The sequence below is a fragment of the Magnolia sinica genome, chromosome 10 (assembly GCF_029962835.1).
Source record: "Magnolia sinica isolate HGM2019 chromosome 10, MsV1, whole genome shotgun sequence".
NCBI classification, from domain to species: Eukaryota; Viridiplantae; Streptophyta; class Magnoliopsida; order Magnoliales; family Magnoliaceae; genus Magnolia; species Magnolia sinica.
In genome coordinates this window covers 4,117,910-4,242,442 of record NC_080582.1, presented here as the reverse complement: position 1 = coordinate 4,242,442, position 124,533 = coordinate 4,117,910, and the positions used below count along the sequence as shown (strand labels likewise).

General features: G+C 39.9%; 1 protein-coding gene and 2 non-coding genes across 3 annotated transcripts; 1 reads left to right on the top strand and 2 right to left on the bottom strand.

Moving 5' to 3' along the window:
- Positions 1-55,716: 55,716 nt before the first annotated feature.
- Positions 55,717-75,977, bottom strand: LOC131257809 (uncharacterized). The gene is made up of 2 exons (XM_058258720.1): positions 75,952-75,977; positions 55,717-58,318 (listed from the first exon to the last, which is right to left on the bottom strand). The coding sequence occupies exon 2, from the start codon at positions 58,268-58,270 to the stop codon at positions 56,297-56,299; it is 1,974 nt and encodes a 657-aa protein (XP_058114703.1). The 5' UTR covers positions 58,271-58,318; positions 75,952-75,977; the 3' UTR covers positions 55,717-56,296.
- Positions 69,570-69,676, bottom strand: LOC131217861 (small nucleolar RNA R71). The gene has a single exon (XR_009157448.1). It is a non-coding gene; the product is annotated as a small nucleolar RNA R71 (small nucleolar RNA).
- Positions 75,978-119,866: 43,889 nt separating the features above from the next.
- LOC131217809 (small nucleolar RNA R71) lies at positions 119,867-119,973 on the top strand. The gene has a single exon (XR_009157399.1). It is a non-coding gene; the product is annotated as a small nucleolar RNA R71 (small nucleolar RNA).
- Positions 119,974-124,533: the final 4,560 nt, after the last annotated feature.

Below are 124,533 nucleotides of genomic sequence, written 5' to 3'. Positions count from 1 at the left end.
TATACCCACCATTATTTGAAATTACTGAGAATAACACACATGTGTTATATCCAAACCGTTCATTTGTTTTGTAACCTCATTTTATGGCATAAGCCTAAAAATGAGGTAATCCAAAATTTATGCGGCCCCAAAGAAGTTTTCAACGGTAAGTATTCAATCCCCGTTGCTTTCTATAGTGGGGTCCACTTGAGCTTTAGATTTACTAATTTTTTGGCCCATGCTCTAAAATAATCTCGATAAATGGGTGGACGGTGTAGATATAGCTCACACATCATGGTGGGACCTACACAACTTGCTAACATTGAGTGAAATTGGAACGACCTAATGCAATTTCATTTAATGTAATTCCAAGCTTTTTCATTCTTCCCAAACATGGAGTGGAATTGGCCCGGAACCAGATGAATCCCATCCCACCACCTAATCCCTTCTAATCCCACCGCCAAACAGGCCTAGTGAAGGAAGGAAATTTGATTCCGCATTGAAGGGGGGAAAGTTCGATTGCACTTACGTCAGACTGCCATGTTAGTTTTGCACAGTTTAAAAAAGGGTGGTGATCTTCAACCATACACCTGGAATAGTTTTAGAGAAATCTACTCCGTCCAAATCTCTGAACCAACTGTAGATTGAGCATGAACTCAAAATTCCATTGAGTAAACATGTTATTTTTCCATTTGAATTTGGACCACTAACTACCTTACTTTTAACCATTCGTTTGATTTCCACTAATTGAATGATTAGGATTGCTTGTTGGTATGCTTTGTTTAGTGATGTAATCCATCCACAATGGGACCCACAATTTTCGATGGTTTGAATGGCTGTACATGAGTGCCAGATGTGAGTCACCACATAATGTAAATTATGCAAAACGAACATAGCAGCCTCTCCTTATACTCTTAATGAGACGATCGAGGTTCATTCCTTATCTGCTTGTTAGAAGCAGAAAAATCCTGCTTGTTGCAATTTGATTGGATTCCACCATGTATCGATGGTGACAACACCGGTGGTAATGTGGGCTAAACAAATATAAGAAAATATTATTTTTCTGTTTGTGGTAAGCAATTGGAGTCATTTCTAAGACTTCTAAGTACATCCATTGTTCTACCAATTATTTAATGGGCCACCTAATACTGACTAAATGCTTGAAAATCCCATACTATGGCAATTGTAGGAAAGGCTGGGCTGTCAATGGACTGGGCCATGGTTTCTATATCCTCATATTTGTACCATTTAAGTGATAAAGGATGCTTATGATGCATGCTCAATACAATGTCATAAATACGCATGGTAGTGAATACATATGGATTATCTAATTAATGACGCACAAGAGAAAAAATCATATTAATCAGACATACCGGATGGCCTTAAAATAGAAAATAAAAGTTTTTTTTTTTTTAGAGAAAAAAATAAATGGACAGCAGTCCATGTGCAGGCCATGGCCCGGATGGTAAAATACCTTCAATTACTGCAATATGTTAGCATGGGCCCATTGTCCATCTTAATGAGTCATGTGAGTCACGCCATTTAGAAAATGGTGCCACACATGCATTGGATGCCCAAAAATGTACCCGACTCGCCTTATGCTTTTTAAAACTGTGCATGACACCATGTCGTGACCCACGCGAGGAGCATGCCATTAGATTCCATGCTTTTCATAAACGGAAAATGCTGGAACCAGTGGGAATATTGCGCGGCACGGTGGCTACAGCGACACTTGACATGTATGTATATCTTTCATGTCCCCGTCTTTAATTTATTTCTCTCATGACAATGTGTCCGTTGTCATGAGCGACACTTCTGTTTGTATTTTGTATTGTACATATGCACCATTTGCACCCATGTATTTTAATTTTTAAGACTAGCTATCGAAGTGCTTATTCAGATCATTTTATTTCAAATAATATGTAGTGAATTCCATAATATATATATATATGAGGCCCACATCATAAAGAGCTATTTAAATTGTTTGGTGGTTCATTACACGATCTATCCACGCCCAGTCACTTATTACAAAGGGTGAGATGATGCCAGGTAGTTGAAAGAACTAGAATATGGTGGAGCCATCTCTCCGCATCATACCAGGAATGGTAGTTTATGATCTTTTGCAGGCATAATAGAAATGTTTCAAAATTAGGCTTGAATTGGATAATCTTAAACTTTTGTCAGTGCCCATTGAAGCAACACTAAAAATGAAAATGCTCATAGATTGAATATTCTATGCGAGAATGTTGAAGAAAGCGATGGGTAAGATTATCCAAATGATATTTTAAAAAAATAAAAAATCCAATGCATGCATGATGGGGCTAATAAATGGATGGACACAACCTACCCAACACCTTGTTATCTATTCTGCTTTTTTTAGCTATGTTAGATCATCTCCCTTGGAGAGAATTACAAATAAGGCATGTTCGGATGTGCGCCAAGAAATGTAGGTGGATTCAAAAGGCCTTTATGCGAATTAAAACTCACAAGCATTTCTATCGTCAATTCAAGTTGTTTGGTGAGACCAAGTTTCGAAAAATATTATGAAAATTCCCAACATGTTAGATTCATTAATTATGAAATATCATGCTATTTGTTGCAATTAAACAGCCAGTTCAAGCTAGCAAGTTTGTTATCTCAGGGTGGAAATGTAAAAACCTCACCGCGGATAGAAAGTTTTATTCCATGCATCCAGGAGGAATGCTTAGTGAATTCATGACATAGTCACCCCATGGACACATTCAACCAAATGGAATTCCCAAGGTTTACATTTAGCTAAATGGCGCATTTGGTTGCAATAAACATCATTAAAATTTTTCTTGATTACAATTGGGTGCAAATTTTTCATGATATTTTATGAAATTTGTGCAGCCAAACGCACCCCTAAGGGGTGCACATTCAACCAAATGGCACATTTGCTTACACCAAATGTCATTATGGACCTTATTGGAATGTCATTAAGGACCTTAATGGATACCACCAAATAAGTTACTTTTTTCTACTTAACAATAGTAGATAAGTAACTCATTTTAGATGAGTAAGTTGGGTTTGTTATTAGTTATAAGTAACTTTTTTACTTGACATTATTTAATTACTTCAGTGAATTTTATTTTATTTTTACTTTTTTGACTCTTCGTCAGTCTTGAAGAAAGCTATGGGGAGATGAAATAAAAGCAAGGAGAAGTTGACAAGTGTATTTTTTGCTGAACATACTTATCTACTTAATAAGTAAAAACTAAGGTAAGCTATTCGAGGCATGAGTAACTTATTATCCAAACGCCTCCTAAGTTTATTGATATTTCCTTATGATAATTGGGTGTAACATTTCATGGTATTTTATGATTTTCAGTCAAAACCAAGTGCATCATTAAACATGGAACTAAATTATAATTTCAGGGTGAAAAAGTGAAACCCTAATAATCTATATGTTGTATTTTCCTTTACATATCAAATGGCCAGTGAGTTCAAACCACAAAGATACCCCCACCGACACATTCAACCAAATTTCGATTTGGAGGGTGTACATCCAAACGCACATTAAGGCAATGGGAGGAATGTGATATCTCTGCGGTTATTTAAATTTCATTTCATTGGGAGTGGATTAGGTGTTACACACCTCGGTGTTGTCCTTACGGTGTGGGGCCCACCTTGATTAATTTGTTGTATATCCACGCCGCTTATCTATTATTTCAGCTTATTGTAGGATAATGTCCCAAAACTTAAGTAGATCCAAATCTCCATTGGACCACACCACTTGAAAAAGTGGTGAATGAACATTAAAAGCTTTTTGTTGGCTACAAAAGTTTTGTATCAAACAATCTTTGTATTTTCCCTTCATCCAGGCCTGGTTGACCTTACCAACGGGTTGGATGGTAAATAAACATTACAGATCTACTTACGGTGGGCCCTAGAAAGTTTTTAACTGAAAGCGTTCAATCACCACTATTTCCTGTGGTGTGGTCAACCTGAGTTGTGAATCTACTTAATTTTTGGGACCGTATCATACAATGTGCTAGAGAAACAAATGGACGGTGTGGATAAACAACACATCATCAAAGTGGGCCCCACAGTCTCGTTAACACCTAATCCACTCCCTATTTCATCAAGTAGTACAAAAAGGTGGCTGTTTTAGTAATTTGCTAATGCTTAATTTGTATTTTTTTTCTTTCCTTCTTTAGTAATTGTATGAATGGTGGGGTAGGAATGTCTTTCGGTACTTGAGATTAAAGGGCTTTGTCTCCTTTTTCTTTTTTTAATCTCTATCTCTTCCTTCCTTTTCCATCTTGAAGTTGATTATTGCCATAGGAACCATGATTATTTTATTGGGGGATGTGAAAAAATGGATTCTATAATGTTCCAAATCTGGGTATGAATTAACGGCCTTGATTGATTAATTAAAGATTAGGACATTGGTGCATAAAGACACCAGTCAATTAAAGAAGAAATATATAAATATATTTTAAAATGTGAAAAACGTTGTTAAGCTAGCTGGTTGTGATGGTTGATACACGTCCACTAAAATATACTGTACATGAAACTCAATCGAAGCCGTCCTATCGAGGGCCTCAATTAGATGGGTCCCAAATAAAAATCACATAGATTTAATTTTCTAACTAGCAGACCGATGGATATAGAACGGGGATTAAAATGAAAATAATCAACGGACGAGATCAAACATACTAATGGAAATTGATAAGAGGCTAGGATCATTTAATCAGTAAGATTTGGGTGTATGACCTTTTTTAAGTGGGTCCTATGATTTTGATGGCTGATGAGTGCATGCGTGTGGACCATCACACCTTGCCAGAGTATCAAATAACTCTCTTTTAAGATGTGTCTGTTTGAGTGATCTTTTTCACCTTTTAAGACCCATATGTGTAATGAAATATGGGACATGGTAGCTGAGAGAAAAACTATAGTCAGCTAAATGGGAGATGATACAGTAGATCCTATAGAATCTGATTATACACTTGGCAGGATGATACATCAATCTGGTCCGTCCATCTAGTGGATCCTATCATAGATAGCTTATGTCTTAAAAACTATGCCTATTGGACAATTCTATCCGTCAGTTTCTTCAATTCAATATTTTGCAACTAACCTCTCTTGTTTTTTTACCGTTAATTAGAGGGACACTGATCGGATGGATAAGATCATCCTAAACCATGTATTTTTAATTCATTTTCCGTCCACTTCATGGACAACGAGATGGACGGTCAGAAACAGTAAATCAAGCTGCCACGTGTACTTGGAAACATAGGTTCTACCGAATTTGGTTCTCCTGGTTTTACTGTATCATCTCGGGGCGAAACGAGTGGAAGATCGAGGTTGTTCAGTCGCAATCGGACAGGGTGTATCTGCCCGTGAGAGAGAGCTAGCTGGCTAGAGTTTTCCATTTCTCTTTTAGTTAGAAACATGAGTTCGGGTTCTGTCCATTGCACATGCACCTCTCGCACGGACAGACCTGGCACGTGGGTGGGACATCTGAGCCGTGTCTGGTGGACCCAACATGCAGCTGACGTGGCCCAAAAAATAGGCCAGTCTATAGGACACGTGTACGTTGAATGTGGACAGTTGGATGAGATGAGACCACATGATGCACGGCTAAGATGTCCAATTCGTGTGCCAGATTGGCACTTAGGGAGCTTATCATTAAAGTTCTTTTTTATACTCTTAATACTTGATCCTAGAAATAAGACAAGAGTCTCTTTCTCAATTGAATATTTAGCTATTGAAGTAGATTGCGTCCTGCCCTGCCTGGATGGAAATTAGTTAAGGGATCTGTCGGGCCACTTGTTATGCAATTAGTTTGGATTTTATCTAATCCGTTCATTCATTTTTTGCAGATCATTTTAGTATGGAATACTAAAAATGAGCAAAGTTCAAGGCTCAAGTGGACCACATCATACAAAGTAGTAGTGATGATGATGCCCACCGTTGAAACCTTCCTAGAGCTTCCATTGTGCTTATTTGCCATTAAACGTGGATGAAGCCAAAATAATAATAAATAAATAAATAAAATCAGCTTAATCAAATACTTGTAGGCCTTTAGAAGTTTTTAATGGCCGGAGTTGATTCGCTACCGAGTGGTTCACTAGAGACTTAGATCTACTTCAATTTTAAACTCATGTCTAAGAATGATATGGAAAAAAAAAATAAAAAATGAAGAGCATGAATAAAACTCATATATTACATTGGGCCTCACATACCCTTGTTAAGGGGCATATTCATGGGACCCATTATGATGTTTGTGTTATGTTGGCTCCCTCCATCTGTTTTACACGGTCATAAGCCTAAGCATGAAGGAGATAAAAACCTAATTAGTAGGCCACACCATAAAAAACAGTGAGAATGGAAATGCCATCTTTGAAATCTTACTGGATGGGTGGAAGTTTTGATGAGGCAGATATTTGTGTTTTCACCTTGAATCCCCTCTAAGAGGGTTGGATGTGCCCATTTGGGAGCTTGTATTTGGTACCCCCTCGATTCAAAACCCTTTACATTTGAAACCCCGGATTTGAAACCCTTTTAGCATGTTTGGCACCTTATTGGAAATGAACTTTAATCTAATAGTAGCTATGCATGGTATATTTACACGGGTTTGAATTTAATTACTAAATCAACATTAATATATTTAACTAGTGAATGTCTGTAATATTTGACACAATGGTTGTAATAAGTCTGCTGAAATATATACTTGTCAAAAAATGAGGAAATTTTTGGTCTCAGATGAGCCACAAGCACAAGATCATGTCTGAATGTCTAACCAACAATTTTTAACCATTGACTTAAATAAAAAATGTTTGGATAACGCTGATCATCATATTAAAGTAATTATAGTGATATAATCGATAATTTAGTTGCTTTGCAATATCATTAGTGAGTCATGTGCCCAATAATTTAATACTCTAGTAACATGCATATTACACATGTTAACTTTTTGAAAGAATTTAGATGTTATCCAAGCTCAAACTTGAATTTCACATAGAGGAATTGAAATCCTTGGATTTGAAACCCCTTGTTACTTTATGGTGCCAAACGGACCCCCGCTAATACCAAACGACTCTCAAAGGTAATGGCTGCCCAAAAAGATTTCAATGGCGGGCTTTTCATTCTTGATAATTTTTAACCATTGTATATGAATTATTTACCTATTTATTTATTTATTTTTATATGTCTCTTTTGTGTTTTAAAATAAGTTGATGGAATTGATGGACGGAATACATACAGCACAAACATCAAAGTGAGTCTTATGGAGCTCGATTTCTCAAACCCCTCAATGTGAACCACCCACTTGAAAAGATTTAGGAAAGGCAGGCGACTTGTGGGTACCGCATAGAAATGTATAACGACAGAATCAATCACATCCGTCGAGTTATGCCCCAACGTTCAAAGATACACCCACTTGATGTTGTCTAATCAATGAATGTCTTTTTGTGGAATGGGAACTGTCCAGCTCTGATTTCAACGGTTCATTTTCAGGTCACCTCCGATTCTCATCGTTTCAACAGTGCGGATTTCCTTAGCGATTCTTCTAAGGTCAGTGGGCCCACTGGACCATGTAGTCGGGTCGTGTGCTCATGTACAGTATCTAAGACCCGAAGAGGGAATCATTCTCGGGTTTTGTCTGGTCCGCATATGGCTAACGTGGAACAATCAAAATCTCGTCGGGTAATGGGGCCCTGTGGGGCCCACCTTGATGTATTTATTTGATCCACGCTGTCCATCCTTTTTGTCAGATCATTTTACATATTGATCCAAAAAAGGAAGCAGATTGAAGGATTGAGTGGACCACATCATAGGAAACAGCGTGGATTGAATATCTACCGTTGAAAACTTCTCGAAGCCATAAAAGTTATGTGTGACCTTGTGAATAGGTTGGATGACAAATAAATGTAATAGTAAGCTTTAGGAGGGTTTCAACGGTGGTGGCACCACTTCCGGTAGTGACTCAAGCTTTAAATCTAACTTTTATTTTTTTGGTCCATATCCTAAAATGATCCATCAAAATGGATGCGCAGAATGGATAAAATACATACATCGCAGTGGGCCCACAAAATCCCCACCATCCTTTGCCTCTACCTCCGTTTGGTGGGGTTAGTACCCACTCCGCACCCAGTCTCTAGCAAGTTCGAAGTCAGTTAGGTGCGACCCTATCACACTCCAATTCAATCAAATAGGACCTTTGGAGTGACCAAGGGTTTAAATTAGAATCGAAGATCCAGATCAGTCAACAAAGATGTGCTCCGCGTAGGTGATTAGTGAAAAGAAATGAGATTAATCATTCTGAATGAGTTCTTTTTACTTTATGACAATATACATAGGTTTATGACCTCAAGGTCTTTTTTTTTTTACAAACACTTAAGGTTCGAAGCACTTTTCAAATAAATAAAGATACACATTTAAATTAAATAAAGGCTAAATGTTGTTAATTTCATTAGGTATTATAGAATAATGTTTATTACAGCTAATAACTTGTGGCAAAAGTAAATGAATAAATAAAAGTGAAAATAGATAAATACCCGATACACCTATTAGAATAAATGAATTAAGGTAGGTGTGACCAACCAAATTAAAACTTGAAAAAAATCATAATTTGGATTAACTCTACTTTTAAATAACTGCAACTGGAGTTGTTTGGTAGTAGTTAGACTAAGGTAAACGAAGTTATGAAAAGAAAAGAAATATAAAAGATAAACTGATGTATTTGGCACTGGACGTAAACTCTTCTTTGATTGTTCATTTTATAAATTATCTAGGCGATGAAATCCAAGATGGGTTTTCTTATTACTTATGGATCATTCGCACTTGTGTCGCTAGTTTTTCGGATAAGCAAGTCTCCTTAGAAAAATTTGGAAACTCTCAGTCATGAAGATCTCCGAAAAGTCCAAGGAGACCGGATCTCATATTTTCCTCATACATATAGATGTTCCCTTATTTGACTATTTGGGAGTATCTTTCGCTTAATCACAACCATTCATCTGAACAACTTGGTATATATCACTTAGTTTCTGATCAGAAGAGTGGGATTTGACACCTACTACAAGTTTGGTTTCAACGAAGGGCCGAATCCGTTTGGTCAAGATTTTCCATTCCTTGGGTTCCAATGGGACCATGATCATTAGATCGGATTACCCATTGCGACTTATGGTTAATCTCTATCCCTTCCGATCTCATTAATGAACGGTTCAAACTTATCCGATATTAATCCGATACCGGCCAGACCATATCTTTCTTCGAGCTTAGTCCTCGTTCCTTTTGTTTTAGTCGAGGCACGATTGCAGTCCCATCCTGGATAATGTGTCTATTTCTCTTTATGCAAGCCCAAGCCATGGCTCAGTTTACTTGGAATCTTTCGAATCTTTTTTATCATTATAAACTTTCCAAACATCTTTGGAAAGATCTCACATTTTGAAAAGATTGTGAGAGACGATTTCGCTAAGAGAATTATAGCTAGATTTGTGATAAGATTTGATCTCTTTGTGGGTCTCTTATAGATGTAGTGAGTATGTTGCTTTGTTAATAGGCACGATAATCATGAGCATATGTCATGTGCTAATTTACTCTTGTAAAGGCTGGCCTCGGGTTTTGTGCCTATGCACTTATCGCAGAATAAACATTGCCAAAGAAGATGCATACATTGATAATCTAGAATGAAAGTATGTTTTGCGACATTTGTGATTTTGTGGTATTGACAAGTGGTGACTTTTGATTAGCCCACGTCGGGGTGTTAAAAATAAGTGTAAACAAGCCCGACCTTACCCATGATGGAGCAATCTTTCTCATGTGGCTAGCTTTATGTGTGTATTGTGAATATGGAACCTTTGCTTAGGGAAAACAAGAAATTCATATTGGTTGCAATTTCGTTGGGCCATATCATCACACACTACATTTAATACAGCAGTGCTGACAATGTCTTTGATGATGTGAACCAATCAAAATGCAGAAAAATAAAATTTTTCTATTTTCACAAGCAAATAATCCAGATTCATGTACCATACATCCACATAGCCCATCTATTTTTATATATCATCTTAGGACATGAGCCTAAAATATAAAGTAAACCTAAATTTCAGGTGAACTATAATATAGGCAACCGTAATAATTGATTGATAATTGATTGTTAATAATTTATAATGTACTACAAAAGTTTTGGATCAAGTTAATATTTATTTTTTCCATTCATCAAGATTTATGTGACCTTATCAATAAATTAGATGAAAAATAAACATTAAAGAAACATTATAGTGGGCACAAGAAGTTTTGAATGATTTGACTTTCCATCACCACTATTCCTGTAATATGGACCACCTGAGATTTGGATCTTCTTCATTTTGATCTAGGAAGATATAAGGATAGCGAGCATTGGTATAGAATAAATTCGTTAAGGTGGCCCCATGGTAAGGGCTGCACCGTCTTAGGTGGGGCCGGGTTTACACCTAATCTGCCTCCTTTGGAAGTGTTTGAATCTGCAATTGGGTTTATAAAGTTAGTTCTAGTATAGATCCGGATTTGGGTCCATGTTAGAAACACACCGTTTGCATGAGTTTAAATAAAAGATATTAAGCTATGGTGGTACCAGCCTATTTTGGGGCTCACATGTCTTATGCATTGATCCACTTCAAATAGTGGGTGAAACTGGTCCCTCATGTTTGCCATAGAACTCAAAAGCTAGGCTGATAAAAAACTCTCACAACACCGCAGGAAAAAATATCAAATGAAGACTAAAATCACTAAATTCACATTATGTGTACCATCCTTACTTTTGCAATGGCCTGAATTTTTGTGTCCCTTCACTCTAGTGAGGATTATACACAAGAAGGTGGGCCCCACAAACTGCCAAAGAGTTTCTATTGGTTGGGCATCCCCCTCCCAATTAGTGTGGCCCACTTGAGTTTTTATTCAAAGTTATTTTTGGTCTCATGCCCTAACCTTAAAAGCGTCCCCAATGGACATGAAGGATTGGATGAACACATCACAATGGGCCCACAATACCCTGGTACTACCACTGTTGATTGATGTCTTAAATTTGTAAATCAACAAGCTTGTCGATGATAGTTTGATGCCATCGAGCAAACTTCGATGCTATTAAAGTCCTACTCAATGTCATTGTAAAAATTTAAAATTTCTCATGTTAGTTGCTATACTTTGGGTGCCCTGCTCAATGCCATCGAAGGTCTGCTTGATGATAGCGGAAAAATCTAAAAAGTTTATGATCTATTGTTGGAACGTTTCGGTGTTTAATTTGATGACATCGAGAGGGGTTCAATGCCATCAACAATTTGTTAATGCTATCGAAGTCCCATCAAAAGTGTCATCGAACTATCACATAGAGTTACAAAGAGTTGCGTATATATGAGATTTGTTTTCTATTTCGATTGTGATCGTCATAAAGGCTATATATATATATATATATATATATATATATGAATGTAATTGATAATAGAAAGTGTTTTAAGGCTTTCTAATTTGTTCCTAGTATTTAAAGGGTTTGTAACGAAAAGATTCGAGGTTTGTTCAAATTAGATTTTCTCTCTAGTTTTTTGTAATTTTAGTTTTCATAGTGTATTATTGTTGCTCTGTACTGTGTTTTCTTTTTTAAAAGATTTTTCCACATTAAGTGGAAGCATTTGTGAATGGACTTAATTGCTGCAATTGAAGTACTTTGCTTGATCAATCTCTACGTGCTTCCAGTGTCCCCAAAAACCTCTGCCATGTGAGCGTTCTCCCTGGTTAAAAGAGCATCTTCAAGATCCAGATAGATCCGAATGACAAAGTCGGGTCAATCTCATCTCTCCCCGGCTGCCCGTGCCTATCGACAGCCCTTGGTGAAAACCGATTGACAAGACATCTGATATGGTCGTTCGTGGTGGTCCATCCATGTGTGGTCCACCTAATGCTTGGTTTCGGTCACCAATCCACACACCTTTACAGGAAAGTTGTTAAGAGTCTAATTATGAAAGGTAGCCTCTCAAGTCCAAATGCAAGCACGTCATGCATGCGCCACACGTACGCATGTGTTGGCACATTAATCTTAGATCTAATCCATTCATCAGATCGGTACACTTATCAGGTGGGCCACAATATATGAAATAAATGTACGGCTGAGAAAAAAATAGGCTGAAGTGTTTTTACCTGCTGTCCAAATGATTCTAAAATTGTGGCCCACCTTCTAAAGGAACTGGATTTATTTTTAGGCCAGAGCATTTACAAGATCATATCAACCCAACGAACGGATCAGATATTGTACTTATATGCCCTTCTACGATCTGTGCTTGCGTGTACATGACCTGCCTTTTACGCTCGTGGGCAAGGTACTCTTTTGTGAGCTAAGTGCATGAAAAACTTCCCATGAGCAGTTGCATTTGAACACTTTGACATTCACACAACTCGTCTGTACCGTCCATTAGGTCCAATCCATAATTCTTCCTCTAGTGTGCAAAACTCACACAGCAATCAGATTGTTCTAAACATCCCTATCTTCTAAAAGCAATCTTCTACATCCATTTTAAATACTACTAATTGGATGATTTAGATCATCTGATCAAAATGCACTTCTCAAAGTAGCTTAAGAAAAGTACACCGGACCTAATGGACGGTCCAGATTGGTGATGTCTATGTCACCTTGTCCAATACAGTGCATGAAAATTTCCCATATGAGCCTACAACTATTCAGTGATTTATTATTAAAAAAAAAAAATAACAAATCAAAATTTTAATCAAAGAATAGTAATCCACAGCAATGTATGGAAACATTTCCATGCACCTAATTGCATTTGGACTCCATGGCATCTTCATCACCTATCCTAACCGTCCATTAAGTTTAGTGTTCTCTCCATCCATTACCGTGCAAAAATCACAAGAATCCGACGGTCCAGGACATCCTTGACTGGGCGTATCTTTGAAAAACGATCTTGTCCATCGAATTTTGCAGGCCGCAAACGTTGTTGTTTTTGATCATCCAAACAGTATGGTTTTTCCAAGGCAGCCTACAAAGAGTGGAATGGATCCAATGAACAGCCTGGATTGATTATGTGTATGCCAACAACTCCAAATGCAACTAGGTGCATGGAAAGGTTTTCATACACTTACCCCACTGTATATCTCAACCGAAAAAAACAACAGCAACAACAATCATACGTTCTTCTAGAGAAAGACATGCCGTACAGCTAAGAAACAGGTCCCATCATGAGTATGCCATTGGGAAAGCATGACATACTACAAATGATACTTACACATTCGATCTATTGATAGATAAAACCAAAGGTGATCAACGGTCTATATTCAAGTCCATGATCCAAATATCCATAGGATCATGTTTACCACTAAAGAGGAAGTGGGTCCCACACTAATCCACATGGCCCACCTGGTGGACTATGGTTTCACTTTGGTAGTCCTCGGACTACCTGGTTTTTAAAATACAGCCAAGGCTCCTGAGAAAGTGGAGAGAGATGAGAGGGAATAGGGGTTGAATTTTCAAATGAATTCGGATTCATGGAAGAAAAGATGATTAGAAGGTTGATTGATTGGAATTGAATAGACAGATCAGCGTTTTGGCTTCTTGCCAAAGTAGCCAGACAAATCCTACTCTCCTCGCACGTGCCAACGTGGCCATTCATCAGGTGCAGCGAATATGCTCCGGCCCAAAAATTAGATGGGCCAGAAATGAAAAAATGGACGGTTAAAAATGACCCAAAATCCATTTTTAACGCACCATGCAGCCCACCTTGATGATTTGTTTCGTATCCACGCTGTCCATCTGTTTTTTCAGCTCATTTAAGTCCGTTATTCAAATCTTGGGTGGGCCATACCACCCGAAAAGGTGGCGAATGAACCTTAAAAGCTTTGTGTGGGCTACAAAAGCTTTGGATCAAGTTAATCTTTATATCTTCCCTTCATCCAGTTTTTGGTTGACCTCATCAATGGGTTGGATGATAAATAAGCATTACAGATCTGCTTACAGTGGGCCTTGGAAGTTTTTAATGGTGAGTGTTAAATCATCGCTTTTCTTGTGGTGTGGTCTACCTGAGATTTGGATGTAGATAATTTTTGGGAATATGTATTAAAATGGGATGGAAAAATGAATGGACGGAGTGGATATACAACATATCATCAAGGTGGGCCCTACGGCAAGGGTAACACCCACTAAGATGTTACCCGGTTAACACCTAATCCGAGCCCGTTTTAAGCCTGGAACAAGTCTTGTGTAACTGGTTCGAGTCAACATGGAATCTGTCGGATCCAATCTGGTCCACGAGTCACCCCTGGCTTGGTCCAAGTGGCCGGGTCTTTCAACCATGATGAGTGGACCAATCTGGTTTTTGGGGCATACGTTTGATCTCACACGTGTTGCGTTGACATGCATATGAGGAAGAACTCAATCTCACTAAAACCAATGACCTGGTCCTAAGTCTTTCCTCACCCTGACCCGATTATTAATCGGGTCTCCATAAAGCCTGGTCTCAGACCATTTTGTGACCAGGTCCTTGATTTGAGGACCAAGCACCCGTTAACGTCACAAACGGGTCTGTTCTCATGCTCCAGTCAGGTCCTGGTAGAAATTTTTGCAAACGCTCGGTTGGACCCGTTTACTAATCGGACCTTGCAATCGTTTTCATTCTCAACCCAGCGACGATTAGCCTCATTACATGTCTGAGCCCGACTCGTACCTGACCCGGACCCAAACCCGACGCCCCAACCAGGCCCTCTCACAATCTGATTGCGGACGAGCGAACATGTCTACATGACCATCAGGGCGTAGGATGCGGATTTTATACTGACCCTGCAGGACCGACTAGGATACTGGTCAGTGTCCTGTGGGCCCTACCATGATGTTTGTGTTTTATCCATACCGTCCATCCATTTTTCCAGATCATTTTAGATCATGAACCAAAAAATGAGGCAGATAAAAATGTCATGTGGACCACGCAACGGTAAACAGTGGTGTTTAAACGCCCACCATTAAAAACTGCCCGGGGGCCACAAAAGTTTTGGGTCAAGCTGATGTTCATGTTTCCCCTCATCAACATGTTGTCTGGTAAATAAACGTTACGGTGGGCCCCATGAATTTTTAATGGTGGATGTTCAATCACCAGCTTTTTCATGTGGTGTGGTCCACCTACGATTTAGATCTGCCTCCTTTTTGGGCTCATATACTGAAATTATCTAGAAAAATGGATGGACAGCATGGATAAAATACATACATCATGGTGGGGCCCACAAAGCACCTATCAATAGCGACATCCGTACTTGCAGGATCAGCATGCAATCCACGTCCCAGTGCACCCAAGTTGCATCTCTCTATCTGTAAAAATTTTCAATGAAAACAAAATGCATGGAAAAGTGCCTCAGCTTCTTGAATTTTTGCTACAGATTATGCAATCAATCACATCTTGCTTAATTGAAAGTGGGTAGGCCCCACTTGCCAGAGGGGCCGTTGATCAGTGACCTAATTGACTTTTCAGGCCATACGAAGTTGAGTGAAATACACATGGATGTGACCGGAGGTGTACACGAGTCCAGTTGAACCGAGCTTTGCCCAGCTCATGCTCGACTCGGATAGCTTGAGTCTCAGCTCGTGCCCGGCCCGGCTCGGCTCGGCCAGTAGTCGGTCCAGTTCGAGCTGAGTTCGAGTTGAGTTTTCGAGTCGAGTGGTCACTAGTTGGATGGGTTTGTCCCACCAAATCAGATGTTCGTCCGACTGTACCAGAGCCATCCGGCTAGTGGTTGCTGGTCGGATGGGTTCTGCTATTCAGACGGACGCTACTCGTCGAAAAAAATGGAGAGAGGGGAGGAGATGACTCACTTTTGGAAAGGAAGTCGTCTGTATGAACGCTAGAAGGAGAAATTTCGCCGGGCAGTGGAAAACGGCGAGAGTATTGGGCGAACGGACGACTGATTTAGGCAAAAGGGAGGGAAAAATGGGTTAGGATCGGGCAATTTGGGTGCTAGAAGCTTGCTGGGTTAGGGTTGCTATGGGTTAGGCGAAATGGATTAGGGTCGGGCGAATGAGGGTTTTTTTTTTTTTTTTTTTTTTAAAACCCTTATATATGTACTTAAAACTTGATTCGAATCGAGTACGAGCTGAGTCGAATTGAACTCAATACCGAGTTAAGCTGAGTCGAGCTAGGTCCAGCTTGAATTTGACTCGAAATGTTCCGAACTCCCAAAAAATGGCTTGACTCAGTTCGAACAAAGTTTCGATCTGAATCGAGTCAAGCTTTTTCGAGCCGAGTCGAGTGAGTTACCGAGCTAACTCTGCTCGTGTACAGCTCTAGATGTGACCGTATACCAAAAACAAATACGTCGTATAGGGATGGTCAATGCAATTTAATTTTATAAACTTTTTGATAGATAAGCTGTGATTAAGTAAATAGAAAGACCGGTCAGATTTGTGTACACCATACATGTGGCACATGTGCATGATGATCCAAACCGTTCATTTATCACAAGGCTCCATGAGTTGGACTGAAGATGGGTCTACTAAATTTTTTCACATGAATTTTTTAACGGCTGTGATTGTCCGATCACTTTGAGTTTTGGTCTATGGTGCATTCCCAGTTGTTCCTGATGAATGAGCGGTTTAGATGTATAGTGAATTAGATAAATAGACCGGATCTCCTCTCAAAAATTTTATGTGGGTCAGAGCTATATGTGAATTCCTTCATAGCTGAAGGGAGTGATCTCGTGTCGTCATGCATGCCATATGAACACTTTAATGTGATAGGAATAAATATCGCACCACCAACCTCGTGGGTGTGGCCATAGAGAGATGAGACTCGATGAGCTGAGATTTTAATGCTATGTTATGGTGGGGCCCACAAACAGGTGATCCAAGACAGTATGATGGTCCATGGACTGAAAATCTCCCGTGATGTTGAATTTGAAGATTTGGTTTTTTATTTTTATTTTTTGTGTTGAATGTAAATGGTTGATGTATTTTCTTTCTTCACCTCCTATTTGTTGGGCCACCCATGAAAGGATTGGGAATTTTCTATCTTTGTTTCTTAAACCTATCATTAAATGAGGATTCAAGCTAGTTTTTCTCAAGGAAAATCCTAATCGTGTCATGATGTTTTGAGGATCAGGTAATTGAACAACACTATCGATAGGAATTGGTATTATATTCATTGTTAACTCTATTATTAAGATATGCATCCAAATATGTCTTGTCCAGAGGCTTTTATTGATATAAGAAACAAAAAAAACATGATTTAAGTTGTGGTCTATTTTAAGTCTTTAATTACAATTCTTATGGAAAAATCTTTTAAATAAAAGGTAAATTTCATAGAAAAATAATATGTTACGTGGTGCAGGGCAAATATACCTGTAAATGATGCGTAGAGTCCTAATTCAGAGTGGCAATATCATCAACTGGAGAAGGATTCTGCCGCTCTGAGGACTGAAATAGCCTTATCATTTATGTCCTATTTAGCTCTAATAAGTTCAAAAGATTGAGCAAAATGTCTACCTTACCTGAGTTTTTCAAGAGACCCCGAACAAAAATAGTACCAAGTTATTTTACTGACAAAAATAGGAATGAATGCAGATTGCCTTAATAATTAGTGCACTACCACTTGGGGGTTTAATTCAACAACTCAAACAGTTAGAACAACATAAAGTCACCTCCAGAACCTTGAATAGTCTATGGGGCCGGACTGTTGGTATTTAAACAGTTGGTGCATAGCCACTCACTGGGGTTAGAGGTATCAACTGGCCGGGGTAGGGCCAGGCCAAGCTCTATCCAAGTTTGACTTGTGTTGTTCAACATAGGCTCGAGCTTGATTGGAGGTTGTGATGAGTCAAAAAAATATAGCCCGAGCCTGTACTTAAAAGTTTGTTAAGTGGATCATAGATTACAAAACAAATATGAGCTTCAAAACAAAGTAACTGATGATTTTTAATATCTTGTTACAAAATTGTGTTTGCAAACCCTAATGGATCGGATCAAGCCAAACTTAGAGAAGGGCTGATGAGCCATTGTATACAATCCAAACCCATCTTGATTATGAAACGGGCTTGAATTTTAAGCTCGAGTCCTACCCTCGAGCTTGATATTTCAATCCAAGCCCAGCCCGAGGGGAGGCCAGGCCTCAAAAGCTGGATGGGCAAGCCATGTCCATTGATGGCCCTACCGAAGGGTCCAAAGGCTAGTGCAAGGCCATATTCCATGAGAGAGAAGTCCTTGGACTCTTATTCTCACATTGCCTTGAGCCTTACTGCAATGAGAAGGGGAAGAAGCTTCGAGGAGGATTCAAAGAGCTCTTAGGCACTCTTTGGAGTTGAAAAGCACGAAGTGTAGAAATGAAAGCTCAAGAGGGTTTAGTAAGTGTACGTTCTGGACTAGCGTTAGCTTGTAGATGAGCACGGATCTTCCTGCGCTAACCAATGATGGTTAGTGTAAGATTGAATTTAACTAAATTTCCTTGTCAAAAATCTTGTTTTATTCACCTATGGTATTTAGGTGTAAGTCTATTAAGTGTAGGCTTTCTTTTTTAAGCCTAGAAAGTATAAAAAGACAATATTTTCAAAAGTTATCATTGAATTAGGATTGAGTTAGTTTTGTCTAGGAAAACTATAGTTGTATTATAATAACTTTAGGATTGGGTCTTGATTTAGCCACTTACACAAGTCTGGGAGGTGTAAGAATATTAAAATAGCTTGAGGTGTCCTGTTGCTATGTTGAGTATCATAGATAAGGGAACATAGTTTTCTTTTTTTATTTTTAAGTGTGAGCTATTGTACCTTCTCTCTCATCTTCTTCCTTTTCTTCTCATACCACTAGGGGTGTCAATGGGTCGGGTTAGGGTCAGTCCAAGCTCTGTCCAACCTTGGGTTGGGTATATGATGGGCCCAAACTGAAGCTCGAGGTGGAGAACAAAACCCAACTTGCACTTTTCCTAGGTTTTCTTCAATCTTTTTTTTTTTTTTCCTTCTCTTTTCATGTTCTTGCACTCCAGCAACTAGCAATCATTTATAAGGAATGAGAATCTGCTTGTCTCCCAACAATGAGAAGTTGAAACAGTAGAAATAAGAAGAGAATAGAATCTGTACACCAGTAGCTTGCTTACACCACCAAACACATGCCAAGCTTTGCCGTTGATTCTATCCACCTGGGCCATCTTCAAAACAAGAGCAAAAGGGTGGATTGAAACATCCAATAAAAAGAAAAACCCCACACCAGATGAGAGAGAGAGAGGGATGCCTTGTAATAGAGAACGAAAAACTCTAATCCTGCTGAGAATGAAAAACCCTAATCCCGTTAAAAGCCTTGTATTTACGATGGGTTGTCGCAGATCGAGGTTGGATTCGGGCTGGTCTCCCCACTATTCATACCCTGCTTGATTGTGAAATGGGCTTGAAGTTTAAGCCTGAGCCCAGCCCAAGCACGGACTGAAAGCCCAACGGGCCAACACAACCTATTGATAACCCTACCTGCCAAATGTTTTCCACCACACAAATGGAAATGAGGTATTATATTGTGAAAGCTGGGATTGCACCCATGAGGCCTTTCTTCGGACTTTGCTCGTGCACTCTTGTAGGGCCTGGGTTAGGGCTCCTAAGCTTAGCTTGAGGGCCGGGCCTAGGCTTGAAATCCAAGCCTAGTTCCTAGGCCCAGGCAATGGCCAGGGCCAGGGCCAACGATGAATGGACTGGTATGGCCTTGCCCTAGCACCTAAACTGCTAGACATGTGCCATGCACACAAGTGTGAGATCCATCTCGGTCATTTTGAGGTCCTGCCACATAGATTTCTTGGCCTAAACGTCACGCTTGTTTGCTCAAAGGTGAGCCACAGTGTTAGAAAAATACAGACCGCTAAGGAAAACATTGTAATTTTTTTTTTTCCTTGAATGTTCACTTATTTTGTAAAGTGTGGTCCAAATTTTTTGTAAATTGGCATAATTTTTTAATAGTGCTTCTATATTATGGACCACCTGAGGCATGGCAAGGATCACGGATCCGCATGGGATCCATTCTCTCTCTCTCTCTCTCTCTCTCTCTCTCTCTCTCTCTCTCTCTCAGGGCTGGTTTGGCATAACGTAGCCTTGTAGTGCCAGGGCCTTTTCAGCCTAATAAAGGTTAGGACTTTTCAGCTCAATAACTAGGGCCAACACTGCCTGAGCCCAAGCCTATTGCCGCCCTATTAAAGCAATATGTTTGGCATCTGCCTCTCCCCAAACCTTGCTTTGGGGAGTGCATGCAATTATTGGGCTGGGGGTTGGGACTAGGTGAGACCATGTTGGCACGTGAGGGTCGTTAATGTGAGCCTTTGTCATGGATGGACAATATATAATAAAAAAGTTGATCTCGGGTGGGCATTTGGTTGTAAAATTTTTGCCAATTTATCATGTAAAAAGCAACCCGAAATTGATGGGAGGAGCTAAAATCACGATGATTATATAGAGAGCACTTGATTGCAATCGATCGTGTGTGATAGACTATTATATAGTGCTTGATTGTGATCAACCTATATATATAATAGTATATTACATTTCGTCTATGGGTGTTTTATGCTCTCATTGCCACTCTCCAACTTGGATAAAGGATAGTCGTGTCAGTTTGGCAGCCGGCATCGAACTTATGCCATAGCTTGCAACACGAATCCAAAAAATATAATGATTATGTAGCTAAGTTCATGATGATGATGAAATGCAATTTGATTATTGTTTTATTTAAGTTTAGAAGTAGCTCAGAGGTGGTATTTCAAGAATAGGCTGGATCCAACTGGCTGCAGGTTTAGGCATGTTGTAATTATATGGAATCCTTCGGTCTCCATTTACTTGGAATGGCTATCCATAAATATATGAGCCCTTCCTGTCTTCATAACGAATATATTTATGTGATAAAAAGATCATATCTATTCTAATCGATAATTGGGCCAAAGAAACAATTTGAATTTGATAAATTTATTTATATCTGTATCAAAATGCTTGTCCTGGTCAATTAGAATATGTAAAGTGGTACTGCACTGCATGCGGTCCATCAGAAACCATTCAGACAAATTCAAGTGGAGTTGGAAACCCATGAATTCTCCTTACTTTGGGTGTCAGAAGCTCTTAGCTACACTTTACATCAATCATATACAAAATTGTCTCATTTGAAAATGGTTACTATATATAAACTTTTCTTTTGGTAAAATCATAAACCCCTGCCCATCTGCTTCGTTCTCAAACTGTAAAAATACTACTCATATGGTTAAAATTCAACAGTAAATTTTTTTTTCCTTATATCATCGTCGTCGTCATCATCATCATCATCTAAAGTTTATCCCAACTAATTGGGGTTGGCTATACGTGAATTTTGTTCTACCATTGCACTTTATCAGGGCATAACTTCAGTTAGCCATAGTTCATCAAGTCTTTTCTTATTACCTCCACCCATGTCTTTTTGAGCCATCCCCTTGCCCTTTTAGAGCCTTCATCTTGCACCAATTCACTCCTAATTGGTGCCCGGCAGAATTCTAGGTCCCTGTTGCACATAACCAAACCATCTAAGTCTGCTTTCACTCATCTTATATTACCTATCGAGGGAAACTTCTTAGAAGTATTAGTCATTAAAGCATTTTTCACTACATGAAAAAGTCACATGGATTCTAACATGGTTGATGGGAGGGGTGATGATGAAATGCACCAATCTCATGGGCACAATTGTCTTGATCTCTAAGAAACTCACCCTGATTTCACTACGGATTTTATTTGAGCCAAAGGTTTTGGGATTAATTTTTGACCACAAGTATTTTTTTTTTTTTTTTTATATATATATATATAGCAATTTTATTCAGTTTAGGATGTTTGTTGTTGTTGATGTCTTAAATCTATAAAACAACAAGTCTGTCGATGCCATTGAATTACAGTTTGATGCCATGGAGCAGACGCCGATGCTATCGGAAAAATTTAAAAAATTCATGTTTTATCGCTGGACAGTTTTGGAACATTCTCGATACCATGGACGATTTGTCGATGCCATCGAAGTGCCATCGATCATATACGCAGAACTGTTGTTAAAGGATGTCTTAAATCTTGGTGTTGCTTGACCAGCTGAGGGACTGGCTCGACTAGTCGAAGGGGTCCTTCGACTAGTCGAACTCGTAGTCCAGCGACAGTGTATTTGGGATTTCTGGGATACTCGACCAGTCGAGGGTCAGGCTCGACCAGTCGAAGCCCAGGCTCGACTAGTTGAGGGTTTCGCAGATGGTGCGCGGACTGCGTAAATTTGAGGTGGTTTCTAGGGAGGTGCGTAAGTGAGGTTTCCCTATCTATAAATAGGAGTCCCTAGGGTCATTCTCAGGCATGCTAAGGCTTTCTAAAGAGGTTCTAAGGGTTCTTAAAAGGGTTCTAGGTTTATCAAAGGGTGTAGTAGGGGTGAGATTCGAGGTTGTTCGAATCGGATAAGTCCTCTCTTTTTGTAATATGTGCTTTCATAGTAGATTTCTATCACTTTGTGCCGTGGTTTTTTCCGAAAGGGTTTTCCACATTAAATCTTTGTGTTCTCTTGTGATTGTTTGGCGCTCTTGGATTGCTATCCTAGATCCATATTTTTGTGATTCCATAGCACAAATTCCCAATAAGTGGTATCAAATTAAGCAATCGCTGAGGCATAAATTTAAATCTGAGTGATAAGCAATAATGGTTAGCACTAGGTATGATATTGAGAAGTACTTAAAGAAAAATAATTTTGAGTTATGGAAGATCAAGATAATCAATTCCTTAATCAAGCAAGGCGAAGATGGTGCTCTTGAGGAGCGAAAGTCTACTATGACTGATGATGATTGGAATAGTCTTAATAAGAAAGTCTTATCATCAATCCGTTTATGTCTCACGGATGAGATTCTCTACAATGTCATGAGGGAGAAAACTGCGGCTAAGTTGTGGACGAAGTTAGAGGATATCTATGTGAAAAAATTCTTTAAAAATCGCCCAAACTTGAAGCGGCAGTGGTATAACTTCAAAATGGTAGAGGGTGGAGATCTGGAGGCTCATATCAGCAACTTTAATAAATTGGTTTGCAAATTGTTAGATATGGAGGAATGATGAAAGATGAAGAACAAGCATGTATGTTACTGAATTCTCTTCCGGTGTCGTATGAGTCATTCAAGGACACAATGTGTACCACGAATAAAACTCTGAGTGTCGACACCGTTATCTTAGCCCTTTAAGGGAAGGCCATGAGAAAGTTTAACGACGACATAGAGACATCTTCTGATGCACTGTTTACGAGAGGCAGGAGTTTTAAACAAGATACAGTTTCTTCAAGTTCTAGATCCAAATCCAAGGGTAAGGGCAAAGGTAAGATAAAGTGCTGAAACTGTGGGATGGGAGGACATGTGAAGAAGGATTGTACAAAATCTAAATCTAAGAGAGAAGAAATCGAGGTTTCGTACAGGGAGGCCAACGCTGCCATGTCAGATAGATCGAGTAGATGTGATGGTGATGTTTTGTTTATGTCTATGCAGATGCTAGACACAGGAGCATCTTTTCACATAACTCTTCATCGGAGTTGGTTCACCAGTTACAGGGAGTGCGATGGTGGACATGTATTTATGGGTAATGACATTGCCTGTAATGTTGTGGCTGTTGGTACAGTGCACATCAAGATATTTGATGGGACAGAGCGTACCCTGACTGATGTGAGGCACGTTCCTGACATGAAGAAGAATCTGATTTCTCTTAGTGTACTTGAGGCAATGGGCTGCAAGTTCACAAGTATTGATAGTGCTATTATAGTATCTAAGGGGGCACGGATAATCATGAAAGCGCAACGACTTGATAATGTTTACAGGTTGATTGGGAGCACTTCAAAAGGTGGAGCTGCAGTGGCTATAGTGGATTCCACCTCTGCATGTGTGTGGCATGTTGGGCATGACCACATGAGCGGGCAGGGCACGAAGGCTGAGACATGCGGATAGGGATATGGAGCAAGTAGAGCAGCCACATGTGAGAAGAATCATACCGCATAAATCGCAGGATATTGGCGAGATACATGGACGACTCATATATCGCATATGCTCTCGTTACAGTTGAGAGGGATCCGTCTACTATTCAGATGGCTCTAGGCGAGCCTGGTGCTAGAAGTAGAAGGTGACTATGGGCAATATGATGGACTTGTTGTACCAGATTGACACATGGGAACTGGTGGAGCTTCTAGTGGGCCGGGAAGCGGTTGGATGTAGGTTGATCTTCATGAGGATAAGATAGATACAGAATGAGGTTGGTAGTGAAGGGTTATGCTCAGAGAAAAGGGATCGACTTCTCATAGATATTCGTGCTGATGGTATAACAGATGTTTATTAGATTTGTGATTGGCGCTGGTTGGCTAATGCGATCTTGAGTTGGAAAAGATGGATGTGGAGTCTATACTTCTACAAGAAAAATTGGAAGATAAAATCTACATGAAGCAACCATAGCAGTTCGAAGTTAAAGGGGTTGAGAAAAAAGTTCGAAGTTAAAGGAGGTCGTGGTATGACCTGTCGCCTAGGTAGTGGTATAATATTTGATTCCTTCATTGTGATTCAGGAATTGTATGTTAATGACATGTAGATCGTCAATTATGAAATGTCTGAAATCAATGTACTGAAGACTTGGTTAAGTGAGACATTCAGGATGAAGGATCGGAGGGGCTGCAAAGATGGTTCTCGGCATTGAGACTGAAAGATAAGCAGGTTTTGGTAATCACAGGTAGAATACCTTGTGTAGGTATTGATCAAGTATGCGATTGATCAGGCAAAGCTGGTGAGCGTTCCTTACGCATCTTTCCTCAAGTTTTCCTCAGGACATGTCCCAAAACAGATGAGGAAAGGAAGGATATGTCTTATGAGCCTTATTTGAATGCGGTTGACAGTGCATGCCATGGTCTGTATTAGATCGGTTATTTCACAGGCAATTAGTGTTGTGAGAAAGTACCCCGGTAAGCAACATTGGATGACGGTGAGATGGTTACTTTGATACATTCGAGGTATGAAAGACTACGTCTTACTTTTGAGAAGACAGGAGCAAAGGTGGTTGGGCATGTGGATTCAGATCTGGTAGACATGCGCTCACCTATATCGTTCCTTTAGAGAAGTTCAAGTTCTTTGCAACTTCTTTGGGCTTAGCAATGGCATAAAAGGAGGATGGAGTATGCACAAAAAATAATGATGTGATGCAGAGATAAGAGAAGAGGTCAAGAAGCTACACGGTTGAAGATTGAAGACATGATGGAGATTATTGTTAAAGGATGTCTTAAATCTTGGCATTGCTCGACCAGTCGAGGGATTGGCTCGACTCGAAGTCCAACGACAGTGTATTTGAGATTTTTGGGATGCTCAACCAGTCGAGGGTCAGGCTCGACCAGTTGAAGCCCAGACTCGACTAGTCGAGGGTTATGCAGATGGTGCGTAGATTCTGTGTGGACTGCGTGAATTTGAGGCGGTTTATAGGGAGGTGCGTAAGTGGGGTTTCCCCATCTATAAATAGGAGTCCTTAAGGCCATTCTCAGGCATGCTAAGACTTTTTTTAAAGGGGTTCCAAGGGTTTCTAAAAGGGTTCTAGGGTTATCAAAGAGTGTAGTAAGGGTGAGATTCGAGGTTGTTCGAATCGGATAAGTCCTCTCTTTTTGTAATATGTGCTTTCATAGTGGATTTCTGTCGCTTTGTGCCGTGGTTTTTTCCTGAAAGGGTTTTCCACGTTAAATTTTTGTGTTCTCTTGTGATTGCTTGGTGCTCTTGGATTGCTATCATAGATCTATATCTATGTGATTCCACAGCACAAATCCCCAACAAGAACTGCGTTAAGTGTGGAATTTATTTCTTATTATATTGTAACTCTCATGCATGCTATATGTATGTATGTATGTATGTATGTGTGTGTGTGTGTGTGTGTGTGTGTGTGTGTGTGTATAATCGGGATTTGGGAGTATGGTAGGTTTTTAATTTGTTCTAAAGTTTCAAGGGCATAGCTCGGGGAGATTCAAGGCTTGTTCGAAATAGGTAATCTCTCTTGTAATTTTCTGCTTTCATAGTACATTACTATCACTTGGTGCCATGGTTTTTCCCCGCAAGGGTTTTTCCACGTTAAATTCGGTTGGTTTGTGTTTTAACTTGGTTGTGCGATTGAAGTACTTTGCCTGATTCAACTCTGAGTGCTTCCATGGTTCCCCCAACAAGTGGTATCAGAGAATAACGTTGGGAAGTAGTTTACATCTGAAAGCATAATATCAATGACATATAACCCAAAGTTCGATGTTGAAAAATATTCTAGGAAAAATAATTTTAAACTATGAAAGCTCAAAATGACCGGTCTTCTAGTTCAGTAAGGATTGGACAATGCTCCCCTTAAGAAGTAGCTATAATATATGACAGATGATGAATTGAATAAGATGTATAAGAAAGTAAGAACCTTTATCCAGTTGTGTCTAACGGATGAGGTCTTCTATAACGTCATGAGAGAGAAACCTACAGTAAGTTCATGGAAAAAATTAGAAAGAACATTTATGTGAAGAAATCTCTTGAAAATCGCATGTATTTGAAGCTTCAGTTGTTCAATCTGAAGAAGACAGAGGGGGCTGATGTCGATGCCTACATTAGTAACTTCAACAAGTTGATCTATAAATTGCTGGATGTGAAAGAGATGATCAAGACTGCATCATGTTGAACTCTCCCGACTTCGTATGAGTTGTTTAAAGACTCATTATGCACCAGTAGATCCAACATTAATGTTGAGACTGTTATCTCAACCCTTCATTTGAAGGCAATGAGAAAGAAAAATGTCGATGTGAGTGCTTCTATAGATGCACTGGTCACGTAGGGACAAAATTCTGAGCGGGATAGTGGATATTCATGATCAAAGTCTAAATCCAAGAGCAAGGGCAAAGGAAAGTTGAAGTGCTGGAATTGTGAGATGTTCGGGCACATGAAAAAGGGTTGCACAAATCCTAATGCAAAGAAGGAGAATTCATATAGTTCTTCTAAGGAGGCCAAAACGGTGGAATCTAGTGAGGATATGAATGGTAGTGACATGCTCACCACATCAAAATCCAGGTACTTTGATGGTGAATAAATTTTGGGTACGGGGGCTTTGTACCACATGACCCCTCATCGGAGTTCGTTCACCAGTTATAGTAAGTGCGATGGTGGCCAGGTCTATATGAGCAATGATAATGCCTATAAAGTTGTCGGTGTTGGATCGGTGTGCATCAAGATGTTTGATGGCATGAAGCGTATCCTGACCGAGGTGAGACACGTTCTTAAGCTGAGTAAGTGTCTGATATCTCTTGGAGCACTTGAGACATTTGTGTGTAAATTCACCGATTTTAATCGCGTCCTTAAAATTTCAAAGAGAGTACTCATAGTCATCAAGGTACAAAGGAATTGAAATATTTATACGTTGATTAGGAGTACATCATCGGGTGGAGCTATGACATCTATAACAAATTCCACGTCTGAACATATGTGGTATGTACGTCTGGGCCATATGAGCGAGTGAGGTATGAAGGTACTTTCTGATCGTTGTTTGATTCCACTTTTTAAAAGCTTTGATTATAGTATATGCGAGTATTGTATATATGGTAAACAATCTAGATTGTCTTTTAAATTTAGTAAACATGTATGTAAGGGCATTCTTGATTATGCGCATTCTGATGTTTGGGGGCCGACGCCCGTGGTTTCTTGTGGAGGGTTATCATGGTTCGTCACATTTACTGATAACTATTGTAGGAAAGTATGTGTTTATTTTATGAAAAATAAATCTTATGTTTTCACCAACTTCAAGTAATGAAAGGTAATTGTGGAAAAATAGTCAGGGTGAAAAGTAAAGGTACTCAGGAGAGATAATGGTGGGGAATTTACTTCAATGGAATTCAATCAATGTTGTAAAGATGAAGGGATCGTGAGACTCACCAGAGCAAAATTTTGTGGCTGAGTGGATGAATCAGACTCTCTTGTAGATTGCTCGATGCATGATCAGTAATGTTAGGTTCGACAATGAACTGTAGGTAAGGAATTGTATTGGGTATGTTATCCCTGATGACATGCTTGTCGCCGGTCACAACATGTCTGAGATTGATTTACTAAAGACTCAGTTATCAGGGATATTCGAAATGAAAGATCAGGGGGCTGCAAGGAGAGTTCTCGGTACTGACATACACAAAGACAGAAAAAGGAGCTGACTTTGATTATCTTAGGCAAAATACCTTGAGAAGGTGTTCATGAAGTATGAGATGGATAAGGTAAAGCCAGTCAGCATTTCCCACACAGCTCACTTCAAGTTATCTTCAAAATAGTACCCTAAAACTGATGAAGAAAAACAGGTTATGTCTTGTATGTCTTATTCAAGCATGATTGACAGTTTGATGTATGCTATGATTTGTACTAGACCAGATATTTCACATACGGTCAACATTGTTAGCAGATATATGTCTAACATCGAGAAGCTACACTAGGAAGCGGTGAAATGACTATTTCAATACATTCGAAGTATGCAGGACTACGTCTTATCATTTGAGAAATCATAGGCCAAGTTAGTAGGTTATGTGGATTATGATTATGTGGGCAGTGTGAATAATAAAAAGTCGACTTCCGGCTACTCGTTTATGCTAGCGGGTGGAGCGATCAGTTGGATGTCAAAGCTTTAGTCTGTGGTGACTTTTTTCCTAACCAAAGCTGAGTATAATATGGTGACCGAGGCGTTCAAGGAAGGTGTTTGGTTGAGGGTGATGATAAATCAGTTGAAGCTTTAATCTTACGATCGTCCCATTGTTAACTTCTTAGTGTTATTGTAGCTTTCAATATTAAAATAATAATAATAATAATCCAACTACCGATTTTGATATTAATTTATCCCTGATTTCTGCAGGTGGAAAATGTTCACAACAGGTAGAACTCAGTGGTGAAAACATCAATATCACATACAAGGACACAACTGTTGGAAACAGGGTACGTGTGATAATTCTCTAGGGCCCTGTAGATATCGCTTTTTTCTTCCTCTTCTTTCAAAATTTATTTTTATGTTTTTTTTTTTTTTGAATTTGAAAATGAAAGCATACAAAGGAATCTCCGCCAATACATAAACAAATTATGTCATCATAGTCTTAGCTTTCACCCCAAGCATTTTTGGCTTGGCTTTTAAATAGTAGATCGGCAAAAGTTTCACAAAGAGCTACCCACCTAGCACCAACTACAACCTTCCTCTCTCTGTTTTACTTTTTACTTTTTATTTTTTTTAGGGGTGGTAAAATGAACGGAGAGAGTGGATAAAATACATAAATCACGGTGGGCCCCACAGAGTTTAAGCGCACTGAGTTACTTAGTGACCATTCCGCTTCCTCGAAATCTCTACCCATTCATTAATGACTGGACCAGCCTGACATTTTGGGCCATGGCACGTACGCTGCAGGCTCCTCCTCGTGGATTGCCTTGCCTCTCACATGTGCTGTTTGGTGAGAGTAGGATTCTGTTACCATGTGTTTGGTACTAACATCAGTCATCATTGCCTTAGCTGGCAGCCCTAACACCACAGAACGAAGGATGGACCTGATCTTTTTATTTATTTATTTCCAGAGCCAATGCTAGGAAACTGACGAGGTACTGCAACTGATGTTCAATTTAAACTGGTATGAGTAACCTGTCAAACACAGAGGTAGTTTAGAACAGATCGTTTCCACTCTAATGATGTTGCTTTTTAACATCTACCTAAAAATGCCGGTCCTTGAACCTCACCTGCAAGCGTGACTAAAATAACCTGAAATGTCAGGACAGATGATAGTGCAGCTGGAAAAAAAATCAAGATGTTGGGACGTTGCTTTTTTATTTTCTTTCTTTTTTCTGTCCTGTATGGGCTTCTCTGCCATGGTTTTTGGATTCCACACCCATGGCATTGCTGCTCATCAAAATGTAAATATGCAGTTGAAGACCAAGTAACTTGTTTCGGATGTTATTTTGCTCTTGCTGATTTTGGCAGCCGTCGATCAGCCAAAAATAATTGAGATTCTAAAGTCAATAAGCTTTGTAATAAAGTTTATGATGGGCCAATGGGGGTTTCCAAAGCTATTGTTTCGGGACATGGCTTTTTCGATGTAATACAGTGCCTTTGTATGTAGAGTTCTACTTAGGGTGCGTTTGGTAAAACTTAATTTCGCAATTTATCACTAAAAAATGTTATTTTGGGTGATTTTGGTAATTCAAACTGTTTGATAACCAAAAGACATTTAGTGCTTAATTGAAAAAATCACTTAAAATTAAAGGATTTTTTTTTTTTTTTTTTTCAGCCACCACAACTTGGCTTAAAACTTATTGTGGAATGCCGAAGTCATTTCTCTATTGAATTTTGACCAAAATATCCCTGTCAACTTTTAAAAATGACAAGATTACGTTTGCCTTCACTTCTCATTGGTCCACATTATAGCCGATGACCCAAGCTAACATGATACGTTCGGAATGGATTTCTCTCATAAATCGCTTGCATGCTACATGACTTTTAACATGTAAAACTTCTTTGGACCCCGCAATGACTTATGTTTTAGATCCACACCGTCCATCAATTTTTATAGATCATTATACAGCATGAGCCCAAAAATGAGGCACATCTAAAGATCAAGTGGACCACACACAAAAAGCAGCGGGATTGAATGACTACCATTGAAACCTTCCTAGGGTCCACTGTGAGGTTTATTTTCCATCTAACCTCTTCATAAGCTCACACGACCTAGATAAAGGGAAACCCAAATATCAACTTGATCAGATCAAGCCTTCTATGCCCCAAGCACCAGAGCTTCTTTGGTTTTAGATGCAGCCCGAGCAGGGGAGGAGCTTCATTGGTCTCATCGTGGTTTTCATCTCAGGGAATGTTGTGGAGTTTTAATTTGGATGGTCTGCTGTTTATACCCCAAAGAAATGGAAATGTCTAGGGCTGGGGGATGCAGATCATAGCCTAGGCTGGTTTCTGTTGTCTGGATTTTGAGGATGGCTGCTTGGAGGTGCTACTTTTTCAGAGGCTACTTGCAAGGGCTGATTGTTGGGATTGACTCCAGGGCCAGCAGTGGGTAGGGTGAGATGCCTAGTTTATAGCCTACCTGGTAGTTGGTCTACTGAATGGCTGGTTTTGTTTTAGTTCTGGTAGTCCCTCCTGGAGTTTTGTTTGGGGCCAATGGCTTGTTCTGTGGGCCCCTCCGTCCTCATCCCTTCAGCTGTTCCTGAATGGGGCCTGCCGGAGCTCGTCTTAGTTTGATCCTCCCCCCCTCCTTTATTTCCTTTTAGCTAGCGTTTCTCCATATGATAGGTGAGCCCTGTTTTATTTTGTGGAGCCCACCCGATATGCTAGGCTATAAATTTTCTTTTGTCAATATAATTTAGGTGGGGATTTCCACCTGCTTCTTTTTTTTTAAAAAGCCTTCTATGCCCCTGGGAAGTTTTCAACAGTAGGTGTTCAATTCCTCCTGTTTATGTAGTGTGGCCCATTTGAGCCTTGGATCTTCCTCGTTTTATGATGAACGGTGTGGATCTGATACATATGTCATGGTGGATCCCATGGAAGTTCCACATGTCAACACTCTTGGTTTTCTTCTCACAACCTGGAATGTGTTGCAGTACGGGAGCGGATAAGGTGAGGCCCAGACATCACCCATGATGGTGCGGTGCTCAACTTGATATGTGTATTCTGTATCCACTCCGTCCATCTGATTTTCTAGATCACTTTAAGGCATTATGCAAAAATTGAAGGAGATCCAATTACCAGGTGGACCATACCATTGGAAAAAGTGGTGATTAACTATTAATGGGCCACAAAAGTTTTGGATCAAGCTGATAATTGTTTTTTACTCTTCACCCAGGCTTATGTGAACTTATCAGCAGATTGGATGACGAATAAAAACTATTGAAACATTAAGGTGAGCCCTAAGAAGTTTTTAATGGTAGGGTGTTTAATCACCACTGTTTATCGGAGTATGATCCATGTCATAATTGGTTCTTAATTTTTGGTATCATGCTGTAAAATGATTTGAAAAAATGGATGGACAGAGTAGATATAGAATGCACACATTAAGGTGAGCCCCACGATATGGGCTGCATTGTCCTGAATGAGGCCGGGGTCTCACCTAATCTGCCCCCCGCACCACATACCAAGCAACGGATTTTCTTTGAAGTGTGAAATTTATGTGGGCCTCGTATTGATGTATTTCTTAAACCCACACATTCCATTCGTTTTTTCAGATCATTATAGGATACAAACCCAATAACAGTATATATCAAATATCGTACTGATACAAAACTTTTGTCACCCTATGTGTTCCCCACTATTTCGTGTGGTATACGAGTTTTGGATTTGCCTAAATTTTAGATCCCCGTCCTACTGCAGACCAGCAAATTAGATGGACAGAGTGAATTTGTTACTTACATCTCTGGGGGCTCCACATAGCCCTGGGCACCAGAATATCTATGTGCTAGGTCACATGCGATCTACGGATTGGGTAGCTAAAGATGATGGTTTCGCCAGGGGATCTGTGGGGCCTATCATGATATATATGTTTTATCCATGCTGTCGAGCCATATACCTAGATAATAATGCCATTCGTACAAGTGGGACCCATGATCTAATCATGAGAAGCACTTATTTGATAGGACATCTACAGATATCCCTAAGAACTTTGCAGTGAACACTTCCATTCTTAAAATTTGTCACTCTGGAGAAGATCCAAGGGATGCAAAAAAGTGTTTGATATTTTTAAGATTATATATATATATATATATATATATATATATATATATATATATATATATATATATATATATATATATATATATATATATATATATATATATATATCTTGTTTATTTCATATATTTATTTAATACTATAGTACCCCGTGCTTAATATCATTGAAGGGTTATGATTATTCTATCAAGAAGAATATAACACAATTTATTAATTGAGATGTTATGTTTTATAGATGTATGTGAATGGGGGGCATAGGTGTGCCAATTTTGGTGGCAAGGCAGTAGTATGTTTTGTTTCATATTCTCCAAAAAATAGAAATTGAGACAATAGGGGTAAATATGGTAAATTGTCAATTTTCAGACATTTGTGGTTAGGATAGAAATTGAGACGATAGGGGCAAATATGACATATTGCTAAATTTCAAACATTTGTGATTTGTTTTACCAAATAGTTTTTTGTGAAAAAAATACTTATTTTCAAATTTCAGAACTTTTTTCAGACAAATTATCAAATGAATTTCTCCAATACTTGCAAGTACAAAAATTCAACTGTTTAATCTTTCAGCAACAAAATTAATTTTCGGACCTTATTTTTCAGTTGATCAAACGACACCTTAGCCCACAAGTAGCTCTCTGTAATCACACGTATGTGGGGATGCAAACTCCATGGTGGGTAGCCCCACGGTTGGAGGGCCCCTCCTCATGTGAACTCCGTGGTGGCCTCTTATATACTGCATAAATAAGGAATAAGCTTACCTTTAGTTTACCTCATCACCAATATAGTAAAACTAAATAGAGACATCTCCCAATCTGTATGCCGGATCGTGTTGAAATGACGAACAAGCATACGCATCGACACAATTAAAATAGAAACATGCAAAGATCTGATGATGGGATAGCTTTGGTACCGATTTGATGATCTAGATTTTGAAATACGACAGAATGAAAGTGCTTAAAAAAATAATAATTTAGAATGAAAGTGTTTTTTAAAATCCAAATAATTATCTTAACACGATTCCCATCTAGATCAACTCGTTCCTAAAAAATTAGAAAAATCTAATTTAAGTTGCTTATACCTGAAGTAGAATTATCGATTATGTGCCACAGTTGATCTTCCAATTCGTGGAGCCTCTTCTAGATTTATCCAAGATGAAGGGGGTAGAGAGCCACCATTAGAATACGGATAGAGGCTAGATTTGACCTTTGAAATGTCCTAGAAGTGGATCCTTTATAGATGTGTGGATGCGAAGAGCATAGAGGGCTTGGGCATGGACCGCTTCCTCATCCTCAATTATTTTGCCCCCTCTTTTCCCAGCTTTTGGGTAGGTGTGTCCAAATAAAGAGAGCAGCATACCTTCGAGGCTCTTTCTTTTGGGTTAGAGGAGGACATCCCATATGATGTTCTACTACTCTACAGGGCATGTGTATCCTGCTGTGAAGGATGTTCATATATATTTGCCTAATTCATACACCTTAAATGTCCAAGTCCCTCCATTATCAGTAGTCATAATTGTTGTGCAATTTTCATATAATCCAAGGTATGAATCATGTCAGATCTCAACCATTGGATGTATATCAAGCATAATTTAAAACAAATCAGTGGTTAAAAATGACAGTTAAACAGTTGAATTTTTTATTATTAACTAATTAAAAATCTCAAAGGTGTTGGTTGGGCTTTTAAACACTTGATGGACTGTCCAAACCTTAATATCAACCACTTATGTCCTGGGAAGACCAAATGGATCTCGTATTAGATTGTGCATATTTTATGGACTCTGATGAAGAAACTTGGTTACACCTAATTTCAGTGGCTATACAAAAACCTTGCAACCAGAGTCAAATTATGATTAATAAGGGCCTCTCTATCTGCATATCCTCATGTCATGAGGATTTTGATGAAGCTAATGCAACCAAATGCCTAGTCAAGTCTGGGCATGATGGATCTCTCAATTTTGATCCTTGTAAGCTATCCAAGCTAAATTAAGTGACCAATGGCCCAATCCAAGGAACAATCTATAACTCACACACTCATGGGGGCTAGAGAATGGGGCAAACAAACACTAACTAGGACCCAATGGTTTGAGACTATCCATTTTGACATCGGGTCATTTCCTCAAATGAGATGACCATCCAATGATAACACAAGTATGACTAAGAATCTGCATGGCTACGGTGATGACAATGAAATCCATGGAACACAACCCCTTTAGCTACTAAGCTATTGTGTCCGGTCTTGGTGCCGAAGAGCATCAAAGGAGTTGCCTCTTAAACCTACTTAAATATGTTCCATAAGAATTATTCCAAAAAAAAGTAAATATGTTATGCCATATACTCAAGGTAAAAGGAAATTGGTTTTTTAGGGCACAACCGCGGTGAAATTTATTGGGTTGTTCCATGCATATTTCTTTTTCTAAATCACCATTTAAAATTGCAAATTTTATATATATTTGGTGAATAAGGTTATGGGTAGATGCCATGGCAATAAGAAATCTGATTATAGTTATTGTAGATAAAAAAAATGCTTTCTCGTTATTTAAACTCTTTAACCATCAATTTAGCTTTATACTTATTGACTGTTCCATTTGATCTTAATTTCTTTCCAAAGATCCACTTACCACCAGTAGGCTTCAAGGTAGGAAGCAAGTCCACTAAAATTCAAGTATTATTGAATGTTATAGAGTGCATTTCATCCTCAATTGCTTCCTTCTACAAAAAATGCATAATTAGAGTTCATTTCCTTAGAATATGTAGATGAATCATTTTCAATCATTTATAATTGAAAGTCGGGATCAAAGTCTTTTGCTTTTTTGCCCTCTTATTTCTTCCGAGTTTTAAAACTTCCAAGTCTTGGAGAGGATTGAGACGAAATTATCTAAGTGGATGCACTGTTAAGAGATTTCTTTTGGAAGGAGTACTCTAGGGATTTTACCAAGTTCCATTTGCTACAATGAGAGGAAGTGTGTAAGCCAATACATGAGGGAGGGGTAGGTTTGAAGTGTTTAGATCTCATGAACGTTGCTCTTCTCGGCAATGGCATTGGAGATTTAGCTCTGAGGGAGGCAAGATGTGGAGGGAGACTAAATATCGTGTTCAACCTACAGGTTGTGGCATTAAATCCAGCTAACTCTATCATGCTTCTCATATTTAGAAGGCTATTGTTACTTCTGAGCACTTCTTCCGCTTAGGAGTTTCCTTTGCCATGGAATAAGGTAATTGCATTTGGTTTTGGTTAGATGCTTGGTGTGGAGATTCGCCTCATTTAGGATTGTTTTCCAGGTCTGTCTCGTCTTGCTTCCGATCATTTCATCAAAGTAGACAAGTCCTCTTCTATTATCAGTGGTTCAATTATTTGGTTTCCTCCTACCCACCAGAATCTTTTAGATGAAGAATGTGTTGATCTTCTCTCCCTGTTGGATCCTTTGAAGTAGCTTCCCCATCGTTTCACGAAGAAGACTGAAAGGCTCATCCTTATGGTTAATTCTCTGTTTGTTCGTTTTATGGTTTGCTATTAAAGCTTGATCCTCTTAAATACGGCAAAATTGTGAATTTGCGACGGACCAGATCCGTCGCAAAACCAAATAAACAATGGACTTGGTCTGTCGCTGTTTGCCACGTTGCAAAAATTAAACGAGCGATTGGATCTGTCGTAAATTTGCGACAGATATCTGTTGCAGATCTATTGAAAAACCCAGGAATATTATTCGTCAACGGATAGTCCGTCGTTGATTATAGAAGAAGCGACAGACCTTAAATCCGTCGTTGATTTTGGACGTCTTCTTAAATTAGCGACGGATTTGGTCTGTCGTTAAAATTTCTGCAGACAAAATCAATGTTAGATTTGTTTTTTTTTTTCATAAATATATTACACCTGATAGACATTCAACAAAAATTCACACTGTTATTTAATAAGAAACCCATTCACAAAATTCAAAAAGATTTAGCTGAATATGAAATTGGACTAACATCATTTTGGGCGTGTTTGGATGCTCAATTAGCCTAAATAGCAAAATGAACTAAATATATAGTAAATAACCAACATTGGGTCAGCTACTAATGAAATAAAGCAATGTAAAGAACACCATCTGTCACGCCCCAAACTTGGAAACCGGGCTCACAAAATTCCCGATCGCCGAATCCAGCGCCGACAGCCTCCGTAGAACCCCATTCTCGGCTTCCAGCGCCCATTCGCCAGGTTCCGATCCTGGGATGTTACAAGGAGGATTTTCAACATCAGTTTGATTCGTAATAAGCATAACCAAAGGCATAACCCACAAACAACAACTAAAAACTCCATCACATTTCCACTATAATTAAAAACTTTACAAGTACAATGAGCATAAGGGAAATACAATGATGATAGACCAAAAGCTTCACAAAAGATCAGCTACGCGCTCAAGCCTCAGCGCTGCTGCGATCCAACGTCACCTGCACGCAACGGTCGTGCATAAGCTTATAGAAAGCTTAGAGGGTGGTGAAAGTGTATGCTTAAGGTGATAATGCAGTTATGCAGTATCAGAGTAATGCGGAACATGCTGATGAACGCCAAGAATACCATTAGCCGTACCAAGGTCATGCGGTGCAAAGAATGATGTCGGCCATACCAAGGCCATGCAATGTGAAATGTAACTCAAGCATGCAAATCCTCATCTAAGTCCACATATCAATACAGCTCAAAATCTGGAATATCACCGGGGTCTAATAAACTCCAAGCCAGATTGCCGCCCTATCGCGCGCAATAAGGTGAGTGGAAAAGACCTCACTATTCGCCTGCCAATATCGGGCTCGGCTCGTCAATAGCGGACCCATTCCTCGAGCCGGTCAGACACAGCCTAGCATTGCCCCCTACTCTCGGGCGGGTAAGGCCGCACCCCCTTCCAACCGACCATGACACAGTGGAAAGCGCAACCATCTGGTAATCGGCACTCAGCGCTCATGCATCCACTCGGTCTAGACGTTGGAGCAACCTCTTGGTACCATAAGGGTTTAGGAACTTTTACCTAGGGATATCTATCGCACCCTATGTAGAACAGTATTTTCGGTATCCAATCTTGCCAACCACAATACGTCTGTGGAGGCTACGGCCCTGATGTCGCTAGGGCGTACAATAACCATATCATACAATGCGAATGCATGAATCACACTATTCAGTCATGCAGCAATCCTGTGCGTATCGTGCGCTCATGTAGGGCAACACCCCCTATACGGGAGCCCCTAAACAATCTGCCCGAAGGCGTATGCTATGATCAGTCATTTCTCATATCAAGCATACGTATGATGCATATGATCATGAATCATGAAACTAAACATGTTATATAGGATGGATGATGTAAATAACGAAGATGGGCCTAGACGGCCTACACATAACACGTACGAGCCTAACAATGGGCCCTAGGGAAAGTCATAATGCGGACATTTAACCAATACTATACTTGCAATGGGGACGTCAAACCACCATTGCTCCCAAGGTACAGCCCGATGTAAACATCATTACATAACCCATGTTGGGATTGTACATTGCAATGGACCTTAGGTACATCCCATTGGGCCTTAAATACGTCAAATGGGCCATATCATATGGGCCTTATATTCATCAAGTGGGCCACATCATTGGGCCGCACCAATGGGCCTTATGTGCATTGCAATGGACCATGACCCGTGGGCCTTAGAGTGCATCAAATGGGCCTACTCACATGGGCCTTATGTGTATCAAATGGGCATCGCCAATTGGGCCCCATACGTGCATCAAATGGGCCTCAACCCATTAGCCCCATTACATCTTAATGGGCCTCGACCCATGGGCCCCTAATGCATTAAATGGGCCTCGACCCATGGGCCTTACATATACATCAAAGTGGGCCTCAACCATGGGCCACAAGTACACTGAGGTGGGCCTCCCACCACCATTATATTATATATATAATCTAATATATAATATATATATATATATATATATATATATATTATATAATATAATCTAATATATAATATATATATATATAGTACATAAAATATTATATACAATATAATATTATATATATATACATATATATACACACACACGCACGCACACACCCACTGTAAATATCACAGTGGGCTCCACATATCACAGTGGGCTCCACCGTCCAGGCGGACGGTGGAAATGAAACACATACATCTATGTGGGCTCCATGTGGGGCCCACCACAATGTTTCTATGCCATCCAACCCGTTGATAAGGCCACATGGGCCTAGATGAAGGGTGAAAACAAATTTCACCCTGATCCAAAACTTCTATGGACCCCAAAAGGATTTCAAAGGTAGAAGTCCAATACCACTGTTTCCTACGGTGTGGGCCACCTGAGTCTTGGATCAAGTTGATTTTTGGGGTGGGCCCACGTCAGGTAGTGGCCCAGCCGTGGGTGGCTGCATGAACGTCGCCCGTCCTGGCGCTGGCGTGCGCAGGCAGGGCTGCTGCGTCTGACACAGCAGCAGCAGCTGCTGTGTTGAGGCTTATATATATATTTTTTTTATTTTTAGATTTTTCATGGATTTTGCAGGTGGGGTCCACATCTTGCAAATCCACTCCGTCCAATGGCTCTCCATGCCTCACGACAAGCAAAACAAGCCCAATATTGGGCCTGTTTCAGTGTATAGAAGCAATAGGGGATGTTTCAATGGTAAGCCCACTGTTTGCCATGTTATGGCCCGCCTGGAAGTCTGATTGGTCCCATCTTCTGGCTCAACGCCTAAAACAATCTTGGGAAAGGAATGGACGGCGTGGATTTAATACATACATCAAGGTGGGGCCTACATGAGTGGGCCACCCAAAGTCTTGAACCAAGCTAGTATTTGTATTTTCCCAATAAACGTCCAGCGTCCAGGGACGCTGGACGGTCTGCCATACAAGGTGGGCCTGCTCATGTGGGCCACCACTGATGAATGGTGTGGGTACTACACATATAAGGTGGGCCCCACTTAAAGATGTCTTAAACAAAATACATGCTTCATGGTGGGGTCCATTCAAGTGGGCCACACAATCATATCAAGATAAAGAAAATAAGGAAAAGAAAAGATAGGAGAGAGAGATAGAGAATGAGATCCGCGTGATGGAGGGACCCCGGCACTATGGGCCCTCCCTTGCACCAAATCATACATCAAGTGGGTCCCATTACATGTGGGTCCATGAAATTGAAATCCAACGGTGGAGATCCCTTCTCCACTAAAATAGACGGTCTACATGACCCTAAGCATGCAAGAAAATAAACATCATGATGGGGTCCATGGAGAATGGCCCCATCATGGAATGATCATGATGATCCAAGTGGGCCATTGGCCACATCTTAGGGTCCAAAGTGAGATCCAAACCATTGATCGGTTGGCCTCACTTGGCCCATCTTAAAAGCATCAAAAACTACCCTATCAAGACACCCACCACTTGATCTTCTTGCTCCCTTGGCTTCCTTAGCTCCTTGTGCTTCTCTTAGATGGAGGAAGATGAGAAATGGATGGTTGAGATGAGAGATCTATGGATGGAAAGGTGGGCCACACATGTAGCTTGGGAGGAATGAGAGAGGCTCATACGTATGAATTTTTGCTTATGGGAGAGTTTGAAATGAGAGAGAGACTTGTAAGGGAGAGAGAGAGAGGGAGTGATGGGTGATGGAGTGATGGATGGGAGAGAGGGATGGGTGTAAGAAGCTTTTTTGACTTTTTTGGCAAAAGTTGTAAGAGAGGTATGGGTGGTGTAAGAACTTTTTGACTTTAGGGTTTGCTTGGGAAAGGGTGAAAGGTGATGTGTACTTGACATGATGGGATTGATGGGATTGATTGATTGATGTGACACCTTGTAGAGATTTTCTCGGAATTCGCACGCAGTGTTTTCCTCGCACCGAACGCTGGCCCACATCTCCCAACCAGGGTATCGCCTCGGCGCACAAGTCACGGCATCGGAACCGCGGCGACGACGCGGTCGTTAAGGTATAAGTCCTGGGTTGAGTCGACTCAGGTTGACGGCACGAGAATCCAGGTCGCGCGCAAATACCGGTTAAGGGTCGAAGGTTGCCGGAATTCGACTGGGAAGACCGCGGAAGCCTATGGAACGGTACGGTCTAGGATACGGGGCTTACACCATCTGCCATGAAAACTAAACAAATGATCATCATAATCATGTCCCATCAATTAAAATACAAATCCATGAGTATCTCTACAAACATCCAAATGAAACATAACACAATTAAAAGAAAAGAGAAATGGTAAAGAATATGTTTAAGTTACTTCCATTGATGTTGCATTGTGAATGCTAGCATGATAATCCTCTTAAAAATGAGAGATATTGCATTAGTTTTATATAAACACATTTGATAAAGTGATTGAACTTGAACGTAAACAAAAGAGAACTTACAGTTTGCTATAGATTTATATGTTCAGCAAAGAAGGAATTGGATCTGAACATAAACATGATTAAAGATCATTTTGGGTGTATTTAGATGCTCAGTTAGTGTGAATAGAAAATCGAACTAAATATATAATAAATAGCCTAAATTGAAGTGTGGCAACATTACCATCTTATCATGAAGATGGTCTTCCAATGAGAACCTCCACTAAACATTTCCAACTACATCCTTAGGGATCATCTCCATCCAATTGTTTTATAGCAACAACTTGCTCAAAGAAGCACACATTCTCACTAGTAAAATGCAAATGTACTCCATAATCTACATTGTATTTTGCATTGACGTTTAAGTTCACTTCTTAAGGATCATATTCACTAACAAATGTAATAAGCACACTTACAAATTTGTCTCAACTCAATGTCTAGCAGAGTCATGTCCAAGTGAATACACACAAGTAGATTGAACTCTTAATAAACACGTTTCACTCCACTACAAGAAAGGGAAAAAGAATTTGTGGCTGCACCGATACGGTCTAGTATGAACTGTTGCCTATGTACCCAATAGTTGGTGGTTTGGGTTCAAGCCACTACGTAGTTCTTAACATTCAAATCAGAACATTTTACACATAAGCAAAAAAAAAGCTCAAAACAGATCATATTAGAAATCTGTACGTACCTTATGTTACTCATAAGAAGATGATCCCTTAACCAAGCATTGTAGTCCACTTTTTCTATAGACGAATTGCCCCTCTGGTTTTGTCCCCTACATGTTTGGCCTTGAAGGTATGTATTGTACTTCCTACAAGTCACATTATTACATATGTCAATGGGGTGAACGAAAAAAGTGCAATTGAACCAATCCACCATGTATTCTCTTGTAAATTACAAGACACTACATAAAGGAGATTAGCTTAGCAAAATTAGATAGAAGATATACTGCAGTGGACGTATAATTATCCTATGGCATACCGTAGCAGAAATGTCTACTATCTCTTTTCAGTTGCGTTTGAATGTACATGTGCTTATGCTGTGATATGAAGCCTTGTTCTCTTAGGACTCTTAAGATGTGCTGTCTTATATGGTGGTTTATGTAAGAAGGGTCATAAGTAGATTGCCTTTGGATAGTAAGTTACTTAATATAAGCTACTTATACCTCAAAGTTGCTTATCTTGATTTTTACTTATCGAGTAAATAAGCATGTTTGGTGAACAAGTCACTTATCTTAACAAATGCATTTATATTTATCGATTAGATGGTCCAAACAGGATTCCTGAGTTTTCAGGAAATGGTCTGGAGCGGGGGATCAATTATCTTCTTAATCTTACGTGCACACGGCAGTGACTAACATCCAAAATTACATGAGTTACACGTGTGAACAAGGCCCACTGTCCAAGATCCGAGCATGTCCTAAGGTTGGACCTACATACCTATAATGAGATTGAGAGAGATTAAGAGAGAAAAATACCTCAATCTTTGTGAAATTTGTAGCCCTCGACCAAGCTCCAGAGAGTGACAGAGGGCGTGTGTGGGTAGGGCATTTGGCAACAATACACTACAAGAAATGACAGCATTGTCGACACATTTTTGATGTGGTCAACATGCATAGCTGACAGTTCGTGTGGCCACCCGCAGTTGAAAGAAACGAGTGTCCTGAAAATCCATCGGGTTTTGTCTTTTACTGGGACCTTCGTGGGTGGCTGGTTTTGTTACGCCTCTCTCTCTCTCTCTCTCTCTCCAAAAAATGACAGCCTCTCTCTCTCAATTTAAATGTTGGAGGAGAGAGCTCCCCTTTAGATCCACAGATCTCAACAACCTCATGTTTACAATGGCAGACCTGTTCGGTTCTCATGCTCGCATCGGATCCAAGGTTTCTTCTAATTCCTCATTCCCCATTTTATCGATTTAGGGCAAACCTTTCAATCTCATCCTCATGCATTGTAAGGTTAGGGTTTCATCGAACTCCATTATGTTTGTAGCATTTCTTGAGTCGCATGTACTATCTAACGAATTTTAAGGGTTTCTGGAGCTGCATTTTGATGTCGAGATTGTTTCATGGGATTTTTATTTTTATTTATCTGCTTTTTTTTTTTGTGGTTTGATGATTCAGATATTTTGAATATTAATTAATTAATTTATTCAATTTTCCTTAATTTCAGAGTTCTTTTTTGGTGTAGTTCTTGGATTAGGAGGAAAAACAGAGAAATTGGAAAAAAAAAAAAAAAAAAGAAAGAAAGGAAAAAAAGAAAAGATAATGCCTTCGGTACTTGGTAACATTTGTGAAATTCTATCTCCTTTCAGGTTTTGTTGAGAAAATGATATTTTCTATTTTTTTTATTTCCATTGTAGTTTAGGAAGTTTATTTTGGAGTTTTGGAGTTTCTCAAGATGATTTAAAGCCATAGGAAGATTGGGAAAAAAAATATTTTTATTTTCCTTTATTAGAAGAAAATTTTTATTTTATTTTTTATTTCAGAGATTTGGAGCATCTCGAGATGATTTTGAAGTTGTATTCAGATTGAGGGGGATTGAAAAAATCTGCACCCCCCCCCAACCCCTTTTTTTTTTTTTTTTTTTTTTGCTTTAGTAGAAGAATCCTTCAAATTAATGTGATTTAGAAGGTGGTGAATGTATAGAAAAAGCACAGATTAGGTTTGTTATGGATTGAAAAAAAAAATCTGACTTTTATTTATTTATTTATTTATATGCTTTCTCACCATTGATATTTTTTAACAGGGAGTCTTTTTTTAAAAAATTATTTTTATTATTTATTATTTATTATTTTTTTTGTGCTTTCTCTTCATTGATATTTCTCACTACATCGAGCCTCTAAATTGGTACAATACCTTTCTACATTTGCTGTACATAGTGACAATCTTTGCTTTCATACATTGCCCAAGATCACTGCAACTCTGTTAATGGTTTCGTTCCTATACCTTGATTTGCTATCGTGAATGAACATTGAAGCTTTGATCTGTGTACAAGTTCTTTTGTATCTTGATCTCTATTGTAAATGAGAATGGAGTGTTTGCTATTATTCAAGAGGGATTGTTACCAAGACTTGCAATATAGAGAACTCTGAAAGAGAGTCCTTCCATTAGGGTTCGTCTAGCAATGTGAAACCAGGGTTATTTGTGGGGATTTGCTATTTTTTAGTCGTTTGGTAACAAGGAATTGGAGGGATTTGGATTTGAGAGGAATCCAAAACTCTAAAAGAGTTTTTTTTTGGAACTTCCACAGCAAAGATATGATTTCAAATCTACTCAATTTTGCATGGACTAAAATCTACCAAATTCCACAGGATTTCGTATCCATGCTTGCTGATATTTCCTTGGTTGCTTCTATGTTCTTTATTATGCAATTCCAAAGACTTTACAACATTCACTTATTTTTTCTTTTTCATGTGGTTGGTATGTTCTTGAAAATGTTAACTCATTTTTAGAATCATGTGACTTATGGTACAATTGTCAGAGCTTGTGAATGTCGAAGGCTATGGTGACTGGATACGCCTAGTAGCAGAGTTTAGATCAAAGTCTCTGTAGTCATGGTTGGATACACCAGCAGCAGTGTCTTCTACCTTTTAGGGCTTTGGTCCAGATTGGTGAGATCTATACCTTATTTGTTACACCAAGTCTATTGGATGAATTTTCGCTGAAAATAACTGAAGGTTTTTTCATGTCAAGGTTGGACTCTATGCAGGTATGATTTCTTGTATGGTGAGTACTTTCTGTCCACCTATTGGGAATCAATATATTTTGAGACTTCATTTACCAAGGGAAATTGACACTTCCAAATTTCTCTTTCCTTACTGGGTATTTGTTGCAAGCTAGATTTCCAGACGACCTATCAGAAAATCCATTGGATAATGTTGAACTTCTTCAGGATAAGCTGGAATGCTTTCCATACCTCTATAAATTCCAGGTTCAAATCTTCAGGATCAGTTGGGGTACCTTTTGATAATGCTTCTTTTAAAATTTGTGTTTTGCCATTTTGATACTATTTTGAAGTAACTTTGTTATATTGAAGCTTCTTTTAAAATTTATAATGCTTCTTTAAAATGTTGTATACTGAGTTTTTATTGGCTTCTATTGTGTTTGGTAATTACAGTTAATGACATGAGATACAAGTGGAACTGTAGGCATTGGGATTCCATCAATGCCTGAGTTTTCATTAGCTTCTCTATTGTATACTGAGTTTTCATTGCTAGAGTGAGTTGCTTGTTTTCTCTTATTGGATTCTTGAGTTCCTTATGGTAATGGTGGTAATTGCCTCTAGTATGTTATTATCTTGTTTTCTCCTTCCATAGTTTTTCTTTTACTACAACATCATGGTATAGAAGTTAGAACTTAGAAGTCAATCATATGATAAGAATTTGAATCGATTACATTTTGGAAGTTTTTGGTTGTTGTTTTTTATATTTCTTGACTTATTAATTCTCTAAAAAATTATTTTAAAAAAACATTATTTTCTTTTGGAACTTTCTTGATGGGATGCTTTTCTGCAAGTCACAAGAAAAAGGTGTTAATTTTTATGGTACAACTCCTCAGTTTGATTCTGCTGGCTGTCTCTAGTGAGAAACCCTGCATGTATCGTTTTCATTTATCGTTTGCCTTTGTAACTCTCTAGTACTATATCGTTCTCTATGATAAAATTACAGATGAAAAGTTAGTGGAGAGCAACATCGGTAGCTTGTTTTAGTACTTGATTGACATCCTTGCTTGCTATAGGACGGTACTTCACAGCAATGTTTCCATTTCACTAATTCTGCATGCCCACAGCTCGAGAACTTATCTCTGTGTGGGCGATCTTGGGACATTGATGGCATGAATGTTGGAATTTTGAAGAGGAACAATGAATGTCCAGTGAAAATGCATCTGAGAGCAAGAAAAATGAGAATGCGTCACAATGGTGGCCCACCTCTATGCTTGGCAGCAAATATACTTTTATTATAACTGCATTTACTTGGAGGTGTTGACTATATCTTCTTGCTCTAGGCTCCATATTTAGCTTTTATTAGATCTCATCTGTTAGGAGTTAGATTTTATTGTTTGTTGGCTGCTATTAGAAGCTTGTGCACTCCGGGTTTTGGTACTGTTACACCGAATTTATGCAAATGTGATTAATGATCACAAGGAATATATGGTACTGTTACACCGAATTTATACAAATGTGGCCTTAATTCGCTAATCCAGAATGTAGATTTTATAGGACTCACCACAGATTTGGGCTGAAAGGAAACTCTTCCTGATTGGAAGATCCTAGCCCTAGCTGGAGTGTCATCCCTGTTTTGTAGCATTCTCCCCTGTTTTGCTGCATCCTCTGATTGCTTCTGGTATTAGTATTTGAAGATGCCTATTTTGCCAATATATGCTATTGTGGGGTTGATTGCTTCAGGGCTGGTGGTGCTAGCTATCTGCTGGTAGCTTGGTTTCTAGTGTTTGGCTAGTAGAGGAGTGGCTGGAGAATCCAATGCTCTCGAGGAAACCTGGCTTTTCCTGCTTTTGGGTTTTTGGTGCAACGGAGAAGGCTTGGTTGGGAGTTGTAGCTTTTCCCAACTGAAGTGAGCTCCTTTTAGGCCCAAGAAGAGATGGTGGAAGGGTAGGTTTTATTATTATTATTATTATTATTATTATTATTATTATTATTATTTTATTTTTTTTAATTTATGGAATTGAAAATCAGCTTTTGATAAAAGTTTAAAACTATGATAAAAGTCCAGTTGACCTATGACGAGGCTACAATCATAAGAAAGGCATGGTGGGGCCTAAACAATTTACCAACCAAATAGGTTTATGCCTTAGTTTGCGATGAGTACTTGTGCCATGGTTATGGAAATTGTTAATACCTGTCATTAAAACCTCAATTTTAGAAGTCTTACATTTTCATGTCTGCATTTTGTTTGCTGATTCTCACTATATTTTAGCTTCTCTCCTCTTTTTTCCGCTTTCGTGAGGCAGATTTCCAGATCTTGCAGACCTTGAACATGTTAGCTTACTTGAATTTCTCTGTTTTGTTCTTTACATAGTTTCCTGTATCAGTTGCGCAAAGGAGCTGCTCATTGTCACAGCCATGGAGTGCTACACAGGTTACCTTTTTGTTGGTTATTCACTGGTGGGTATAAGTATATGCTAATCTATAATGCATGTTTATAAATACTTTTTATGCACTCTCTGATGATAGCAATTGTGTTGTTTCTTTTTTTCCTTGAAATTTCATTCATTTATTTATTTTGTTAATTTCTTCTTCCTCGTCTTCTTATGTCTACTACTGATAATGCAATCACATTGGTGCTTGTCATAATCTCAACGAAGGGCTTCTTCTGTGCCAGAAACAATGTTTATACCCATCCTGTATGTAGATGATTATGCTTGAAGGTGCAATGGCAACAACAGAAACTGTAGATGCTCTGAAGGCGGGAGCAACAGCAATGAAGTCTATCCATATCTCTTTGCAAGTTAAATCCTCACCATCAAAATTCTCAACACCCATATCACAAATAGTAACTGGCTATGGCATCTGATCTGAATTCTCTCTGTTATTTGTTCTTATCACACCAAATTCACCAAAAGCAGGACCAATCTTTTTACCTCAATATCTCGAAATATTCATGTATGCACCTTAGTTTTGTTGTTACATATTGTTAAACATAGCTGGAGCAGTCTATATCCAAAAGAGCCATATGAGCTTGCTTTCAACATTACTTTTTCAGGTGGTGGTGCTGAAAAGTTGTAAAACGATCCTCTTGTAATGATGTTGGGTTTTCACAATAATGGTACAATGAAATGCCTCCAATGTACAACATTGTTTAGTATTAGCGTTTGCTTATGTAGGCTGCTTTACTTTTCATCTAGAATATATTGCCATCTTGTCTTTAGAATTTCATCAGTATGCTTTTACTTATGCCTTTGCAAGGGACCAAATTGCAGATTCATTTCCAACAGGTGATAAGCTATTCCGAAATAAAATTTGGGTTGGAACAGTCGAAGGTCAGCGATAGTTCCTTATTAATTCTTAGTTTCCATTTGCAAATAATGTTATGATTCATGCTGATTAGAATTGTTAACAGGTCTTCCTGTCTATTCCATTGAGCCTCATCATGCGGCTAAATTCTTTTGGAGAGGGGAGTTTTATGGAGAGAATGATGATTTCAAGCGTTTTTCATTCTTTAGTCGTGCAGCACTTGAATTGCTTCTTCGAGCTGGCAAGAAACCAGATATAATCCATTGCCGTGACCAGTAGACAGCGTTTGTTGTATGCACTGGCAACAGTTAGAATTTCACTAGTTCCGTTTCATAAATAATTTCTGATGTTTTTTCCCCCTCTAATAAGTAAACTTGGCTTCTCAGGCACCACTCTATTGGGATTTGTATGCTCCTAGAGGTTTGAATACGGCTAGAATTTTCTTTACATGCCACAATTTTGAGTATCAGGGGACAACACCTGCTTCAGAGTAGGCATCCTGTGGCGTTGATGTTCACCGGCTGAGTAGACATGATAGAATGCAGGAAAATGCATCACATGATAGAGTTAATCCAATTAAAGTAATTGATTTCAATGGTTCATTTGAATTAAGAAAAAGGCATCAAGGTGCGACGTGTTTTACATGTTCCCATTCTTTAGGGTGCAATTGTGTTCTCCAACATTATAACAACAGTATCTCCATCTTTCTCCCTGCATTGACTCTCTCTCTATCTCTCCGCCCTGATTTTGCTCAAAAATATGATAACATGGGGGCTGAAATGGCTGACCTTGTTCATGTGATACCTCTTACCACTAATTCCATCTCCAATGCATTTTGAACTTGCTCCTCTTTCTAGACTGTTAACATGCCACATAGATTTTTGTACCTGGGTAGACAAAACAGAGAACCTCCACTCACAAGTGGTGAACCTCAATATCATTGAGGGCTTGAACCTATTGAAGGACTCTGAAATACTGTGCTGATGCCTTTTACTGTTACACAGCTCACCAAAGATCGATAGAAGAAACGAGTCCCTTGGAAACAATGGCAATCATTAGCAATAAGGAGATCATTGACATTAACCACGGTATGTTAGTTGCTTAGAATGGTGTTTAAAAAAAAAAAAAAAAAACTAGGATGCATGTGGGTCATCTTTTCTTCTTTTTTTTTTTTGACAAGAAAGATTATCTCTATTGCTATGGATTGTTGGTGGCCATGATCCAATAGCCACGTATTTTATCCGTAGCAAGATTTTAGCGAGCTACGGTACTAATGGTACAGTAGCACTGTGGGCCGTCACATTTAGCTACGGATTTTATTCGTAGCTTTTGACCAATTTCGGGTAGTGTAGGAAAAAACTGGCGATTTAGCGGCGTCCAGCACAATTGTCAGTAAAGGTGCTGACCGTCGGTAAAGCCTTCACCGACTGAGGCTTTACCGGCTGTTAGCTGACCGCGGGCAAATAATTTAGCGGCGATTTTTTAGGCCTTTGCCGACGGTTTTGACCACCGGTAAAGGCCAGTTTTCTTGTAGTGATATCTTAGGTGAGGATAGAGAGAGGGAGAGTGGGAAGAGAAATCGAGAGGAAGAGAGAGAGAGGGAGAGAAATCCACAAGAAGAGAGGAGGGAGAGATCTGTAGGAAGAGAGAGGAGAGGGAACCAGGGCGAGAGAGAGAGAGAGAGAGAGAGAGAGGGTCTGCGCTTGCACTAATTCCCATCTCATGAGAAGCAGCTTGCGCAGTGAGTAAACTCTGTGAGGTCTTCTATGATTTGTGTTTTATCTGCTCCGCCCATCCATTTTACCAGATAATTTTAGGGCCTGAACCCAAAAACGAAGCATATCCAATGTTCAAATGGAACACACCACAGGAAACAGTTGAATTGAAAGTCAACTATTGAAAATTTTTTTGGGGCCATAGAAGTTTTGGATCAAGCTTATATTTATGTTTCCCATTCATCCATGTTTGTATGATCTTATGAACAGGTTGGATGACAAATAAACATTACTGTGGGGCCTAAAAATGTTTCAACGGTGGAAATCACTATCCCCACTGTTTCCTATGGTATGATCCACTTGATCTTTGGATATGCTTCAATTTTGGGCTCGACCCCTTAAATTAGATAGAAAAATGGATGGACCGCGTGGATAGACCACATACATTCAAGGTGGGCACAACTGAGTTTTCTCAGTACGATAATAATGTACTGAGTAACTCAGTACGCAATCCGATTTCATCTCCAGATGGGTTTGCATGGACGCGAATTTCCTGCCAAAGCCAAGAAGTTCAAACGTTGGAAAACTTAGGTGGGGCCATTGTGATGTTTGTGAGAAATCTAACTCATCCATTTGCCTTTTTGACATCATTTTAGGACATGGGGCCAAAAATCATCCGAATCCAAGACTCAAGTGAGCCAAAAACTTGAGGATTGAACGTTCACAGTTGAAATATCCGTGGGGCCACAGAAGTTTGTATCCACCTCGTTTTTTGTCCAACCTCCGAAAATGAGCTCTTAAAACTGATGGATGGAATGGATTTCTCACATACATTGTAGTGGGCCCCTCCTAGCATCCTTGTGCAGGAACTTCCTGCCAAAGGCTTTGGCAGGAAATCCGCGTCGGACGTGGAAGCGTGTGTTTATGTCAAGTTTTGTGGGTCCCATCTTGAGCTGTATGCATTATATCCAAATCGTCGGTCCATTTGGAGAGCTCCTCATAAGTCTTGAGTGGAAAAATAAGACAAAACCAAAGATCAAGCGGACCACACTACAGAAACCAGTGGGAGAATGACATAGAGTGCATCGCAGACACTTTCATGTCTAAGATGGACCAGAGTAGGCCTGATCAGAGGCGAAAGTCATCAAGATCGTTAGAACCTTAAAACAGGCATATCTCACAAACTGGAATGAGTTACTCAATGTACAATATATGATGTTGGGGCAGGACAAGCTACTTTAGCTAGCGAATGTGGCATACAACCCAGCTATGCCGGGTTACCCACGCCGAATTTGCGAGATTCCATCGTATGGATAGTCGAATTGCATGTTTATTTCCATTTTTAGTATTTTTAGTAAGTTTTAGTTTGATTATAACTCTTCATCCATTGGGCTTTAGTTGTGTCCAACATGAAAAGTGCATAGAATAATTAGGAGAATAACCTGGTTAAGCCGCGTAGGACACTTAATATAAAAAGTAAATTTACTATTTATAATAATTTATGAATTTTAGGGAGTTTTAGATATAGTTTAATTTCAAAATTTTCTCCAAGGCTTGGTATCCCTATTTAAAGGTTTGTAGACTCGTTTATTTCATTCATTAATCAATTTATAAATTTTCATAAATACTATTTCTATTTTCTTGCTTTTTTTCTCATGGATTTGAGAAGTCTCTATGAGGAGTCCAGAGAAGCTTCATGGATTCGACCATCTATATGTACAATTACAGTACAATTTTCCTATTTAGTTAACTTGTTCATGGGTGTTACGCTAACGTGTAGGGCCCACCTTTATATATTTTTTGTATATCCACACCATTCATATGTTTTTCCATCATACTTTAGGACGTCATTGCAAATCATAAGAAGATCTAAATCTCAGGTGGGCCATACCAATCAAAACAGTGATGAATAACCATTAAAAACCTTTTGCAGGTCACAAAAGTTTTAGATTAAATTGATCTTTGTTATTTCCCTTCATCTAGATCTTCTCTACACTATCAACAAGTTGCATTGTAAATAAATACTACTAAAATAGTGGTTGTTTTTTTTTAATATTATATAACAATGAGTGGAGATGCAGATTCCTTACTGAAGTGATGTGTCCAAGTTCTGTGGGACCCACCATGATGTTGGTGTTGTATCCACACCGTCCATCCATTTGGAGAGATCATTTTAGGGCATGAGCCAAAGAATGAGATAAATACAAAGCTTAAGTGGACCTGCCATATAAAACAGTAGGGACAGTGACATGCACTGTTGAAACCTTCCTAGTGCCCACTATGATGTTTATATTTAGATCTAATCTGTTTATAAGTTAAAAAATACATGGATGAAGGGAAAACACAAGTATTATCTTGATTAAAAACTTCTCCAGCCCATAAGAAATTTATAATGGTAGGCGTATCCCCACTTGTTTTTTCTGATGGGGTCCACTTGACCTTTGGATCTAGCTCATTCTTTGGCTCATGCCCTAAAATGATCTCTCAAATGGATGAACGGTGTGGATACAACACATACATCGTGGTGGGGCTCACATAACTTAGTGACGTCATTTCTTGGGTTTTCATGAGGTAAGTTGTGGCACAATTTTAACCTAAATATTTGGTCCAATTTAGAAATTTGATCCATTCACTCTATTTTACTAATCAAGAGCTTCGATTTGACTAGTTACTCGCCCTGATCAGACTTTAGATAAGAAAGATATTAGGAAACAAGATTGATCAACATTATGATTGGCCATATCTTGCGATCCAACGATCATATTTGAGTGAAATGTAATCTAAACATCTGAAGTTATATTTACTCTTTAATATGGACATATCAGATTGTCCAAAATCAGTCTAGATCTAAGCAAACTGATCATGCTTATTTAAAGAGGGTTTTGGATGGATCTGATTCATTTCAGGTCATATTGAATTGATTTTTCTTCTCTATCTTAATTAGCACATTCCGAACATATCTGACCATGCAGATGAACCTTAGGATGGCCTGATCATAGAATTTGATCAAGTGAATGTTTATGTGCATAAACGGTTTCATGTTCAATTAGTGGATGTCCCTAGTAATTTAATAAAAAATTTTAATTTTTTTTCACAGATAAATATCAATTTCTTTTTAAAAATCTCACTTTTTTTTTTTTTTTTTTCAAAATGTCCATTTTCTTAATCTTAATATTTTTTCAAAAGTTTTAACAAAATCTCATTTTTGTTATCAAACTTCTCAAAATTTTTTTTTTCAAAATACAAATTATGAATTTTTATTTTCAAATTTTCATTTTGTTCCCAAAATCTGTTTTTTTGTCAAACATAACAATTTATTCAAACTTCTCAAAAATTTCAAGATGCCAATTTTATTTTATTTTTTCAAAAGCACCATTTTGTTTTCAACTTTTCAATTTTCTTTTTCAAAATGATATTTTTTTTTTTTATATATCAAAATCTCAATGTCTTTTAAATCACTTTTTTTTTTCAATGTCAACTTTTCTCTAACATTTTCATTTTTTCTTTCAAATTCATTTTTTTTTTTTTTTGAACTTATCAAATTTCCTTTTCAAAATGTCAAATTTTTTTTTTTTTTAAATCTCAATATTTTAATCTTCAAAATTTGAATTCTTTCATGCTTCTCCATTTTCTTTTTAAAAATATTTTTTTTCCAAACTTAATTCTTATCGAACTTCTCAAAATTTTGTTTTTCAAAACACAATCTCAATTTCTTTTTAAAATATTTTCTTTTTTTACGAAGTTGTCAAAATTTTCACAATTTTTAAAATCTTTTTAATTTTAATTTTGAAAATATCATTTTTTTTGATATCTATTTTTTTTCAAATTTATCAAATTTACTCAATTTTCTTAATTTTTTTTTCAAAATCTTGATTTTTATTAAATAATAAATTTTTTTTTTAATCTCGATTTTTCTCAAACATTGTTATTTTTTTAAAAAAAAATTTCTCAATGATTTATTTTTTCAAAATCATAATTCTTTTTAAACCTCTCATTTTTCTTTTTCAAAATGTCAATTATATATCAAAATATCGATTATTTTTAATCATAAATTTTTTCAAACTTCATTTCCTAAAATACAAAGGATGTATGGTGTGATTTTTTGTGTGATATTCTAAAGCATTAAATATCAATTTTGAAACAAAAAAATTAATAATAGTTTCCACTCAATTGTTATAAAAACAAAACAAAAAAGTTGTTGCGTTCAATCAATTAATATAAAAATAATCTTAAATACAAATAAATACAATTAAAGCATTGAAATTCTATTAAAAAACAATTCTTAGACTTCAATAAAACAATTTACCACCGTATTCTATATATATATATAAAAAGAAAAACAGGTGGTCTATTTACGACGGACCAAAATCTGTCGCAAAAAAAGTGCAGGGGCAAAAAGCCAATTTACAATGAACCATAATCCAGCGCAAAAGCAAATAAAATGTAGTTTGGGGTGGTACTTAGCGACAGACCAAAATCGGTCACAAAATCTTGATTTACGACGGACCTAATCCGTCGCAAATTTGTGACGGACCAATCCATCACTTTTTTCGTTTTAGTGGCAGATTTTGGTCCATCACTAAATCCCACCACTTTTAACGTCACAATTTCTATAAAAAGGTGGGCGCCACGCATTCTTTTCGTTAGAGACGAACTAAGTTCGTTGTCAAACGAAGCCTTTTTTGCGACGGACCAAATCCGTCGTAAATTTACGATTTCGGCATCCTTTCCTTTGGGTTGGTTGCATTCCTTTCCTTATTTCCCTTGGTCTTATGATGCCCCTTTGAGGATTACAGCTTTTGTTTGGCTAGTGGGTAAGAAAAGGGTGTTAAAAGTAGACAAACCAAAGAGGGTCTCTATCCTCCCGAATGTCTTATGTGCACGAGAGGCGTGAAATCCATTTACCATTTCTTTCTTCATTGTTCCTTTGCTACGGAAATTTGGGAGCACTTCCTTCGAAATTTCCATATCTCGTGGGTGATGCCAAAGTTGGTTGATCAATTTATGTGGGCTTGGCATGGGAGATGGTGGGGAAGCTGTAGAAACCTATTTGGGGTCGCAAGGTGATGGGAACTCATTGGTTCATTTGGAAGGCCCGAAATAACCATTATTTTCAAAACAAGAATTGTTCCTTGGTTGAAATTATCTGTACCATTTCTTTTGTGGTGTTGGAATAGGCTTCTTCTGTAAAATCAGCTTCCTACGCTGGATCTTCCTTCTTGCTTTTCTGTTTAGTTTTTTGTATTTTATTTTTTTTTTTTTGTTGGCTTTGGCGGTTTTGGCTACGGCCCCTGCCAAGAGCCTGGTGGCTGGTGGTCCGTACTTTGTGGGCCCCACCATGATGTATGTGTTTCATCCATTCCGTTCATCCATTTTTAAAGATCATTTTAGGGCTTGATCCCAAAACTGAGAGGGATATAAATCTAAGGTGAAACACACCACGGGAAAACAATTGTGATTGGATATCCACCATTAAAATCCTCCTAAGGCCCACCGTACTGTTTATTTGACATCCAATCTTTTGATTAGGTCATACAGACCCATATGAAGGGAAAACACCAAAGATCTGCTTCATCCAAAACTTTATGGCCTCCAAAAAGTTTTTAATGGTCGACTTTCATTCAACATTGTTTCCTGTAATGTGGTCCACTTGAGATTGGGATATACCTCATTTTTGGTCTCATACATAAAATAATCATCTAGAAAAATAGATCGATGGCATGGATGAAACACATACATCATGGTGGGCCCACAGAGCACCGACCACCAGCCATTGTCTGGTGGCAGGGGGAGTAGCCAAACCGTTTCCATTAGGGGGAGTTTAAGGAAACCCAGCTACATTAAACTCAGGGTTTGAGTCAGTATGGTGGTTTGTGAGACACTGTTGACTATTGCTCCACCAACATATGTGAGCCCCACCTGATGCATGTCTAAATGATCTAAACCGTTCATGGAAATGTCCTTATGGGTAATTCCATATGTGGCCCACTGATTTCTTACATGTAGCATATGAAATAGATGAACAGTCCTCTCGTTTCAGCGAGAATGACTGGCATATCTGTTGATCGATTCGAACGGATTACAACTCAATACATAGCACGGTGCAGTGAGGTGGTGAAAAGGGAATCGTTTAGGCCATTCCAGGCGGACGCCGATTGCATCCTACCCCGGCCCGTACCATAATCCGTCCGGGCAGGAATCTGTGGGGCCCAACGTAATCTAAATGTTTTATCCACGCCGTTCATAGTTTTTATCAGATCATTTTAATGTATGAGCCAAAAAAATGAGTTAGGTCTAGGGATTAAGTGGACCACAAGGTAGGGATTGAACTTACACCAAAACTTCTTAGGAGCTGGAGAAGTTTCAGATCAAGCTGATATTTCTTTTTTCACTTCATCCACGTCTACATGACCTTACGAATAGGTTGGATGGTAAAAAAAACATTACAGTGTCCCTTAAAAAGGTTTCAACGGTGAATGTTATTATCACTGCAGCTTCCTTTGGTGTGGTCAACTGGAGATGTGGACCTGCTGCATTTTTAGAATTGTAACTTAAAATGATCTGAGAAAAATGATGAACGGTGTGGATAAAATACTTACATCACGGTGGGCCCCACAGATCCCTGCCCGGACGCATTACCGTCCCGGCGGGGTAGGTCATCATACGCGTACGAGTCCACCTTAGGAAAGTTCAACTCACCCCAGTATTTCTCGGCCAAACCGAAGTGGGCCATTAAAAGCCAGACATCAGTGATAAATTCTCCTCCTTTAGCCAGCCGTTGGACGTGGTACCTGCCACTGCAGTTGTTCGCTGCGGAAGACAGCAATTCCACCCAAACTTTTCTTATAGTCGCCCACGGGGTGTTCGGTACTTGCTGACGTAACAGCTCCAGCTGCTTGACAACTAAACACGCATCACGCAGCAGGGATCCTGTCCGTTGAGTCGTTGAGCAGAACTTAATCTCATCTAACAGCTTCTGGCAAATGTCCTTCTTGACCTTCAGATTGCGATTCCGGATGAATTTCATGGTCTCTTGGCATACGGCCTGCCACTTGATCTGCGCATTCCCCTCCTTCGATGAGATCATGGTGGGATGCACCACCAGAAGATAATGCATGTACTCTGACACTTGCTTGCTGAATTCTCGATCCGCCGTGGATTCGTCCTCTCTCAAGTGGTAACAGAGATCCGTCGCGATGTGCCATAGCAGAACGAGTTCTTCCAATTCAAATTCAAAAAACCAATTTGGCACGTTGTTGGGCCATTCCCATTTGCTTGTGGATGTATTCTTGATAAAATCTGAGCGGTTTGTCTGTTTGGACTTAGTCAATAGATCATTAAACATGAACATTCTGATATCATCGGAGACAGGCACGTCCTTTGTATATATAAGCTGTTCGATAAAATCATCGATCCGCCGCAGCGCCGCCATCTTCCTCGATTTCCAGCAGTGGCGTTGGCAATAGCTTATCAGATTGTACTGGGACATGTACGCGGTGTGCCTCGGTGTTCCGTAAGGGCAGATACATGCGAACATCTTGGAATACAGGCGTCTAGCCATTGGATTTCTGAGAGAGGCAACCATCCAGTCAGAGAATATGAGGTTGACAATGGCGACAAGGTCGAGCACAATTGCCCCGACGAGGAGAGTGTAAGTGATGAACTTGTTGGTTGGATGGTATCCGTGCTTGTCAAAGGCGTAGAAGATCACGAGGACGAAAAGGATGGAAAAGAAGGAGACGGCACGCAAAATATAGCCCGTGCTGGTGTGTATCACAATTGCCTTGGTGTACAGCCTGTCGTAGAGCAACCCCAGCTCAACCTCGATTATTCCAAAGGCCTCGTTGTGTTGTAATTCCTGGAAGTAGGAGCGACTTTCCATCCCCTCCTGGATGCTGAGAAGATGGTCGACAACGAGGTCCTTGTAGGTGGCGAGGAATCTATGAGCCGACTGCACCGTTTCGATGCCGCTGATCCCTCTGGGGAGTAAACCACCTGTTGCTCTTTCTGGTTCTTTAGCCGTTCCCTTCAATGTCAGTGAGTCTTTGAGGTTGCCGCCCTCGAAGCCACCACTGCTTGCGAGGTAGAGGGCATAGGAGCGTTCCATGTACCGGAGTATCCCGACAATGAAAATGGTGAGGGTCGGGATGAAGAGGCGGTTTATGCGGAGGGCAAACACAAAGACATAAACGGTCCCAAAGAGATGGATTGCAAGTGTGAGGAAGTGCCGCAGCCACAGTTCGTTGTCTTCAAGGGCGAGGGCAGTTATGGTGTCGGGACCGCCTATGTGCATCAGAAGGAAGGGGGCCCAGAAGGCGAAGAGTTCATTGTCCCTGCTGCAGTTGGTGGAATGGCTGTCATTGCATTCTGGTATACCATGTGTGATTTGGGGGAGGATTCTAAGTGCATAAGCGGCAATCCAGTCGGCTAGCAAGTAGGCGGCCCAAATCATTGGGCTGACCCATTTGCATTTCTTTCGTCTTCTGAGAGGTGCAAAGAAGATGAGTAAGATTTGTAGAAATAGGCTAAAGACGACCAAGAACCTTGTCTCCAATTCATTCCAGTGCATCTTTTGTTTCTCTGACAAGTGCACCACCCTCTTCACTTTCTGATTCGCCTGAAGGACAAAGCAACAAACACGTCATAGGCATGGTGCCAGTATCGAGTGGGAGTCCATGTTGAGTGATCCTGACCGTTGGTCTATTGCACAACACAGTGGATGAATCATTGTGCAAATATCTCTTAGATTGGGAGTTACTAGCTATCAATCTGTCGTGAAACGTGGCCTGTTGTTGCATTTCACTTAACCGTCCAAGCAAAATTAAAATTTTGAATAGGCCTAGACCACAAGCCCAGCCCAATAGTTCAAAATCGGGCCAGAAATGCAGCCAAGCCTAGGTTGACATTGGAAGACCAGAGATTTAAAGGTCAAGATTGTCAGATTTGGGGAGTGGTCATCCACAGTGGCCCAACTGAACAATTGCAATGACCACTAAGGGCCCATTTGATACTACCAAGTAAGTAGCTTTTTAAATAAGTAGTTTCTTATAGGGAAGTAACTTATTTTTATTGGTTATTTTTTTAATATTAGTTTTTAACTTACAATAATAACTTATTTCCTTCATTTTCATTGGTTACACCTTAATTTAGAAAATTATTTAAGAGAATATGCTATCTGTGGACATGAACCCCTTCTAAGCTCATGAGATTGGAAAATCCTCCAATGAATTGGTAGATGATATAGTGGGCCCCACATGATGATGGCCCATATCAAGGTGGCTCCACATGATAGATGATCCACATTAAAGGTCTGCCCCTAATGATGAATGACTCACATCTAAGGTGAGCCCTGCATGATGGGCAACCAACATTGAAGGTGGGGCTCTACATGATGGGCAATTAATAATGGTGGGCCCTACATGACGGATGATCCATATCAAGATGGGTCCCACATAATGGATAGCACACATCAAAGGTTGGCCTAATGATGGGTGTCCCATATCCAAGGTGGGTCCCGCATGATGGATGTCCCACATCAATGGTGGGCTGACATGATATACAGTTCACATTAAAGGTGGGCTCCACATGATGGGCAATGGATATTGAAGATGGACCCCATATGATGGACAATAACATTGATGGTGGGCCCCACAAGATGGATGACTAATATCAAAGGAGGCCCCTAATTAATGAATTGTGCACATTAAAGGTTGGCCGCTAATGATGAATGGCCCACAACCAACGTGGGCTCTGCATGATGGATCCCACATTAAAGGTGGGGCCCATAATGAACGATCCACATCAAAGGTGGACTGCACATGATGGACAATGGATGTGTGGGGTATCAAATAGACTTTCAGAATAATTACAAATGTTGGAAACCAAATGTGTTTTTCTACTTTCTAGATGATAAGTGTGTTGTTGCTAATTAAGTAAAAATCAAGATAAGCTACTTATGGCATACATAGCTCATCTAAAGTAACTTATAATCGAAACGCTCCCTTAAGACCCGTTTGGTTACTACAAAATAAGTTAATTTTTCTACTTACAACAGTACATAAGTGACTCATTTAAGAAAAATAATTTTAGTTTATGATTAGTTGTAAATTTTTTTTTTTTTTTTTTTAAAATTACGTAGAAGTACTCAATCACTTTAGTTAATTTTTTAAAACTTTTCTACTTTTTGTAAGTTGCTGAAGAGAGGTGTAGGAGACATGAAAGAGAGGAGAAGCCGATAAGTACGTTGTTTGTGAAACATACTTATCTTCTTAACAACTAGAAAGTAAGATAAGTTACTTGTGGCATAAGTAGCTTATCTTAAGCTACTTACCATCCTAACACCCCCACGGTAGTGTCCATTTTAATAAATTGATAGCTCCATTGCTACTACTCATAGTTCAATAGCTCTTAAGTATGGACTCAGACGATATCTGACTGGTGCTGGCGGACTCATTGGATCGAGTCAATTGAGTCAGTCTAAGTCTTACCAAGTCAGAACCCAATTAGGGGGTGTTTGGCACATGGTATTTGATGGGATTAGGTGGGATGGAATTGCATTTGGTCCCGTTCAATTCCATCCAACATTTGGAGAGGATGGAAAGGGTGAGATTAGGTAGGATGGAATTGCATTTAGTCCCATGGAATTGCATTTGATCCCATCCATGAATTCCATGGATTTTAAAATCTACTACACATGTGGGCCCCACATTGATGCATGTGTTTATCCATGTCATCCATCCATATACACCATTTACACGTGACATTCTGCTTATATATGTGTACAAGTGAACGACATCCATTGTGAATTTGGTCCTTTGATTACAATTCCATGGTCCACTAAACATGATTTAGCTTAATCTGGTGTTTTCTGTGGCAAAATTTTTATCCCAAACATGGGATTGGATGGCTACAATACCATGGTATTTTCAGACATGCAATCATTATGAAATAATGATGTTAATCCCATCTAATACAATTCAATACCATTCAAATCCACGCTCCCAAACAGGCCCTTAGTGTAGGAAGTAGTTTTCTATTGATTTGGCTCAGAATCTCATTGATTCAAGGCGATTCGGCCCAGTATCATAATGAAATCACAAAGTATTAGAACTATATTACTACTAGTATGTGTATTTGCAGATCATGTACCCTGTCTAGTGACCATTGTCCCAATCTGATTAGACCGTAGACATGGTTGGGGTCCAAAAAGGCCTGTTTGGTTCATACACACTTATGCTTAAAGCAGCTTATCTTGATTTCTACTTGTTCAGTAGCAGAGAGTATTCCTGATGAGTAGCATTTTTCATAACTAAAGTAGAAAAGTATGTTTGACGTATTTTGCAGCCATCACTCAAGACTATCAGCACTGGGCTTGGGGTTGGCTTTAGCCCTCATTTTGAACCACTCCTGTTGAGCGTTGTAAGCTGGGCTTATTTAAAACTTTTGAGGAAAGCAAATTATGTTAGATTGAAAATGTTGATGCTGTTTTCTGGATCTCCCTTGCTTGACCACTACGTACCTGTAAAAGAGAAGCAACGGGGACCATGGCTATTGCAGGGGACCCACCAATGGCTAAGTTAGAACAATGGATCTGGGTCTCATCGAGTTAGGATTTTTGTACATAACTTTCACCGTAGGTTGAGTCCTTATTTATAGTTACATGATGCACTTGTTACGTAGATGGCAACTTCCCTACTTGGTAGGTGCATATTATATATAAAATGGATCTTTTTCCAGGTGGGTCATCCTTATCCTCTCGAGATCTTCATCGAGGACCCTGGGGAGATCTTACCTTAATAATAGCTTCTCCGAGTGGTTGGCCTCCAAGGAGCATCTCCATGTGGTCGGCGTCCAAAGAGCGTAAGATTGATGATTGAGTTCGCTCTTACTCATGTTGGTTGCTTTACTTGGTCCATTTTTACCCACAACAGTAGCTCCCTACTGTCGAGCGCTCTTCAGAAGCTCGGGAAGTAAATGGACTGTGGTATCTTGCTTAAGTGCAATCGATCGTACGTAAGTGGTCGGAGGTCGAAAGTGCTCGTCAGTATGGTAGAAGACGAAAAGACAACAAGCGCAGGAATCGAGGGGAATCCACTAATGATAGTTGAGTAGCTTGAGGAAGTGTGTATGACGACAATGTCTCTTCGCCTCTGAACAAGTAGTAGGGTGACACCTATTCTTACCTTGATGATCGGGTTCGTCCGTAAATGGGAGACTGTCATGTAGTCAGTGGCGTGCACCGTGTCATCTCCTCGGATCTCGATATTAATTGATGGTCATTAATGCCTCGACTAGGGCACTTGTATAAAAAGGGGGTGGGGCGCCGTAGCCCCCTCATTAGCTTCTCATCCTCATCGCTGCCTTCCTCCTCTAGCGAACTAGTTGATTTTCAGTAAGTTGAAAATCCTTCGATTCTCTGCTTTTCCGGCGTCTTTTTTCCTTTATTTGGCTCTCTCCCCTTCCTTTTATATTTTATTCTCTACTCGGGATGTCAGGCATCTCAGATAGGTTGTCGGTGTCGGGAGCATTCCATGGGTAGTCCAATCCCACAATCGAAGACTCTCGGCTGGGTGCTCCCTCTCTCGCATCTTCTTCGATGCCGAAAGGTCAAGAGGCGGTGATCCCCCTCCCCCCAACTAGATTGGTTGTTCCACCTGCTGCAGGGTGTTCTCAAAGGGTTGGTACCTTTGTGTCAAGTTTGGGGGGGTGCCGACCTGGTTAGGATCAGGTTAGAGTAGCACATCCACGAGTTGGTGGTGCTACAGGCCCTCGAGCTTGGGGAAGTTCCAGGCCATCCTCAAGAGGGTGAGATGGCTATATACGTAGTGGCCATGCAGTGTGGTCTCCAACTCCACCTCCATCCCATCGTACAAGGAATTATCACCATTGATCTAAGGCCGACCCCAGGTCAGCTGATCCTAAATGCTTGGAGGGCATTATTTGGGACTTAAATTCTTTGGCAACAGCTCGGGTACCCCGAGCTATCCGTGGACGAGTTCCTATACTTGTACAGGGCAAAGGCCAGCCCTAAGCATCAAGGCTGGTATTACTTTTCTTCTTGGGAGAACCAAGGCCAAGCTCTCATCATCGACAACCCTTCCTCTAATAAAGGTAGGAAGGATAAATGTTTCTTCGTGTCAAGGGAGTGGGAGGCACCAATGATCAGTGTGGGTAGGCCATGCTCTTAGGTCCCCACCAGATTTGCGTGTCCAAGTCAGGAGTTTTTGAGCTTTTTGACTTTAAGTAAATTTAGTATGCGTAATTTTGTTAGTTGATCGATGTGTTATTCGTGTGCAGCTCTCCCTCATCTACAGCCCAGGCTTTTTCCGCAACAACTCTAACAAATTGCTCGTGCAAGGTTACAGGGTGCCACTGAGAGGAGTTGGAAGAGACTGATAATGCCTCAGTCTCTCCATCAATCTGGTCTTACCTTGGTTGAGCCTGAGCCATCAATCCGGTCTTACCTTGGTTAAGCCCGAGCCAACAGGATCCTATTCTTATGTTCGAGACTTCATCCCTTATCTTACTTGGTTATGTAGCTTCTGCAGATATGTATGACCGCCCTCATCTCCCTAAGAAGATAAGACTCCCCTCTACAGTCGACTTCAAGCAGCTGAGGAGGAATGTCAAAAGGGGTGCAACTCCTCTCTCTGCTCACCGAGGTGTATCCTTTGGTGTCACGGAGGGCAAGCTCGAGCCCATTCTTGGTGATCCAGTTGCTGAGCAGCCATCAGTGGCGGTTCCTGAGGCCTCTCTCCACGAAATTACTCCTCAACCGACGGCTATGGAGGTGGTCGATCTAGAGCAGTCTCCGGTCAAGGATGAGGCTTCAAGCAAAGGGGTCCCTGCTGCCCTTGCCCTTGATGCTACTCCCGCTCCCGAAGCTGAGGAGGCTAGTGTGTCAAACTCCTCCCTTGGTCATCTGGCCTTGTTTGTCGAATGGGCACCATGTCATGTATCCGAGGATGACATTTCTGCCACTGTGGCTCTTCACCCGATGGATTTGTTGTGCGGCGTGGCGGCTTCCCTTGTGAGGGTAGGTCGCAGATTACCCTCCTCTGTTCAAATCTACATTCCTTCGGTCTGAAGCTCTCGAACTTGCTTTTTTATTATTTTTTCCTCTTTTAGGACGCTCTTGCGCGTTTGCCTACCCGCCGAGTTTTTCGAGAGGTCAGGCATGGCTACGAAAGAATGGAGGCAGAGTTTCAGACTTGAGCCGCTAAGCTTGAAAACATCATGGCTGATAAAGATGCGACCATGGCTTAAGTGGAGGCCTTATAGGGTGCCCTATGCATAACTGGGGAGGATTGGGCAGCCCTAAGGACCTAACTGGAGGAGGCTCAATGAGATTGGGCCATAATGCGGTATGTGTTGGAGGACCTCGAGTTGCACCTTTCTTTCGCCAAGGCGGAGCAAGCGAGGGTGGTGGACGATTTGGCAAAGGCGGTGTCCAGGTTAGTGGAGGTTGCGGCCAAACTGGCTAAGGTCGAGGCCTCCATTCTCGTGGCATGGGCGGCAACAGTGGAGCAGTTCAAGGCCTCAGAAGAACGAGTAGAAGAGCTTAAGGATTATTTTGGCATGGGCTACATGCGATGCAAGGAGCTCGTGAAGCAAAAGTGTCCAAAGCTCGATTTGGACGGTCTAACTAAGGAAGCAGCTACGGATACGATCCCAGTTGCCGTCGGAGCCGAGCAGGCTCACCTGCAAGCCGACTAGACCTTGCCACTCCTCCATACCTATAGCGGTTTCTTATTTTTCTTTCACTCTTGTAATGATTTTTCTTATTAATGAAAGAACTTTTTGGCCATGATTGTTGTGTTGTAGTATTCCTAAGTAGTCATAGTAGAATGGACGAAGTAGAATGAGTAAGCTGAGCAACATAGATAAGTCGAATAGGTCGTGCATAGAAGGATTATTAGGTTGGCCTCGAAATAGTAGACTTGGTAGTAAGTTGAGCACAAAAGACTTTCTTCCCTTAAATTGACTGATCTTTGCGGTCGATCGTACTACCTAGGTAGTAAGCTTTTGAAGGAATTCCCTCCCCTTGACCTGAGGAAGTTCTTTCCCTATAGGATTTATTGTAGAGGATATGTCAACCGCACTTTAGTGGATTGAACAATGGGTGAGATGATTCTCTTTCCCTTGCACTAAATAAAGTCCTTAGTTGATCACGTAGTTCGAGTAGTGAAAATATTTAAAGAAATTTTCATCCCCTAACCTAAGAAAGTTTTTTTATTATCGAATTCATAGAAATAGTAGAAATAAAACAATAGTGTTGAATGTCAAATATTGCATATTATCCCCCATTTATATCTTGGTTTTATGAACATGATACTGCTTAATGTCCTATTTTACTCATGTTTGTGTTGTAAGGTGAATTTAAGAGCTTAGATTGAAAACAGTGCTAAAAGCGTGGAATTAATGCTCAAAAGTCACCAAGACAAGGGATGGATCTTAGGAGACCAAGATTGAAGAATTCACATGCCAAAGATCTAAGGAAACCAAGGGATAAAGGAAGAGAACCAAAGATTTGAAGTGAAAGAATTCTGAAAACTGTCCTAAAAAATGATAATTTGAAATTCGGGGGCTAGAAAAATATAGTTGTAGAAAACTGCCAGAATAGACTTCAATTTTATCGAAGATTGTTAGATAGTATCGAAGAACATATCGAAGACATTTCGATAGAATCGAGACTTTTAGGATTTTAGGCCAAACTCGCTGAATAGTTTTGGACGAATCTTCGATTCTATCGAAGATGCTTCGATAGAATTGAGAATTTCAGGATTTCAGGCCAAACTCACTGGGCAGTTTTGGACTGATCTTCGATTTAATCGATGACTGTTTGATAGAATCGAAGGACATATCGAAGACACTTCGATAGAATCAAAACTGCGTAAATTTGAGGCGGTTTCTAGATTTTTCCAAGTCAGTACGAAAGGAGGTGTTGCACAGCTATAAATAGGTGTCCCCAAGACATGCTCGAGGATCATCTAGGGTTTGGAGGAGCGAAGCACAAGGGTAGAGAGCCGTCACCAAGCATTTTTCTTCTCTTTCTCCTTAGTTTTTCATGCTTTCTTCTAGGATTTTAGATCCAATCATGTCATGGTTGGCTAAACCTCTTAGCTATGGTAAGAGGTGAAGCTTATAGCGTGATGAGATGTTTCTCTTGATTTGACTCTTATTTATGTTGAACGTCATGGATTCTAATTTAATTATTTAAGGAATACTTTCAATTTTTAATGGTTTGTTGTGACTTAGATTACAATAGATCTGCAATAGCTTTGAGTTTCTTCTTATTCCTCTTTGAGATTGTGGGATTGGTAAATCCTATTGTTTGCTATTGTCTCAGGGGCATGGTTTGGTGATGAAATCCCTTCTAATCTTCATAATTCTTTTTGATTGAGAATTAAGTCAATGAAGGTTTAGATTGATTTAATTGCTATATCTTCCTATTGGATAGGATAGGACTCCAATTCTAATTATGTGACTTAAATTAAGTAAGATGGCTCCCTGATCACTACAAGTGGATCCTTGGAAACCTTAGTTCCCACCTTTGAATTCTTAGTTTTAATCACTTTAATCACAATTACTCTCTCAATCACTTAAGAATTAGTTTTACATCTTCTTCTAATTCTACTTCTAGTTAATTATAAAAATGTACAAGATCAGTCCCTGTGGATTCGAACTCGGTCTTACCGAGATTATTACTACATCACGACCCTACACTTGGGGTTGCAAACAAATTTTTGGGGAGGTTAGGTAAACTAATTAGTTATTTTCTTAGTCTTTAAGCAAAAATTACAGGAAATTAAAAAAAATTAAAGTTTAAGATGCTTAATATTGATGATTTATATCTCTTGGATTCAGTTACTTGGAGATTTCAAAGTAAGTTTGAATTATTGATCTATGATTAAGAGTTTTAAACATTGATTGAGTCATGATGTCATATGTCACATCTGACTTTCACATTAAAGCTTTAGTCAACATTGAATTGTTAACTTTGTAATTATTTAGCATGAAAGGAACCAACCTGGGGAATTTGTCCATCATGTTCAAAAAATAAATACCCAGCTAAAAAAATAGTTGTCTTCGAAAAGACTACCTATTAAAGATTTTTAAAAAGGTTGACATAGTGTGAAAGTCATTGATGAAAAAATCAAAAGCTGAAGAAATAAAAAGGGAATTAAAAGATGAACTTTAAGGCAAATTACATTTTAGGTTTTCGTTGTCTTGAATGCTCTTTTGATAGTTCTAATTGGAGGATTAATGCTTTAAACTTGATTATTAACGAATGCTATAGTTTAGGAGAGAATAATGCTTAACATTGATGTATTTCGAAACTCTATTATCTGGATTGTTTTTGAAACTTCTTGAGCTTATGGAAATTATACAATGGTTCTCGTAATATTTTTCACATACTTTGCTCAGGACTAGCAAAAAGCTGGTTGGAGATTGTGTTGAGGGTTAAATATTGCATATTATCCTCTATTTATATCTTGGTTTTATGAACATGATACTGTTAATGTCATATTTTACTCATGTTTGTGTTGCAAGGTGAATTTAAGAGCTTAGATTGAAAACAGTGCTAAAAGCATGGAATTAATGCTCAAAAGTCACCAAGGTAAGGGATGGATCTTAGGAGATCAAGATTGAAGAATTCACATGTCAAAGATCCAAGGAAACCAAGTGATAAAGGAAGAGAACTACAGATTTGAAGTGAAAGAATCCTGAAAATTGTCTTGAAAAATGATAATTTGAAATTCCGAGGTAAGAAAAACTTAGTTCTGGAAAACTGTCAGAATAAACTTCGATTCTAACGAAGATTGTTAGATAGTATCGAAGAACATATCGAAGACACTTTGATAGAATTGAGACTTTCAAGATTTTAGGCTAACGTCGTTAGACAGTTTTGGACCGATCTTCGATTTTATTGAAGACGCTTCGATAGAATTGAGAATTTTAGGATTTCAGGCCAAACTCGCTGGACAGTTCTGGACTGATCTTCGATTCAATCGACGACTGTTCGATAGAATTGAAGGACATATCGAAGACACTTTAATAGAATCGAAACTGCGTAAATTTGAGGTAATTTCTAGATTTTTCCAAGTCGGTGCGAAATGAGGTGCTGCACAACTATAAATAAGAGTCCCTAGGGCATCCCTAGAGATCATCTAGGGTTTGGAGGAGCGAAGCACAACGGTGGAGAGACGTCGCCAAGCATTTATCTTATCTTTCTCCTTAGTTTTTCATGCTTTGTTATAGGGTTTTAGATCTATTCATGTTTATGGTTGGCTAAATCTCTTAGCTAAGGTTGAGGTGAAGCTTGTAGCGTGATGAGATATTTTTCTTGCTTCAATTCTTATTTATGTTGAACTTTATGGATTTTAATTTGATTATTCAAGGAATACTTTCAATTTTTAATGGTTTGTTGTGACTTAAAATTACAATAGATCTGTAATAGCTTTGAGTATCTTCTTATTCCTCTTTGAGATTATGGGATTGGCAAATCCTGTTGTTTGCCTTCATCTCATGGGCATGGTTTGGTGATGGAATCCCTTCCAATCTTCACAATTCTTCTTCATTGAGAATTAGGTCAATAAAAGTTCAGATTGATTTAATTGCTATATCTTCCAATTGGATAGGATAGGACTCCAATTCTAATTGTGTGACATGAATTAAGTAAGAGGGCTCCCTGATCACTACAAGTGGATCCTTGGAAACCCTAGTTCTCACCTTTGAATTCTTAGTTTTAATCACTTTAATTAGAATTACATTCTCAATCATTTTAAAATTAGTTTTACATCTTCTCCTAGTTCTATTTCTAGTTAGTTTCAGAAACGTACAAGAACAGTCCCTATGGATTCGACCTCGGTCTTACCGAGGTTATTACTACATCACGACCCTACATTTAGTGTTGTGAACTAGTTTTTGACGGTTGCGTTTTTTGAATTTGATTAGTTTTGAAATTAAGTTAAGATTAGGATTTATTAACTTTCTATTTTTAGGTTAATATTTTTTCTAGAATTTTTTAGAAACTAACCTGCTTTGTATTTCTAGGATTAGAAACTTTCCTAATTTGTTTTTGAAACTAACTGTTTTCCTTCCATTTTTAGGATTAGAAACTTACCTAATTTGTTTTTAGAAGCTAACTTGTTTCTTTTTCTGTTTTACTGGATCTTAACATAGAACTTCTAATTTGGTAACTTCTTTCATAATTCTCCCTCTTTCTATTTCTAGATTTCTCATTGCTTTAGGTTTCTTTCCTTTTAGGATTAGGTTAAATTCTAAAACTGAGGGCTGAGAGTGTTTCATGCTCAAGTGGATCCGTGACAACACTTTACATCTCTTAAGTGAAGGAAGATTAGTCGAGGGGTTATCTATCTATCACAGGATTGGACACCACCTGAGATCTTAAGAGTTAATTGAAGTAATGACTGCCAATCAACAGGCAAGACAACTACAACCTTCGGTTGAGGAAATTCAGGATGAGAATGAGGTCCATCAAGCACCCCTGCCTCTTATTTTATGAGATTATTTACAATCGGTGGGGGTGAGCACACTTTCATGCATGGTTTTTCCAGAAAATATGGGACATATGGACATCAAGCTAGGGGTGATCCAACTCCTTCCAAAATTTCATGAGCTTGAATATGAAAATCCATATTTACACTTGAAAGAGTTTAATGAGATCATAGCCACTTTATATTTTTCTAATGTATCTGATGACATGGTCAGGTTGAAACTCTTTCCCTTTTTTTAAAAGAGAAAGCTAAGACATGTTTGCATTCACTACGTCCGCGATCTATTGACACATGGAATGACATGATAAGGGAGTTCATAAAGAAAATTTTCCACACCACGAAACAAACGCCCTCAGAAAGTTAATCATGAACTTCGGCAAAAAAGAAGATGAAACATTTTTTCAATGTTGGGAGTGGTTCAAGGATCTTATCAGTTCATGCCCACAACACGGTTTTGAAATGTAGCGTATTACACACTTTTTCTATGATGGACTGACAACTTTCATGCGCCAATTGGTCGAGACAATATGCAATGGGGAATTCATGAACAAAAATGTCGATGATATGTGGGATTATTTGGACAGTCTTACTGAAAACGCATAATTATGGGATGTCTCCCCAAAATCGATCACCACCTCTGGCCCACTTAATCAAAGGAGAGGGTGGAATATACCTTCTGAAAGAGGATGATGATATCAATGCTAAAGTGGATAATCTCATAAGGAAATTTGAGGCCATGAAACTAAAGAAGGATAAGGCTAAGGAAACTGTTTGCGGTATTTGTGCTCGCGACATTCACACAATTGAAAATTGCCCAACAATACTTACTTTTCAAGAGGTATTGAATGAGCAATCTAATGCTGTGAATAATTACTAAAGGCCTTTCAATGGACCCATCTCTAATACATATAATCTTAGTTGGAGAAATCAGCCAAATTTTAGTTGGAGGAATGGATAAACTGCTACTCCTCAAGGATTCTCTAATTAAATTCCAAATTAAGGAAAACCTTGAGAGGAACCGGTTCAAAATTCCACACAAACTCAGGAGCTTACCTAAGCATTACGAGAACTTTTAAAATTTATGCAAAAGATGGATTCACGTGTTACGGTTATAGAGAAGGGGATGCTTCCTGCTCAACCTTTCCTCAATCCTAAACCGCAATACGAAATAAGTGATCCAAGCTCTTCAAATAAAATGGAGTAAGCTAAGTCTATCTGTACCATTAGGAGTGGGAAAATAATTGACAAATCTAGTTCAGTACGCATGACAAATATCGCCAATCTGACCCCGTAGGTCCTTGAGTTCTGTCTCCCAAAGAACCTCATTCTCCCCTACCACTTTAGGAGCTTTCTCGCGCCTTCTGTTCTCCAATGTGTGGTGTAAGTCAGAGTCAGTGAGTGTGGTAGTCCTCGCAGTGTGGGAAGGTGCTTGACTGTGTTGCCCTGTTTATATCCTGGCTCCGTACTGGTTATAGGGAACCTGTGGAGGTTAGGACTGTTCGGTGGAAGTGTCGGCCTCTACCTCGTGGCCGGGAGGTGGATTCTCTCTCCAAAATCCACATTAGTCGGTTCATTTTGCCATTTAAGGCATCGACCTGCTTTTTAGAGAGACAAGTCGGCCACCCTTGCCACGGGATCTGGGCGCAGGCCCTGCGGGGACAGAATCAGCCTGATGTTGCACAAGTGGACTTTGAATGTCTACAGAAAGTTCAGCCAATGCTGGAGCAGTTACTGCAATGGTAGCCAGGGCCTTCTTTCCTCCTTTCACCATGGTGAAGCAACTGGAGATGACATGTGTTGAGGGTCGAATATTGCATATCAGACCCCAGTTATTGCCAGGATTTACAAACATAGTACTATTTAACGGCCTGATTTAATCATGTTTGTGATGCAGGGCGTATTCACGAGCCTGGACTGGGAAATGGTACTAAAAGCATGGATTTAACAGTCTGAAGTTACCAAGGCAAGCAACGGACCCTAGGAGACCAAGATCGACAGATTTGCACGCCAGGGATCCAAGAAAATCGAGGAATTGAAGCTCAAGTGGCCTGAAAAGTGTCCAGAATGTAAGATCATAGGGTACCCACCATTTAATCAGTTTGAAACTCCATATGTGGCCTGAGGACCATAAATGAACCGTACACGTAAAATTTCATCCATTGGATCGCTGTGGAAGTGGCCCAACGGACAGATCAGCCCACAATTTACTGATCTGGGGCCCACCTGATCTCTGGATACACCTCATCTTCGGTCTCAACGCCTTAAATCATGTGAAGAACCAGATGGACGAAGGAGATTTTGTACATACACCATGATGGACCCCACGTGTGCATTGCATGTGTACAGTGTGCACGTGCACCAGCCGTGCACCCGTGCACTCAAAGTCGGTCAGCAGGCGCTGACCGACAAAAACTCAAATTCCTCAAAAACGCAACAGCGTTAACGCTGTCCGTCTGTCGGTTTTGCTTGTGGGCCCCACACATCATGCATATCATGAATCTGGACCGTCCAAGGTGTTCAGGGAGGGGGTATTACCCTTGCCTAGGTGGCATAAACACAGAAGATATTGAGGGTCACAATCCAGCCGTCCGAATGGAAGATGGACGGTGGACTGAACCAGCTTGTGGGCCACACTGAAATCAAACCAAAACTATCCCTTCCTGAACGGTTTTTCGTCCTGAATCCAATGGACGGCTTCGATTTCTTAAAACAACAGTGAAGTGGGCCCCACCATCGTCATAGCGTCAATGACGCTACTTTGTTTCGCGTCCGGAAGAACCGGACGTTCCGAATCGTCCTGGCCCACTGGCGATGATCAGATGTCTGATCTCAACCGCCCATCATACAGAGGGGCTCGCTTTAGCCAAGCCCATGTTGTCTTTATGCACTCATACATGCGCAGGTGCTGGTTTCAATGATCACAAATGGACTGTCTTACAACTGTTGCAGCTGATCTCTTCCATGGGTCACGCTGAATCTGATCCAAAGCCGACCATCTCCGGTCGAAATTTCGAGGAGAATCTGGTGAACGGAGTGGATCTCCTGTTTGAATTCAAGAATGGGCCCCACCGGAACTTCAGCGTAAGAATTCGATTCCTGCTACGAATCGGACTGCGAAGAAAGAGCGGTTCCAGCTCCAGCAGCGTGGGTGAGGAGCTTGGGCTCTCTCCGAACGGATGTTCTCTTGGCTTATAAAAGAAAGAAAAAGAGAAAAGAGAAGAGAAGGGGGTCGTGAGAAGGTGATCAATGTGGAGGCTGGGAACGTGAGTAAAAGAACAGGGAAGTTTGAACGTGGGGCTGGAGGCAGCCGTGGAGCAGACTAAGAGGCTAGAGAGTTTCTTCTTCTTTTCATTATAATTTGTTTATTTTTAAGAGATCCAGCTCATCCATGTCTGGCTGAACCTCTTAGCTAGGGCTACGAGGTGAAGCCTGTAGCGAGATGGGAGATTCTACTTTGTGCCTTTAATTTAAAATTCATAAACTGAATTTGATTTAGTTGATTATTAAAAGAATATTTTTCTTAGTCTTTAATGGTCTGTTGTGACTGAAATTACAATGGGTTTGCAATGGCTTTGAGTATTTCTTTCCTCTTTTTATGTTTATGAAGTCAGGAAGCCCTGTTGTTCATCATTATTCCATGGGCATAGTAGGATGACAGTACCCTTCCTGATCTTCATACATTATTGGTTGGTTGGTAATTAGTTTAATTCTGTTGTTTACTTTGTCTCCTAGGCATGAAGGTGATGGAATCCATTCTAATTCATATACCTTTTATCTCTTGAAAACTATATCAAAGGAAGTCTAGTTGATTTCTATGATTTTTGAAGCAGGCATAAGATCTCCCTGATCTTTACAAGTGGATCCTCTGAATCCCTAGTTTCCTTCCTCTGAATACCTTAAGTTTTAGATAATTATTCCATAATTATTCCTTAAATTCTATTGGATTTAGATTACATCTTTTTGCTAGTTCTATATCTAGTTAGTTTCAGATCACGTACAAGTTTCAGTCCCTGTGGATTCGACCTCGGTCTTACCGAGTTTGTTACTACATCACAATCCTATACTTGGGGAGTGAACAACATGTGAAATGGGAATGGCTTTGTTTGTCGTTCCCACAGATAGTGCTAAATTGTTGATGCTATTTTTTAGATCTCTATTGCTAAACCACTACGTGCTTGCAAAAGAGAATCAATGGGGACCTTGGCTATTGCAAGGGACCCTTCAATGTCTAAGTTAGAATAGGGGATTTGGGTCTAGTCAAGTTAGGGTTTTTGTGCATACCTTTCACCATAGGTGGATCCTTATTTATAGTTACATGATGTACTTGTTACGTAGATGGTAACTTCCCTACTTGGTAGGTGCGTATTATAGAAGGGATCTTTTTCCAGGTGGGTCATTCTTATCCTCTCGAGATCCTTGGCGAGTACCCCAGAGAGATCTTACCTTAATAATAGCATCTCCGAGTGGTTGGCCTTTGAGGAACATCTCCAAGTAGTTGGCCTCCGAAGAGCGTAAGATTGATGATCAAGTCCACCCTTACAACTGAGTTATCTAAGGTTCATGGTCGGTCTACGATGATTGAGTCCGACCTTGCATTTTAATTGGTCAATTTCTGCCTTTGAGGCTTGGTCGACATTCAAAAGTCGTCTACTGGTTACCATGGTGAGACAGCCGAAGCCGAGGTCATCGTAGGTGGTTGGGACTCGAGTCATTGGTAGAGGTCGAGCTCGCTAGCAAGGGCAGAGCTCTCCTCTATGCTTCGTGTTTTCTCACAAAGGGAGTGGAGTTGACTTACTCCTTTGAGCCTTGTGTTCTTCCTCATGCTTGCTTCTTTACTTGGTCCATTTTTACCCACAACCAAAAACTTCAAAATAAAAATACCCAATGGCCATGTTTTATTCAGAATCACTGGTTAGGATTTTTTAATCAATCTTATTTTCAGAAATTGACCTAAAGACATTGGATTAAACAATATATCCCGTTTAATTTGATTTATCATGCGCCTCATATCCAATTTCTGAGAGGCTGCATATTGATCTCTATGCTTTGCTTGAGTATCAAATAACACATTGCAAGAGATAGAAGTAAGCATATTGCTTTCGGCCCTGCCATGACGGACATGGTACCCACTGTGGAGCCCACCATGATGTATGTGTTTTATCCATGCCGTCCATCCATTTTTTTTCATATTATTTTAAGACACGGTCATTTTCAGTCCAATGGCAACATGGTTTTAAAAATGGGATGCGTCAGATGTATCTTCTCTGAGTTGACTCAGACTCGGTCATACCCAATCCGGTTTGGTACATTGAGTCACCGCCATCTCGCCCCTAACTTAGCTAAGTCAGGTGAGTCATAACTCGATGGAGAGCCAAACAAGTCCGATTATGCTGCCGAATCTTTAAACCTTGATGGCTTGGGTCATCTGATGAGACCTTTATCTTCTATATTTTCTTCATTATGACATTATATTTGGGCCCATTGAATTCACTGTAAGAATTCTGTGGGCCTTATTGATTAACGGTCTAGATTGTCCTAAGGGTTGGATAATGTAATCGGGTATACCAGTGGGCCCCACTAAGTTGTGATACATTCAGAAATTCGTGTAAGGGGTGGAGTGCTATAACTGTGATACATACACAATATTCTAGAAGAACTAAGATTGTCAAATTCGTGTGGAGCCATAGGGAGAGGAGTTTTGATGAGTTTTAAACTCCTCTACCCTCTGCATTATAAAACATAGTTGGGTCCCCAATCCAACACCACCGATAGAAGTCACAGCCCCATCGCAACTTCTCTAAAGGGTGTAAGGAGATGAAGACCTTAGCGATCCTATCTGCAACCATGGCATCTCGATCAGGTATGCCATGTATTCAATATTCTTGATCTCCATATCCAATGCATAACTTGGTCCTTACTATTCCGCATTAAGAAAATTAACATTGATGTTTAGATACAATTGAACTGCACCTTCAGCACAAGTGGGATTTGGATTTGTCGATGAGTGTGTTACAAAACATGAGAAAATTTGCTAGTGCAGAGATTTGTGGACCGATGCATCGCATGTGCATGACCAACCTATTCATCAGGGGTGTTATACTCTAAACACAGGAAGAAGCTCCATGTTAACCACAAGTGTGATCCAGTCCGTGCTGCACAGAACTGTGAGATCTAGTCCGTCCATCATGTGAGTCTGGCCCAGAAGTCAGCCTGCCCACATAAAAGGTGAGCCTTGGTGCTAGAGGCAGTTGGCCACTCAAGACACTGCGGGCGGAGGGTTCATCAAGAATAGTGCGGGCCACCTTATCTTTCAGCGATGGCCTTGCACAGAATGGTAGCTGCTCCTGCACGAGCTCGATGTAGACGTTCAATACCCCACTGTGTTTTGCAATGTGGTCCACTTGATCTTTAGATATATCTTATTTTTTGGCTCAAGCCTTAACGACGAGCTCACCAAATGGATGGACGGTTTAGATATAACACATACCTCATGATGGGACCCATAGAACTTGCTGACGTCAATACACCAGCTTGATAGCCGGTGTGTGGTACACCAGCCAATCGGCTTCCGTCCTGCCCCTGCCTCAACGGACTCGTCCAGACAGCGGCTCTGTGGGTCCACTATCCCTGCTCTCCGTCCATTTTGTCGGATGATTTGAGCTCAAAAATGAAAGATTAAAAAAAAAGAAAAAAATCTCATTTCTCAGGAGAAGGAAAAAATATCACTTACCTGTAAAAGTTCTTCCCTCTCCTCCTCTCCTCGTCTCCTTTGTTTCTTCCTCCGCAGGGTAGGAGCTATTTATAGAGAAATTGGCCACTGTATATCCCACCTTTTACCCACCGTCTTTTCCAGGCCCTCCCAAACTTTACTTTCTCAAACTAAACCATTCTGTACGGACATACTATTTGCGGACGAAAATACCCTGTAGTCTGGTGGCACTGTTAAAGATATAGCTACGGATTATAACCGTAGCCACAGGAAAACATGAATTTCAACATAGCAAATCCATTGAATTTCATGTTATCCTATGGCTAATTCGTAAACATGGGTCAAGGGTATTTTCATCTACAGTTAGTATGTCGTATAGAATGGTTTAGTTTGAGAAACTAAAATTTGGGACCATTTAGAAAAGATCGTGGGTAAAAGGTGGCATATACAGTGATCAATTTCTCTTATATATATATATATATATGGGAAAAGGTACTATGCGCCTTAAGGTGATGGGACAGTCCCATGAGGTCGAGCTGTGTGGGCCCCACCGTGATGCTTTTCGAACAACTACTCCATTAGTCAGATGCATCATTCCATCGTGGGCCTAGGTCTCAAAAATCAAGTCAATTTGTGACTTGTGTGGGCCACACCACATACAGAAGTGGGGAGGGGCCGTAGACCATTAAAACATTCATAATCATTTTTTGGGCCCACTGAGATGTGGTTTGCAAATCCAGCCCATCCATTATGTGTGTCCCACTTGGATGAGGGTTCAGACCAAGTTTCAGCAGCATTCAAAACTCAGGTGGGTCCCACCAAGTGCTTTTAAATGTTTTTGGCATGTCTTCATATGATTTTAGATGGTATGGCCCACTTGAGTTTTGTATACGGCTGATTTTTGGGATATCCCATAATTTAAATGGGACCCATCAAATGCATGATGTTGATGGTTGACACACATCATGGTGGGGCCCACACAGCTTGACCTCACGGGAGCTTATCGCGAGGTCGAGCGCATAGTACCTTTTCTATATATATATATATATATATATATATATATATATATATATATATATATATATATATATTAGTTCATAATAAACTAATTAAGTTGTGGAACCCATGGTCACTAGTCACAGTCCCAAAATCAGTGTGTTTGAATAACTAAGACCTCTATTTGTGGACGCTTGCTTGTTGATACAGCCCCGTTGGAAGTTTTCATTGTAAACTATCTAATAAATGTTCACTAATTTGATTGTCAGATGATGAAATAAGCAATTTTAGTATATTTTATTTTTTCGGGTTATAATACATCTAAACTACAAAAGAATGGTAGAACAATTTAATTTGAATTACTTATATGCTACTTTTGCAATTATCAAATGCTTTCTAAATGGTCGTGTATCATCCATCCCCGAGTATTACATCTAAACTACAAAAGAATAGTTGAACAATTTAATTTGAATTACTTATATGCTACTTTTGCAATTATCAAATGCTTTCTAAATGGTCGTGTATCATCCATCACCGAGTATGAAAGTTTTCCTCATGAGTTATATAGGCCCTGTATGACACTTGATACACGTGCTCTGAAATTATACACATGGTATATATTAACTCAAATAAAATTGACTAGATTGTTCATCCCATTGTCACCAAATCACAATCAAAAGATCAGATTGGTAACCTCTGAGTCGTGGATACGTTTGTGGAAACCGTTGGATATATTTCACTTTTAACGGTCCAACAAATGTTTCTAATCCCATTAATCAGAAAATCAAATAAGCTTAACTCTTTGTTGTTGATACATCTACATTGGCTAGTATAATTTGGACAGTTTCATTTTGACTACTTGAATGCCACTTGTGCAATTTCTAGGTTATTTCTAAGTACATGTATATTATCGATCATACTCTACTAGAGTATAAGGTATTTTTTTGAAAGAGGAATTTCCGTCCGTAGACTCTACCTTTTACCCACCAGCTTTTCTAAACGCCCCCAAACATTGCTTTCCTAAACAAAACCATCCTGTACGGACGCCCTATTTTCAGATGAAAATACCCTTGCATTCATCGTGGTAGCATGGTCTATTCTTCAGACCTATAACTACGGATTGTAACCGTAGCCACTATAGGCTAGCCATTGGTCTTCCGAGAATTAACACCTACTCTGACTATAGCTACGATTATAATCCGTAGCTATAGGTCCACAGAATTGACAACTCAAGTGTACTGGATGCAAGGATTTTCGTCTGTGACCGTACGGAATGGTTTAGTTTGGGAAAATACAGTTTGGGAGCACTTCTAAAAGATGGTGGGTAAAACGTGGAGTGCACAGTCAGAAATTTCTCTTTCTAAAAATTATAATAGACTGCCATGTTAGTTTAGCACCATATAAAAATTGGTGGTAACTCTTTGATCGTATGCATGGCATAGTTGTACAACAATCTCGACCCTCCAATTTCTTAGCCCACCTATCTAATAGTCAGTCAAATAAACAAGTGTAATCTTTATTTCATCATACATCTACATCCAAAATGGGACCTGAAAGCAAAAGAAAAAAATGGTGGCGAATTCACATAACAAGGTCAGGGATCAGAGGAGAGATGGAAAGGAGAAGAACCGAATCTCACGCCGAGAAAAGAAATTGTATATTAAAATACAGGGTCGTTCCGTAGGGGCGCGGGGTGCGTGGGGCTCCAGACTGTGGGGCCCACCTTGATGCATGTGACTAAATCCATGCCTTTCATCTGTATTGAAAACTTATTTAGGATATAATCCAAAAAACGAAGTAGATAAAAATTTTATATGGACTATAATACTGGAAACAGTTGTAAATGACTATTAAAAACTTGTTGTGGGCCACGAAAGATTTGGATCAAGATGATATGTGTGTGGTCTTTTATATAGGTCTTTGTGACCTTATCAACAGGTTTGATGGCAAATAAACATTCCGGTGGACTCCATGATGTGGATTCAACCACGACCTTTTGCTTTGGTGTGGTCCACCTAAGATTTGGGCATGCTTCATTTTTGGGATCATGCACTAAAATGAGCTTTGAAAATGGTTGGACAGTGGATTTAAGGTAAGTACATCACTCTGAGCCCCATAGTCAGGGGTCCCACCCGCCTGGGTGGATGGGGTCTCACCTAATCCGTCCCCGTTCTGCAGCATATACTTAAAATAACGTACAATCTAGTGGATTTTAAAAATAAAATTTGAGGGTGTGATACAGAGCTCAATTGTTGGCCGGTAGTGTACGGAGAAGATGCGAATCATCAACGAAGTGATTGAATTGTAGGCTCACTGAGGCGTTCCAACAGCTTGGATCAGCCCGATGGTTGGACCCAGGAAATAAACAAGGGTAGAGTTCTCCCCCCACCTCTCTCTCTCTCACAGACACGGAAACGGATCGCCTAAGACGTGGATTGCGTCCTACCCTCGGCAAGACGGTAATCCGTCCATGCCGTTCATCGTTTTTCTCAGATCATTTTAAGGTGCGATTCTCAAACTGAAGTAGGTACACGGCTCCAGTGGACCACACAAAAGGAAGCTGCAGTGATTATTTTTTTTATTTTTTTTATCCAACCTATTCATAAGGTCATGCAGACGTGGATGAAGTGAAAACACAAATATCAGCTTGATCCGAAACTTCTTCAGCTCCCAAGAAGTTTTTAATGGTGGACGTTCAATCCCCACCTTGTGGTCCTTCGTCCCAGGACTTGTCTCACGGTGAGCCCCACGTAGCCCTGCTCGGACAGATTATTGTTGGGGCGGGGTAGGACGCAATCCACGTCCTATCAGCTACTCACCCTGCGACTAGCCAATGGCTAGTGGCCGGTGCTATGTGGGTCCCATCATGATGTATGTGTTTCATCCATGCGGTCCACCCATTCTTCCATAATGTGGACTGCAGAGTGTTGATTGAACGCCCGCCACTAAAAACTTCTTGGGTCCACAAAAGTTTTGGATCAAGCACATATATACACACAAACACACGAGACAGTATGACCTAATCAATAGATTAGATATCAAATAACCATTATAGTGGGCCCTAGGGGGTTTTTAATGGTGGACTTTGAATCACAACTGTTTCCCCATGGTGTAGTCCACTTGAGATTTAGATTTACCTCATTCTAAGGATAAGCCCTAAAATTATCTTTCAAAATGGATGAACGGCATAGATAAAACACGTACATCATGGTGGGTTACACGTAGCACTAGCCACCTGGCTGGTGCCAACCTTACTAGCCAAACTACGTCCCACACACACATGGAGTAGAAGAAAAGAACGCTTAATTTTTTATTCAAAATACCAATGCACAGGGTTCTCCTCAGTAGCTTATTAACAAATTATAAGACTCATTTCTTATCTAATATACATTAAGATAAAAGAGAGAATCTTCACTCTCCACCGATGAAATATTATTTTTTGAAGTCTTAAATCATTCAGAATCAAGGTTTGTTGATTGCATCGATTTACCATTCGATGCCATCGAGCACTGTTCAATGCTTGATCCCATCGAAAATTTCTGAATTTTCTCTAGTTGGTCACTGGATTAACTGGGTACTTTTTCGATGCCATAGAAGATTAGTTCGATACCATTGAAGATAGCTCGATGCAATCGAAGAAGATTCAATTTTCATATCTTATCCCTAGACTATTTTGGTATTAGTTTGATGCCATCGACATGACTTCGATGACATCGAATAGATCTGCGCAGATTTTCACAAAGTTGCGATTTTTTGGGATTTGTTTCTGATTTTGATTGGGATTCTCCCAAAGGCTATATATTGGGGTGTAATTGAGATTGGGAAGGATTATTCAGAGCTTTTTAATTTGTTCTAGGGTTTCAAGGGTGTAATTTATGTTAATTCGAGGTTGTTTGGATCGGGTAATCTCTCTACTCTTGTAATTTTCTGCTTTCATACTGATATATGTCGCTTTGTGCCGTGGTTTTTTCCATGTTAAAATTCAGAGTGCTTGCGTTGTGCTTGCTTGCAGTGATTGAATTACTCTACTTGATTCATCCCTGTGTGCTTCCGCGGTCCCCCAATAAGTGGTATCAGAGATATCATTAGGGCACAGGCTTGAATCTGAAAGTGAGTATCAATGGCTGTTAATCCCAAGTTTAATGTTGAGAAACACTGTATGACAAATAACTTTGAATTATGGAAGGTCAAAATGATTAGCCTATTAATTTAACAAGGATTGGATGAGGTCCTTGAGAAGCAAATGGAATCTATTGATGATGATGAATGGAAGAAAATGGATAAGAAAGCAAAATCCTCAATCCAATTATGCTTAACGGATGAGGTTCTCTTTAATGTCTTGAAGGAGAAAACTATAACAATTTTGTGGAGGAAATTAGAGGACATTTATGTGAATAAGTCCCTGAACATCGCCTACACTTGAAGCTATAATTATTCAACTTCAAGATGGAAGAAGGATGAGATGTTAAAGCCCATATTAAGAATTTTAACAAGATGATTTGCAAATTGCTGGATGTGGAGGTAACGGTCGATAAAAAAGATCAGGCGTGTATCTTATTGAATTCTCTCCCTACTTCGTATGAGTCTTTTAAAGACACCTTGTGCACCGGTAACACGACCCTTAGTGTCGATACCGTCATCTTAGCCCTTTAGGGAAAGACGATGGGAAAAAAGAATGGTAGAATGGGGGCCTACACTAATGCTTTGTTTATGAGAAGTAGAAATCCTGAGCTGGACATAGGATCCTCTAAATCAATATCCAAATCCAAGGACAAGGGTAAGGGAAAGTTAAAGTACAAAAATTGTGGGATGTCAGGGCACATGAATAAGGATTGCACAAATACTAAAGCAAAGAAAGAGTATACAAACTCTTCTTCCAAGAAGCCAATATTGCCACGTCTAATGAAGAGACAAGCAGAGGTGATGTGTTGTCAATGTCTACGATCAGACACTTATACGATGATCATAGAGAAGAGTTGATTCTTGACACAGGAGCTTCATATTACATAACTCTTTATCGGAGTTGGTTCGCCAATTACAGGGAGTGCCTGTTTATGGGCAATGATAATGCTTGTAACGTTGTGGTTGTTGGTACGGTGCGCATTAAGATATTTGATGGGATGGAGCATACCTTGACTGAGGTAAGGTATGTTCCGATATGAAGAAGAATTTGATATCTTTCGGTGCACTCGAGGCGATTGGGTATAAGTTCATCAATTTTAATGGGGTCCTTAAGGTTTCAAAGGGGGTGCTCATAGTTATGAGAGCATAGAGGCACAATAATCTTTACAAGCTAATTGAGAGCACTTCAATAGGTGGAGCTGTAGCAGTTGTAGTGGATTCCACGTCTACATGTATGTGGTAAACACGTTTGGGCTACATGAGTGAGCGGGGATGAAAGTACTTTCTAATCGTTGTTTAATTTTAAGTTTTAAAAGTTATGATTTAAGTATATGCGAGCATTGTATATATGGTAAATAATCTAGGTTAGCTTTTAAATCTGAAAAACATGTATGTAAGGGAGTGTTTGACAATGTGGATTTTGATGTATGGGGGCCATCGCCCGTGGTTTCCATTGGAGGATCGTTATGTTTCGTCACATTCATTGACGAATAACGAAAATTTTAGATTTATTTTATGAAACATAAATTTGAGGTTTTCACCTATTTCAAACAATGGAAGGCTATGATGGAAAAGCAGTCAAGGCAGAAGTTAAAGATATTAAGGACAAATAATAGCAGTGAGTTTACTTCAGGTGAATTTAATCAATTTTGGAAGGATAAATGGATCATTAGGCACAACACAGTGCGTCACACACTCAAGAAAAATGGTGTGATTGAGTGGATGAATCGGATTCCCTTGGAGAGAGTCCGATGCATGATTAGTAATGCTGGGTTGGGCAATGACCTATGGACTGAGGCCATTAATACAACTTGTTATTTGGTAAATCGGTCTCCTTCTACAATAATTGAATGAAAAATTCTAGAGAAAGTATGGAGTGGTTAGAAAGTAGACTACTAAGGACTGTGTATATTTGGTTGTGAGGCTTACTCTCATGCACCGTTAGTCGAGAGAGATAAGCTAGACCATAGAGCTAAAAAATATATCTTTGTCAGCTACGGTGGTTGTGTAAATGGATACAGGATGCATGACCAAGTCACACATAAGTCACACGTAAAATCATTATTATTAAGGACGTTAAATTCGAAGAAGACTTCTATTTCATAAGAATAATAAGAAGAAGCAAAATGAACCAGAAAGGTTGATCGTTGATGTTTAAATTGATAAAAATAATACTCAGGCTGAGATATATGCGCAGACAAAGGTACAAGGTGGAGCAACCACTTAGGAGAAATCTACTGCGAGATCACAGGTTACTGACAAGATACAGGGACGACTCTAATATCACATATGCCATTATTACAAATGAGGAGGGGTCATCTACTATTCAGGAGGCTCTTAATAAGTCTGATGCAGAAAATCGGAAGGCGGTAATGGACGATGAGATGGACTCTTTATACAAGAACATTACATGTGAGTTGGTGAAGCTTCCAATGTGCCAACAAGCGATCAGGTGCAAGCGGATTCTTAAGAGAAATATGATATATACAGAGCAAGGTTGGTAGCCAAGGGTTATGCTCAGAGAGAAGGTATTGACTTCATAATGATATTCGCGTTGGTTGTAAAAAAAAAGTGTCTATCAGATTCGTGTTGACACTGTTTGCCCAATACGATCTCGAGCTGGAACAAATGGATGTGGAGATTACATTCCTGTATGGAGAATTGGAAGAGCGGATCTATATGAAGCAACCAGAGGACTGCGAAATTAAAGGTTTGTAGGTTAAAAAGGTTGTTATATAACCTGAAACAGTTGCCTAGGCAGTGATACAAAAAGTTTGATTCTTTCATGTTGAATCAGAAATTTACTAGGAGTGAGTATGATCATTGTGTTTACTTGAAGACACTAATTGATGACAAGTTCATCATTCTAGTATTGTATGTTGATGACATGTTAATCGTCAGTCATAGCATGTCTAAAATTGATATACTTAAAACTCAATTATTAGGGACATTCGGGATGAAAGATTTAGGGGGCTGCAAAGAGGGTTATTGGTATAAATATTCATAAAGACAGGAAGAAGAACAGACTTTGGTTATCTCAAGTAGAATACGTTGAAAAGGTGTTGATCAAGTATGAGATGGACAAGGCAAAGCCGGTCAGTGTTCCCTATGCGGTTCATTTCAAGCTTTCCTCAGAATAATGTCCTAAATCAAATGAGAAAAAATAAGATATGTCTCGTGTGCCTTATTTGAATACCGTTGACAGTTTAATGTATGTCATGGTCTGTACAAGACCAGATATTTTACAAGTAGTCCGTGTTGTGAGCAGATACATGTCAAACCCTAGTAAGCAACATTGAGAAGTAGTGAAATAACTACTTTGATATATTTGAGGTACAAAAGATTATATCTTAACTTTTGAAAAAATAAGGGCGAAGTTAGTTGGGTATGTGGATTCAGATTATGTAGGCAGTGTGGATTATAGAAAGTCCACTTCAGATTACTCGTTTGTGCTAGCGGGTGAAGCGATTTATTAAAAGTCAAAGCTTCAATCTCTGATAGCTCTTTCCACGACTGAAGTAGAGTATATGATAGTGACGAAAGTATTCAAAGAAGATGCTTAGTTGAGAGGCATGATAAATTAGTTAGGGCTTAGCAGAAGGTCGTGCCGGTTAATTGTAACAGCGAGAATGCTATTAATTTGGCTAAAAACTCTTTTTATCATTTACATACTAAATATATTGAAGTTCATCACCATTTTATCCGACAGGTGCTTGAGGAAGGAGGTATGATTCTAAAGAAGATTTGTACGAGCATTAATCCGGCGGATATGCTCACCAAGGTGGTTCTTACATAGAAGTTCAAGTTTTCTGCGACTTCTCTTGGCTTGGCGAAGGCGTAAAATGATGCAGAGTGTGTACGAAAAGTGATAATGAAGCTATAATGCATAGTAGAGATGAGAGAAGAGGATAACAAGCTACATTTGATGATTAAAGACATGGTGGAGATTATTATTTTTTGAAGTCTTAAATCATTCAGAATCAGGGTTTGTCGATTGGATCAATCAATCATTCGATGCCATCGAATAGTGCTCAATCCAATCGAGAATTTCTAAATTTTCTCTAGTTGGTTGTTGGACTTACTGGGTACTTTTTCAATGCCATCGAAGATGGCTTGATGTAATCGAAGAAGATCTAATTTTCATATCTTGTTCTTAGATTGTTTAGGTATTAGTTCGATGCCATTGACATAGCTTCGATGTCGTAGAATGATAAGTTTCGATAACATCGAAGTGTGTTCGTTGACATCAAATGGATCCGCGTAGATTTTCATAGAGTTGCAATTATGCAGGTTTTGTTTCCGATTTTGATTGGAATTCTCCCAAATGCTATATATTGGGGTGTAATCGGGATTGGGAGGGATTATTTAGAGCTTTCTAATTTGTTTTAGGGTTTTAAGGGTGTAGCTTGGGCTGATTCGAGGTTGTTTGAATTGGGTAATCTCTATACTCTTGTAATTTTCTACTTTCATAGTGATATCTATGGCTTTGTGTCATGAATTTTTCCCGCAAGGTTTTTCCACGTTAAAATTTGGAATGTTTAGGTTGTAATTGCTTGGTGAAATTGAATTACTCTACTTGATTCATTTCTATGTGCTTCCACTGTCCTCCAACTCGAAAGCACTTTCTAATCCGAAAACAACAAGGAAAGATGTAAAAACAATTTAGAAAAACTAAGGAAGCAGCAGTAAGGAAATGAAAATCATTTTGAGAGCCATCCATGAGTTGGTGCATGCCTTGAGAGAGGAAATATCATCGTAGATGTGACAAATTAAACTGTGTCCTAGTAAGGTTTCCAATACGGCGGACAAAAACTATTTGTGCGTCACAGCTGTTTTATCTCCCCCAACTTTGCAAGACTTACGTTACACAAGGGGCCTACCAAATACTTTAAACAAACTATCTCTTGATAGGTGGATATGGTCTTCAAAAGTACATTTATATGGCATCTGACATGTCTACTGGATTGGTAAAAAAAACCACCACAAAAATGCATAATTTGCAACGTATGCAAGTTTCCTGTAACAACAAGTTTTCTAGCTATTTTTGAGCCACTTAATCGGCATGTGAAGTCCACAGAGTCCGAAGAGCCAAAACCTTTTCATAGCTGTATGTAGGGCTTAGAAAAATATTTAAATTAACCAAAAAGTATTTAGAGGGAATGGGAGAAAATCGTGACAAAAAACGCATCTACACAACTTATGCAGTCCACATGCCCACATCGTAGGGCCCAACCATACTAATTATTTATGCTCCAACTTCTGTCCTTTTTTAAATATCCACAACGGCACAAGAATTCCGGAAAACCGATGTAGCAATGGGGAGTCTCTCATGTCCGAAGTGGTCCATTTGCATTTGCAAGTGTTACTGTTCACGCACAGTCCCTGCGCTGTTCACTGAATGATCTCGTTGAGTTGAGCTGACATTCCCTATCTCATGATCTGATAAAAACACATGGCTTACGGTGATCTGACAAATATGTGGCGTATAAGTTTAATCTGGATGGTTAGATTGATTTTTCCAGTTAATCTGAGCTAGGAACTCATCTTCTTGATTGGGTGAGTCCAGCTGATTGTCGACGGCCAGGAGACCTTCTCTCAGCTGCAGATTGGAGCAGGAGACAGCAATATCTGGACCACGAATTGGACAGGGCTGGGTCCCGGCCTTGAGCACATTAACGGTATCCTCATTCCTCACTCTTTGCGCCACCTAAAAATTAACCAACTGTTAGGTAAATCAGGTTCCCTTCCTCCGCCTGCGGTGTTGACAATTATTCCTCAAGAAGTCGCTGATCTTATTTTCCAAGCGGGGTTCTGCACGACTTCTGGGCCTGACCTCCCTATTTGCCCTTTCACGCCCTCGGGGGTTTTCTCCATCTCTTCGGCCTGGGATCTATGTAGATTGAGGCAGCTGCAGAAACAGTGGGCCAAATGGATCTGGCACCCTGTCCTCCCCCCGAAGATCTCCACCCTGGTGTGGAAATTTTTGATGAAGGCTATTCCTATTGAAGCAAATATTCAGGCGAAAGGCATTCAAATGGCGTCCAGTTGTGTCTGCTGTGACAACAACCTTTCGACTATCTCTTTTGCAGGGCCACGTGGAGACTGTGAGTCCATTTCCCACCTTTTTTTGGATGGAGGCCTAGCAAATATGGGATGGAATCTCAATTCTTCAATTTTCGGCATAACCATTCCGCACGCATCGTCTGTTGAGCAACGACTTCTTCAATGGTGGTCAGCGCTGGCTTCTGATGGGCAAAAATCTGCAGCCCACAAATTGGCTCCCTGCGTCCTTCTTTGGGAAGTGTGGAAAACGCAGAACGCAATATTTTTCTTCGATACTAAGCCTCAACCTCGCACGCTGCTGACTCACATTAGCTGGTGGATTAAGTTTCTTAGGGAGAAGACCGCCTCGTTAAAGCCTCCAACTCCCTATCAGCGGTTCACCCCATTTCGGGCCCTCCCCACCAATCCTCAGTGCATCGCTCTCGTAACTCTCTTTTAGTTGTAACCTGGTTTCGGCCCCATGTCAGGTGGATTAAAATAAATGTCGATGGATCTACAATTGGGAACCCAGGACCAGCTGGGGGCGGGGGTCTCTACAGGGACAGCTCAGGTGACTTCATCTTTGCTTTTGCAGAAGGCTACGGGCCAACTTCCAACACTCACGCGGAGCTCAGAGTCATCCATGATGGTCTGCGGTTGGGCCTATTGAAAGGGTATCAGAGGATTATAATTGAATCGGACTCGCAACTAGTCATCGATCTCCTTTTCGGCTTTGCTTCCCCTGGCTGGAAATGGTTCTCTTGGCTTGCCAGAATTCGTGATTTGGCATCGTTTGCCGAAGTGATCTACTCACATGGCCTTAGGGAAGGTAACACTCCTGCAGACGCCATGGCTAGGCAGGGTAGCGGGTCTCAGTCCTCTTTTTTCTCGTGCACCTTGGCGGCTCTTCCCTCTCACACTAGAGGTCTCATCTTTTTAGACAAGGTGGGACTAGGCTTGATGAGATATCACTAGGTTTTTTTTTTTTTGGTTTTGTGCAGATTTCTTTCCTACATGATAGGTTGCCCCCGGTTCTTTTTTTTTTTCTGGGCAAATCGAAGCCTATGTAGAGATTGTATCCCTTTTCAGTATGCAATGAAAGGGCGGTTTTTGTTTTTAAAAAAATGGCTAGGATATCATCACAAGAAGGGCTCTTTTAAAGAATTTTTAAGCAATTAAAGTCTAGATCCTTCAAAATCCTTGTTGATGCAGTTTTCCGGCAGACCATCCCCTTCTTGACCTACACAAGAAAAAGGAACGAACGAAGGAGACCCTGGCTAGTGCAAGGGACCCTCTGATGCTTAAGTCAGGCCTCTGGGTCTTTAAGGGGGATGATCTCTTGGAAAAGACTCACCAGTCAAGTCTTAAGATGTACGTACCTCTTAAAGGTTAGAGATACCTCTATTTATAAGAGTATGATGTAAGAGTCGTGAAGAATCTTTCCTAATAAATTGGAGAAAAATCCGCTCGGATCTGGGATGTTTACAGAGATTTTATTTCAATCCTGAAACTCTCGGAGTCCGTTCTTATCCCCTGAAGATCTTGGGAGAGATTTTCATGCCATTGGAGATATTCTCAGATTGATCAGTAATGGGCAATTGCTTTGTAGAGGTAGCGCCGAGCTATAGCTGAGCTGTTAATGAGCTATTTTACCGATCCAGGGTTGTGCTTTGGCCGATCTATTGTTGACCTATGGGCTTGGTCGGCAATTGGCCAAATGAGTGAGTATGCAATTGCACTTTCTTTGAGGTTCCTTACAATTGTATCGACCTCCTTGAAGGTCGGTCTGTTCTTAGACGTAGAAGCCCCATTGGCTCAGATTTCGAGGGCCCGTGCTGTTTTATAGAGTTGGTCTATTCCATAAGTCGACCTATCCAACTTAACTATTTTTACACCAAACAATAAGCCCTCCTTACTCTTTAAGCCAATCACGAAGGGGTTTGAGGAGTAAGTTAGATCCAGTTTAGGTCAGATTTAGGTCGGGTCGTGAAGTCATTAATGCCAGGAGTGGCGGTCAGCATGGTGTGCGAGGCATGTTAGTAATGGACATGGCGTGTCGTTTTGAGGTTTGAGGTCACGTAGGGTGTTAGGCCACCGTTTCGGTGACTGTCAAATGAGAGCGCGACACGTGGCTATGTACTCGACTGTGAGGTCGAGCAGCATGTGGGGTCATGCCACGTGTCCGTAGGGGGAAGTCGAAGGGACGTCGTATGACCATTATTGATGGTTGCACTCAAACGACGCCACGTGGCCACTCTATATAAGGGAAGCCCAAGCACATGGTCGTCCCCACTTGCGATTTTCATCTTCTTCCTAGTCTTCTCCTTCCAAATGCTATAAAGGGATTCCAGCATTTGTGGTCATCGGCGTTCTGGATGGACATCTTTCTCTAGTGAGCTTTCAATCACTTGTCTTCCCCCTCCTATTTTCTTTTTCCTTCTAACGACCACAATGTCAGAATCATTTAATTCGTGCGAGGGGGTTTCCAACGGTGACTGTAGATCTAGCAGGCTTTAGGTAATGTAGAATCCACTGTCACCGTTGAAGAGGGTGGAGAACGTTGATTTTTTGGCATCTTGGGCCACATAACTGTCTCCAGAAGAGAGGCCACTGGACATGGAGCCTAATACCGCTATCGAGGATGACCTAGAGGGGTCAAATGAGGATGAGATTGGGGGTCCAGTGCCTTCCACCCACACTGCCAAAGATTTAGACCAGATAAGGCTCGGATACCAAATTCCCAAGTCAGTAATTATGCAACTTTCCCTACCGGATGAACTCCCGAACCATCCTCTAGAGGGTCGGTCACCATTTTTCAAGTTGCCCTTCAATGTGGCCTATGGCTCCCCCTGCAAGGAGTGGTGAGGAGACTACTTACTCGGCTGAACTTGGCCCCAGGCCAGATGATCCCCAATGGCTAGAGGGAATTGATCGGTTGTGTTGTCCTATGGGTTGAGCTAAAATAGCCCAAGTTAACGGTGGAGGAATTCCTCCACTTGTACCAAGTCAAGCCAAAATATAGTCAACACGGCTGACATTATTTGTTTGCCTGACGAGGAACTAGGGGAGCCTTATTACCGACACATCGTCATCCAACAAGAACTGGAGGGACAAATGGTTCTGGGCGTTCGGGTGTTGGGAGGTAGCCAATCTAGCTCTGCCTTCTGATCAACACTGGGTCCCTACAACATTTTCCGACCTAGGTAAACATTTCTCCGATAACCATTCTTAATATGCTTCGAGTTCGTTGGTTTCTGATTGTACTGTAGCTAATGTGTTTAATTCTTTGCGCAGTCGTTCCCAAATAGGTCCCTCTGGTCGGCAGCGGAGCACTTGCTCGGATCAAGGAGGCGAGATCGCTCCCATGGCAGAAAAGGTCTTGGAGGGTTCTCCATTAACCCGAGCTGCTCCTTGAATCAGGCTTGGACTCCGCCCTTACCGGTAAGCCTATGGGTAAGACCTACATCCGGCCCATAGTACTTAGTTATTTTTTGTGGATTTCGTTGACATTTCTTCTTCGCATGCTGAATGCAGAGATGCATGAAGCTCGTCCTATGCTCCGGGCTCCTTCCAAACTCCGCGCTCCTCCTGCTCGGGATGAGGCAGTGGTGCAAAAAAAGAAGAGGATCAAGGCCTCCTCCAAGAGCAAGGGGAAGGTCGACCCCTCCTATCCTATTATGATAAAGGCAAAAGGAGAGGGTATGGAGGTGGAGACCTCCTCTGGCGCTGCTAGAGCGACAGGGACTATGACACCCCATCACTGTGTGGTCACATGTGGGTGGGCACATGTGGGTGGACGCTGATGTGGGCGGGGCTTGGCGGGCCTAGGCGAGCTACTAGTGATTGACAGGCTACTATACCCACAGTAAAGGTGAAACTTTGTCCCACATCGGAAGAGTTGTTCGAAGTTATGGTGGCTATAAGTTGGCTTCTTCCCTTAACAGACATGACGTGTTTTAAAGTTGTGAGCTTCGGCAAAGCGGACAATATCATGTACTGTGAGGGTGGGCCTTACAGGGACGGCCATCCTATAAGAGGCTGCTCTTACCGAAGTGCAAGGGGCTGCCGAGCTTCCCGCGGAAGATCGGTCTTCGGGCGCTAAGGGAGCGGCTCGCCCACGGGGTCTCCACCAAACTGTCGAGGAGATCCTCCCCTAGGTTGATCGCTGCATGCCACAAGTGGAGTTCGACAATCTGTTCGACTCCTCTATGGATTTGGCCTTGGCCCACGTGACGACATGCCTTCTTGGGGTAAGATACTCTTCAAAGCTATGTCGTCATTCTCTTTCTTCTTCTTTTTTTTTCTTGTAGTTCACCCCGTGCGTGTTGAAGGCATGTGTCGAGTTTGCTCGAGTGTGCGAACTAGTGGGTGAGGCCGATCAAAAGGTGGTTCAGTCGGAGGCTTGGGCTGCAGCTACGGAGGCCGAGCTAAGGGATGGGAAGGCGACCTCTGAAGCAGTTACTATGGAGAAGGCCAAAGTGGCGGCGAGGCTGGAGGAGGCTAAGGCCCCGTACGAGGACTGTCGAGCTAAACTCGTGGAGACCTCGGGCAAGCTCAAGGAACTTAAGGTCGGGATGAAGGCTGCTCTTTCACTGGCCAGGAAGAATGCGGTAGAGGAGTTCAAGGCTTCCTAGGCGTATTTAGATGACAGGGATTACCTTTTTCGCCAAGGTTACGCTGGGTGCATCAGGGCCATGAGGGAGTCTTTCCCAGAGCTAGATTTGTCCGTTTTTTACGAGTTCGAGTCGAACTCTGATGGGTTGGGCGATGAGGCGGCTCCCGAGCAACTTCCTGAGGCCGAGGCTTAAGGGTCGGTTTTTGCAGAGTAGTATTTCCTTCATCCTACAATACGTTTTCCTTTTTCGGCTTCAAACACTTCAAGCACAACCCGCTTTTGCCTCTTTCAACTTCAAGCACTTGTATGTCGATGTACATGTATTTTTCTAAATTGTAATCAATGTAATCATGCCCTTTGGGGCCTTATCAATGGAAATATGCCTTTCTTGAAAGACTTCTCTTGAATTTGGAATTTCCGAACTAAGTAGATAGTCTTTTGCTTTGTATGAGTAGGTTGAACTAAACCTAGGTCGCAAATCAGATATCGATCGAATGTTGATTGGCGTTTTACCGAAGCTTATTCAAGCCAGATAGCTTGGACATAGCCCGGTGATTGGTCGGATCAGGGTCATACATTGGTAAGATCTTGGTCGAGTACTGTGCCGGAGCTTTATTAGTATTATTTTAAAGTCGAGTGATACATAGCAAGTGTCGTATCGACTAACTCAAGGGTAATAGATCTTCAGATGTTCGGCATTCCATAGGTGTGGGAGGAACTGGCCAGTCAAGTTCTCTAGTCGATATGAGCTAGGTCGGCTCGTGCTTGATATCACATAAGGTCCTTCCCAGTTCGGACCCAAGGTCCCTAATTCTATCTCCTTAGTATTCTAGAACTTCTTCTGGAGAACTAAATCTCATTCTCGAAACCTTTTGATCTTGACTCGGGTATTATAAAAGTGTGATACTTGTTGTTAGTGAACAATAGTTCGAACCCAAGCTTGTTCCCTTCGTTCTTCGAGAAGGTCGAGACTGAGGGCCATAAGCTCGGTATTGGTTTGTTCATCGAATGAGTCTGTCCAAGCTGTATGTAATCTAATCTCCACGGGAGTGACTGCCTCTGCTCCATATGCTAAAGAGAAAGGGGTCTCCCCAGTATCTGTTCGGGCGGTAGTTCGATACGCTCAAAAGACTTTAGGGAGTTCCTCGGCCCACTCTCCTTTAGCATTCTCAAGCTTATTTCGGAGATGATGCTTGATGATCTTGTTAACCGTCTCAACCTGCCCGTTCGCTTGTGGATGTCACAGCGATGAGTAGACATTGTGAATTCTGAGGTTCATGCATATCTCCAAATATTGCTTGTTATTGAATTGCTTACCTTTATTAGAGATGATGGTCCGAGGAATCCCGAACCTGCATATGATACTCTTTCAAACAAAGTCAGTGATCATTTGCTCGGTTATCTTTGCTTGCGGTTCTGCTTCTGCTCACTTAGTGAAGTAATTGACGGCCACTACGGCAAACTTGGTCTGACCTTTACCGATAGGGAGTGGACCAATGATGTCGATCCCCCACTGAGCAAACGGCCATAGTCTAGCCATGGGGGTAAGCTCTTCGGGCGGCTTTCAAGGTACATTTAGGAATTGTTGGCACTTGTCACATGCTCCAGTGCGTTCAGAGCAATTTTTGCATGTTTATACATGATGTGTGTTATTTAATAGGCAGTTTAGATCAATCAATCAGACTATCTAGGTTAAGTGATGAAACTAAGTCCACCACAAATTTAAATTATACTGATCTGAGAGCAATGGAGCATTCTTTATTTCTTTCTTCCTTATTATTTTTATTTTTATTTTTTAAACGTTTTGTTTATTAGGAACCACTCATACCAATTGGAATTGCACTTGTCTGCTGCGCTAGAAGACCAATACATGCTTTTACATTGAGTCGTAATAAATATATGCAAGTAGTGTATTGAATTTCAAAGTCCTTGTACCACATGGTCTTTCCCCAAGTACTGGAATCGAGACCTGAATATTCTTTCTAGGGCTAGACTCCTATGGGAACTTACCACCATTTTAAAGACTGTAGTCCCATCCAACGCACTTGCATGGTTATATACAATCTGGACCGTTCTTGTATATATGGTGGTACAAACATGCGTTCTAGACTTAATATAATACAAAGTTTAGATCAATTGATTGGACTGACCAAGTACACTAATGAAATTAGGAACACCAAATCTTAGAGCATTGGAGCATTTTTGGAAATTTTTTTTTTTTTTTCCATCAGTCATTGATAAGGCCATTTATGTGGGACATCAAGACTTTAAGGATGCATTAATTTGGAAGATGTTAACCTAGCATTGTATGATATTGTTATCTGGCTTGGGTGCGTCAGCAGACCTCAAGTCATTGTATAATGAGTTTTATTAGTAGAAGCTCCATGCCTCAATTACATTTTCTAATAAGACCTTCCCTAAATGTAGCACGTGTATATTGAGGCATTATATGTACACGCCACTACATGCCAGCAAGGCACATGGATGCAAGATCTAATCAATCCATCATGAAGGTAACTCTAGGTTCCTATCGTGGCCCAAGAATCAGGTTGCCCCCCTTGTTATGTTGGCCGCAATTTACGAAATAATTACACACTTTGAGAAACTTGCTCAAAGTTTTCTCCTACCATTTTATAACGAAGTGCTTCCTCTAAGAAGTGGATCAACCTGATTTTTAGGTAAGAATATTCATATGGCCAGACGTGCCTGATGGACGGCTTAGATATTGCTAATACATGCTAAGTATACAATATCCTACACCTAATACAATCCAATCAAAGGAAATCATATATGCTAATTATACAATTAGAGATTCCAATACAATCCATTCACTAGTCTTTGTGGGTGCCACATTGTATATCTTGACACGATTTTCATTATTTATTTATTTATTACAAAGTAGGTGGAACCACTACAATTGATTGAATAAGAAATAAAATTAATCAAAAGGGTACTGAATTTCTTTCTCTAGAAACACTCTGGTGCTTTCAAAGTTGGAATTGAATCAAATTGATGGCATCCATCGATATTTACCAAATTAAATAAGACTCTGTTTCTTTCAATTGAATACCTATCTTAATTGATTGAGCAATGATCTAGTCGGCTGTGTGTGGAAACCTTTCCATGCACATAGTTGCATTTGACCTTTATTGGCATTCATATCACCTATCTGAACCGTCATTTGGAATATTGGTCCAGTTCCTCGGTGTTCCTCTACTAGGCAAAACACAGAACCATCAGATGGTTCTAAGCATCCGACTGAGCTTATTTGCTATGAGTAAACCTCTGCATCCATTTTTCATGCTGCTAACTGAAAGGTTTGAATGGTCTGATCAGCTTATACTTTTGAAGGTAGTCTATGAAGAGCAGACCAGACTTGATGAACGTTGCACATAGATGGTGTGGATACCAAAGAGTCAGAAATGAAAAGTAAGTGCATAGAAAATTTTCCATGCACTTAGCCCACTATTATTATTCTTAATTGTTTAACTAATATCCTTTTCTTACTAGAAACCAAGACCCGAATCCTATTATATTAATGTGCTTTCGGTTGTTGGACAAGGCCGCAACCCAAGACTTTAAAGTCCTTGCATAAGGCTGCTATTTTAGCAAGTTCTGGAACCAGAGACCTGAGTACTTTCTGGAGGCTAGACTCCTGAAGCAACTTACCACCATTTCAAAGATGGTCTCATCTACTATCTACTGCACTATCGAAGTTGTATGCCACACTCAGTTGCTTTTTACATGATGGTACAGAGCATGTGTTTTGGATTCAATCGACAGTTTAGATCGAGTGATTAGACTGTCCAAGTGAAACGATGAAACTAGGAGCACCATGAATTATGGTGCTCTCATTTCTCATTTTCAAAAACCGCTTTATTTCTTATATATTATTTTTTATGGCAAGCCATTTAACTGGTATATTCTTACTTTAAAATCAGGATATCAGAGGGATGAACCGGGTATTGCATAATACTACTTTCTAGTGAGTTTAGTTGAGGCAGAAGACCTCAAGTCATTGTATAATAAATTTTATTAGTAAACGCCAGACACCTCAATCATATTTTTAAATAGAAAATTTTACAAAAAATAAAGGACTGCCTACTTAATATAGAATTACATTCCAGTACCTCTTTTAAAAATGTTTTCCTTAAGCTATCTCCTTAATCCAAATAATTATTAACAAATTAAGTACCATGGTTTGATTTCTTAACAGTGCCTTAGGTAGGCCATGCAAGGGGTCTGCCACTTAGGTGGGTCCTATCGTGAAATCCACACCGACCACTAGGTCCCTTGTTAGGCCCAAGGCACAAAACTCAATTCCAATTTAAGTGGACCACACAATTGAAAATAGTGTAAAGGAAAATTGCTCACTTTTCAAACTAATTCCTTTGATATGGCTCATTGAATCATTGACGGGACATGATTTTTGGGCCCTCCGGCCATTTGAATTGTCAAAAAAGAAAAGAAAAGAAATAAGTTAAAGGAATGTCCAGAGTGGCCTAGCCAGTGAGGGGAGCTCTGTTCCTTCTGCCAAACATCTGACTCAGCCACGTCCGGTGATAACCTACCTAGAAATGAAAGTCTTTCTCCAAACTTTGAATCATCAATTTGACTTCTCCCTCTTACCCCCAACCCGTAGTAACCAGGTCAATCATTGCAAAGAATATCTTCATTGATCCATTGTTCATGATATAATGAGCAATAGGTCCCAACGCCATACACTGGCAAGACCCACCGGTGTAATGGATTTTATATAATCACGACGGTTGGTGCTATAAAAATCAGGGGTAAATCTTTCTCCCAACTATTTCTTATAGTATGACCCACCTAAATCATAGGTCAACTTTATTTCTTGGCCCTGGACCTAACGTAGGATTACACATCCAATAGAGTAGATTTTACATGCGCATCATAGTGGGCACACTAAAAATCAAGGTACTTCCTCTCCGAAATGGTTGATTTTAAGAAAGGGGCATTTCATGGTACTCCACCCTTGGTTTTTGACAAGTCCAACTGTGATGTGTATGTGAGATCCACTCCGACCATTAGGTGTGTAATCCCATGTTCAGTCTAGGGCCAAGAAATTAGCCTGACCCGTGATTCAACTAGGCCACAACAAAGAAAATAGATAGGAGAGAGAATGTCCACCCTTGATTTTTATAGGGCTCATATGTAATCCACTCCAACCATTAGATGCCAAACCAAAATTTAGGATGGGCCCAAAAATCGTGACCATCCGTGATTCAAGTGGGACGTACTATGGAAAACAGTTTGGAGGGGCATTTTTAAAAGAAAAACCTTTTATTCACAAAAGGGTTGTACAATATGGGAACCTTTAGGCTACCCAATCAGCCAAAAATCACCTTGGGCCACCTATCATAAAGACTCTACAACCTAAACAGTGGACTAAGTTGGCGCCGATCTTTCTCTAATTTGACCCAGACCCACCCTATCTAAGGGTAGTAAACCTCAAATGGAATGAGGAAGCACAGACTCCCCCTCAAAAATCTTCCTCAATTATGTGAGGCTACCTAGCCTAGCCAAGGCATCCACAACCTCAGTCACTTTCCTAGGGGCATAGGCAATGACAAACTCCAAGTTCCTTCTTAGGGACTCAATACGGGCCCCCCAATACCATAAATTTCAATTTGAAGTTCCCCTGACGAACACTTGGAGTCACTCTCAACCAGGATCCTTTCAAAATTCCATTCCACATAAATCGAATGCCATTTGGAGGGGTGTTGCCCTGTACACCATTTCCAATATTGTGGTCCACTTGAATCATGGATGAAGGTGAGTTTTGGGCACTAGGCCTAACGGGAGTGATCCACCTAGTGGTCAAGGTTAATTTCTCATAAAAATCATAGTGGGGGCCCACTAGAGCTGCAGACCCCTTTGCTGGCACAACCCACCCAAGCTGCCATTAATAAATCTAGGGGACGATACTTTAATGACAATTGCTTAATTAATGAGATAGCTTATTGGAAACCCTTTTTTAGTATAGGAATTTAAGTTCTTGTGGATGCTTGATGGAGGATTTCCCAGGGGGATGGGAGGTCAACTCTCACTTTCCACTGGTTGCCTTGCTCGAGAGCTTTTGTTTGGGGGTAATATATGACCAAAGTCACCATTAACCATTTATTACGATTTTATAGTCGGTTAGACCCCATAGAAATACTTAAGATTGAAAATCTGGAGATCCTTAATCCTAAGATGACTCGTAAGCTTACATTTCGAAGTTTTCAAGTAAGGGATCGCAGTTATGGAGAGAGGAGTGTTAGTCACCCACTATGTCGTACGGATGTACTGTCTTTACTTTATAAGATTTTGACTAATTTATGAAGAATAAGGCTAGTTCTTAATTTTTATTTTTATTTTTTTAAAAGGCTAGTTCTCACGTGCATAAATATTATGCGATGTATTGACAGTGATGATTAATCGATCCGAATTTCTAATAGGTAGGATCTGGATATATCGGTAAGCCATGGGGCATCCGTTGAAACAATCAAGTGGAAGGTGCAAAGTATGTATGTATGGGATACTTGATGTTGTATGGATGTTTATGATAAAATGACGGCCAACTGACTAAGGTTAATGGTGGACCTGCTCTGATTATATCAGCAGACCTCAGAGCATACGCACGCTAGTTAGATATAAGAAAATGATGGAATGCAATGTATATGCTAATATAATGGTTAACTAGCTAAGGTTTCTGGTAGGTAGGATCTGATTGTATTGGTACACCCGCCAGTTAGATGCGAGGAAACGATGAAATGCACTATGATGCTGATATATATGAGGAGCAAAAGGGTTCAAAAGAGAATGAATGGCACAATGTTAATGCGCTAATTTGATGAAATTAATTGAGGCTTTAACGGTAGTATCACAAGGCTATATTGAGCAGGTCAGATTGGAACTTAGGTGGCTCAAGAGGCTTCAACTCTGGCTAGGCTAGACTAGACCAGGGTCGGGCTCTCTCCCTCTCTCTCTCTCTCATTCTCACTCGCCTGGGCTGAAGGATGCTTCTTTGAAAGCTTAATGCATCTGGGTGTAGTGGGTGTCTCGAAATGAGAAGTGATGCTTGAAATGAGAAGGGAAAGTGGTTATTTATATCCTCCAAACCAGGTTTTCTTTTAATTCCTGGTGATCCTAGGGGAAAAAGGTGTTGGAAGGGATAGGATTAGAGATTGCCACAAGTCATCATTTCATAGCTCGGATGAGGTGATAAAAGTGTAATTTTGGGTAAGGAGATGGGTATCAAAGTAAAAACACTTCAACTGTGGAGTTTTAAAAAGGAGAGTTCCACATGCTTAAGGAACAATGCCCCAAAGAGGGGGAGTACAACATGGCTAGCGGAAACCTGGCTGTCGTCGGTCCCGACTCGGACTCCCTACTTTGGTAGGTAGTATCTTATAAGCATGTGAAGGCTATGCTATAAAGGTTGTTGCTTTAAGGTTTCACCCATTTCTCCGATTAGGTTTGCTTTTGGGCTTGGGTTCGGGCTTGATTTTATGCTTAAGTAGGTGAGTTGACTAGGTTGGAGGGTTGGGTAGATTGACCGGGTGAGTTGATTGGGTGAGTTGACTCATCAAGCCGAATCAAGGCTCTGTGGTTTTAGGTTCTTAGGGTTTAAAGTTAGGCTGATTGGGTTGGCTGGGTTAGCAGGACTGACTTTAGGGTTTATGACTGGGGTTCCTAGGGTTTAGGTTTCTACGGTTAGGGTTTATGATAGGGGTTTCTCTGTCCATTCATCAGTTCAAACTCAATCAGCTTATCAGCCTGGGGTGAGGTATTTACCATTCTATATAAAGTAATTTTCTTTATAATGTATAGTTCCCTTTCTAATAAAACCTTCCTTCAAGGAAGCAGATGTCTATTAATGCATCTCATGTGCATGCCACAATTTGTTAGCATGACGAGTTGTTGCCTCGGTGGTAGACTCTTTAGGAGTTTCAACATAAGGTCTTGTGTTCGAGTTCCCATAGATGGTGAAATTCCACTAAAGTGTGAATGCAGGAGTGTGTGTGAGTATAAAAAAAAAAGTTTTTTAATTTTTTTTTTTAAATTTTTTATTTTATTTTAAAGAGAGCTAATCCATCCATCTTGAAGGTGACTCTATGTTCATATTATGGCCCAAGAATTAGGTAAGTCAACTTGTTGGGTTGACTAGATTTATGAAGAAAATATATAATTGGGGAAGCTCAAAGTTTTATACGAAGTGCGCCATTTCTAACAAAGTAGTTCCTCTAATAAGTGGACCGTCCAATTTTTTTAGTGAAAACATTCGTACTAGTTTGGTTATTGCTCATGCATTCATGCTAGCTAATACATGCAATGTATAGAATACCCTATATGTAATATGATGTAGAGTGGGTTGTGGATAATTTCATGGCAAAGATGGACCAGAAAATGTGAGACAAAGGTGATCCGAACCGTTAGAACTTAAAACGGACGTATCTCGCTAATCGGAATAAGTTATTGGACGTACCATATATGATTTTGGGGTAGGACATTCTACTTTAGCCACCCAACCTGGATATACAAGGTAACTCATGCCGAATTTCGTGATTCCATCAGATCGACGAACGAAATCCTTGTTTTTTTTCATTTTTATTATATTTAGTAAGTTTTATTTTGACTCTAACTCTTCGAACATTAGGCTTTAGGAGTTGTGTCCAACATGAAAAGTGCTTACAAAATTTTGGGGAACGTCATGATTCTGCCAAATAGGACACTTACTATTTTTGGCCAAAAACCATGTTCTCTAGTAGAAATCACGACAGCCTATAAATAGTAAGTTTACTATTCATAGTAAGTTGCAATTTTAGGGTGTTTTAGTTGTAGTTGAATTCTGAAACTTCTCCATAGGGTTTGTAGCTTTATTTAAAGAGTTGTAAACTCATTTTTCATTATCAATAAAGTTATTTCGAATTTTCTAGAATTAATTTATATTTTTCCTCATGGATTCGAGGCATCTCTATGAGTACAGAGAAGCTCTGTGGATTTGGATATCCTTGAGGAAGACAGTGCTCGACCTTTACACATCCTTCCATGCATCATAATATTGTCCATTTAGATGTAATCATGAATTTTAGTAAAATTAAGAGATTCTAATGCAATCTAATCACTAACTAGTTTTTGTGGGTCCCACCTTCTATATCTCTACACAATTTTGAGTATGTTTCTCTTAAACATGACTGACACATGCTTTCAAACTAGGAATTGAATCAAAACGATGCCATCCATTCGTATGTACCAAACCAAATTAACTAATTTTTTGGAGTTTCTTTCAATTGAAATATTATAAATCCTTAACTCTTCACTGAATAATGATTTAGTCAGTTGTGTATGGAAACATTACCATGCAAACAATTTTATTTGAAACATCACCTATCTAAACCGTCCGCTGAAATTTCATCCAGTTCCGGCAAAACACACAATCATCAGATGGTTCTAAGCATCCATGACTGGTCTTATTTGCTATGAGTAGACCTCTACATCCATTTATGTTGTTAACTAAAAGGTTTGGATTATCTGATGATCAGTACAAAATTATCAATGCTATGAAGAGCAAACCAGAGTTGCTGGTCAATCCACATAAATGATGTGAATGCTAAGGAGTCCAAATAAAACTATGTGCATGGAAAGATTCCCATGCACCTAGCCCACTAGATTATTATTTTTAATTGTCTAAAGTTGATAAATGATGTCTTAAATCTGTCAGCATAGTTTGATGACATCGAACCAGCTTCGATGTCATCAAAGCCAGTTCGATGACATCAAAGCCGGTCGATGTCATCTAGTTTTTTTTTTCCAGGATTTTCAGCCTTGGTCGCTGGACTGTTTTTGTCATTTTTTGATGACATTGAAGCTAGTTCGATGTCATCAAATATTTACGCAGATTCGTTTGCGAAAACGCAGATTTTGCGATTTTTGTTTCCTATTCTGGTTCTACTTGTTTTTAAATCTATATAAAGGATTGTATACAGAACTAGGAGGCATTCTAAGAGGTTCTAAGGGCCTGTTTGAATTTCCAAACTAATGGTAAATACACGGGAAATGGGTAATAATGATTTCCCCAAGTAATTACAATAGCAGTACCAACGCTTGATTTGACGTTGGCTTTTTTCGGCGCAAAAACCGATGGTGCTGTGAAATATACGTGGGGCCCACAATGATATATATGTGACTTATCCACACCGTCCATCCATTATCCTAACTAAAATTAGGGCATCATCCAAAAAGATGAGGAAGATCCAAAGCTCAAGTGGGCCACACCACAGGATTTAGGAAATTAAATACCTACTTTTAAATTTTTTTTTGGGGCCACTGTTTCCTTTGGTGTAGGTCACTTGAGTGTTGGATCAGCCTCATTTTTTGGTTCATGCTTCAAAATGTTATGCTAGAATGGATGGACAGCACAGATACATCATATATATCACAATAGGGCCCACAAATTTAAACTAGTCCATTTGAACCGATTTTCCAAGCAGAAATACACATGAATTTTCAAACAGATGTAAAGAGTAATCATTACTCATTTACAGTCTATTTACACTATATTTGAAAAATCAAACATGCCCTAAGTATTTCTAAAAGGGTGCTAGTATTTGTAAAAGGGTTCTATGGTTTCAAGGGGTGGAAAGAAGGTGGGGTTTGAGGATTACTCAAGCCGGGTAAGTCCTCCATCTTTATAATTGGTGCTTTCATAGTAGAATTTTTGTCACTTTGTGCCGTGGTTTTTTCCCGTAAGGGTTTTCCACGTTAAATCTTTGTGTTCTTTTGTGTTTGCTTCGTGCTCTTGGATTGCTATCCTAGATCCATATCTGTGTGATTCTGCAGCACAAATCCCAACATCTAGTACCCCTTTTACTAGAAACCAAGACCCAAATTCATTATATTAAGGTGGTTCAGTTGATAGTCTGTGTTGCAACCCATGACTCTTTTTTTTCTTTTTTCCTTTTTTTTTTTTTTTTTTTTTTTTACACACTCACACCACTGTAGCATTTCACCACATATGGGTACAGGAACCCTTGACCTGGGGTTAAAACTCTTCTGAGTTTACCACCGGGACTTTGAAGTCCTTGTATAACATTGTTTTTTAGTAAGCACTGCAACCCCCGAAACTTGAATTTTCTTTATAAGGCTTGACTCCTTTGGTTCCATCCATTGTAGTTACCTAAGTTCACATGGTTGATGCCATTTTAGCGTACCATTCTCAAGAATAATTTTTACAGTGGTACATGACATATATTTTGATAATTCCTTAATCAAAATCATCTTCTTCTTTTTCTTTTTCTTTTTGTTTTGTTTTTTTTTTTTTTTGTTTTTGTTTTTTTGTCACCACCTTATAAGGCCATTTAAGGGGGAGTTTACAAGGATCATCTAGGCAAGATCATCTTTGCATTTCACAGATATTATGGGAATGCCACGAACATGGTTGCGAAAGCTCAGGCAATGTTAGATGGAATAACCATTTGCTCCAAACCGGGCCTTGCCAACATCATTGTGGAAACTGATTCTAAGATCACTGTGAACGCAGTTGAGGATTTGCTAGCCCCCAATGCTTGGAATATCTGGTATAGGTTGGGAGCTATCTAGCATTATCGGCGGAGTCTCAACCTCATTTTCAAACATATTTTTCGTGAGGCGAATTCGGTGGCTGATGCTTTAGCAAGGATGGCAAGCGATGGATGAGCAGACAGAATGTTCAGAATTCATTCAGACCTTCCGAGGTTAGTGAGGGGTGCTCTTATTCTGAATAATGCTAGCCTTGGAGCCATTAGGTTCTCTTGATCAAGGCTCTTTCTTGCTAGCCTCCCACCCATTTCTGTTGCGGTTCCTTGCTATAAGGTAGCTGTTGCAGTGTGGGTTGGGTAGGGGATCCGTAGTAGATTTTCGTCCGCCTTTTAGTCTAGTCTAGCTTGTGGATATATGATAGGTGTGGTCTGAAATATTTTTGTTGGGACCCACCTGAATGGCTGTAAATTTCTCATGATTTATGAAATTCTCATGGCATGTGTCCACTTCCTTTATTATAAAAAAAAAAAGAAAAAAAGAAAAAAAAAAGGGAAACAATGGTGATTGAGTGCCTTACCATTAAAAAAAAGGCCATTTAAGTGGGAGATCCTATCTTTAAAACCAGATGCATTCACAAGGGGTGAATAGGGCATTGCATAATATTGTTTTTTAATAAGCTTGGCTCAGACCGGATACCTCAAGTCATTGTATAATGAGTTTTATTAGTAGAATCCAAAGCCTTAATTTCATTTTCAAATAAGAAATTTAAAAAAACTACTACCCAATTAATATAAAATTTACATTTCACTCTCTAAAAGTAGATAATTAATATAGAATTCACGTTCCATACCTTTTTCAAAAAGTTTTTCAATAGCTACCTCACTAATTTAAGTAATTGTCATTAGAGTACATTTTGAGTCCTTAGCAGCAGCTCGAGTAAGACGTGCCAAGAAAAGAATTTAGTAGCTCAAGAGGCCCCACCGGGATGTTTAGGTGAAATCAACCCTAACCACCAGGTCACTTGATAAGCTCAAGGCTCAAAACTCAGCTTCATTTGTGATTTGGGTGGACCACGCAGTCGGAAACAACGTATAGGGCAACATCTCTCTCTAAAATGTTTGCCTTGGTGTGGCCCACCTAAATGTCGCATTTGCCCTCATTACAGATGAGGAAGATCATTATACTCTTCAAGAGGCTTTTAATGAGCCTAATGTAGAAAAATGGAAAGCAACAATGGATGATGAGATGGACTACTTGTACAAAAACAAGACATGAAAGCTGGTGGAGCTTTCTGTCGGCCGTAAAGCGATCGGGTGCAAGTAGATCTTCAAGAAGAAATAGGATATGTACGAGGCGACGTTGGTAGCGAAGGGATATGCTTAAAGAGAAGATGTTGACTTTACTGAGATATTCGCACCAATTGTAAAGTCAGTACCTATAACAACCCTAAATTTTGATGCATAAAAAAAACTAAAATAAATATTTAAATATCTTATTTTTAAATAAAAAAATAAGTCAATAGTTAAGTTGGTAGAGACATTCTTAATTGAGAGAGAGGTCTACGGATTGATTCTTAGTGTAGTAACAATAATTGTTTTAATCAAATGTCATAAAAAATTTCAAATTCAAGATAAGGGAGGATGTGCCGAGCCTATATTATTAAGAGAAGTTTCTTTAAAAAGGGGATACTGAGAGGTTTCTGCATAAGAAAAAAAAGAAGATAGAGAGCCCTTAAGAAAAAGGGAGGGGAGATTCTAAGAGTGCTTGATCAGATAAGTTCCAACCCTTAGATCTTTTTACTTTGTTTTATTATGTTGCTAATTTCTTCCCGATCTATATCCACACCATCTATTGTATAAGTGTGTAGAGAAAATTTTAACAAAGTGATGCTTCATGATTTCAGATCTGAGATCCACACCATCTATTGTATGGGTGTGTAGAGAAAATTTTGATAAAGTGATGCTTTATTATTTCAGATTTAGTCAGTAACATTTTAGAAATAAATTTAATGGATGAAATTTGATTGTTTTAAGATAGATCTAGACAGGTCATTTGATCATAAGCACCAAAAGATAACAGTGCCTTAAATTTCAGACCGATCTGACCATCGAATGGGTCACACTAGTCAGATCTATAAATGTTTAAAAGTTTAGATTTTTGCGCAACTGATTGATATCACTTAGCGTAGAAAGTCGAGATGGGTCATCAATGTATATATGGTTAGATCCATACCATTCATCTAATGTGTAGAAATAAAATATGCCAAGACCTCAAGAATCTAGATAATCGAATCATTCAGTGGGCCCACCTCGATTAATCATTTGACATTTAATTTCAGGATCTTAAAAAAAACTTTAATTTTGATAATTAAATTTAATAAACATATAATTTTAATAATTTGATCATTTATGGTTTAGCCACCTAGCATGTATATCAAAGGTGGGCCCCACCATGTAATATAACCACATGAATAATAATGTTATTAACCTTATGGATTTTAACTACTAGACTCAGGTGTGTAACCTAACAAGTCTCATGATCCATTGGAATTAAAATAAATTATTTGTGATGGTTTGATTGACTGATGTACTGATTTAAGTATTTTGTTGTAATATTGTATGGTGCGGTAAATTATATGCTAATCTGTGTTAAATTGCATGAAATTATAATTATATGTTGAATCTATTTATCAAGACAAGTATATATGTCAGTTATAAAAATGATACGTTCATCTATCATCCATCATTCATCGCATTTACATAATGCATGGTCGATCCTAGGGACCCTCCTAGAAGAAATGTCAATCCTGGTAGAGCATTACCAGATGCAGGCTATGCCCAAGCCTATCAAAAGGTGGATGTAACGCCCTAAACTTTTTGATACTCGAGCATCGAAAGTCCTCGAATGTTACCATAAGATTCAATGTAACATATACGTGGGTACGTTACCAATTCAACTATTCTAGCCTTACATCCTTGCCTTGACACTAACCTAACCATTGAGGATGATCTCCATTCATAGATCGAGCCATTTGACTGTTGGTTTTGTGATAAGACCGTCCATCATGTAAAATTTTTTTTTTGAAAGGTGGGAGAACGCCACCTGGGATTCATTGAACGGAAAGAAGCTTTATAAAGAAAAGGGGGGCACCACACAATGAACGGCCCTCACTCCATCATGTAATTTGACATACATACCTTCTTTTAAATGAGTAGACAAATAACCCCTTTACCATGAGGATTTAGATGTAAGTTCTTTTATAAGAATTACTTAGAAACGTGCCTATAACCATATGGAGCTATTATATTTCACAAAACACTCAGATCAACAATAATTACGTAAATGCCATTAACCTAGATCATTGAATCCTAGATCACGTGGTTCCCACGATCCGATTCATGTGAAACCTTGTACCAGGCCTAAATAGCATAGATTAACCCACAGGTCAATTTGCAGCTATTGGATCACCATAGTAGTGGCCCAATTAGGAAATCAGCCCCAATTATGATCCACTTGATCTTAGGATATGCTTCAATTTTGGGCTCAACCCATAACAAGGGTTGACAAAAAGAATGGACGGAATAGATTTCTCCAAAACATCACCATGGGCCCCACCACGTTCCTGCGAGTGTACCCACAAAGGTGCACCAGACGTGCACTAAACCAGAGAGCAGGTCAAATCTATCTTGACCCGACTCATTTTTTAAATCCTCTCCCACCTGCAACTCAATCGAACAGTGTCCGATGGTGATTACCGTGGGCCACCATGACATCCTTCTGGATGATTTAGACCGTTCATTAAGTCCAGAAGATAGAATCGACCAAACCCATGCTGATTGCGTGAACTCATGCACACACACGTGCCACACAATTACTCCAACTATGCCAGATTTTAGATTAGTTTCCGATTCTAGTTATACTTCTAATTATTTTCAGAATACGTACAAGTTTACTCCCTATGAATTCGACCTCATTCTCACCGAATTATTACTACATCACAACCCTGTACTTGGTGTTGTAAACAATGTGTTGTATATCAACGTCATCTATCCATTTTTCCAGCCCATTTTAGGACTTGGTTTTAAAATTTATGTAGATGCAAATCTCAAGTGCACCACACCACAAGAAATAATGGCTATTGAATGCTTAACCATTAAAAAATCCAAAGGGCCCATCGCAAGGTTTTAGAGACGGTCCTTGACAGTCTCTAATGAAGACGATCTTTGACAGGTCTATAAGACGGCTACGGACCGTCTCTAATAGAGACGGTCTTTGACAGTTTCAGATTACAAGTAAAAGACAGCCAATCTCTAATGTGGACGACCAATAACCGTCTCAGATGACCGCATATAAGACGGTCAAAGGCCGTCAACATATAAGACGGTCTTCGACCGTCTTAAATGATTTGTGGACGTTCAACATTTTAAGACAATATTAGGGACGGTCCAGAGCCGTCTAAAATTTTAGAGACAGCTTACATCCGTCTCTAAACCGTCTTTACACCAAGGAATTTCAGAGACGGTCCTGGACTGTCTCAAAATCCATCCTTTTTTTTTTTTTTTTTTTCCATTTTTCATGTAGTGGGTGTGACTGTTTTTAAGCATCAAACCACTATAACTCCTTCTGTCATGTGATGAATGCCTTTTTATATTTGGTGGATTGGATGTATTTTATTATTTTAGTTTTGTGGTGAATGTTGTAATTCTTTAATTTACTCTTACTAGTTTGAAGTTTTGATTTTAAAAACATTCGTGAAATAAGGTTGTCCTGCCTAAAATTTTAGGTGAAGGTTGTCCTACAAATTATTTGGAATCAAGGTTTCAATGCTCAAACAATTGATATCTTTGTATTATTTACATACTCAACATTTGTTTCGATTATTTGGCTTTATCCTATTTAACCCCCTCTAGGACATCGCAAACTCTCCATTTTAGAGATCGACTTATGGAAGATTCAATTATCAGGAACATTCAAGATAAAAGATCCGGGGGTTGCAAGAAGGGTTCTCAACATTAATATACATAGAGACAAAAAGAGGAGCAAGCTATGGTTATCTCAGGCGGAATACCTTGAGAAAGTATTAATGAAGTATGGGATGGACAAGGCAAAGCCGTTTAACATTCCTCATGTGGCTCATTTTAAGCTTTTTTCTAAACAGTGTCCTAAAACTGATGAAGACAGACAAAATATGTCTCATGTGACTTATTTAAGCTAGTTGGTAGCTTGATATATGTCATGGTCTGTACTAGAACAAATATTTCACATGCAGTGGGTTTTGTTAGCAGATACATGTCTAACCCCAGCAAGCAACACCAGGTAGCAATGAAATAGCCACTTTAATACATTCAAGGTACCCAGGACTACATCTCATCATTTGAGAAATCACGGGCCAAGTTAGTAGGTTTTGTGGATTCTGATTAAGTGGGTAGTGTGGATAATAAAAGGTCAACTTCCGGTTCCTCGTTTATATTAGCGAGTGAAGCGATCAGTTGAATGTCGAAGATTCAGTCTGTAGTAGCTAAGTATATGAAAGTGACAAGGGCATTCAAGGAAGGTGTTTGGCTGAGGGGATGATAAAATCAGTTTGGCTTCTGTAGGAGGCTGTGTCGGTTAATTGTGACAACGAAAGAACGATCAATATGGTTAAAAATTTTGTTTATCACTCACGTACTAAACATATTGATGTGAGTCACCATTTTATCCGAAAAGTATTTGAGGAATGAGGCGTGATTCTATAGAAGATTCACACCTGCGTAAATCCAAATGACATGCTTATGAAGGTGGTTCCCATAGAGAACTTTAAGTTCTATAAACTTCTCTGGGCTTGGCGAAGGCGTAAATGGATACAGAGTATGTATGAGAAGCGATGGTGGAGCTATGATGCAAGGAGGAATTAGAGATGAAAACATGAAGCTATCAAGTATGAAGATTAAAGACATTGTGAAGATTGTTGTTGATGTCTTAAATCTATAGACAACAGGGTTTGTCGATGCCATCGACAGACCACTCGATGCCATCGAGCAGTGGTCAATGTTATTGATGGAATTTTAATGCCATAAAAAAAATCCAAAAAATCTATGTTTAATCGCTGGAATACTTTGGTGTTTTACTCGATGTCATCGACAGATCACCGATGCCATCAAAGTCCCATCGAGCATGCGTAAAGAATTGCGTAAGTGCTGGATTTGTTTACTATTCCGATTGTGATATGATGCTATGTTATATATATCGGGTGTAATCAGGATGTGGGGTAGATCAGAGGAGTTCTAGGCTTTCTAATTCGTTCTTAAGGGGTTTCAAGAGCATAGCTTGGGTTTATAAGAGATTCGAGGCTTATTCGAATCGGTAACTTTCTATATCTTGTATTTATGCTTTCATAGTGCATTATTACTCGTCATTTTGTGCCGTGGTTTTTCCCCAAAAGAGTTTTTCCGCCTAAAATTCGGATTGTTTGTGTTTGGACTTGGTTGTGTGATTAGTAGTACTTTGCTTGATTCTACTCTGTTTGCTTTCATGATTCCCCAACCGAATATATCTGCTACTATAGGAATTATGCCATATTTTTATGTCATACATAGGTGGATATATCCGCCACTAAAAGTCATTGATGCCATATGTTAACAGTATTCAATAGCAGATAACATAATGGATTGCCGCTATATTTTAATGACATATATTGCTAGATCATTCCGCCAAAATAATGGTATAAACAGTGGTGGAATGCTAAATATATATTGATGGTGGTTTTCTGCTGCTGATCTGCTGCCATGAGGGTTTTTAAAAAAAATAAAATAAAATTATACGCCCTATAAGTCACAACGGTGGATTTTCATACACACACGGATATATATATATATATAGAAAAATCCATCCATATAAGTATTGTTGTTGTAGTGTCTATAAATAATAATTGTACATAATTTTACCAAAGTTATAGGTGGTGTGCTCCCATATTTCTTTAAATTAAAAAAGTCTCACCTTTCCATCTATTAGCAGCGGAAAGAAAAAACTTATAGATCGATGCCAAGCACCGCGTGGTTACAGACGCACTTACAAATTACTTAAAAAGTGCATAGCTGGAATTTATTTTTTTTTAAAAAATCAAATCAAACCGTCCAAATTATGTTTCCAATGTAGATAGATCAGATCACGAACCAAAATATGTGCTTATTTAATTATCTATGAGATAAATTAACTATTATTGGAAATTGAAAATGAAAATTTTTCAGTGGTTATTTTTCAGCAGACAAGTGTCGATCGGATCAGAGTTCATGATTGGCCAACCAATTTAATTTGTGGGCTGTAACTTGGCCACTGCGAATTCAACAATTTTTCTTGCATAACTTGAGTTAATGGATGTCACGTGTACAATTCCGAAAGCCGGCGTTTCAAATATCATGCATGGCCAAACTACAGAGGCAGGCGACGGTCCTCCTGTGGTCCACAGGCACATGAGTGGGGTGGTGTGACTTTTATTAAGGCTACTTAACCGCCTGTGGCCCCCCAGACATGAGTGGGGTGGTATGACTTTTATTAAGGCTACTAACCGCCGTGGCCTACAGACACACATGAGGTATATTATAGTTCATTGACTAATAGCTATATCTGACAACCTTTGAAAGCTGGTGGCACCCACGTGGTACCATGATAGAACTTGGTGATTACCTGGACCGAGTCCGCCGAATACGCTCCTTGGGCCGGCATCCAGCTACGTTACCGAACATTATACAAGTGCTGGTGGGCCGCTTATGACAAAAGCCAGTAGACAAGGTGCTCCTGCCCGACTTAATTAGTTGACATTAGTCTAACAAGCTAATATATAAAATGTTTTGGCCCATGTGTCACGGTAAGATTTTCACGACAAAAGCAAGTAAGGTGGACTCTTACCACAAAAGCAAACAAGCAATGTGGCCCTGCCCGACTTAATTAGTTGACATTAGTCTTTCAAGCTAATATATAAAATGTTTTGGCCCATGTGTCATGGTAAGATTCTCACGACAAAAGCAAGCAAGGTGGATTCTTACCACAAAAGCAAACAAGCAATGTGGCCCTGCCCGACTTAATTAGTTGACATTAGTCTGTCAAGCTAATATATATAATGTTTTGGCCCGTGTGTCACGGTAAGATTCTCACGACAAAAGCAAGCAAGGTGGATTCTTACCACAAAAGCAAACAAGCAATGTGGCCCTGCCCGACTTAATTAGTTGACATTAGTCTGTCAAGCTAATATATATAATGTTTTGGCCCATTGTTCACTCTCCAAGTATAGGATTGTGATGTTGTAATAAACTCGGTGAGACCGAGGTCGAATCCCAAGGGACTAATAACTGTACGCTATCTGAAACTAAGTAGAACTAGAACTTAGACTAAGATGTAATCTAAATCAAATAGAATTTAAAGAATAATTGTAGAATAATTATCTAAAACTTTAAATAATTCAGGAAAGGAAAACTAGGGATTCAGAGGATCCACTTGTAGAGATCAGGGAGATCTTATGCCTGCATTAAGAATCATGGAAATTAAACTGAACATCCTTTGATATAATTTTAAAGAGATGAAAGGTATATGAATTAGAATGGATTCCATCACCAAATCATGCCCAGGAGACAAAGTCAACAAAAGAATTAAACTAATTACCAACCAATTAGATGATTATGAAGATTAGGAAGGGTACCGACATCCAACCATGCCCAGGAGACGATGGTGAACAACAGGGCTTCCTGACGTCATAATCAAAATATGGAATAAGAAATACTCAAAGTCATTGCAAACTCATTGTAATTTCAGTCACAACAGGCCATTAAAAACTAAAAGTATTCCCATAATAAAATTAACTCAGAAACCCCTTCAATCTAAACAAAAGGCATAAACAACATCTCTCCCATCAGACTACAAGCTTCACCTCTTAGCCTTAGCTAAGAGGTTCAGCCAAGAATGGACATGATTAGGCTGAATCCAAAATAAATAAGAGAAGAAGAAGAAAAGAAAAAAAAGAAAACCAAGCCTGCCACCGAGCTCACGTGCAGCCACCACAATTTGGATCCCCGTTCCTCCCTTGAATGCTTCCCCAGCCGAACCGTTGCTCATGTGCAGCTCTCCATCCGCCAGGCCAAGCCAAACTCTCCTCCTTCCAATGCTTTTTCTCTCCTTCAAACCTTTCCCTGTCTTCACGTTCCAGCTTCCCAACCAAAAAAACTCTCGTTCCCTTTCTTTTCCTCTCTCTTTTGTAGCTGATGAAGGTAGGCTAGCAGTGTGTAAGGGCTGGAGTCGGTGCGTGCAGAAGAGCTCCTTACGCAGCATGAGAACCGACTTCCTTTCACAGCAAGGAATCAGCAGAAGAGGCGGGTCAGCTTACGCAACCAGTGATCAGAAACTTCGTGCGGCCCGTTGTTCATTTTCTGTTCAATTCTGCCAGCGTGGAAGTGGATGAATCTTCCCTTTCTATCATTTAGATGGTTCAGATCATCGAAAAGATTGATGATCGTGGCCCACAACTCCCCCGAATCTCCGGATTTTTCGGACGCACGTAAGGTTCACGCAGACCTGCTGACGTGATCGGTAGGCCCCATAGTGATGTTTTATGAGAAATCCACACCGTCCATTGAAATCCTTGTGAAAATCCAGTCAGGAACGAGTGGTTTTGGCAGGTTCTTGTGTGGCCCACTGGATATTGTATTCCGCTGTCCATCCTGAGTTTCGACGGTCAAAATCTGCTACACGCTGCTTCCTAGAAAAATTTCACCTAGGTCAAGGCTAGTGGACTTGTAGAATTCTGATAGACGGTCCGGATCGGACCTTCGACGCATGGTGGTGGCCCACAAGAGTCCAACCGAGACTCTGTTTCATGCCAGGAACGAATTTGAATTGGAGAGGGAGAGCTCGGTCAAGAGCCGGTTTGACCGTCTCTGCGTTGCCGTGCACGGCTGGTGCACCCACGCTGTACATGTGCAATGCACATGTGGGTCCCATGCTGATGTATATGAGAGATCAGCTCCGTCCAACCTGGTTGCCATATAATTTAAATGGTTGACACCAAAATTGAAGTATTTCAAGATATCAGGCGGGCCCTAGATTGATAATTTGTGGGCTGATCTGTCCGTTGGGACATTTTCACAAAGATCCAATGGCTGATTTTCGATGTGTACGGTTAATTTATGGTCCTCAGGCCATGTACGAAGTTTCGAACCAAGCGGATGGTGGAAACCTTGTGATCTTGCAATCTGGCTGACTTTCAGGCCACTTGAGCTTCAGTTTCTCAATTTCCTTGAATCTCTAGCGTGTAAATCTTTGATCTTGGTCCCAGGAAGTCCCATCCACTGCCTAGGTGATGCGAGCGAGTTAAATCCATATTTTTAGTATCCTTTCCAGTCCATGCTCGTAGATTCACCTTGCATCACAACATGATTAAAAATAAAGCATTAAACAGTATCATGCTTGTAAATCCAGCTAAAAAAATGGGGTCTAATATACAATATTTGACCCTCAACACAACCCTTAACCAGCATTTTGCTAGTCCCGAGCAAAGCATGCCAAAAATAAGTTGAGAGTTATAGGACAATCTCTAAAAACTTGACTGATTTTATTTATTTTTTTATTTTTTTATTTTTTTAAACAATCAAGATACTAGAAGTCTAAGATTCATGAATGTTGGATTTTACATTCCCTATACTTAAGCAATCTGTAGATTTCATAACCAAGATCAAAGAATTAATCCAACAATCAGCAAAATTCTAAACATTGAGTTCCACGGTTGTATCGTGTAATCACGGCTTACCATAAGGTTCATTTCTTAATTTCATGATATTATTGGTAAACAAGAAGATAATTCATAATAACCATAACTTTCCTCACGGATCATCTTTTCATTAATCGACCTTTGATATATATATATATATATATATATATATATATATATATATATATATATATATATATATATATATATATCATTAAAATACCGCCAAGGGGAGGAATCAAATCTTTACCTACAGGGAGCAAACCTATGATGAAGACCATTGCCCACCCCTTTCCGCCGGCTACTTTGGGAAATTGAACCTTCACCTATAGGGAGCAAACCTATGGTGAAGATTATTCACCCAATCCTTTCAATTTTCTCAGGCCGGTTCCTTTCATGCTTACTGAGTGCCAAGTAAATCCTTCAATATCAAACTGAAACCTTAATGTGAAGGCGAGATGTGACATGTGAGATCATAACTCAATCAATGTTTACAACTTCTAATTCTGGATTAACAATTCAAACTTAATTATGCAATCCAACAGATACTGAATCCAAGCGTCTTAAATTTCCAACATCATGTATCTTGAAATTCCAAGTGCCCTAGATGGTTGTCAAAATCCCTTCGAATTCACAAGAAAGTCTAGAAAAATTAAAAAATTTCACAATTTTTGTTCAAGACCAAGAAGATGCTGATTAGGTCACCTAATCTCCCATCCCCAACTTAAAATCTACATTGTCCTCAATGTAAAAGATATGAGCATGCAATGCACTTGGGACAACGAAAAGTAAATATGAAGTGATGGGAAGATAGTACCTGGATGATGAATCGAGAGACACTTTCCAAGAGATCGCAGCATGGGCGTCGGTCAGCACGAGAGAGAAGGCAACAAAATAACAAAAATAAAATCCTACCTATACCACTTTTGTAGGTGCTCTCGATTGCATTTAGCATATGCAACAAGCCTTTAAACCCTTAGGTTGCCCCTAGTGGACGAGTTATGGTCTCGTGAGGGTTTGCAGTAATGTTACCCACAAACATTGAACTAACTAATGATAAAAACGAAATGAAATGAAGAGCTGGGTTGCCTCCCAGGAGCGCTAAGTTTACCGTCTTCAGCCAGACAAATAAAGCAACTACCCTAGTCCTATGAAAGTGATAAACCTACCTATACCTCCATCAGACTAGGAGATCAATCCTGGTAAACAGGAGCAGTCAAGGGCATGGACATGTCCTCTGAATCAAATTTCTCGACAAATGGTTTCAATCGATGTCCATTGACTTTAAACTCCTTGCCATTGTCGGGATCTCTTATTTCAACGGCCCCATGAGGAAAAATAGTAACAACAATGTAAGGGCCGGTCCAACGAGATCGAAGCTTACCCGGAAAGAGATGTAATTGAGAATTGTACAAAAGGACCTTCTGACCAGGCGTGAATGATTTTCGCAAAATATGTTGGTCATGAAATGCTTTCATCTTGTCCTTGTAAATTCTTGAATTATCGTACGCATCATTTCAGATTTCCTCAAGTTCATTCAATTGAAGTTTGCGTAGCGAGCCAGCGTTGTCCAGATTGAAATTAAGATTTTTGATCGCCCAGTACGCTTTATGTTCCAGCTCCACAGGCAAGTGACAAGCTTTCCTATAGACAAGTCTAAAGGGAGACATTCCAATAGGGGTTTTAAAGACAGTACGGTATGCCCATAAGGCATCGGTCAATTAGATTGATCAATCCTTACGATCAGGGTTAACCGTTTTCTCCAAAATGTGTTTAATTTCCCTATTAGAAATCTCAGCTTGCCCACTTGTCTGTGGGTGGTACGGGGTGCTCACCTTATGAGAGATATCGTATTTCTTCATTAAGCTCTCAAATGGTTTATTACAAAAGTGTGAGCCCCCATCACTAATGATGGCTCGAGGCGTTCCGAATCGAGAAAGGATGTTTTCTTTTAGGAATTTAATGACCGTGCAATGGTCGTTAGTTCGACATGGAATTACTTTGACCCATTTAGTGACATAATCCACGGCGAGCAAAATATACAGATTTCCAAACGATTGGGGGAATGGTCCCATGAAATCGATGCCCCAGCAATCAATGCTTCAATGATAAGGATGGGATTCAAAGGCATCATATTTCGACGGGACAATGCTTCCAATTTCTGACAACGCTCACAAGCTTTGCAAAACTCATGAGTGTCCCTAAACATAGTGGGCCAGTAAAAGCCACACTGCAGAATCTTGGCCGTGGTCTTTTTAGCAGAAAAGTGACCACCACAGGCCTGTGAGTGATAGAAGGAGATGACGCTCTGATGCTCATCGTCTGGTACACATCTCCTTAGGATTTGGTCTGGGCAATATTTAAATAAATAAGGGTCATCTCAGAAAAAGTTACGCACATCGGTGAAGAATTTCTTCTTATTTTGTGCAGTCCATTGTGTCGGTATGGCACCTGTAGCAAAATAATTAGCAATATCAACGAACCAAGGTGAATGAGAAACTCTGAACAGTTGTTCATCAGGGAACATGTCGTTGATATGGGTCGTCTCAAGAGAATCAGAGGTATTAAGACAAGAAAGGTGATCGGCCACTACGTTCTCTACTCCTTTTTTATCTTTAATTTTCAAATCAAATTCTTGGAGTAGAAGGATCCATCGTATCAAACGGGGCTTAGAATCATTCTTAGAAAGAAGATACTTAAGTGCCGCATGATCTGTGTAGATAATGATCTTGGATCCGATCAAGTAGGACCTAAATTTGTCCAAGGCGAACACTACAGCTAAGAGTTCCTTTTCCGTAGTCGAGTAGTTCACCTGGGCAGAATTTAAAGTTCTACTTGCGTAATGAATAACGTAGGGCCTCTTATCTTTTCTCTAGCCTAGGACCGCCCTAAGAGCATAATCAGAAGCGTCGTACATAAGCTCAAAAAGAAGGCTCCAGTCGGGTGGCTGCATGATAGGTGCAGTAGTTAACGTGCCCTTAAGCTTGGTGACAGCTTCCTGGCATTGCTCAGTCCACTCATACGGAGCATCCTTTTGAAGAAGAGTACATAAAGGATGAGAGAGGAGACTAAAGTCCTTTATGAATCGCTGTAAAATCCTGCGTGTCCTAAGAAGGATCGCACGTCTCTGATGTTCTTGGATGGAGGTAGGTTAGAGATAAGATCGATTTTTGCCTTATCTACCTCGATTCCCTTGGACGAGATGATATGCCCAAGAACAATTCCCATCTGAACCATGAAATGGCACTTCTCCCAATTAAGCACCAAGTTCTTTTCTTCACATCTTTTCAGCACACATTTAAGACTTCCCAAGCACTTGCTGAAAGATGGACCATAAACAGAGAATTCATCCATGAAGACCTCTAGATATTGCCCTACCATATCAAAAAAGATACTAAGCATACATCGTTGAAAGGTGGCAGGGGCATTACATAGTCCGAATGGCATCCTTCGATAGGCAAAGGTGCGGTAGGGACATGTAAATGTGGTCTTTTCCTGGTCTTCAGGGGCTATCTCTATCTGGTTGTAGCCCGAATACCCGTCAAGGAAACTGTAATAGGAATGACCAGCTAACCTTTCCAGGATCTGATCAATGAATGGTAAAGGAAAGTGGTCTTTCCTCGTGACGGTATTCAACTTCCTGTAGTCAATGCACATTCTCCAACCAGTAGTGACTCTAGTTGGCACGAGTTCATTATTAGCATTTGCTACGATGATGATTTCATACTTCTTAGGGACCACTTGAGTTGGACTCACCCATTGACTATCAGATATAGGGTATATAATACCCACGTCCAATAGTTTAAGAACTTCGGCCTTAACCACTTCCTTCATGTTTGGATTTAGTCTACGTTGTGGTTGTCGAGCGGTTTTTGCATTATCCTCAAGATATATGCGGTGAGTACAAATCGAGGGATCGATCCCTTGAGGTCCGCTATCATTCATCCCAGAGCTCCTTTATGCTCAATGAGAGTAGATATGAGCATACTCTCCTGTTCTTTCTCTAGGTGGGCAGAGATCACCACCGGGTATGTCTCATCTTGACCTAAATAGGCATATTTCAAATCAGAGGGCAAAGGTTTTAGGTCAAGCTTCGGTGGCTTGAGGTTAGACGGTAGAGGCACTACATCGGTTTGTGGCAATTCTTCAAATTATGGCCTCCACCGGTTAACTTCAAGTATCGGTGCAGTATCAAGCAGGGCGCATGTCTCCCTAATCATGTCATCATCAGAATCATGGGAGTGGGCCAGGCACATCTCTAGATGGTCGGAGGATAAGGTTAGAGGTGTCGTATCTTCCACGAAAGAGTCAATCATGTTAATGTCGTGGAAATCGTCATCATCCTCTAAGTTTCTGTCGTTATTGAAAAAGATGTTTGACTCCAATGTCATATTCCCAAAAGACATAGTCATGACACCATTCCTGCAATTGATAATTGCATTTGAAGTGGCAAGGAATGGGCGGCCAAGAATGACGGGGATCTGAGTGCTTATGTTATTGATGGGTTCGGTGTCCAGGATGATAAAATCTACAGGGTAATAAAATCTATCAACTTGGACCAACACATCCTCAATTATCCCTCTTGGTACACGAACAGAGCGATCAACAAGTTGTAGTGTGGTTAGGGTGGGTTTTAATTCACCAATACCTAACTGTTTGTATACCGAGTAGGGAATCAGATTGACGCTCGCTCCTAAGTCAAGAAGTGCGTGATCAATTCGATGGTTCCCGATTACACATGATATGGTTGGGCTACCGGGATCTTTGAATTTCTGTGGCACGTCTTGCTTTAGGATGTCACTCACTTTCTCAGTCAAGAAAATTTTCTTTTGAATACTTTGCCGTCTTTTGGTCGTGCATAAGTCTTTCAGAAATTTGGCATATGAAGGAATCTGTTTCACGACATCAAGTAGAGGAATGTTGACTTTCACTTGTTTTAACACCTCTAGGATATCCTGAGAGTTAGAGAGAGGTTTTGGTGAAACCAACCGTTGGGGGAACGGAGCAACTGACTTCTCTAGAGGTTCCGGTTCTAATTTTTGTGGGGCATCACTAGATCCATCATTGTTGTCCTCTTCTGGTTCTTGAGGCTTTTCGGGCCTAACCGGAAGAATTTTATCAATGATCTTTCCACTCCTAAGAGTGATGATGGATTTAGCGTGCCCCATCTGATTTGAAGAGCTGGGATCATTAATCTCGTACTGCGGTTTATGATTGGGGAGAGGTTGTGCAGGAAGCATCCCCTTTTCTATAACCATCATACGAGAATCTATCTTTTGCATAAAATCTGTAATTCTCCGCATTGCCTGAGCCAACTCTTGTATGGAATTTTGAACCGGTTCCTCTTGAGGTTTCACTTGATTTGGATTTTGATTGAAGAAACCTTGAGGGGTAGCCGTTTGTCCATTCCTCCAACTAAAGTTTAGATGATTTTTCCAACCAGGATTGTACGTATTGGAGTTAGGTCCAGTAAAAGGTCTTTGATGGTTGTTTACGGCATTAGCTTGTTCATTCAACACTCCTCAAAAGGCGGGTATTGTAGGACAATTTTCAGTTGTATGAATGTTGCAATCACAGATGCCGCAAACAATTTCATTAACCTTATCCTTCTTTCCTTCCATGGCCTTAACTTTTCTTATGAGCGTAGTCACTCTACACTTGAGATCATCCTCTTCTTTCAAGAGATATAATCCACCTTTCTCCTTTAATTAAGTCGGCCTAGACATGGTGTTCGACTTTGGGTAATAGTTCCATGATTGTGTTTTTTCAGCAAGACTATCGAGGTAATCCCATACCTCGTCAACATCTTTATTAATGAACTCTCCATTACATATTGTCTCGACCATTTGGCGCATGGAAGATGTCAGTCCATCATAGAAAAAATTATAATGCGCCACGTTTCAAATCTATGTTGTGGGCATGAACTGACCAAATCTTTGAACCTTTCCCAACATTGGAAGAATGTTTCATCTTCCTTTTAGGCAAAGTTCATGATTGCTTTTCTGAGGGTAATCGTTTTATGATGTGGGAAGAATTTTTTTATAAATTCCCTCTGCATGTCGTTCCATGTGCCAATGGATCTAGGACGCAGTGAATGTAACCACGTCTTAGCTTTCTCTTTTAAGGAAAAAGGAAAGAGTTTCAGCCTGATTGTATCCTCAGATACATTAGGAAAACATAATGTAGCTATAATCTCATCGAACTCTTTCAAATGTAAATATGGACTCTCTGATTCAAGTCCATGGAATTTGGGAAGGAGTTGGATAATTCCTGGCTTGATGTTCATTTGTCCTGTGTTTTCAGGAAAAATCATGCATGAGGGCGTACTCACTCCCGCCGGTTGTAGATAATCTCGTAAAGTACGAGGCGGGGGTGCCTGATGCACCTCATTCTCATCTTGGGTATCCTCCACCCTGGGTGGAAGTAGAGGAGGTTGGTCTTCAGCCATAACTTCAATTAACTCAGGGGATTTCGAGCGGTGTCTAGTCCTGCGATGGATAGTCAACCCCTCAACCAATCCTCCTTTAGTCAAGAGACGTCGAGTGTCGTCACGGGCCCACTTGGGCATGAAACACTTGCAGCCCTCAATCAAATTTGAGACCTGATCCTAAGAAAGAAAATCTAAAAAAAAAGAGAGGGTTGGAAAGAAGTTACCAAAAAAGACCTGCAATAGAAAACAAACAAGTCAGTCTCGAAAGAGAAGGTCTAGAATGAAAATCCTTAAAAAGAAAGATAGAGGAAAGTTAGTTTCTAAACAAAAATTCTATAAGTAGAAAATTAGGAAACAAAATTAAATTCTAAAAGAGTTAAAATTAGAAAGATACTAAAAATAAAATAGAAAGTTAATTTCTAAAAAGGGAAATAACTAACCTAGTTTCTAAAAACAAAAGAGGAAAGTTGTAAAAATAAACTATTTCCTACAAATAGGAGGATACGAGAATTAGAAAATTTCTAAAATTTAAGCCCTAATTTTAAGAGTAGAAAAAGTAGAGAAATTAGGAAGGAATTACCAATTTAGAAACTCATGTCAGGGTCCTACAAAATCAAGAAAACGGGTTAGTTTCTAATTAAAAATAAAATAATAGTTCCTAAAAATAAAATAAAATAATAACCTTTAACCTAAAGTTAGTAAAATCCTAATCCTAACATAATTCTAAAACTAATTAATTTCAGAAAAACGTAACCGTCAGTCCCCGGCAACGGCGCCAAAAACTTGTTCACTCCCCAAGTATAGGGTTGTGATGTAGTAATAAACTCAGTGAGACCGAGGCCGAATCCCAAGGGACTGATACCTGTACGCTATCTGAAACTAAGTAGAACTAGAACTTAGACTAAGATGTAATCTAAATCAAATAGAATTTAAGGAATAATTGTGGAATAATTATCTAAAACTTTAAATAATTCAGGAAAGGAAAACTAGGGATTCAGAGGATCCACTTGTAGAGATCAGGGAGATCTTATGCCTGCATTAAGAATCATGGAAATTAAACTGAACATCCTCTGATATAATTTTAAAGAGATGAAAGGTATATGAATTAGAATAGATTCCATCACCAAACCATGCCCAGGAGACAAAGTTAACAAAAGAATTAAACTAATTACCAACCAATTAGATGATTATGAAGATTAGGAAGGGTACCGACATCCAACCATGCCCAGGAGACGATGGTGAACAACAGGGCTTCCTGACGTCATAATCAAAATATGGAAAAAGAAATACTCAAAGCCATTGCAAACCCATTGTAATTTCAGTCACAACAGGCCATTAAAAACTAAAAGTATTCCCATAATAAAATTAACTCAGAAACCCCTTCAATCTAAACAAAAGGCATAAACAACATCTCTCCCATCAGACTACAAGCTTCACCTCTTAGCCCTAGCTAAGAGGTTTAGCCAAGAATGGACATTGTAATTTCAATCACAACAGGCCATTAAAAACTAAAAGTATTCCCATAATAAAATTAACTCAGAAACCCCTTCAATCTAAACAAAAGGCATAAACAACATCTCTCCTATCAGACTACAAGCTTCACCTCTTAGCCCTAGCTAAGAGGTTCAGCCAAGAATGGACATGATTAGGCTGAATCCAAAATAAACAAGAGAAGAAAAAGAAAAGAAAAAGAGAAAACCAAGCCTGCCACCGAGCTCACGTGTAGCCACCACAATTTGGATCCCCGTTCCTCCCTTGAATGCTTCCCCAGCCGAACCGTTGCTCATTTGCAGCTCTCCATCCGCCAGGCTAAGCCAAACTCTCCTCCTTCCAATGCTTTTTCTCTCCTTCAAACCTTTCCCTGTCTTCACGTTCCAGCTTCCCAGCCAAAAAAACTCTCGTTCCCTTTCTTTTCCTCTCTCTTTTGTAGCTGATGAAGGTAGGCTAGCAGTGCGTAAGGGCTGGAGTTGGTGGGAGCAGAAGAGCTCCTTACGCAGCATGAGAACCAACTTCCTTTCACAGTAAGGAATCGGCAGAAGAGGCGGGTCAGCTTACGCAGCCAGTGATCAGAAACTTCGTGCGGCCCGCTGTTCATTTTCTGATCAATTCTGCCAGCGTGGAAGTGGATGAATCTTCCCTCTCTATCATTTAGACGATTCAGATCATCGAAAAGATTGATGATCGTGGCCCACAACTCCCCCGAATCTCTAAATTTTCTGGACGCGCGTAAGGTTCACACAGACCTGCTGACATGATCGGTAGGCCCCATAGTGATGTTTTATGAGAAATCCACACCGTCCATTGAAATCCTCGTGAAAATCCAGTCAGGAACGAGTGGTTTTGGCAGGTTCTTGTGTGGCCCACTGGATATTGTATTCTGTCGTCCATCCTGAGTTTCGACGGTCAAAATCCGCTACACGCTGCTTCCTAGAAAAATTCCACCTAGGTCAAGGCTAGTGGACCTGTAGAATTCTGATAGACGGTCCGGATTGGACCTTCGACGCATGGTGGTGGCCCACAAGAGTCCAATCGAGACTCTGTTTCACGCCAGGAAAGAATTTAAATTGGAGAGGGAGAGCCCGGTCAAGAGCCGGTTTGACCGTCTCTGCGTTGCCGTGCATGGCTAGTGCACCCACGCTGTACATGTGCAATGATGTATATGAGAGATCAGCTCCGTCCAACCTGGTTGCCATATAATTTAAATGGTTGACACCAAAATTGAAGTATTTCAAGATATCAGGCAGGCCCTAGATTGATAATTTGTGGGCTGATCTGTCCGTTGGGACATTTTCACAAAGATCCAATGGCTGATTTTCGACGTATACGGTTAATTTATGGTCTTCAGGCCATGTATGAAGTTTCGAACCAAGCGGATGGTGGAAACCTTGTGATCTTGCAATCTAGCTGACTTTCAGGCCACTTGAGCTTCAGTTTCTCAATTTCCTTGAATCTCTGGCGTGTAAATCCTTGATCTTGGTCCCAGGAAGTCCCATCCACTGCCTAGGTGATGCGAGCGAGTTAAATTCATATTTTTAGTGTCCTTTCCAGTCCATGCTCGTAGATTCACCTTGCATCACAACATGATTAAAAATAAAGCATTAAACAGTATCATGCTCGTAAATCCAGCTAAAAAAATGGGGTCTAATATACAATATTTGACCCTCAACACCCATGTGTCACGGTAAGATTCTCACAACAAAAGCAAGCAAGGTGGATTCTTACCACAAAAGCAAACAAGCAATGTGGCCCTGCCAGACCTAATTAAGTTGACATTAGTCTGGCTAGCTAATAGTGTTTCAGCCCATGTATACATAGTAAGATTCTCAAGACAAAAGCAAGCAAGCATGGTGGATACTTACGGCAAAAGCAAACAAGCAATGTGGCCCTGCCTAGAGGTGTATACGAGTTGATCCGAGTCCAGGTTGGCACAGCTCGACTCGGCACAGCCATTTGCTGACCTCAGATCGGCTCAACTCGGTCCTCGAGCCTGACTGGTCAGCTCAGCTAAGTTTGGTTAGCAGCTCGGGCCAGTTCGAGCTAATTTCGAACTAAGATCGAGCCGAGTTCGCCTGTGCAACATTTTCATAAACACATGAACTACACTTTCAAAATCTTGCTGTACGTAAAACAGCAGCAATGGATTTACAGGTATTTCATCAAACACCATGTAAACAACATAAAAATCAAGAGAAAAAAAAAGGGTATTTGTTTCATATATGTACCTTCCTTGCCACCACCACACATCATTGAGTCATTTCAGCTCGAACTCAGTTTCAAACCGAGTCAAATCAACCTTTTTCGAGTTGAGTCGAGCGAGTTACTGAGCTAACTCTGCTCATGTACTGCCCTAGCCCTGCCTGTCCTAAGTAAGTTGATGTTAGTCTAACTAGCTAATAGTGTTTCAGCTCGTGTATCATAGTAAGATTCACACAAGGTGGCCAAAAAATCAGCTCGAACTCAGTTTCAAACCGAGTCAAATCAACCTTTTTCGAGTTGAGTCGAGCGAGTTACTGAGCTAACTCTGCTCATGTACTGCCCTAGCCCTGCCTGTCCTAAGTAAGTTGATGTTAGTCTAACTAGCTAATAGTGTTTCAGCTCGTGTATCATAGTAAGATTCACACAAGGTGGCCCTACCTGCCT

Coding starts and splice junctions, on each gene's coding strand:
- LOC131257809 (XM_058258720.1), bottom strand. CDS start 58,270: ATGCACTGGAATGAATTGGAGACAAGGTTCTTGGTCGTCTTTAGCCTA.